The 144,179-nt window shown below is 38.8% G+C and overlaps 2 protein-coding genes, 1 long non-coding RNA gene and 1 other non-coding gene across 9 annotated transcripts; 2 read left to right on the forward strand and 2 right to left on the reverse strand.

Moving 5' to 3' along the window:
* Window positions 1–6,019: 6,019 nt before the first annotated feature.
* On the reverse strand, window positions 6,020–31,525 carry nagpa (N-acetylglucosamine-1-phosphodiester alpha-N-acetylglucosaminidase). 2 transcript variants are annotated; one of them, XM_031745906.2, is made up of 12 exons: window positions 31,333–31,525; window positions 27,406–27,611; window positions 26,955–27,222; window positions 24,663–24,802; window positions 22,268–22,376; window positions 18,602–18,730; window positions 18,223–18,428; window positions 16,518–16,565; window positions 16,051–16,179; window positions 14,577–14,708; window positions 11,722–11,803; window positions 6,020–8,840 (listed from the first exon to the last, which is right to left on the reverse strand). In XM_031745906.2, the coding sequence occupies exons 1-12, from the start codon at window positions 31,413–31,415 to the stop codon at window positions 8,576–8,578; spliced, it is 1,797 nt and encodes a 598-aa protein (XP_031601766.1). In that variant the 5' UTR covers window positions 31,416–31,525; the 3' UTR covers window positions 6,020–8,575. The 2 variants fall into 2 exon arrangements, with proteins under 2 accessions (XP_031601766.1, XP_039475626.1); XM_039619692.1 differs by lacking the exon at window positions 31,333–31,525 and adding an exon at window positions 28,389–28,459.
* A 354-nt stretch (window positions 31,526–31,879) lies between these two features.
* ndufaf6 (NADH:ubiquinone oxidoreductase complex assembly factor 6) lies at window positions 31,880–57,283 on the forward strand. 5 transcript variants are annotated; one of them, XM_039620087.1, is made up of 10 exons: window positions 31,880–32,142; window positions 34,079–34,178; window positions 34,436–34,558; window positions 34,789–34,845; window positions 35,188–35,290; window positions 36,280–36,413; window positions 46,057–46,158; window positions 50,732–50,788; window positions 53,602–53,701; window positions 56,262–57,283. In XM_039620087.1, exons 1-10 carry the CDS (start codon window positions 31,937–31,939, stop codon window positions 56,306–56,308), a joined length of 1,029 nt encoding a protein of 342 aa, XP_039476021.1. In that variant the 5' UTR covers window positions 31,880–31,936; the 3' UTR covers window positions 56,309–57,283. The 5 variants fall into 5 exon arrangements, with proteins under 5 accessions (XP_039476021.1, XP_039476022.1, XP_039476020.1 ...); XM_039620088.1 differs by lacking the exon at window positions 56,262–57,283 and adding an exon at window positions 53,795–56,255 and having other exon boundaries at window positions 34,079–34,182; XM_039620086.1 differs by lacking the exon at window positions 56,262–57,283 and adding an exon at window positions 53,795–56,255.
* Window positions 57,284–98,218: 40,935 nt separating this feature from the next.
* LOC120442826 lies at window positions 98,219–98,574 on the reverse strand. Its single transcript, XR_005614958.1, has 3 exons — window positions 98,550–98,574; window positions 98,340–98,419; window positions 98,219–98,235 (listed from the first exon to the last, which is right to left on the reverse strand). It is a non-coding gene; the product is annotated as an uncharacterized LOC120442826 (long non-coding RNA).
* Window positions 98,575–114,500: 15,926 nt separating this feature from the next.
* Window positions 114,501–114,574, forward strand: trnat-agu. Its single transcript has one exon. It is a non-coding gene; the product is annotated as a tRNA-Thr (tRNA).
* The last annotated feature ends 29,605 nt before the right edge of the window (window positions 114,575–144,179 follow it).

Consider the following 144,179-nt stretch of genomic DNA (forward strand, 5'->3'; position numbering starts at 1 on the left):
GAGCTGACTTCTTTACAGGGACAAACAAATAAGTCCTCAAAACTTAAATGGCTAAGATTTAGTCTTGGTTTAAGGTTATGATAAGACGAGGGTAAGATTAGATGCAGGTTAGACTTATTAAGGAATGTCCTGTGGAGTGACGCAAACCCCAGTATCTGTGTTTATGTGTAAGTAAACAGGAGTGTCATGAACCAAATGTCCGCTTGCCAACATAAGTACTTAGTGTTACACTTCACATTCATCCATCACAACAATGCACAGTCGCCGTCCTTCTGCTGCGGCTTTATGTAATCGAGCTAATGTTCACTGTCTGTGTTGCACAATTCTGTCCTCGGCGAGCAGACGGCAGAGGTCAATGACTTTGTTTTGATGTCATTCAAGACTCACTGAGTAACATATATGCTGCACAGTGATCACAGGAACCTACCAGAACCTGTTTGTACTCATACTAAAGTGATACTTGCTGCAGCTTTGAAAGGTGACTGTAAAGAATTCAGTTTGCTCCAGGGATTCCAGCAGTGGTGAGTGTTAAGGTGGAGCAAGGGTATCAAAGTATTTACAGAAACTTCTAAAACATCCTCACTCGTGAAACTATTGAGAGGCCCATGGGAAAAAGTCTGTAATGAACTCAGTAATGATTAAACTGTGATGTCATATTTGTAATTCATGTTGGCTAACATGACATAAGCAACATGTAACAATAATTACATGGAAAATGTGTTTTCTTAGCATGCGTGTGGATGTTTGCATATTGTTTTCAGTTTTTATACATATGTATATTTACATGCACGGGCATGCATAGTGTATGTGTACATGTAAGAAAGAATGTGTTTTTTACCATAGGAGTGTTAATTTACTCCGATCCTAACATCAAGTGTAGAGCGAGATTTTGTTTGTGCTTTTTTGTCTCATGTTTTCTTCAATTGTGTTTTTTTAATCGTATTATTAATAAAATGATTGAAAAATAGTACTTAGAGTAAGTGATGTACAAACACCTTGAGTGAATCTAACTGGTCCCTTGCCATTAATGTAACTAAGGAGATGTTAAACATTTAGGTGTATGGAATAAGCAAAGGTATAATCCTAAAGAACCAACATTAGAACATTATATATTCAACTTGGAATTTATGAAAGACACGGTGTCATTTGAGACATTGTGATCTTGATAAATTTCAAAATATGGAATTGTGTTTTATTTTCCTTGATAAATATATAACTAACTCTTATCTGTAAATAAAGGTGTAGCCTCAGAATTGAAACTACGCGGCATTGCTTAAACTCTATACAGGTTGCAGAAGAAGACCAGTTATATAGACATTTAGGAGAACATTTCTTTATCAGTGACCTCAATAAATACTTTTCTGATTGGTTTATGGTCTAGGTTGCTAGTTTCAAGTGTCACGCAATACAGCATCATATTAATTTAGTACATTATGATCATAAGCAGGGAATGCGTCACAGAGCAGGCCACTTTGTGATTGACAAGCTACTGCCATATGAGTGTTGTTGGTATCTCAGTCAGATCCACCCCTTGCTTGCGACATAAGCTTTCAACAGTCAAGATGGCACAAATGGTCAAAAGCTCAAGGCATCAACCCAATAAGCAATGTCACTGTGGCCACATCCATCTTTTATATACAGTGTGAACTTAAATCAAATTTAACACTTTATCAAAACAGTTCTTGTTTTACATCTGCAACGGCCAAAGAAATAAAGACGCCCTCCCAGTCTGTTTTCAGTGTCATCTCCACATGTTGACTGTTGCTATGGTGACAAGCAGTCTGTCAGGGTTCAGCGGTTGATTTGCACTTTAGATTCATGACGTACACATGCAGAGAGGAATGTGGGCCAGGCCGGGAGTAGCACACTGACCTCTGAGGCATAAGAGGTCACAGCTTTACAACTAACAACGATCAGTGACAACATCTAATTTATCTTAGAAAATGTAGTGAATCTTTATAAATTGCAAACATAATATTTCAAAGTTCCCGTGGTTTAAAAAATGGAGGGCTTTAGATGTTGAATAGATACAGTTTTCTGCAGATATTACACAGAATTTATTATTTGTCCCTCAAACAAGGCTCTTTAGCAACTCCTTTGTATTTCTAAAGACGGTAATCAGAGACTTTATGATACATTTACAATGATCACAGTGGCAGAAGGGTGAATATAGCTGTATCTGATTTCATATTCCATTATTATGATTTGTAGATGCCCATAAAAGCTGCACAAATGTACAAAGGTATTTGACCTACTTGAGGGTCCACAAAAGAACTTGTATGAAAAACACATTGCAGTCTGCACTGAAAATGATGTATCATAAGTGACTACAGCAAATCCTTCTAGAGGGATGCTAGCTATACTCTCTGAATGTGCCGTGCACATTAGTCAGGGCTGTTGTGTGTTTTATTGGGCCTGCTATTTAAGGGATCAGCTGATTCTGGCCATGTAGAGCATACAGACAGAGGAGAGGATTGTACTGCAGTAATTGTTTGAGATGTGTCTACTCTGAATAAACATTAAGCAATGAATTAAAAATGCTGCTTGTTATTAACAAGCCTACAGGAACTGAGCATTCGAGCTCTTGATAGATGGGGCGGAGTATCACTCGAACTTGTTATAAGCTTCGACATGCAAGACCACAAACACAAACATGTATCCACACCCAGTGGAAAAATGCTGTTTTAGAATTCTGACAAGGGTTTGATGTGCTGGTATCAGAAACACATTGTGCAGATGGTTGACTTTGCAGTAAAGGAAAGGTCCCTCCCATATTAGTTTCTTCAGAATAGAAAGCTTTAGAAAGCTGCTTTAATATAAACATCTGAAAAGCTGAAAGGTGACATCCTCCTCTTGAGTTGCATCAGCTGAGCTGAGCAGACTGAGGGGCGGGACAAGGTGCTGAGAACTAGCAGGCCATTGGCTCTTAATGCCCCTTTTCTGCTGGCTGCAGCTCCAGTCCTGCTGCTCATAAAGTGAGTTAATAATAGTGGTGAAGTTATAAAACACAGACAGTTTCCTTTCTGTTTTAGGAAATTGCAGGCAGAACATGAGTCACAGCTTGGGAAAAAGAGTTTGACTGCATGTGAAAAGCAATGCAACTGTACACAATGACACTATGGTTTAATATTTAGCAAGGCAGCATTAAAGGTTATTCAAATGTTGAAAAAAGTTAAGGAAGAAGCATTTAAATACTTCAGAAACATTACTGAACAGGTTTCTAAAAAAAGGCATAAATGCATGTGAGTTTTTAAATCAGGTAAATGTGTTGAGGTATCCTAAGTAGAGGTGCGGACACTTAAATCCTCTTTTATACATGAATATATTTACTCACTAATGACCAAGCAGCATTTTTATGGCTTCATTTTAAAATGACTTTACAGAAGAATGCAGACACTTTTGAATGACTGATAAATTTTCTCCTTTCATTGAATGATACAATTCATAAAATTCCTATTAGTCCAGAATGACACCACAAACATTACACCACATCTAAACTTTCTATACTTAAAATAACGACCTACTTACCTAAAACTGATAACTCAGTACAGTAAGTGGATAAATGTACTTTTCCAAACTGACTGCTCTAGAATTACCAGGTAAATTGGTTGCATTGATATGGAGTTTCTATACAAAAACATTTAATCCCTTTTTAACCCATTCATACGGATACAATGAGGACAGGGCAGCGTTCACAGCACCAGCCTAGCCATTGGATGCAGTGGGAAGAGCCATTGTTTCTTCTCAATGACGCTTTGCTAAGTGAACAGCAGGTGGTGAGGAGTGACCCACCCACCTTGAGATTAGAAGTTAGCTAATGGATGACCCTCCTACTGTGCAGCCGAGGTTGGGCAACTCAGAATTTGCATCTGATTGGCACTATCACTGTTCTACAGCAGCTTTTAAGAACGAAATTTGTAAATTTGTGTTTTTCATCAATACGAATCATGTTGACAGCTTGAGTTGTGATTATGACAAAAAATATATTATAAAACATTTTTTTCTTACTTCATGTTTAGATAAGGATGTGTGGCTTTTTTGCACAACTGTTTCCATCATGATGCAGAAGGAAGTTTGTGATGATGTCACATAACTGATGAATAAACAGCAGTTTTTTAAAAATATATGTTACAATTAAAAATGTGCAAAACAGTGACATACCAGGTTAGGGTAGTTTGTGTAGTATAAACCCCTGTAATCCTGCTATCATTGGCTGGGAAGCCTGGAATTTAAAAAATCTTAACAAGCGAGAGTCTTCTATCTACATAACCTGTTTTCCAACTGGTTTACTCATGAACTTTTCGAGATGAAGGTGGAAGTGAAGCCAACTAAATTGCTGAGTCACAGACTTTGTGTTTCTCTCCACAGATGATCAGTGCAAACATGGTTACTAAACATGGTGGAGCTCTGCAGAGCGACAGTCAGCAGCTGCTCAGAGTGTTAATACCCATTGTAGGGTATTGTAGGGTTAACTAGGAATGCTTGAAATAAAAGAAATCAACAGGAGAGCAGTGTCAGAGAGACCGACAGGAGGATCTCAACAGAGAATCGCACATCACATAACTTTTTATCCATGGAACAGAAACAATAAACTTGCTTGGTTCAGCTAAATTTGTCCTGGTAATATGAACATTGATGTTATTTCGGTTCCTGCTGACATTAGGGAAAATATCTGTATTTATTCAATAGCAGTATGATGCCTCTCATGTCTCTCTGTTAAACGTGAAGCTACGGCCTGCTGTCTTTTAGCCTAACTCAGCAAAGCAAACAAAAGCATTCCTTTCTGCAGAAAACCTTTTTTTTTCTGACTTAATATTCTATTGAATGCTTTTCCTGCTAATTTCACAGAACCACAGCTGATGGTTTACAGTGAAGAAGCTATTTGGATGATTAAGTTTAAAAGCATGGGTTTTCTTTCTCTGAAGATGAATGAGACTGAAAACACTCTTACATTTCCCATGCTTCCTGTACAGAAGTCTGGCAAATAGCAAGTTGATAGGTAAGTGTAAGCATATGCAATGTCCATACTCTTATGTAACAGTACACTTGCATGTATTCAAAGTAAAAAGAGGTCTGAAAGATTTTTTACTTTTTACAAAACTAACTTACAGCTAAGATTTTTTAATTTTACATGTCTAGTTGTCAATAAATTTGATGCCTACATTTGTAAGATCTGGTTGCATAAGTTAACAAGCAAGTAAATGAACTGACAACACTGGTGTCCACACACCAGAGTGGCAGTGTGTAAAAAACTTAGTGTCCTTTGTTTTTTGGTGTACTGTGTTGATTTTATTTCATCTTTGTGACTGCAAACTGAGGTGTAAAAGGATGTTCTTCACTTTGCAGTTGCAGTCAGCAAACATTGAAGGAGAAAGCATTCTCTTATTGCAAATATCCCCTTCTATTCAGTATGCATTATGCAACAGTGTGTCGGTCTAATGGCATGATGACTACAATTTGTGTGGTTTAGATCATGTAAGAGCACCTGATGCAGCACTTGTAAGTGGTGGAGTATTTGTAGCGTGTTTTATGTGTCCAGATGTCATATGAGTGCCTGACCTAATTCTTCAGCTGATGGTATAATACTCAGATCCCCACAGCGCCATGGTGAACTACATGACTCGTTCAAATATTTAAACTTTACTGTTAGTCCTGCTTTATCCTTCTACCCCTTCTGTAATCAGTTTACATTTGATTGCATAAGGGGACTGTGCCTGAATTAACTCCAGTTATATATTTTCTTTGCCTTCTCCTGTAACTGGTCTGCCCTTTGATTGCTTTGTGGACGCTTTTGGACAGTGAGTTTTGAACATAATTAGAACTGCATTTAAGTTTCTTGCAACTGCCTTAGGAAATAATTAATTTGGCAATTAAATAAAGAATCCATAAATATATACAGAGCCCGCAAATGATAAAGTCTCATGTCACTGTTTATTAGGGACTGCTAGAGAAAGAAAATGCCTTCTGGAGCTACAGTACGTTTCCCAGGGATGGAAGAGAAATAATAGATTCTCCCATACAGAGTGAAAAATGTATTTTATTAATAGAAAATCTTAAGTCCAGGATTTAGACCGTCTTACAGAGCAGAAATACAAACGTCCTCAATTCCCTCGTATTTCTGAAATAAAGCCAAATAAAACATGAAGCATTCAAGCAACACACAAAAAGCTGAAGATAGGAAACTCAGAACAAGTTAAAAAACAAATCATCACAAAAAAAATGTAAAAGTGAAAGTAGGACAAAGTTATTTAAAGTGACAAGTGAGCAGCTCATGGTTAAGGTCCGAGGACAACTGTATGCCCCAGTTACCTGCAGGTGAAGGTTCAGCCTGTTTATCTCTGCACAGTTAAAACGTTGTCACTGTGTAGCAGCACTAGAGTTTCCTCATGGAAACACAATGCTGATACAGAACAACGAATAAACAAAGACAGGATAAGGCCAGTCAGTGAAGAGAAAAAAAGACAAGTGCTTCTTAAAAAATAGGTTTAAACAGTTGGCATAATGCATAAAATCACTCCATAAACAGTTAATTAAAACATCAAAATGACCAAGTGCCTTCTCTTTGTGCTGTTTGACAGTTAGTGCAGAATGAAGAAAACAGGAAATATAAGTTTCACAAAACCACTAGCAACAGAAGAAGCTAAGCCTGTTTTCCTGTTGGTTCACCATCTTGATAAACGTTGGGTGGATTCCTCTCAGAATCCCCAGAATCCCACTGACTTTGGTGGTCAGACCTACTTTTCCCAAACAGCCAACAGAAGTCACTTCTGGAGCTAATTCCATGCTAACACAATCTTTATATAACGCAGGACACTAATACAACGATGTTAGCATGCTAACAAGATGATTTTACTTTTTGGCTAATGCTAAACATGCTATCGTATACGAGTGAACCTGCAAACTCCAGTGCTGAACTGAAAACTGCAGTTCCTCCGACGGCCACTTGAGGCTGGCTCCAGAAGACTTTCATGTTAAAATGCCCAATTTTACAACATTATAAGCATTTTTAGCATTGGATCAAATCATCAAACTGGATCTGAACTGAGTACTGTTGGTGCTTTTGTATAACTTCATGCATACTATTGGATAATATGGCCTCTTGTGAGGTAGAGGCTGTCCAAAAAGTTTGCACTTCAGTTTTCATGAGAGAAGTTTTAGTTCGTTAATTAGCACTAATTAGTGGATTTCTGTGTCAATGTATTACAGTTTATGGGTACAGTTTGCTAACCAAGCCTGTGTGCTTACAACTTAGTACCATAACGTCTTGTCTAAATATGATTAGTTCAGATGCCACAAAACCAACAAGTCAGTGGCCAAAATACTACTGCTAAAGCTTGGTAGAATCTAGAGACCAGTTTCTATAGTACCAGCAAAATTAAAACTCCAGATCTTTTTGCTAGCTTACTCAAAAGCTTTAAAACACATCTCACTGTGTTTGCAGCCAGATTTTCTAAAAGGTCAACTCTTTCTGTCATTTATTTTTCCTAACAACTGTAGCAGTCAGTAACTATGGTGGTGTTCCAGTTAGCATACAATATTAGTACGCTACTATGCTAAATCCTAACACACTGACCAGATGACGTTGCTTTTGCATGATGGTGCTGTCTGAGTGCAAGAGCAGCGAGTATAATGGCCCCGACAACTGTGTTAGGTTGAAAGTGAACATAGAAACAAAAGTAAATGATTTCTACTTTGAACAACCAAAACTGAATTGTGATATTTACTTTATTTCGCTTAAAACAGAAATAAATCATCTCATATATACACTCTGGGTGTCCGATTATGCTTATAAATGACATAGTAATAATTTTCTTAATAACATTTAATATAAAATTGGCACCTTTTTACACAGAAATTCAAAGGGATTATTCACATTTATCTCATAGATATTTGACATTCAGACATGGAGCTCAGTGCAAATTGAGTAAACTCTATCATCTTGTTTAAAAATTGTCTGATTGAACCACATTTTGCTTGGAACACCAAACGTTTTCATCTTTGTCTTCTTCCGATTACATTGCAACACGCGGAAAAGTTCATCCTATCAGGAATCAGTATCATAAAATAAGCTCAACAGTCTGGGTGTTCTTTGGTTACATAGCTTCACTGATCTTAAAAATACTGCTGATGCATTCAAATTAAATCTAATTCTAAAGAGTCAGGTATGAAAAAATATCCATCTGTTTTATACTAAGGGGAAAGATAATTCACTGACATTTAAGTGGGATAACCCATTAATGCGATCTTGTAATACAGTTTCCTGATGAGAGTTTAAAGTTCTTCACAAAACCAACTTTTCAAGTTGTGGTTTTGCTGGAGTTTAGCTGGAATGGAGACATTCAGATTGCTGATCAAGTACCATAGCTGTAAACAAAAACCTTAGGCATGTATGTGGGTTAAAGACTGCAATAAAGCTGCTGTGCTTTGTCCTTTAGTTTCGGTTTCATTTTAGCAGGAGTGTTGATAGAAACCTGTCATTGATAAGAAGAGCAAATAAAGCAGAGGATTACCGAGTTCACTGTTGTCTTTTTGTGCAATAACTGTCTTCACTCACTATCCTTGGTCCTCTTGACAGCTACGACTGCCCTGAGTGTGAGGAAGACCAAATTTCATCCTGAGAGTCCGAGTCCTCCAATTGAAAATCTTTCTCAGCTCTCTCATTGTTGTCTGTGGCACATGAAGTGACTCTGTTGATGTTGTTCAGTGGGACGTACGAATAATCCTTGCGCTCGGGAATGTGAGATGCCACTGAAACAGCACGACACGCCTGTATGAGGTGAACCAGCAGGCTGGCTGAGAGGACAGTAGCCAGGGTGAGGGTGATGATCAGCCAAGTTTGCCTGAGGAGTGAAGGAGGTTAGATCATTTCAATGATGAATCCAGAGGCTACATGTATCAGTACAAAGCACTCACTGTCTCACTGTAATGAGAGCAAGCAAGGTTTCCTTACAGTGTGCCTTCATTTTAAAACTGGATTTTACTGAGTGACTGAGTTGTGACTGAGCAGTTGTCACCAGTATTTATATTTGTGCAGTTTCTCCTTCTCCTACGACTTTTAACAGCTTTTCATACAGGAACTGACCCACTTGTGTGGCAGGGATAATAGAAACTTATGGGAAATATGTGCATGTTTTTTTAATATCAAATGTTTTGATTTTACTGTTACTTTCCAAATTTATAGTATTTTATAGTGAACCGCTAACAGTCCTACAGTAGCAAGATTTACAGCTGCAGGGAGATTTAATGCCCAAAGTGACAATGGAAACAATGTAACTGATGGACATCAGTTGGGAAAACATTTACCATATATAAAGAAAATGTTATGGGTATGCTAAAGAGAAAAAGAGCCATTAAAAAAATTATCAATTGGATTATAAGTGTTGGTAAAAACCAAATAAGTTGCTAAAATAGTTGCTTTAGGGTTAAAGTGTATTTTTCCAATGTATCTAATTCCTTAACTAATTTGTTAGCCTTCTGTTTATGTAGAATATGTAGAATGTAAGAATATAGTGTAATACATTTATAATTTCCTGAAGCCCCTACTTATATCTTTATTACTTGTTTTATTCACCCAGGAGTCTAAAAATTTTAGGAACTATCATATATTACAAAATTAGTGCCTATTAAATGTCTGGTGACCAATCAAAACAAAAAACAAATGTCTAACCATTTCAGCTCCAGTGAATTTTACAAAAGAACTACATGTGTCAGTTCTGTGTAAAAGGATTTGTACTTCAATCGCACTACAGCAACATTTTCCTTGCCTGAAGTATTTGTCATGTAAACCTATATGGTAAATTGCCTGTATTTGTATAGCGCTTTACTAGTCCCTGAGGACCCCAAAGCGCTTTACACATTCAGTCATCCACCCATTCACACACTGGTGATGGCAAGCTACATTGTAGCCACAGCCACCCTGGGGCGCACTGACAGAGGCAAGGCTGCCGGACACTGGCGCCACCGGACCCTCTGACCACCACCAGTAGGCAACGGGTGAAGTGTCTTGCCCAAGGACACAACGATCGAGACTGTCAGAGCCGGTTCGAGCTGATTACAAGACGAACTTCCAACTCTTGAGCCTATATATACACAATAAAAAGCCTGTAAGACGGTGGACACCTGTATACCTGGCTAGCTGTCCTTTATAAAAACAAAAAGAAGGGGGGGGGGGGCAGTTAAACTTATGTGGAAACCTGGCTGTAACCTGACTGCAGATGTGCAATGGATGTAAATAAATTGCCATGACAAGTGACTACTAAAGTTAACAGGGTGCAGTGCCTCACTACTCATACATTTAATACACAGAGTCTGCTTTTATTACAGTGGCTTGGCTCACTGGAGTGCAAAAACTCTTTGTGAAAGTAAACTCAGTCCCTTTATTCGCTTAAAACTAACTAACAAATACGCATTTTGTATTTGCACATAAAAGGATTTTATGTGCAAATACAAATACTTTTCCTTGTCTGTTAGTAAGTAGTGAGAGGAAAGAGCAACAAGCTGTGAGAAGAAGTCTGAGACATTTCTCACATGTGGCACACAACATAGTCTGCTAAGGGTTTCTTCTGACCACTAGAAACTTTCTGTCAATACTGAGGCAGTTGCCTGGAGGAAGCTGCGTGCAGGACGACTGCTCACTTGCTTTAAAAAGCTACTTTCAGCTGTCTTCTTATTCGCAAAGAGGTCATCATAGTGTGGAGCTCTGCATGTTTGATTTAGCAGATTTTTACACTATTTGTTAGAGGCAGGTTAAAAACTGGTTAATATTCAATAAGACTGTGTATGACATTTGCATATATTGAATCAGTTTAACTGCCAGACTGAAAAGTTGGTGGTATTATTGTTACCGTGGTCTTGAGTCAGTATCTCCTTCACAAGCTTGTTTGGATGATAAGGGACAGAAACAATTAAAGATAACAGCGCTCCACCTACTTTGTCAAATAAACGCAGCTGATCGATCCCTGCCTGAAATGGGAGTTGGTTTTGGAAAGTTACAAGAAATGAATGATAATTCATGACAAGGGGATTTCAACGCTGACATGCACTTTGACTACTGCTGAATATAACAAATTGGAACGTGTCCAATTTTTTTAACAAATAAGGTTTAAAGGGATTAGTTCTTTTTAAACGTGTCCTTTCCTACATAAGTGACCAAACATTAGGTAGAAACCATAGCAACAACTAACAATCCCTCACTTCCATGTGAAAGGTAATGAGGCCAGTGAATGCATCCCACCCTCAGAGTGTCTTTTACATGCCTTGTTTACATGTAAAAGAGAGCGTGTGGAAGAAAAAGGCATGTGTGGGTCTGAGCTGCTTCAGATGTTTTCTATTATTATTAAACTGAACTACAGTATTAAGAGCAGAGGACAAAACTGGATCATTTATTAACAGGATCTGTAATTTTCTGTATTTTCTGTATACAGGCCGATACCATATATACATGGAACATGGCCAAAGCTTTAGATTTCACAAACAGCTTTTTAAAAACTCTGTTCTGTGTGATGCCAGTGTGAGTGAATAAGAATTCTTGAACCTCATTCCCATTCATATTTCTTCTTATTTAACACATTAATACTACGTTGAGAGCTGAAATCAATGCTAAAAATAGTATCAAAATGGCAAAAATTTTGAGACAGTTTATTGAACAGACCTCAAGATGCACAGCAGGGTGAAAGGTGACAGGGGAGGGTGGGTTAATGTTGTGTGACCTTTGACACTTACTCAGTCAAATAAGGCCGCTCTCTGTGAGCGTCTTCTTCTTGCCTCCAAGATGTAAACATCTTTCTAGCCAGGCAGTGTCCAGCTATGGTGAGGTGAGGAAAAAGAACAAGAGATAAGTAAATGACAGAGGACACTGACTGTGGCTAGTCAGTGTTTTTAATCCCATCCTGTATGAAAAGGTAATTTTCTAACCCAGACTTCAGCCACAATTACACTGGCTGCTCCTCCTGTAATTGAAATCTCCTCCATAGCCAAACCTTGGATTTCAAATTGGTGTTTTTCCAAATAGAGCAGCGTGGCCTACTTTTATATCAGCTCTGTGTGAAATTTGACCTACAGGCTGTCACCATTAAAGGGATACTGGAGTAGTTATTAGCAGTTCAGGTTTCCAGCGCAGTTATAGATATTCAGACTATCACTGATTTAGTTGGAAATGTAAATCAGTAATCAGAAACAAATTCAAGAAATCAAAGATAAATACATATAAGTCACACTAAATTCTGCCAACTTATGACTCTTAAAAAATGATGTCTGAATGAAGTCTCCCACTCCTGTGCAGCTGGGGGGGGGGGGTCTATAGCAGGCCTCATCTCATAAGTTAAGCTTCACTTTCTCCCATGTAGCACACAGCTTTAGATGTGTTGTCACAAGACTGAAAACACTGAGGGATGGATAGTTAGGGCATGCAGTTAGGAAGGTAGGAAGGCCATCTGGTAGATATGAATCGTAGGTTTGTGGTTTGAACTGATACAGCAGTCCGAGATAATTTTTTCTGTTTTTGTTGTTCCTATTAGAAACATAACAGAAGCAATAAAAAACATCAGATAATTGCATAATTTCTCTTATTTTCACAAGTCTACTCATATCATGATGTAGGTAAAATATCAGACCTGTCAGGCCACATAAGCAGTGTTTTAGGTCACAAAAAACTCCTTATAGGGTCAAGATTTTCAGAAACTTGTTCTGCACTGACATCATGTAACATCAAAGGTGTGGGGCTTTATCGCATTTTTATGTGTTGCTTTTGTGCAATGGTGGACGTAGACAAATACTTTTACTGTTAATGATACTATCTGCATTTTTTAAGCAGGCTGACACATGCGCACAAATGCAAATGCAAGACTCGCTTCTTCCTCTATGCACCGTCTTTTGTTTATATAATAACTTCCTGCCCCAGGTGTCTGATTGGCCAGCATTTCTATACAGTTATGGTCATATTACCATCTGTTGCTGCTTTGTTATGCTCTTCACAGCCTTTGACACTGTGTTTTAATATGTTCGTGTGGGTGGAAATATTTTTCAAAATGGTGCTTGAGAGGATAGGCTGAAAAAAAAAAAAAAAGACCCATAAAAAAAAATCCCAAAACAACACCAACGATAATGATAACGTTAAAGGGTATGATATAATATAATATAGCAACATAAGCAAAACCAAACTCAAAATAACTGCAGAGTGGAATTAAAGCTTCTTTCAAATAAACAATGATTGAACATTACTAACTTTTATGAGGATATTCACTGTACTAGTTTTGGCTACATATACCTAATATCTTGAAAACAGATTGTAGAGCAGAAAGACATAACTGTATGAGTTACAGTGTAAAGTTTTGGGAGCTGACATGCAGGTAAGTAACATTTCCAGTCCTCCCAGATGAGCTGATACGGTGCTCCTCTGTTTAGACAGACGGCAACAAAGACAGAGCTGCTTCTACATCTGCTCTCTGCAAATATTGAATCATTTGCTCATGTGAGAATATGCACACTTCAACACAATGATAAACACCATCTCTGCCTTTTCTCCTCAGGCACACACATACTCAAGCTGATTTACATAGTGTCACATTACTTTAGTGTCTCCTCTCACACTGACTGTTTTTCTCACACATATTCTCTCACTTTCTTACACTATGTTTACTGTGTGAGCATCTCATCCTACTTTAAGAAGAAAATGGCATAGAGAATGAATGAATCAATTTCCATTTGTTTGCCACATATATAGGAGAGCTGAAAAATTTGGATTTTATGAATAGCTGTTTGGGACTGACTGCTGGTTAATGTGTAGAAGTGTAGTGCTTATGGGCAGCAGGCAATATCTGCTCAGCTGTTTAACGGGAAAAAAAGAAAGAAGAAAAATGTAAATGAGAAACACCACAGTGGGACTTCAGGTGCACTGAAACACATTTTGAAATGTGATACAGTGAAACAGCAAAGTGTGTTAGACAAAAAGATTTGGTCTCCAACCCTGTGGAACTACATGCTTTAAAAGGTTGCTACTTGCTGTGATTTGGTCAGAAGGCATCTATTAAATAATACTTTAGTTCAAAAGAAAGCGGGCAAAGGAGATGAAACTGAGTTATTTGCATCTGGTTTCACTACAAATTCTCTACAAAAACAACCAGAAATGTTCCCGCTTTCACAACTTGCAACATAATTAATACATCGTATGGTGTAACGAACAGGCTAGGGATGAGGGAAAAGGAAGGAACAGAGATGCTGTGTGTAGATAAAAAATTCAAACCCCTGCAGCTAATCACCAGCTGGTTGAGAGCGTAAGGACAGGGTTTCATTCATCTCTTTACCACTATCATCAACCACCACATGACCCTGTGTGTACAAACAGTATGTGTGCCCATATATGGGTCTGCACAGGAGTTATTGCAGATTTGTAACAACTTTGTGTGCATTCTTTAAATTTCAAGTAGTGTTTTCCACTTGACTTGTAATCTAAAATCTAAATAAATGTATGCACCAAAACCAGCGGTTGTAATTTTTTTTTCCACTCCAGGCTTTAGTTAGCTTTAAAAAAAAAAAAAAAAAAAGTAGTTTGGTTAACTTTGTATAACCTTGGTCTGTACCTGTGTGTAAGGTGTAGTTGGTGCCTCCTGGCAGTGTGGTGTTGCAGCTTCCTGTTTGTGGGTCACATGGACACCGATCCTCACATTGACACTCCTGAGCACAGGACAGACCGTAGAAACCCAGAGGACACACTGAAAGAAAGAGAAAAAAAATCAAGTGAATTTACATTTTTTAATATTTAAATAAAGAACAAACAAATTTAGCAAACTAAATGGTTCATTTGTTGACTGAAATGATCGTCAAATTGATTTTTCTCTGTTTCTGTTCAATCAAGTTTAATCGTCGGATCTTTTAAATAAGTTCTGAAAAGTTTTAATACCCGTTTCATTTTTACAGCCAAAATAAAAGCATGAATGAAAACAAAAAGGTTATTGAGTGACTTCACTCAGACTTTTTTTTGTGATACACCTGTTCAGCTGCTCATTAATACAGCTATATAGTCAGCCAATCACATGGCAGCCTCTCAGTCCATTTTGACGAGCACACATGGTCAGGACAAGCCGCTGAAGTTGAGTATAAAACTGAGTATAAGAGTAGGGAAAAAGCAGTTTGGTGCCACACTGGCAGATTTGCATATTTCAAAAAGTGCAGATCTGCTGGGATTTTCCCACACAAATGTTGGTTGTCTGCTTTACAGAGAACGTTCTGAATATGAGAAAATATCCAGTTAGCAGTGGTTCTCTTTTTGAAAATGCCTTCTTGATGCCAGACATGAGAGGAGAATGGCCAGAGTGCTTTGAGCTGATAAGAAGGCAACAGTAACCCCAATCACCACTTTTTGCAACCAAGGTTTTCAGCAGAGCATGTTTGAATGTTCAAGAAGTCGAACTCTAAAGCAGACGTGCTACGGCAGCAGAAAGCCACATTGGGTGCCATTACTCTGTGGCTACAATTTACACCTTCTCACCAAAATTGGACAACAGAAGATTGGACAAATGCTGCCTGGTCTGATTATTTTTAGTTTTTGCTGTTACATTCGGATGGTAAGGTTGCATTTGAAAGCATGAATCCATCTAGCATTATATCAATGATCTCTGTTTCTGGTGGTGGTATAATGGTGTGAGGAATATTTTCTTGGCACACTTTTGGCCCCTTCGTACCTGACCATGCCTTGAAGACCATAGTGTGATCCACATGTGACACATAATACTAACTTGTATTAAGTGGCGTGTCTTTAGCCGACACAGCAAAGGTCTAGTTAATGATTTCCTTCTACAGCATTAATAAAAATGGATGCAAATCAGGTAGATAGCTTTAGTTTTTGTAATGTCCAGTTCAAACCTTGCTGCCATTACACTAATATTCATGCATACAGTATAAATGCTGGTCTGCAAGTTGCAGTTCAACACATGTGACATAACATACATATAATAGTTCAACACAATAGTGAAGAAAATCCTTTTGTTTCCACTAAAACTCCGAGTGACTTCCAACAGGTCTGGGTGAAGTGACACTTAGCATGCATAGCTCTACCTTGCTCACAGTAGTTGCCATGGAAACCTGGAGGGCAGGTGCAGCGTCCATGGACGGGGTCGCAGGAACCGCCACTAACACAGGAGCAGGTCTGATTGCAGCCGTCACCATAGAAACCAGCGAGGCACTCTGCAAACAGAAAAACAAAACAAAACAACAAAGACATTTCATGTAAGGAGTGTGTTTTATTTTTGTGTCACAGGACAGCAATCAAACAATGTGTGAACAAACATACACATTTAAACAAAATATAACAGAAATGAAAAAAAAACAAACAAACAACATGTAAAGGTGCAGTGGGATGACCAACAGACCCACACGGGTGGGAAAAATGCCATATTTAATCAAACCATAATTGACCTGTAGAGGCTGGTGTTGGTGAAAGTTAATGAGGTTGCGTATGTGTATAGAAGAACAAAAACATGTGTTTGAATTCTTGCGTACGTGTGACTAGATGAGGCTTTTACCTTGGCTGCAGTTCTTTCCTCTCCAACCAGCATCACAGACACAGCCATCTGCAACACAGATGGAACAGACAGAAAGACATGAATCACAGAGGACAAACAATGAGTCAACAATCAGTGGGGAAAACAAGAAGTTTGATCTTTCACTTATAATATCTCCTCTAGGCAGGCTTGATATATAACTGTAAATACTGTGCTGCTCTACGCTTCCACCAATCAAGTCAAACTGCAATTTGTATCCAATTCTGGAGTTTGGAGCATGTCTTTACACATGGAGCTGACACTCATTGTCAGCTAGACCTCACCTCTGTTAACTGGAGTCAGTGTACTTTTTAATTATGTTTGTGAAGTTTGGACTTCAGTTTTGAAATTCTATATTTTATTAGTCTGTTACTTTGCACTACTTAGCTGATATCTATGTCTGCAGATTTCAAAAGTACTGTTTATTGCAGCAGCTTGCCAACCAAGCTTGTTAGTGTTTGCTGGTAACTTAGCACCCAACCCTCTTGTCCATATGTGGACAAGAGGGCCCAAAAATACTCAAATAGCAAAACGGTAAGACTGAGGTATCAAAATGTGAACAACACTTACACCATAGCGGCTACACCTTTTATAGACAATCTATGCTTCTACGTTAAGTCAATTCAAGTTCAGTGTATTTTTATAACACATTTTAAGCAACCTCAGTTGACCAAAGTGCTGTACAAGTTATGCAAAATATACCCTATGTATAATAGTCACAAAATTAACAATTATATCTATACACTACAAATCGAATAAAACAAAGTAATTAAGTAGTTTGCATAATAAAAGCCCGAGTACTTTTGGCTCCTCAACTAGACCCAAAAGCAAACTAGAAATAGTAAGTTTTTAACAGTGTTTTTAAATGATTAAGAGACTGGGCAGCTCTTATGTGAAAAGGTTTGTTGTTGCAAAGATTAGAAACCACCACTCAAAAGGCTGTATCGCCACTAATTTTAAGCCTGGATCTATGGATATCAAAGACCTCAGTGCTCAGCTAGGATTGCAGGGTTTCAAAAGTTCTGTTAGGTAAGGGAGCACCAAACCACTGACACTCTTAAAAACAAGCAATATACTTTTAAACTGGATCCTGAAATTGACTGTAATACGGTGTAAAGAGGTCGGTAGAGGTGTAATGTGTACACCTATCTGTAGGTCCTCTAAAAAGCAATGAAAGGAGATGTTGTTTTTTAAAAATGGACCCCAAGAGAAGCATATAAAAAATGAAAACAATGGGTCCCAATAGAGAACCCTGAAGTATTCCCCAACTAAGTGGGGACACACATAATGAATAATGGTAAATGGTAAATGGCTTGTATTTGTATAGCGCTTTACTTAGTCCCTAAAGACCCCAAAGTGCTTTACACGTTCAGTCATCCACCCATTCACACACTGGTGATGGCAAGCTACATTGTAGCCACAGCCACCCTGGGGCGCACTGACAGAGGGGTGCGCAGGGGAACTCCTATCTGACAAATATGACTGGAACTATTTAAGGGCTGTACTTTTAATACCCAGACATTGCACTAAAAGCTCCAAAACGCAAATTTTAGAGGAACTTAGAGTGTACTGATGTCTAATTCAGTACATCACTGATGACATGTTTACAGGGCTAAAGGTTTAGAATTACTGTATTATAAGTAATCCTGCCATTTTTCTTTATCTTTACCAGCACTTTCATACTTACTGGCAGTACAGATGCCATGGGGTCCGCAAGCTGATGGCTGACACACCAAAGAGTCACAGGCAGCACCCTGCCAACCATCATGACACTGACAGTGTCCATCCACACAGTCACCGTGCTCGCTGCAGTTCGCTGGCTGGCATCTTCTTTTATGGATACACAGGATAGTGGAGACCTTTCGCTCACAGCGCCACATGTTATCTGAAATACTGGGAGGGAAGGAGATGTGTTGAGAGTATGGAAGGGCAGAAAAACGTCTATAAAAAAACAACAATCATTTATTAATTATCTGTTACACCTACATGCACTTTTTAACATTAAATGTTGGAGAATAAAAAAGTAAGTGTAAAGTTTCACAAGTGTGAAGGGACAACTCACTCACCAATGATCAGATGGATAGCTGGCCAAAACGCCATTATTCACATAGGTGGCAGACCCGCCTCCATCCAGATTAATGGCATTGATCACTCCATGCTCCTTCAGGAAATCAGCCATCTCCCAAAGATTCAAACTGTGTTCAAAAAAAGCAGCATTGAAAAAACTGAAGACAAACATTGTGTCCATAAAAATGTTGAGGACTTTAGTCATACTGGCAGCATGTCAGAATCAGTGTCTGCCAAACAGCCTGGTGCATCTGTTACTGTTCTGTCTGTCTACATTTTTTTTGGTTCTGTGTTTTGTGTTTGTAATGATGTATCTACCATGTTTCTCTCACAAAATCGTGTGCATGAGTCATTCAACTTTGTGTATTGTATGGAAACAAACAGGCATGGGTGTTGCAAATTAGCTTGGGCTATAAATTCTTTGGTATATGCTGCTGTACACTGCATACATATCCCCACATACAAAAACAATAAAACAAAACAGATATCCATTTACAAGAACATCTCAAATGACTGTATACAAACATTATAGTCCTTGGAAGGTGAATCCTACTGACAAACAGGTAAGTTTCACGTGACAAAAAGATCATTTTTGGAGCAGATGCAAGGTAGTGCTGACATTTTGCGAAAATCTCCCACAGATCACCTCTCATGGTTGCAGGCAATGTGGGCAAGTGGTGAACTTTGGTCAAAGATCATATGTTTCAGACAGTAGAAATTACTTGATCTAAAAGCTTAGTCTCCAATTTGTCTTTTGCAAACAGTGTTTTTGATCTTGAATCTGTATGATGTCAACAAGGGGGGGATATACTTAATATGGTCACCTCAGGTACACAGTGTGTGTGTCCACAGAAGCCCCCCCCTCTGTCATTTAAATGTTTTTTGAGAGGCAGTCATGTACAAGACAGCTGGTCCAAATACAGAGTGTCCTTTAAGGGAGAGGAGCTATCATGGTTTGCCTCAGACAGAAGATGAACTGGGGGCCTGCACCAAAGTCCATTTTTTTCCACTGTGAATCATGCAAGCAACTCTAGTAGAGTCACAGGTTGCCACAGGTCTTCATGTGTCACTTTCCTGCTAAACTTAAAAAGAGTGAGTCTTTTCTCAAGGATTCAAGGGTAGAGAGGAAAAGAAAGATGTAGGATACTGTAGATGACATAACTTTAAAGTTGAAACTGTGACAACAGATGACAAAACCTCATCTCAGCAGTCTGGTTTGACTTTTGTTTTGTTAATCTAAATTGAAAGAAACAACCATTAAGCTCTGCAAATAATTAAGATTATGCAGATTAAGATAAGAATGATGAGTTAATCTCTTTAGTCCCTGAAGAGAAATGTGTTTTTGATCACGAGAGCATGCAGACCTGCTTGTGTCAGAATTAATACCGGTACAAGAAGAACAAACACCAAAATATATTGTTTTTCATGTACTCAGTATGATTTACCATCATCGTGGTGTCAATAATATCAGAAATAAAGCATATACAAAACACAAAATCTTCAAAAGGCAATGAGTCAAAAACACTGGAGTCAAATCTTTTCTTGTTGTTGGCAATCAAGGACTTTACTTTATGTTTGGGTTTGTCTGGCCAAATTTCTAAAACACACACCTGATTATTTTACCAATCACATGTAGAGATTAGGCTGAAAGATCCTAAAAATGGCCATTGTATTGTGGATAAGTGGTTCTTCTCAGTTAAGATGTCTCACAATTCAATGCTAATCAATGCTTCACATAATGAACTCAGAATGATTAATTAATGATGAAAATAATCATAGAATAATTGTCTGACTGGCTGATCATCTATGGCACCCTCCACTAGAGTTAGTTGAGAATTTCAAAGAACTAGCATGTTGTTCATGGAAACCAGAGGTCAGTTTCTGAAGTCACAGCTTCCTTTGACCTGACTTTTACATGTTTTATTGAGTGGGAGGTGGCCCTATATTGAGCAGAGATATACAGAGGGCAGCAGACATGTTCAGACATGTCGGATTGTTGTGCTTTTCAAACCCCGATCATAAACACAATAGAATATCTGGAGTCGGTGCAGGTCTGCGGGGTCACAGCACTAAAGGTGGAGGGAAAATTAGATCAATACAATTGATTGGTGGAGTATCTAAGAGGGCTGAGCTAATATAAGCCTGATAGTGTTATCGGATCTCTGTTTACCAGAACCCCTGTTTACTACATTCACTGTCAGCTTGTTTTTATTTTCCAGCCTCAAAATGACCTCGACCTGCATTAGTCCATCGTCTTGTTGTTCAATGCTGTCCTGAGATGTTGTTATTGATTAAACTAATCTATAATTAACAGCTATATTTTGAAAGAACCTTATATATATTTTTTGCATCTTGTGAACATATCATTTCTCTGCAGAGTTTGTGGACACATTTTTACTGTTGCTGCTTTTAAAAAAAGATGTTTTGTTGTCAAAACAAACCTACAAGACAGGAAACAAGCAGGTCGAATAAGCTGTGTGTGTTCATGTGTGTTTTGTGTGTTTACGCTTGAGCTTTTCCACCAAAATACCTCTGGGGGTTTTGTGTGGGCTATGAGTTCAGGAGCCGTCCCTGAGGGTCTTCTTTCTTTTTGTTTTTTTCCTGGGGGAGGCAAAAGCAGATCTAATCCTTTGTAGGCTCTGGAAACTGCTGCTCAGTGCTAACTTAGCTGTTTCTGCTCAAAGCTGATTGGCCATTTCAGCCCCTTTTGTCCTTGACGGCCAGAAGTCATCACCTCTTCAACCCCACCATTAACAGTGTGAAGTTATATTGACTGACAACAAAACAATAATGCAGCAACCTTGCCTACATTTATAAAACCTGGTGCTGTACCCTGGTGTTATGACAATAATTCCCTCCATTGTTCTCATTGTTTTTATGGTTTAAAAAAAGAAAGTCATCAGAAAATAAAAACTGATTAGTAGGATGTTGCTGCAAAATATTTGCAATACCTTACAGTCAAACCAGTACCTGTTGTGAAAGGTTTGAGAGGGTCTTAGGGCTGCTCACTGAGCCCAGATCAGCCAAAATGTCTCTGTTAGATGGTCGTTAAGTAATTTGTCTTGCTTATTCTCTGATATTTCCTGATCTCAACAAGGAAGCTGCCAGTGTTCGGCTGTATTTTATCTGGGCAAAGTCCTTTTGCAGATGCTTGTGTCACAAGATCAACAAAAGATAAACACTGATGGATTAAGTTCAGTGTTGGTATAAAACAAATTTTAAAAAGTCACGTTTTTCAAGGTTTTAAACATCTTTAGAAAACCAGCAGGTGAAAATATGCAAACAGTCAATGTGTCATTTTCATGGTCATGTCAAGTCTTTCAATGAGCTGAAGTAAACAGGAGACATTCCAACGTACATGGAGGTTGTTTTTCTCTTCATTGTGTGTGAAATCAGTTCCTGGATATTAAATTCCCACTTGGCACATCTTGTGTTGACTCAAACACCAGTGAATAACTTCAAGCTAACAGGATAAATTGACTCTTTTCTTACATTTACACCCGTGTTTGCTGTTTCTTTTCTAATGGTTGGAGAGTAGATAGTTCCCCACTCACTGTGGTAAATTTAAAAACAAATTGTTTCAATTTCATCACTACTTCTTGCTTCACAGTTTTTAAAAAGAAAACAGCATTGTAAACATTGTTTATCTCCTTTCCTTTTCTTACCCTCTTGCGTTTGTCTGTCCATCAAAATGAAACAGGATTAACCTTCCCTGTTCATCGTGGCCCACTGCCGTCCTGGCTGAAACTACATCCACAAAAGTGCGGAAACCCCCTGTGAAAATATGAGAAAATGCTTTTTTAAATTATGATGTACCATTAACAGTTCAATAAAACCTGTTAAATCAAACTGTCTTGGATTTATCCCACCATAGAACTCAGGATCTACAGAAATGTGCACATCAGTATGAATCAGTTATTCCAGATTAGGAGTTTTGAGATTAATTAACTCAATACTTTGTCTATTTTATGCTGACCTCACATTTGGGAATTTAATGTCCTTTTCCAAACCATGCCTTTACATCCAAATGATGCATTACAAAGACATGACTGAATAATGCCTCAGGGCTGCTATTTTAAGCTAATGGCTGATTCAGACTTCTGTAGTGAACATTTGTAGAGCCTGCGATGTAACATGTAAGTCACCGACGTTGTTGCTGGCATTTATGTTTGTGCTTGGTGCATTATGTGTCAATTACCTTGTGGTCATGTCCCTGTGTTTTATATTCAAAGCCAGAAGATAGAAACAAATAAAATACTGGGACTCTATTCTCTCCTGGGTCCCTACTCTTTGTTGTTTTTGGGAGCCAATTTATTTTTCCCTCAAGTTCTACCACTTCTTTGTACACCCCTCACATCCATATTAATGGTTTCATCAATGTACTTCGAGGTATTTGCTGACATTTGTGAGTCCTTATGTCGAGGCTAACATTAATATTCCTTATAGTGAGGTGATGATTGTTATTCTCTCACTGATAAATTCAAACACTGCAGTGAAAAAGTAGCCAGAAATGTGTCAAGTTATTGTGTAGTTTATGTCATAGGGTTTCCACTGAAGCATACATCCCCAGTAAGAAGACCAAACATTTACCTGAATAAATGAAGAAAAAGCAATTACCTTTATTAGAATGACCCATAAAATTAGATGAAATATTGTGTCTTTGCTCCAAAACAAGGTTTGAAATCACTTTTTGTTTCAGTATGGTTTGATTTAAGGGTCAATCCAGGGTGCCAACACAATCTGCTTACCCCACTGTTACTGCTACTGTTGTGGTACTCATGTTGTGGATGCAGCAGGTGACTGGCTGTTTGGGGTGGCGGGCAGGAAACCCCCCACTGTAAAATTCTCCTATAGATTTCTATAATTCTGTGACACAACCATTTCAGATTTAAATACTGTGATCAGCTGTTGGCTACAGGAACAAGGCAGCAGCTATCGAGACAATAAGGTCCTGACCTTTGAATTTTTTTCTGGGAGCCAGGTGCTCCAACACTTCACGAAATTAAGGTTGCTGTAAGTGTTCCCTATATACAACTAAATTAAGGCAAGCTACATGACATTGATGAGTTAATGTGGTTTTTGGCCATTATATTTAGTCATTACTAATATCTATCAGGCACTACTGAGAACTAGTACCTATTACAGCTAGCTGCTACACAGAGACATATAGTAGTGTACTGGCTGTTAATGGGAAACACATGAAAGCCTGCACCAGGTCTCTTGCACTGCTCTATATTTTTCCATGTTATAAATTCAGCCTTGGAAAAATTTATGGGTTGATAGATAAGGCTAAATAAGACAACATAAAAAATACTTTAATAACGACTATAGTGGCTTAGGATTAGTTTATTCTTTGTGTAAGACAAATGACTCTAGACGTGTTATGTTTATCATCTGGCGCCATGCCACATCCCCCGTGTTAGTTCAGAGCTAGATTTAGAACACCTGGGTCTACATACATGATAACAGCGGTTAATTTAAGTGAAGTCAGAGAGTGTAAGCACAGACAATATAAAAGAATTAGCTGTCTATAAATGTAAAGACATCCTGGGCATTATGAACAGGCCTCTGGGTTATGTCAGTACTGAAGTACTCTAGCAGGTTTTACTTAGTTACTGAAGCTAATCGAATAAGCCCCAGACAATTCCGAGGTCAGAGAAAATGATGCTGGACAAGCAGAGAGTAATCTAAAAAAAATTGACAGGCGTTACTGACAAGCTGGATCCTTTTATGCAACAGTTTAACGTAACCAAAAATCTGGGTTAGGACGGTCATAATATCAAATTTTCACTATTCAAATATCGTGGAACAAGACTTAATTTTACAGATAATATTGCAATATCTATATAAGATTTTTTAAAAATTCTACCAGTCAGAATCAACCTTTACTTGTATTTGCTTAACTTCAGTTAATGACTAGTCACCATCAATATCAGTATACTGTGACAAGATTTAGAAATATCTCTATTTCTCAAATCCTAAAATCTTACGATCGAAAACCTTTACACATACATGTGGTCAAAGAAATGAATCCAGCTGGATGTGGATCTGCATCATTACCTGTTTCCTGTGTCTTGTCGCACTCGGCCTCAATGCTCTCATTGATGTAAATCTCGCCGTTTCTCAGTAACCACACCACCCCGCTGACTAATTGGACAAACGGATTGGACTGATCCAAAACGTCATCCTGAGATAGATACCTGGATGGGGAGAAAGGAATTCAGCTGTCTAAATATAATACTACTGTAGTACATATTATAATTTCATGTTTCTATATTTGATATTTGTGGTGATAAATAATGCTGGTAGGTAATCCTCTACTTTGGTCCAGGCTGAAATGTCTGATATCAATTTGCGCAGTTTATTATGCATCCTAGAGAAAATAAAGAATATTTTTTTACTTTTGTGTTACGACTACTAACAAATCCTCTTATTTACCGCTTTAGGTTCAGGCAGCTTTATTAACTTTAACAGCATTTCTGTTAACTTAGAGGGATAATGTTAAAACAGCATAGCACGGTGTTTCCCACATTTGTACTAGCTGTAGCTGTTTGATGCATCTCTTAAAAAAACAACAAAAAAAACCCCACACACAGATATCAACACTTCAGTTATCTAACAGCCTATTAGTCATATCAAACAGCAAACAGCTGTTTGGACTCTGGACTTGATTTAGTTTAGTAGACCAAGGCTACTGAACTTTTGGACATTGTGTCTACAAAGAAAAACTGAGCTCAGTTCCATCTGGAGGTGTAAACAGCCCAACAGTCACTTCAAACTAGGACCCAAAACTGTCATTTTGTGGGCTTCCTATTTTAAATCAGAGGTAGGTTTATTATGAGCTCGACTGACAGGTCATGGATGGCACAGAGGGCCCAAGCAGGACTGTGAGCAGGTTATTTTTTTACTGAGGTCCACTCGCTCTCTGGGAGTGTGACCTACAACACAAACCACATCATGTTGCATCATGTGCATTTCTGACCTCAGTTATCAAACAAACAAGTTACATAGAGTACTTCATGGTTTAAAGATAGACGGTGAACAGATGGGTGTTTGTTTTTGTTCATCGAGGAAAATGTGGTGGCTTCACATATGAGTGTTATTTAACTTCTAGTTCAATTTTAATGTGAATCTCTTTAAAGAATTAATGTAAAGATATGCAGTTTTCTTTTTCTACAACAATCTGACGATAGTTTAATGTATTTCCACTGATTTAACAAGCCACAGTGATAAACACTAGTTGGATCAGTGAGTGATTCAGACATGAGCTCATCATCTTTTGTTTTTCACATTAAAAAAAGAGCAGAACTTATAAGCTTATGAACAGCTTATAAGCTTATAAACAGGAAGTCACTGTAAGTCACAAATGTGCTTTACTTGGGACAAAACCTGAAAAGAGGCCAGTATCAGAGGAAGAGGTGAGCAGATATTTTAGCACCATGATGTCAGGTACAGATAAGAACAAAGAGGGAATGGAAAGAGGTTTGTTTTTATTCACAGTGTGGTTTCTGGCTGCTTGAAAACACTGATGATACAAACCGTGAAAGTGGGCTGTACCTTGTAAAAATAAATGCTGGCTTGTATGTTGAATATTGTAATCTGAGAGCTCAATGTAGTTTGCCAGCAGTAATTCTACAATTATTGGTAACTTCACAGCGTGTCTTCTGTCCTGTCTCCCTCCCTTCACCCCCCCTAACTGGTTGCAGCAGATGGCTGCCCCTCCCTGAGCCTGGTTCTGACAGACATTTCTTCCAGGTAAAAGGGAGTTCTTCATTCCCACTGTTCCAAAGTGCTTGCTCATACCAGGATGTTTGATTGTTGGGGTTTTCTCTGTATTATTGTAGCGTCTATGCCTTTAAATATACAGCACCATGAGCTGAGTGTTGCTGTGATTTGGTGCTATATATAAAATTGGATTGACACGAACATTTGTGTTACTTTTATTCTGCTTCTTTTCTTTTTCCTTTGTTTTAGGATTTTTATCTTTTTAGGAAAATATCCAACAGTCAGCCATATAAAGCACAGATGCTTGAGAGAAACGGTACTTGAGACACACTTGACAGAGGAGAAAACGTGCTGTCTGGAAAATACAAACACACCGACATGTATGATCACACTTCTTAAAAGGTTTGACTTTTTTGCCTGCTTGCTGACTGTGTGTAATATGTTGTTTAAATGGTGTTTAAAACTGCATATAAAAGATTACCTCACCTTGGATCGTGTCTGGTCACGCAGATATCTTTGAGTATTTGGATGAACTCACCTTTTGTCTTTGGGGCTATGATCTAATGTTGAATCAACAATCACTGTCATAAATTTCTCTGTTTTACATTTTCAAGCTGCATTTCTTACCCAAACACTAGGCTGCCGTCTTTTCTGATTCCAAACTGGGCATTTTGCAGTCCCCCGCTGTCCAGTACCACCCTGACGTTGCTCACCACGTTTCCTAGACAATGCCCTGTTGATGTATTGAAGAAACCAGCATTTTGCGCATATAGGCACTCAGCCTCTTCAGCCGTCTCTCGTACTGTTGTCCTCACTTTCATTTCGCAGCCGCCTGGCCCCCCTGGCTCCAACACGGACACCGTCCTCAGGGGGTCGTTGACCACTGTCATGTGTCCTGGTAAGAAAGCCGCAGCAGGATGAGGTGAAATTGAATCTTCAGTGATATATAATAAAGGATTCTTGCCAACACTTTTACATGAAGGTGGGAGAGTAAAGAAATAAAAAGAGGGATCAATAAATCAAACACCAGAGATGGATATTTTTTTTTGTTCCTTTAACTTATGATGTCATCACTAACCATAAACAATTCTGGAGCTCCCAGGGATATTCGACACAAACAACTTGGTCTCAGCAACCGGCTGCCCACTGCGGTTACTGGAGGGCCAGCTCTCATAGGTGGTGTTGCCATGAATAATGGGTTGACAATCCCTGACGTAGCGATGAGAGTGGGAGGGGCCGTGGCCTTGTGAGTAGGGCAGCAGGATGTCATCGTCCATAGACTCTCTGCAAGGAGAGAAGAGTTGTTGGTCTCAATTGAAAGTGACAAAAGTCAATTAGAAAGTGCCACCTGTGGCAGGTGTTGCATGCAAAAACATTTTATGTGTGTGTGGGTGTGCCTTTGGTTCCAAGTTGCACCCAAGTGTTTGTATATTAGAACACAAATATACCTGCCCATGTTAACTTAACTCTACCTATAGACAGACAAAAGAAACACCCTGTCTCTACACAAAGGCCAATGTAGAAATAACATTTCTCGAGTGAACTTAGTAGATAGTTGGACAATGTTCCATCACAATTCTTTCAAGACTGTCTGGAGACTGAAAAAGGTTTTACTGGGGAAAAAAGCCAGAGAAATGAACTGACCTGTTAATCACTTCATTGATCTAAACACATAACTGAATCTTTGTGTAAGTTTTTGTGCAGAAATGCCAAACATTCTCTAGTTCCAGCTTCTCACAACAAAGCTCTGCTGCTTTTCTTTGTCATATACTGCTAAACTATCACATATCATGTGATTCTGGACAGTTTTTTGATCAATGCCAGTAATTTGAATATTAATATGGGTTCTTTGAGATTACAAGGGGCTCCATGCTTTTATAATCAAAACAATAACAATAATAAAAAAATAAAATTATTGAAATCATTAGTTGTAGCTAACAAATATGTGTTAAAAACAGACACCTCGACTAATATTAGATGCTGCAGTTTCACTAGGAAAATAAAAGCAACAAAAATAACAAATCCTGATATCCATTGCACCAACATGTAATGTCAACAAACCCTTTAGTAGCTCAGTGTGTCCCATTGGCTCTCTGTGAGGAAGAAAAACATTCCCACATCTCCAAAAATAAGAGCTACAAAAACCCCTTCCCCTTAGGGACGCTGTGGAAATAAAAATGCATTTGCGTGTTAATCTTTAAACAAATAAATCATGTGAGGACATATTTTAATGGAGCATATTTCATCACAGCCTTAGCTGGTCAAATCACAGTTTCATCACATGAAGGAATGTGTTTTCAAAAGTGCTGAGTTGTGGTTTCTGCTCAGGGTCATGCAAAAATAGCCCATGTGCAGCCTGTTTTTTTTCTCCTAAATCTTCAAAGTTCCCATCATTATTTGAATGTTAAACTCTTACTTCTTAATTTGGTTTCTTAGAATTCTTATATTCTGAAGTATATATACAAAACAAATAACTTGAGTGTATGCCCACTGCCCAGTAAGAATATTTTGGTTCTTTTAACTATATTTTTTTTATTCAGGGTTCAATGAAACCAATAGCCTGATGGCCCAGAGCCAATAAAAACTATGTCACTGGCCAGCTGGCAGTTTTTCCACCATTTGAGTTTGCATGTGAAGCAACCTGGCTGAAATGAACCCTCATTACTGAGAACTTTTGCTGTGGTCAGTATTTTTTCACTAAAAGGGCCATAAATGTTCTTTCTCAAACCACCTGTTTGGACCTCCTAACATCTACCACTAGTTTCTTCATTAAGGTGTATTTTATAGTGTCAATGCAAAATAACATCAAGGTGTTTTATACTGTAAGGTAAAGATCCTACAGTATTCAGGAGAAAACCCTAACATTCAAGCGACCACCCATAAGCCAGCATTTTGTGATCATGGAAAGGAAAAACCCCACGATCACTTGGGGAAGAGAAGAGAAAAAAGCGAGGCCAACCTAGAATTTATTAACTAGATTTCAGCTTAACACTGAGACAGGATGTTTCTAATTTTAGAGATATTGCTTACATGAAAAAGGAAGACCTACATATTTGTTTAATGTGAGCACTGAAGGAGATATCCTGGCAATAAGATTTCTCACGGTGTTGCTAGGTGAGTAACTGGTTAATTACATCAGTTTTCTCTGAATTTAGGAGAAGAAAATTACAGGACATCCAGGCGTTTATGTATTTAAGACATGCCTGTAGCTTAAATGTGTTATCTGGCTTCATGGATAAATATAGCTGGGTATCAACTGCATAGCAAAGATTATGTATGCAGTATTACAAGCATGTATGGATGGTACTGCAGATAGATATGTTTCAAACCATTCCAGTGCAGTTTCTTTAATACCAGCAGTATGTTCTAATCTCTGTAGTAAAACATTGTGGTCAGTGGTATTGGATGCTACAGTGGGCAAGCATAGAGATGAGTCCACTGTCAGAGGCATAGGAAAATAATTTGTAACCTCCACTAGTGCTGTTCCTGTGCTGCATTTAACTGAAACTCCAATAATATTATTTAACTATTTCTTGCAGATATCTTTAATAATAACAGTGTATTCATGATACCAGTTGAGCTGTGCTAAGTATGTCTAGAACTACTGGAATTTATTGTATAACCATGTATAACCACTGCAACCACTAAACACAGTCCTTACCTCTTAATCATCAATATTAATTAAACATTAACATACAGAATATAAAACTTGCTTATTGCAAATCAGTATGTGCATTCAAAGCAAAGGTGGTTCCATTTCAGGGAGTGTTTAATCTCAGCTGTTCTCAGTTAGTTTAATCTCATTACGTGCAGAGTAATGGCTTATATTTTGTTTGCATATTTTCTTACATTGTAAGTTCTTGTGCTTTGCACCTGTAAGCACAGAAAGACTCGTAATGTACTTGAATTTATATTGTACTTTTGTAGTCTAACTGACCACTCAAAGATCTTCTAACAACAGGTCACACTTTTAACTATACATTTATATAACACTTTAATATATACATCAGACATACATGTATTTAGACAGTGGAAAGAAGCCAGGCTACCAAGAGGAAGCTTAGTACCTGTCAAGGTTTTTCCTTGTAATTGCTGTCCCATAAAAAATACCCATACATGATTGGTGGATCTAAAAACCATCTGAATAGATATGGGTCAAACTGACCCACATTTATTCAAAGAGAGTGGTGAGCCTCTGTGTACAAAAATTTGTAGCAACTGTACAATAGTATAAAACCTTAAATTATTATAATTTTTGTGTATTTTGGTTAATTTTAGGAGAAGTCATAACGTTTCTGGCTAAAAGAATGACATTTGGGCTATACTTGCTACTGTCAAATATCAAAACTGATCCAATTTAAGTTTCAAGTCTATAATACATCAGCGCCATCTTGTGGTCAATAAATCCAACTGCGTCAACATTTTCTGCAACCGTCAACTTCCGTTTTAAATGAAACCAAAAACGTGACGGTTCATCTTGTGACTAAAAGTTTGGTTTAAATAGATATTATGTATTGCTGCAATCAGAAAAACACGGGAAAAGTTAAGCGTAATGAACACTGTTAGTTAGTGTGAAGACATTCAATCGAGCCAACCACAAATAAGTTACACATGTTTGTTAATGCTGTTATTATTTATTATTAGGTGTATTTAAATAAGCACATTAAATTACGTACTGTACTTGCGGTTAATAGTGAAAAACCGCAAGAGTGAATAGTGAACTCTGGACTCTTCTGATAAGACTTTAAACATTGGACACTGTTGCCCAACAGCTGGCAAGTGACTTTACTTCAGTTTGTATGCTGACGTGTAGGCAATTAAACACTGTACATTAAGTCAACTTCATCCCGAAATATCGTCAACCACCTAACTCAAGTGATTTTTTTTAACCATGAAAAGAAAATAAAGAAAACACGTTTCTTTTAATCTTTATTCTTGGCTAACCACAGTTAGTTAGCAGTTGGCTATATATAACGGTTAGCTCAACCAGGAAGCAGCGCCTTACCGGGTATTTGTGGTCTGGGACAGCCGGACACAGAGCCACAACAGCAGCCAAACACACGTACATTTCACCGACTCTGTTGCCATATGAAGAGGAAAATTAGCCTGTCAAACTCCTGTATCCTCCTGTTGGATCCCACATCCTTATCAAAGCCAGCAGAAAACACACGGCAAACCCCTCTTCCTGCTAAATGTCAAAATAAAGGTTGCTATGTGGCACATCATTGTCAGAAGAATAGATATGCAAGTTATTTCAGGTCTGTTTTGCAATATGTTTGTAAATCATTCAAAAACAAACAGAATCTCCCCTTATTTTTTACATCAACTATTTGTGGTAAATATGAGTATAGGATACCGGCTCTTACTTTGGCAGCAGGGTCATGCAATATCCGGTGGTGTTACCGGTAACTAAAATAAGTTCAATTAAATTAGGACTTTTATACTTAATTAACAAATTAGATGTATTTCTTAATATTTTATATTTCAAACATACAATGGAAATTGATTAACAACGCTGACACTGGCTATTTTATTGATAAATAAATAAATAACTCCGCTGGTTCAAGGTAGTCGGGGAACTATTTTGATGTAACACAAGGTCGGGGTGCATGCTGAAGGGGAACATGGCAGCTGGTGTTAGTGTTAAACATGGATTATTATGCAGCAAAGCCCGGCTGATTTATGGTCTTCAGAGGAAAATATCACCTTATAGTGTTTGTATCCAGCGAGCAGCCGAAATACAGAGTGTGAGGGCATCAAGCAGCACGACGGGAGACTCGCAACACACTGAAAAGTACTGCCTGGATCTGGTTAGGTGGGTCTGATTGCTAGCAACACAAACTGGGTTAGTGGTTAATTAGCTAATCTGTGTTTATAGAAAGCAGATATAATCCGGTCACTTATAGCAAGAAACCTCGTCCTGTTATTGAAAAAAAAAAAATAGAAGCAATATTATAAAAAGAAAACGTAAAGTTAAGTAAAGTTTTTTGGGGACACATCTCTATGCAACACTTCTTTCAAATATCGCACACATACAGTTGTGATCACAAGTTTACATACAAATGATATTCATTTGTATAATTAGTGTATGTCATTTTAATGATTTCTTTAAATTGTTCTTCTTTCCAGAGTAGAATGATTATAGAGCATACATCTTTAATGATTTTTAAAAAGCAGAGATTATGGTTGGTTCCTTGACACGAACCTGACTTTTAAACTTTTTCCATAAATTTTCAGTGGGGTTTATCCTTCCAAAACGAGTTTTGATGTGTGTTTGGGATAATCTCTCTCACTTCTCAGTCCATGTTGATATAGAGCTCTCTTTCCTGTGGACAGTGATGCTGATGCTCCAGCAGTTTATAGTTCATGGCAAGCTTGAGCCTTGGTGGCTAGTGGGTTTCTTGAACATACGTTAAGCAATTTCCTTTCGTATGAGGGCGACAGTTTAGGTCAGGGGTCCCCAACTCCAGGCCTCGAGGGCCGGCGTCCTGCAGTTTTTAGATGTGTCCGTGATCCAACACAGCTGATTCAAATGGCTAAATTACGTCCTCAACATGTCTTGCAGTTCTCCAGAGGCCTGGTAATGAACTAATCATTTGATTCAGGTGTGTTGACACAGGGTGAGATCTAAAACCTGCAGGACACCGGCCCTCGTGGCCTGGAGTTGGGGACCATTGGTTTAGGTCTTCTTCCAGAGCTTGGCCAAGTGGTGACAAATCAGAATAACTTGTATTTTCATACATTTTTTGAGCCGATGAGCTTGGAATCTGCAGTTGTTTAGAAATTGCTCCAAGAGACCTTCCCAACCTGTGTAAATCTACACTTCTCCTTAGATTTGCACAGGATTCCTTGGACTTTCTGGTTCTCATTTTTGGTCAGTTCAATGAGGCCTGTAAAACAAAGCCTTTTTATGCTTGCAATGAGAAACTACCAGTTCTATTCTTTTATGAACTGATATGATCATAATTTAAATCATGATGTCTTCAGAAAATGAACTAAAATGGAAACAACAGCTGTACAAAGGCCACGAGGATCACATACCTCACCTTGTTGTATGTATATGATCATTGTTATTGTCTGTCACTAAGATTAAGCGAAATCTGCAGCGCTGACTTTCTTTTCTGTGTTATAAAGTTGATCTCTAATATTACAAAACAGAAAACAGACATATTGTGCCCTTATCCCCCACCCCCATATTAACATTGTCTACTCAAGCTCATATATGGGAGCTTACAGATCAAATGTTTTAGGAAAAAAATAGTTTCAAAATACTATTATTTGGAGTATGGGTGGGTCACTGGAATTTTTTTTTCTTAAAGGGATACCTAACAAGTAAGACTTCCTAATGTTTTGGGATCCTGAACTGTTCCTTGGGATCCCTATTTGCAGGCAGTTTTGTTTAGTTTTTGTAAAACTGTCAGAAACTCACTGAGGTAATAAGCTCTTTCGGTTGTGTTTGATGTGAACTTATTTTTTGTTTGAACATATTTAAGATAATTGGTTTGTTTAATCCCCTATTTATTTATTTATTTATTTTTTTATTTTTAAAGTGTTTGTTTTAAAATGTGGCTTTTGAAGAATCTTGTCAAACTTATGCCAAATTACAGAGTTGTCAAAAAAGGCTATACAGAAGTAGCAAGTTAATGGGACTATTTTGTTCTATGGGTATGAAAATGTTTTTGGATAAAACATGAAATCTTATCTCCTGCTTCCCGGCACCCCCATCAGCTCGTTCTCTCTCTCCTCCTCAGGTCCAGAGACTATGATGGTTTCCTGTCCTCTCTCCTCCTCCCAGAGAAGGCACGGCGCTCTTCTCTGGCTCTGAGGGCCTTTAATGTGGAGCTGGCACAGGCAGGTATTGGTACAATCAGGCTGAATGCAGAATGATTACTGATAATACTGCTGTTTTTCTACTACTTGCGTCACTGCCGCTGCTGCTACTGTTATACCGCCACTATTCCTGACTATCCTCTATCCTGACTTTCCTCTTGTTTAAAAATAAAAAAGAAAGGAATTTTATGAAATCCTTGCAGTGGCTAATTTCAGATCCTTGTCCTTCTCAAACTGGCTCGTCAACCATTTGTTTTGCTCATTTGTTTCTCTACAAGGTGAAGGACTCTGTTTCCCAAAAGACCATTGGTTTGATGCGAATGCAGTTTTGGAAGACGGCTATAGAAGAAATCTACAGAGATGAGCCTCCGAACCAACCAGTCAGCACCGAGCTGTGGAGGGTAAATATTAGCTAGCAGAATACAAAGAATTATAAGGTGTATTTTCTTCATGTTAGCAATATGTAGCGGAAACACTGTCAGAATGTTGGATGTCTTATTTCAGTTTTAAATGTGCCATGCAATGTGTCGGTTTTCTGTGTTTCTGTCCCTCGGCTTCAATTAGCTGAGGGGCGCTAAGCCGAATCAGTGTTGCACCTCAGCTAATTAACAGTCTGGATGGTGTTTTTCAGGCAGTGAGGACACATAAACTGACAAAGAGATGGCTGCTGAGGATCATAACAGAAAGAGTAAGACAAAATTAAGATGTTCATTAAATTCAAATTGCTGTACGTTTAAATTGTGATATAATAAATGAAGCTGCTGATGAGTGAAACTGAACACGAATAACCACTTAAATGTGACAATAAAAACTTGTCTTTGCATACATTTTCCTTTTTTCCTTTTTAATTTATTATTTTTGCTTTGTGGGTTACCTACAAGACCTGTCAGATGTTTGCATCCTGTGCCATTGGAGGTTAAATAATTCCTTATTTTAATGGAATTAAAAACTAAACTTGCCAGCTGCTATTTAGTGTAATTAAAAATGTAAAAAATGACATTTCTGTTATTAAAACTTTCTGTTTTACCAGGAAAAGGACTTGGATGACAGAGCCTACAGGAACCTTCAGGAGCTGGAGGCGTATTCAGAGAACACACAGTCATCCTTGATGTACCTCCTGCTGGAGTGTTTAGGTAAGAAACTGTGTTGATAGCTAAAAGACTAACAGTACCAGTAGTTATACATTGAGGGGTGTCCTGAGTCCCTCCTAAAGACCTTTATCTGGGCATATCCATCCATATTTTATGGGTCATTATTGGCTGAAACAAATCCAGTCAAAATCCAGTAGTTTCTTTTTTTCAGCTCTGCTGTGTGTTGTCACTTCAGCGTGCCCGTGTGGCTGCAGGTTTCTTTAATCACAGCCGGATTCTGCACAGCAGCATTTCACTGGATATGAGAGTAAAAGTTAACAGAGTGTGAAAAGGGAAAAATTATCTGGTCACACCAGTGATTGTCTCTGCTCTGACAGCTGTGCCGGCCTAAACCAGCTTTTCTAACCCTCTTAGCAAATTCACAAGTTTCATTTTAGCCAGCACAAATTCTCCTTTTCACCATTTAAGCTAATAAGTTTTCCAATGAAAAACTTAAATATAGGTCAAAATAAATGGTCTGTTGTTCAATTTGTCTTCTTTCTGCATTCTGTATCCTGCCAAATATTGTTTCTGGTGTTTTGTGCTGGTGGAATCATCATTCTGTAATACCAGCAGACCCCTCCCTCTAACTGTGTCACATTGTGAGTCACATTCTTCTAGATGGTGAGAAGTAAATATGCCAGGAGGCTAGAAGAAGGCTGTGGCTATTACTCTAATGTGCCAAATACATATTTAATTAACATTGAAGTAAATCTATAGGTGTCAGATTGGATTATGAATTGGAGACATCCAAAATGAAAGGATTAGAATTGGGCCCCTCAAAATGAGAAAAGTTGTCCGTTTTAGATACTTTAATTTGTGTACTTTGGTGTTACGAAAAAAAATTAATGGTTTTGATCCACACAGCATTTTTTTCTATTTTTAATTTCCAGAAGAAAACCATGGTTTTGCCTCAAGTGAGGAGTGTGATTTACCTGTGAAAATGAATTATAGTAGGTGATGCCAAACTGTGTGGCTGTCTTTCTTTGCAGGTGTCAAAAATGTCCATGCAGACCACGCAGCGAGTCACATCGGTAAAGCTCAGGGAATCGTAACATGTCTGAGAGCGACTCCTTATCACAGCAGCCGACGGAAAGTCTACCTGCCCATGGACATCTGCATGTTGGTGAGTTGAACTTTTTCTTTGATTTCAGGCCCGAAGGAGCGATTTTACCAAAACTTGGGTGAGGTTTGAGCTGCAGCTGTTGAGAATTTGATGAAGGTGACACGTCTGATAAACTGTGGTTTTGTTGACCCAAATCAAACCCAGGAAATCAACAAATTCAGGACTTGAGCCAAATGATTTTTTTTGGCATCATCATCAGCAGATTAATGTGCCTTTGTTATTTATTTATTGTGTTAAATTCATTTCTCAAAAGTCTTACCCCTGTGTTAACCTTAACTTTGCCTTACTCAGGCAACTAAATCAAGTCCCGTGAAAATCAGTTTATTTTGTGTGTTATCCAAGCAGGATTTTTAAAATTTAGATTAACATCGCATCCAGTTTAGAAACCAATCATGGTCCAGTTTACACTAGAGTGGTGTGAAAACTTGAAGCCTGAATTGCATACAAACTTTGCAAGGCTTTTTCAGAAGGCATGGATGTAATTTAAGCATTTCTAGCCTTGTAACAGAAACCTAAGAGTGCTTTCAGTGAAGGATCTTTTAAGTGCTACTTCATATTTAGCTGAGTCTGAATCTTCCTCACAAAAGTAACATAAGGCAATCCCACACATGCCAGCAAACATTTGACCGACTCATGGCATGACATGTTGTCAGGTGACGTTCTTGTTGGAACAGTATTGAAATTTTTGTCCACCATAAACCGAAAACAAAACAGTGAGGCATTGTTACACAACAACAATATGGCAAAACCCTCCTAGTTTGCATATTTGCACGCACAGCAGAAAACAAATGACACTTCAAACAATTTGCATCCACACGCTGAGCCATCTGTCACACACTCCGAACAACAACAACCCAGCGATGCAGAGGGAGCCAGGATGCGCTGGGGTGTATTTACTGTGCAGATGCGTTTGGACTGTTGAGTGTAGCGTGCAGGTGCTGCCCTTAAAATCTTCAGCTGCTGAAGACCTGAGGCCTTGTGAGAAAACCTACCTCATGTCATCTCCCTCTGCTGCCTTAAGAGGGCGCTGGTGGTGTGCTGTAATACTCTGCACATGTACACATGCACACTTCAGCTCATATTTTCCATGCAGGGTGACTTGCACATCACTAATGAACTAACAAAACGTTATAATGTAATGTTCCCTTAATTAGCAAACAGGAGTTGAATTTCTAGGACACAGCAGGCAGGCATGATGGAATAAATTGTCCCGATACTCGAACGATCACTCATGTTTAAAAAAGCACAAGGGGAGCAAGTTGAGGAGGGAAAAGGGGCTGATAAGTAGACTGAAGAGCCAATTTTGTTGAAACAGTCAATCAAATCACTGCAAAAAATCACAAGGGGATCTGATTATTTTTTTGATGCAACATTCATCTTTTGAATTACCATAAAATCTTTTCTTTTTTGTTTCTATTTACAAAGATTTGCCTGATTGAATTTAATTACATTTCAGTTCATATATCAGTCTTAAGATTTAATTAATTACCACAATATAATATTAAAACTTAATTGTTAACCTCTGCTTTTTTGGTTTTGCTGGATAGGAAGGATGGAGCACAAAAGCAGGACAAAAACTTTTATGTTTTACCAAATTATATTGAAGAGCAACAGAAAATGCTTTTCCAACACAGCTCACTGGTTAAGCTGGATTTATAGTACTGTTAGAACAACACACCACAGCCTGATGAGAACCTTCGTAGTTAAGTCACACATTGCACTTACACAGGCTTTAATAACTCTGATTGGTCTTCATGGTTGTAATATGCCACATAAACACGGTTTATTGATTGACACAGGGATAATGTTTCTGTTCAACTAAGTCTAATGGGCTGTAATTGTATCTAATTTGTTCAAATTGCTGTTACAATAGCTGCTGTTCTTCCCAAAAAAATATTTTTAAAGCTCTTGACTATCCGTGTGTAGGTTCCAGTGGATCTAAGAGGTCTGCTCTCTTTTACTGCGTTTTAGTTTAAATAAATATTTCATATTTATTTGCTTGTGAAATTATTAGGTTAGATGAGGTAACAACCCTCTTTCCAGGTCCAATCACCTGGATTAGTTAGAAACCGACAGTGTATGCTACAGCTGATGGGCTCGCGTTGTTCTCCAATGACTCTTTGGCCAAATAAGATTTCAGGGTCGGCATGAAGCTTAGGATCAAAACTTTTTCACAGCAAGTAATCCAAACCACACAGCAGCATATTAATGACTTCCTTTGTGTTATGGATGGGCTAATTTCACAAGCTCTGGCATTTATCTTTGCCTGCTGAGCATCCTTATGTATATTTATGGAGGAAAATTTAACCTTCATCCTAGAGCTTCGCTGTGCTAATGTACTAGTCTAAAAAACACTTTGTAGCTACCCACAAGATGGCACATTGTTATGTCAGCCAACTGCAGTGACTCTCCAAATGTCATTGGTAATTAGGTTTTAGTCTTTAACATGTCCAAAGTTATAATTGTGGTGTCACAGTCTTCACAGTCTTGTGAAAATGAGAACCAAAACTGAATTCACCCCATAATTCAGAAACTTGTAAAGCCACCACTAGTAGTATCATTTTCTGTATGACTTTATCAGCATCTCAAATCATTGTTGAGGAATTTGTTTGCAGCATTATTTCAGTTCATTGAGGTTTGCACATTTCTGTTCACAGCTCTTTTGAGGTCCTGTTACAGCATTTCAGTCTGACTGTAGAGTTCTTTGGTATACAGAGCAGTTCAGTCAACCCACAATGCAGCAAACCCAAATCATCACACCTCCACCACCGTGCTTGACAGCTGCTATGGGGTGTTTGTGCTGATGCATCATTAACTGAGGCCTGCAGAGATGTAGCTCTTGAGTTTTTTGCAGTTTCTTTCACTGAGCAGTCAGACCTTGGAGTGAATTTGCTGGGGCGTCCTCTCCTTGGCATTGTGTTAACACATACCTGAATGCGCCAAACTGGCAAACTGCCCAAACATCTGCCTTTTATACAGGTGCCCACACTTACTGATTATCAATTAAGTGCATGTGACTAACAGCACCTGTCACTTACTCTCTTAACTCCTTTGGAAGCTGTGTGAGTGTACCTAAGTTTTTTACCCCACTGCGGAGATTCCTGAATAAAATATTTTTTTCACATGACTGTAGGCAAGTCATCTTTAGCTGTCACCTAGCTAGCTAATTTGCTGTTAACATCTGAATCGCCTCGATCTCATAAAACCTTTTTTTTTCACAGACAACTGAAATGATTAATACTCAGTACTTTATCCGATACTTCATCCACTACATAGATCATTTTATCGGTTTGCACTTAATTGCGATCCGGGCGTCCGATTCTATCCAATCTTTTAAATCACGGTTAAAAACCTATTTGTTTAATCTCGCCTTTCCTGCTTGTTAATGCTCGCACCTGACTCTTAGACTTACTCTATTTTTCTTTATACATATTTTTTATGGCTTGTGCTTTTACTGTTTTTACTTGATATGCATTTTATACTACCCCTGTGTATTAGTGGCATTGACCTGTGAGTATATTTGATACTTTGCTGAGGCCTTATAATACTCATGTTACTTCTCTGTCTCTTATGTTAAGCACTTTGGTATACCGCTGGTTTTTAAATGTGCTCTATAAATAAAGATTGTTGTTGTTGTTGTTGAACGAATTTGGACTGTTTTTAACATTTGGGCCAACAAGCCCACAGTTGGCTAAGGAGCTGTGGTTCAGATTGTCCACAAATTGTAAGGTTGGTGGTTTGATCCCCAGACAGCATGTCACAGTACCTTTGGGCTTGGTTAAATCCTCCCTCAAAAATAAAAACTTGATGTGTGTCATCTTTATGTGATGGCGAAAGCACCTTGTTAAGTACAAAATGAAAATACTATACATGTGGGTGACTGTTACTTGAACCGTAAAAGGCTGTGAATTGCCTGGGTTTGTAAAAGAACTATTTACATGCAGGATTACTAGAATATACAGTCTGAACAGTGAGTGTTTTCTCTCATCTTTTATTCATTAACACTGACTGACGTCTTGCAGTTTATTTCACTGTGAGCTCCATTCAGTACTGTCACACTCTGACAGGGAGTGACGCGCATCAAAATCTGCAGGATTTAAATGTAATCCCACTCACTTGTTGCACAAGGTCACAGTGTTTTTAGTTTCATTGAAATAAATTTAATAGTATGCACAAATGTTAATTGTATTTTATACACCTGTCAACTTAAAGAAGATTTAGTTGCAGGAGGCTGTTCAGTGCCCTTTTGTGGAATTTCAATCACCATCACTCACTGCAGTAAACACCGTGATTGGTACAACACATAGAAAGCCCGATGTTTATAAAGGGCAGCAAAAACAAATGGATGCAGTAATCATCTATTCTATTTTATGCTACTTATGTGGTGGATGTTTTAATTAAATGAAGTACAGATTATTCAGAGTGATTGTTTTGCACTGATGGAGTGGAAAGTAATTTAAAAGAGGATATAGGGTTGTAAAAGTTGCTAAACTGATTTTTGAAAAGCGCTGTTAGCGGTATTTTTAACTTTCCAATATATAAAAGTGTTCTGCTTTGCTTCTAGTAGCCTCTGGACTTCTGCAGAACTGCAAAGGATGGTAAGGTTGTTTAGTTCCAGGTGCTCTACCTCAGTGTATAGTCTGCTCCCAAAACAGCACCAACAGTATGCAACGTTAGCGCCTCATTTCAAATCACAGAGTCCAAAACCAATGTGTGTCCATCTTTTTATATACAGTCTATGGTCACATGCAAACATGAACAGGATTCTGAGCGCAGGCCATTTAATGACCATAGCTGTCTTTAAAAGCAGAGGTTTTGTGGATGTTATACAGGAAGCCTTTTGTTGTTCCTTGATATTCTTATATTGGAGCCTTTAGTAGCATGAAAACGGTATTAAATGACATTCTTCTTTTAGAAGCATAGTGAGTGTGAGTGCATCGAACAGTCCACTTAAAAATACAGGAAAAAACTGGCATAAGATAAGCTTCTATCATTTTCTGAAATTGGCACAAAGGACTTTCAGAATAGCAACAGCTTTAACAGACTGGATTGTTCCATCCTTTTGTTAAATGAGGCACATGAAATATTGATTCAAATTATGCTGGCAGTGGAGATATTATCACCTTTGTGCTCTTATTCCATTTGGCACCATAAATGACACTTGAACCTACAAGCTGCAGCACAGCTTTTGTAGGTTGTTTGCAGTCATTCTTCACTCTGCTCAATATCTCTCTGCCTCTGTCGAAGTTCTGATATTACATTCATAAATATTATGTTGTGAGTGCAAAAATAACAAATCCAAACACAGGACCAAATTGCTTCGTCTGGATTTTGTCACCGGACTTTTCTCACTCACACAGTGTAACAGCTGGGCAGTGTGGGTACACAATTTGTGTGACTTCTGTGTTTCATTGATGCTTGAACTCTTAAAATGACTGAGAAAAAGGTAGAAATTACACACCTGATAATAGGCAGACACTGCAGATAGTCTGGTTAGAGGTAATTGGATGGTCAGGAATCCCTCATCATCTTTCCTGGAAATAATCTCTCATATTCAATGTCACTTTTATTATTGCCTTCCACTTTTTTTTTTTTTTTTTTTTTTTCCTTTTTCTTCTTTTTTCCATTATTTTTCCGCAAAAGCTCATCCTTCACAACTCACCCCCCACCCCCCCAACTGGCCTGTTATTTTGGTCCCATATTAAAGAAAGAGATGAGGTCAGACCTAGAGCTGACAGTCTCAGTTTAGTCCCTGCTTGTCTGAGATGTAAAGACAATATATGCGATGTATCAGTGAAGATATCCATTTGCTAAATTATGATTCCTGCTACTCAAATATTTTAAAGTAATCCGGAATATCATATATAGGGCTAACAATACTTACTAATTACTATTAATCTAACAGTCATTCATTGTATGTGGTGAATATGCTAATAAAAGCTTATGATAGCTGATTTCGTCAAATGTCTGGTTTTTATCTGAGCAAAATGAATCTCCTCATGTGTCCAAAAACAAACCTGTCTTGATTCAAAAAGATGCTGATTACAACAAATGACAATTAACTAATGATACAGTGCGTCTCCATTTGCCAAATCAGGCCAGCTTGTAAATTGTTTCATGGTTAATATAAATGTTATTGTTACATTCTTGTACTGTATAATTATGCAACATTATACAGGAAAGCCCATCATTTATTGAAGAGAGATTTTTTTTTTTTTTTTTTTCTACACCACCACGACAGATTTTAAATAAAACGATCAAGATTTTAATGAAGAGAAGACAGATATACCCTCACTGGTCATGTTATTAAGTACTGTTGAGTAGCTTGGTAACACAAATATCTATTCAGCCAATTGGATCGCAGCAACCCAATGGATTTAGGCATGTAAATATGTCCAACACTACCTGCTGGAGGAAGTGGAAGGAAGGTGATTTTAAAAGACTTTGAACGGGGTGTGGTTGTTGGTGCCAGGTCTGAGTTTTCCACAAAGTCTCCAGGGTTTACAGAGCGGTCTAAAAAAAGAGAAAATACCTAGTGAGTGGCAGTTTTAGTAGATTTTAAAATCGTTGTTTGGTGTGATGAGTTTCAATTCAGATGTTAAGGTCAGAATTTTTTAGTAAACCAAAATAAAAGCTTAGATCAATCCTGCCTCGTATCAACACTTTAGGCTGATCGCTACAGTTCGTGTCCCTTAATACTAATACTAACTGATTTATCTTCTGATTGCTGCTTACAGCAGGGTAATGTGCAAGGTCTTAAACTTGTTTCTTGGACATGACAATGAATCAGACGGCTCACAGAGTCACCAGATCTCAATCCAGTAGATCAGCGTATGATGTGGTGGTCAGGAGGTTCAAATAGTGGATGTCATGTCAATGTGGACCAGAATCTCTGGGGAATGTTTCCAGCACCTTGTTGAATCTGTGCCGTGAAGAATTAAGGAAGTTCTGAAGACAAAGGAGGTCCAACCTAGATGTGATTTACATGGAGTCCTGAAAGATTTCAATGTATTGTATGGTCAATGCTGTATTTGGTTAAAATCCTTAAAAAAAACCTGACAGTCTACACTTCAGTTAAATCTTAAGTACATTATTTTAGGTGGCGTACAGATGCAGTATTACAAAAGACCAAAAATTTGGTCCGGTTTCAGAAAAATTACATGCTATGTGCTGAAAGTTGAGAACTTTTAATCACACGACCATGTGGTCCGAAGGCAGTTTGTTTCTTTCTGTGTCGGTCGATTGGCAAATATGAAAAACAAATCTTTATTTGATGACATTTTTTTAAGCTTTTCGTGGCTTTCTGGGCTTTTTTTTTTTTTTTTTTTTTTTCATTGCTTTGAATTATTGTGACACATTTCAATGTAATTTTGTTGGTACACAGCAAAACTTTCATAGTTTGTTTTGTTCTCTCCAAAGTCCCAGTAGCTATCAGACGTCCAAAACAGTTGCCTATCATGTTTACAGAGACAGTTATTTTCTGCGTCTCCCAAAAGCTCATTTAGCACTTCCTGAAGTTTTCTTCAAGTTTAATTTATTAATTTCAATTCAAAAACCCTTTAACACCTCAGTATATGTTTTTCAGGTACAAAAAGAATATATCATTGTTACCAACCAAACATACGAGTCTTGAGATATTCATTAAATAATCACACAAGAATATAAAGATGTTACAGACAAAGAGAATTAATCTTTGTTAATGTTATGCTGTTTGTAGGTAATAATTTTTCTAAATTCTGCTGTAAATATCACTTTTGTTCCTTTTTATATCTCAGCTATAAGATACCTGCAAATGGTCATGCATGTAATATTTTATTTTATTTTTTTTAATTCTGCATGGAGGAAAAGTGCTCATTGGTGCAGAGGAATCAATGCCATGTGAAATAAATAGAACAGGCTTTGCTGCTTTAATGATCCATGTAAACTGCAGGATGTCAATAATGGACACCAGCCATTGATTTGTCTCTTCTTCTTAGTGGCCTTGACTTGCTGTCACATCATTATGTGTGGCCACATATGCAGACGCACCAGTGGGAGTTGTATTAATACCACATCATCCAACAAGTTGAAAGAACTTATTAAAACGCGAAATGTCTGCAGGTCTGGGAAAGCACAAAATTTGGTCCCTTGCATACGAATTAAAGTCTTGAATAAAATTTCAATCTTAGCTCATGAATGTGTTTTCCAACTTGGAATAGGCTCAGCATTCCTGCTAGACTTTCAACATCAAGAGGAATACTAGTAGACAGTAAATGTGGGATTGTAACAGTGGATTATGTTCACTACTTTTCTGTTGAGTTTCACACACAGTCTCTAGTGTCGCTGGATAGGTGGGAGGTATTCCGAAAATCATCAGTTAAAATGACCTGTTGTTATCTTGTTAGCTTGTTGTACTTATCTGGATCCAGGGTAATACATTTATGGGAAAATAGGAATTAGTCTGGGATTGAATTGGTTGTTCTGATATGCATTTCTGCATATACACTTTATTATTTTTTTTTCTACCAGTGCCCTGTTTTTTTTTTTTTGTTTTTTTTTTTGTTGTTGTTTTGTTTTGTTTTTTAAAAGGCGGGGTAGGGGCGGGGGGTGTTAAACTGCATTTTGTGTGACGTTATTTAATGCAATAAACACCAATAACTGAAGTGTTTACCACTTTTTAATAGATTGCAAAGGATTTGATGCTTACATTATGCTAATTTTAAAAAAGTGTATATTGTCATTGAATTGTAAATAATTCAGTTCAATTAAATTCAAGTGCTTTATCTTCCAGGGTAAAAATAATCACACCGGCTCTGTGAGCAAGTGCTTGGTAAATGGCGGGAATGACGAATCCCCTGTTAACAGGAACAGACCTCCGTCAGGCGCAGCTGGTTCTAAGACATTCTTATCAACAAAAGACTAGTATAACATTAGTATAAATTGCCATGGTTTTTAACAGGGTAACTACTTATTTATACGAAATGAAATTTAATACCATTTTCATGCTACTAAAGGCTCCAATATAAGAATATCAAGGAGCAACAAAAGACAGCTATGGTCATTAAATGGCCTGCACTCAGTATCCTGTTCATGTTTGCATGTGACCACAGACTGTATATAAAAAGATGGTGACACATTGGTTTTGGACTCTGTGATTTGAAATGATGAGGCGCTAATGTTGTACAATGTTGGTGCTGTTTGGGAGCAGACTACGCACTGAGGCAAGGCACCTGGAACCAAACATAAAATTAACATCCTTTGCAGTTCTGCAGAAGTCCAGGGGCTACTAGAGGCAAAGCAGAGCATTTTTATATATTGGCAATTTAAAAAAAAAAAAAAAAAAAGTAATGTAAACACTGCTGCAGTGTGTAAATTTTTTTTTTTTTTTTTTTTTTTTTTTTTTTTTTTTTTTAGTATTCAAGTCTGGGGGTGGTATCCCCCCACAGCACAATGTCACATTTCATTGCCAGAGCTCCAGGAGCCAACTCGGTGCTTTTAAACTTTCTTTTTCAACATATTAAAGAGAAGACTCTGCTCGTGTGGGAAGTGGAGCTAAAATGGATACAGCTGAACTGCAGAGATAGTTTTTGTTGTTAAATTGAAACAACAGCTGTGAACTGAATGCACAAACATCACCGTTTTTTGTTACTGTGTGTCTCTCCAGCACGGAGCTTCTCAGGAGGATTTCATCCGCGGCAGCCGGGAGCAGAACATTCGGGATGTTGTGTATGACATCGCCAGTCAGGCTCATGTGCACCTGCAACATGTAAGTACTTCACCTACACAATAAGGTCTACATTGCGTGCACATGCACGTGGCTTATTCCTGTATAGAAGTTTCACATGTTCTTTGTAGTGCTACTTTTATATATGATTCATTAGTTTATGAAACGTGTCTTCTGGGATTTACATATGCATCGACATGTACTCAGTTGGTGCAGGCTTTTGACCAAAGTAAGGGACAACAGATCAAAGAAAAGCTTTGAGAATAATTAACTCAACACTCAGCACCATATCCCATCTGAAACAAGTGCCACAAGGCTGCAGGTGTATGAAACAACATAAAGTGCCTAGCAAATTACCTTTTTTCAATTTCTCCTGAGAGGTAAGGAATGAGAGCAAGAGAGCACATTAGATGAGTAAGCACCCTTGTGTGGTTTTTGAAGTTTGAGTGGGAGTTTGAGGGCTAGTTGGTGCTTATTTGAGAATGTCGTACCATAGAGGAAGAGTTTTAAACCTGAACAAGAGAATTTGATATTTTCTCATCATCCAGCCACTCTGTGACTGCCTTGCTTTTGCTTAAAGCTCATTGGCACTTATTGTTAATTTCAGGAACTGTTCACGAAAACAAACAAAAACAGGAGACCTAATTTCCCAATGCGTTAGATATATAGGCCTAAAAAGAGGTCATTGCCCCCCCCTGGGAATCTCTGGTGACTAGAAAAATGTGTATTTCCTGACAGGTCGGTAGGTAGTTGCTGGAGGTGAAATCAGTCACTAAGAGGGCTTTACACCAAAAACAACATTGTGAATGCTTTGATTGCTAGTAGGTTGCTGATAGTTTGCATGAAAGACACCAACTTGTCTGCAAACATTTGCCAACTATGGAGCGAACAGTAGTGAAACCCGTGTAAGTTCGAAGCAGTCGGGAAATGGAGAATATCTCCTTTCAAAATAAAAGTTGCGCTTTTTGATACATAACTATTGCAGTAGTAAAGTGCAACACAGTTTCAGTACCAATTCGCAAGTAGTTGGCAGTTGTTTGCACTGCAGAATACAGGCAACCACAGCAATGTGATAGGCATATATAGAATAGAATAGAATTCAACTTAATTGTCATTGCACATGTCACAAGTACAAGGCAACGAAATGCAGTTTGCATCCATCCAGAAGTGCTTTAGCCATGATATAGATATATTACAAAATATATATTAGCAATAATATAGATATATAGATATATTACAGAAATGGGTCTGTTATAGGTATGAGGGTACAAAATATGGGTCTACTATGGGTATGTTACAATGTTTGCGACAATTTCCCGTAGTGACTAGAACCATGAGTGTATATTTTATATATATTCATGTATATAAAATTACATTTTTTTTCCCCCTAGCAACCCATTGAATGTCTGTGGGTCTGTAAGGCTGTGTGACTGGGGCTTAAAACAGCTGATCACAGTAGCTTTTAGAAATATTCTAATATTCTAGCGGTTACAGAGAGTATTTTAAGTTGCATAATAAAAACATTTGGATCTTTCACAAACAAATTCCACACAACATATGCACTGTTATGTCGGCTAAACATGCCTTTTGAACTCCAAACTGTATTTAACTTCAAACAAAAACAACATACAATTTGTTGGTCTTTACCTCTGTCATTGTGTTGCTCTTCCTCTAATTTGTCGGTGTTGTCCAGCTTGTTGCCCTGATGAGTACTGAATATATTCAGGTGACAAATCAACAGGAACCATCGAAGTACAGTTCAGTTGAGCTACAGTTAAAAAGAGAGATGGATATTTTTTTCATATGTTCAGTCAGCACTGCACATGAATAGCTATGCTGGATTGCATTCTTATAAACTACATGTTTGTGTTCACCCAATGCAAATGGAAGCTCACTTTAGTAGTTTTTTGGATAATAGTGGTGCTCAGGGGCACAGGGGAAATAATCAGGCTTTGTAAACCTGTTAGTAGGAGACACTCGTCTTTCAGTGCAGTATTTCTACAGTATAGAACATAACCAGGCTGATCTTTTAACACACTCAGGATTTCCACAAAGGCTTTGAATTCAGCAGCAGCATCACATCGAGGCTGGCCAAGCTCGATATATATTTTTGCCTAATGCCTCTGCAGCACCTGTTGATTCAAATTATGACTCGTTTCAGAGACGGGATGAAGTCAAATTCTCCTCCGCATTACTGTGTTTTATAACACTCTTGAACACCTCTTAATCCACTCAAAACGGCATGAACAAAAAGCTGTGCTATTTTTAAAATGTAAATGAACACAAGTGACACATAATGCTTTGGCATGCTGTGATGTGCGTCTTGCAAATGTTTACACCCAGAGTATGGTGGGTAATTGAAAATGTCCTGGAAATGTCTTGAGTTTGAGTATTGTCTAACTAATGTAGCTCTAATTAGTCGGGAGATTTATTAACCTCCACTTTCATGCCTCATTGATTTTTGTACTTTCGGAGGCTTTTTCATTAAGCGGCTTCCCAAACATTCATCAGCATTTACTTTTTTAATTTGAGCCTTTTTTATACCAATTAGGATTGTGGCCAACAGTTAAAGGACATGTGATATTACAGTGTAAACAATAAAATGTAAATGATTTCTCTGCCATGAATAGATGTAATGTTATTTACTTTCCTATTGTGGCTATACCCATTAACCAAAGAGCCAGTATACACAAATTATGCAAGTACTGAGCCTGTGTGTGTTTGTGTGTGTGTGTGGTGTGTGGTATGTTTACATATGTTTGTGGGGATCAAATGCCCCCATTTTGAAGGCATTTTTAAGAGTCATGTGGTTTTAGTGTCAGGATTACAATAAGTTAGGGTTAGGCATTCATTTTTGATGGTTAGGGTAAGCGGCTAGGGAAAGCATTATGTCAATAAGATGCCCCCACAAAAATATGAGTGTGTGTGTGTGTGTGTGTGTGTGTCTAAGTTGTTTTTTGTTTTTTGTTTTTTTGTTTGTTTGTTAATGATTAAAATAAATGCATATTTAAAATGATTAAAACAACTGAAAAATTTAATCCAGACAAAATGTTACATGTTAATTGTCATAATGTCAGTTTTTCTAAATGACTCCTAATGGTTTTTTCATTCACAGTGTGCTTAAAGTCACATTTGTCATTTCTACAGACACCTTTCTAGGTTTAAAAGAAGTGGTACTCTTCCTAGACTGTGGGTCATTGAAACAAGATTAATCTGTCCTTGATGTGTTTCTTTTCAAGACTGACTTCTCAATGGGTCTTAATTCTTATTTACAGTACTTGTGTAGCAACACCAGTGATAGGAACACTTACTGTGAGCCAGATGAACAACTACATTATTGTTTTTTGGTTTTAAAATCTCTTTAATGCCACTTTAAATTAAATATAAGACCAAACTTGAATCAAAAATTAATTCATTAAAAGGATAAAAAGCAAACTATTCTCTTTACAAGTCAATATTTTTATATAATCTCAAAATTAACATTAAGGAATAACTTAAAAAATGGTTGGGTTTAAAAATGCTGTGCATTTGTTATGGTGAAACACCTTCTGTATTTTCATATTACTATTTCTTTGACTTACAAGTAAGTTGGCTAGTAAGGTCTCGTACTTCATCAGCGTATTCTAAGCCTTGCTGGATCTAAGTGTCGGGTACTTTCCTGTATTAAGATGTTTTTAAGCTTGACCTGCAGCTTTTAAGTTAGCCAGTGTTTCTTATCTGCTTATTGTTACTGTTAAGAATCAACTGCATGAAAATTGGGTAGCCCAAGATGGAGCAATAAGTCTAGCCAAGCCACTTAAAAATTGATTGAAAATTAAGAGAGGTTTGATTAAGTCTGCAAAAAGTATTCAGCCTCCTAAACGCCCAGTAGGAGTCATGCTGCTCTGCAAGAACATTGATGACATGTCAAAGCATAAGATACAACTAGGCCCCATCGCTTTTGACTTCCACTTGTCCAGTATCAAATTTTTAAAAGATACACTGCATACCATCGATATGGTGTCTGAGCTGACATCCACTCTCCTGAGAAACCATGAAAAACAAATTACCACCAAAATAATGCATACATGTTCATCTTTGCTCATTGTAAGAGTCTCTACTGTCATTTTTGGTTACTGTGTAGTGTACCACAAACTTCATCCACCTAAATCGAATATGTCAGACTTACTTTTGAAAATTAAAGAGAAGCCAACAACCAGGGTGAAAATCGCAGTAGTCACCTAGATCATAAAAAAGTGATTTGATTGACGTCTCAGTGCAGCAAGTGTAGTTTATGAGCTGCCAGTGTGTCAATATGTTCACTTGCTCCTTTGTATAACAACAGAAGCACAAAAATGTGTAAGTTGTGTCCATAAGAGAACAAAAAAAGACCTGAGTTCTTCACTGTAACCAGCCGTCCCACAGCTTCAGGTATGTGCTGTGTGACGGCAGACAAACATGAGATGTAACCATTTCCTGTTGTTTCTGTGTGGGTGAAAGATCTTTAGAAAAGCAACCCTAAAAGGCCGGTGTGGGCGCGTTTTGAAATATTTGGTGTGGGTGAGTGTAGATAATTTTTTTTTTTTTTTTTTTTTCCTCTCCATTTCATTTCTGTTTATTGTGCTCTCTCCTTCAGGCACGATCCTTTAGCCATAATGTTCCAGCAGCTGCCGCTCCAGCCTTCCTCCCCACTGTAAGTCAAATAATGTGGTCATGGTTTGCTCTTTGACAATTTGATGCTGACATTTCTCTGTATGCCTTCTGAACTGCTTCATATAAAATCGCTCTATATTTATTTTGGAGAAAAATTGATCTGAATGTCAAATATGCCCAAAAAAATGTCTTAAAGTGACTCAAAGCTTTAATTAACCTCCCATGAAAAGCTTTTAAGAACTGAGACCATCAATTTATTCTAGTGGATTCCTCTTTTTGTTCAGAAAGACTACCAGAAAAACAGACTTCCACTGAGGCCAAGGCAAAGCGAGTTCTCAGGCTTCTGTTGCACCCAAACACATTATTCTCATCACTTCTTATCAAGAGTTAAATTGACTTTTCAAACACCCCTTTAGGCTTGAAAATTACAGCTCTATATCTGTAAGATTTATTTTGGGGGGCTAAAATAAGATAATGAAATTGGAAATCCACATCACCTCTCTTGGATATTAATGAGGTATCCAGTATCCAGAATATTAACAGCAGTGTTCAGTGCAGTTCAGTCAGTGCACCTCCAACACCTCCAGCACCATGACCTCAATTATGGACATAAAGTTGTATTTAGTTGAGCTTCTGCATTGGATTATGTTATATTTCCCAGTTGATTTCCCACTTTTCTCTCTTTAGGACAGATCACATACGGAAGTTTAAAAATGTTTTGAAGTCTTGCCTATTAACTAAAAATGAATGCAAGTCCTGGTTTGTAAGAAGCAATAGCAGTTTAGGCCTTCTGACAAACGAGGATCCGCCGAGAGGCGATAGATCACAGAACTGATTAAGTTGCGAGAAATGTTTTTAAAAAGAAGCATGATGGCGTTCTGCTTAAAGAAGAAAACATTTAAAATTAGGGCACAAAAATATGTCTCTCTCTAGTTTTCCAGCTGTTACATGCGATATATCTGAAAGCTCAACTTTTAAATTTTGGAAAAGCCTAAACTTTTTTAAATTTGCATATTTTTAAAATCTGTTAACTTTTATGTAACGCTACATTAGAAATCGTGGCGATTAAGAAAACGTATTATTCAGTGGGAGAAGAAACCACATAAATGGTAAACCCACTGTGCCAATGAGCTGCCGTGCCCAAAGATGAGTTAGAGAAAACTTGATTTTAACTGTGCAGTCACAGTTAAACCAAATCTGCAGATACACCGATCAGGTACAACATTATGACTACTGAAAGGTGAAGTGAATGACAATGATCATCTCTGTCAAGTGAACATTTTGTCCTGAACGTTGATGTGTTAGAAGCAGGAATATATGGGTAAGTGTAAGGATTTGAGCAAATTTGGCAAGGGCCAAATTGTGCTGGCTAGACGGCTGGGTCAGAGCATCTCGAAAACTGTGGCTCTTGTGGGATCTTCCCAGTGTGCAGATCTCATTGATGCATGCAGGGGAAAAAAAGCAGGTCTGATCCAATAGACGAGCTACAGTAGCTCAAATTGCATAAATAGTAAATGGTAGCTCTGATAGAAAGGTGTCAGAGTACATATTGCATCGCAGTTTTAATGCGTGTTGAGCTGCATAGCTGCAGACCAGTCAGGGTGCCCATGCTGACCTCCCATCCTTCACTGAAAGCGCCAACCCTTTCATAGAAACAGTATTCCCTGATGGCTTTGGCCTCTGTCAGCAGGATAATGCATCCTGCACAACTATGAGTTTCAGGTGTTAGGACTTAGGCTCCCAGATCTCCAAATCTCAATCCAATCGAGCAGCTCTGGGATATAATGGACAAACAAATGCGATCTACGGAGGCTATTCACAATTTACAGGACTTAAAGGGTCTGCTGCTAACCTTTTGGTGCCAGATACCACAGCACACCTTCAGGGGTGAAGAGGAGTCCATGCCTCACCGGGTCAGGGCTATGTTTTGGCAGCAGAAGGGGAACCAACTTAGTATTAGGCAGGTGGTCCTAATGTAATGCCTGATTATTGTGTACCATATACAGGGAAGAGTGAAAACAACCCTTCAGATTGGCTGTCAATTGGGGAAAAACAACAAGTGGTGGTTACATTGGCCACTGGGCCTGGCAGTGAGCAATCATTGCTTATGGCCAAAAAACTCAGTTTAGGTCATTTATACTGAATGTCCTTTCTCAAGATGCCTCAGGATGTTACTCATCATTTGCAGTTTGAGCCGAGGAGGGAAAATTGATGGCACACAATGTTAAAAACAAAAACATGAGCATGCTCATCATTGCACTGCTGACCTTATTTGTTGCTTCTGGACTTGGGCACTGTGGATTCTTCATCAAAAAACTATTTGGACAGTGACTTGTAGCTACACAGGCAGCTCTTATCACCAGCAGTGATCCTCAGCATGAAAGCTGGGTGAGTTTGACACAGAAGTTGATAGATGAAATTTGAGGTCAATGTTTGAATCACAGATTCAGCGTGATTCAAATATTCCAATGATTCAAGTCCCGCAAGGTTTTAATCACAGATGGTAGTTTAGAAATTCGCTTTTAGAACAAACAAGTATGCAACAAAGTGTTTTTCTCATGATTCAGATAGAAGTTGTAGTCAAAGTTGAGTGTCCACAAGAAAGACTGTGATTAAGCTGCCTGCTTTATTTGTTTTTGTTGTTTTTTTAAGGGTTTTGTGTTTATGTGTTGAGTCCTTTTGCTGTGTTTTCAAAGAGGTGAAAAAGGGTTTTGATCTTTGTTATTTGTAGTCTATCTCAAAAAAATTTAATATCTCGAAAAAGTTCATTTTTAATATTTAATTCAAAAAGTAAACTGTCAAATTCTATATTTATGACATGTAAAGTGAAAATTTCAAGCCTTTTTTTTTTAGAACTATTTAAACAGTGTGAATACACACAACCACAATCACGGGGATGACACTGACCTGACAGTTGTCCAGATGACAATCATCGGCATCTTTCACAACGAGGGTAAGTCACAGAAAGTTCTGAAAAGGCTGGCTTTTCAAGTGCTGTATGAAAGCAAGGTAATGGAAAATTGACTGGAAGGTAAAACTTTGTCAGAAACAGGGAAAGATGCACAAGCAACAGGGATCACTTCATCCTTGAGAGGACTGTCAAGAAAAGTCAATACCAGCTTTACAAGAAATGGACTGAGGCTGGTGTCGGTGCATCGAGAGCCACAATGCTTCAGGAAAGGAGCCACAACTGTCACATTCCTATTATCAGCCCACTCCTGAATGAGAGAGGACAGACTCGTCATACCTGGGCTAAGGAGAAGAACTGGACTGGTGCTCAATGGTCCAAAGTAGCCATCTACCAGGAGATTCTAGAGCACTTCATGCTTTCATCTGCTGAAAAGCTTTATGAAGATGCATAATCCTTTTCCAGCAGGACATAACACCTACCAACAGTGTCAAAAATACTACCAAAGGGTTTGCTAAGCATGCGGTTACTGTGCTTCAGTGTTCCAGCCAACTCTCCTGACATCAACCCTATAGAACATTTAAGGAAGATGAGAAACAGCTGAAACTGATATCAAGTCAAGCTGGGCTTCAGTAACAAATCAACAATGACTTAAGTGGATCACCTCCATGACGCATCACTGCAGTAAATTGTGATAAAGGAGCCTCAACCAAATGTTTTTTTAAAAAAAGCTTAGTGTTTCACTTTGTGTGTTGTGGATATAGAAAATGTAAAAGTTTACCTTTTTTGACATAAATGATTTAAAAATGTATATATTTTTTTCATAGTCAAGTTAGTTGAGATGCACTAGTACTTTAGTGTACTGAATTTAAAGTAATAAGTGTTTGGTACCATGAGAATGAAGCACAGTATGATCAATCAAAGCAATCTGCTCTATTATCCTCCAAATATGTTGGACTGTTGCCTACAAAAACCTAACAACTTATGGAATCAAGACCTGTTTTTAATTATTGATATCATTATGTTGCTGCTACATGCATAAAATCTGAACAATACATCATCAAATATCTGCCAACTCAGGATGTATCTTGTGTTTTCAGAGTAGATGTATTCAGATGAAAATGTAAAGAAATTGCATTAAGTGCTGTGTAAGCAAACTGCAGCTCATCTCTCTGGAGTCACCGCCTGAAAGACTTAAGAGAAATCCACAGGTTTGCAAATACTGATGATGCTGTGACTTTGATACATAAATTTAGTTTTATCCCAAAGAAATATTTAGTTTTCAATTAAACAAAACTGTAAAAAAAAAAAGAAAAAAAAAAAAAAAAGCTCTTTTTAAATAAAATAAAAAAAATAAAATGAGGGATAAAATGAAACTGCATCATTATATGACTGAAGCTGATTTTTTTTTTTTTTTTTAAAGGATGTTTCTAAAATTTTATTACTAAAATGTGAGTACCTGGAAATTTTTACTCTACAACACTGAAGTGATGTAATTCACAGAAGGGTTAATCAATACTTCCCAGTAGCTAAAAATGCAGCACTGCTTTTATCTCACAAGTGGTTCCTAAAAGGATTACGCTGTTTTAAGCTGACTGTTTATGCCTGCATGCAGAAGCTGTTTTCTGATTCTAAAACAATGATTTCAGGTTATAATGATGCTGATGTACTGACCTGCATCTACTGCAGTACAGAGCTGAAAAGCTCTCCAACTCTGCAGTTTGCAGCAAAAATCACTCTGCTCTCCTGAGTGTAGACTATGATGTTCACGCTGCGGTGGACTTGTATTATTTGTCCATATGCATGTGCTTGATACTTTCCAGCTCAGTGTTCTTGCCCGCACAAGAAAGCCTGCACGGACGCTCACGTTTTCTCACCGCGCCGACAATTTGATTTAAATGAACCGCAGGCTCGGATGAGTCATGTGAAACAGCAGGGTAAAAACAGAGTGGTCCTAGTGAAGCCCGAGGGACATGAAACGCACAAACTTGCCACTTAGGTTCTTTTATATTAACACGTGAGTAGTTTATTTAAACCTTACAGTTGAGAGGGTACCTTTTAGAGCTGAGGACAAATGCCATAGCAATATGAATGCAAAGTTCTTTATGACCTTGATCACTCGGATTTCTAAGAGAGGTCAAATGCTCTTATCTAATATAGTCATGCAGATGGTTTTGGAATCATTTGGTGACATTTTCTTTGTTTTCCTGCTTTAGTCAAGCTGCAATTTTGTCCTCTATACCCAAATATAAAACCATAAAAATAGCATTTGTAAGACTCAGTAGTGTACATCTGTGGCCACAGTCAAATGTTGGCTAGTTTCAGGTTTCTGACTCACCTCCATTTTGCTCAGTGACTCACAGGATATGGAGGGGCAAAAAAAAAGACATGGCCAGTGGTGTATGTGTTTACTTATTTCTACAGCAATTGCAGTTAAAAACTTGTTCAAGTACCTGAACCAACAGCTTAACCATGTTATGAAGTTCTGAGTCATATCCATATGAACCATACCTGTAGGAGGATGAGTCTGTGTTTACACTGGAGCTTGTTAGGTCAAACCTGTTGAAGTCTAAACCAAACTCTCCTGTGGTGATGTGTGCTTCAGGTGGTGTTGGAGGACTATCTTCACAGAGTGAGGAGGGCAGATTTTGATGTTTTCCACAAGAGTCTACAGAACAGAAATCCCCTTCTCCCAATCCAGCTGTACATCCGCTCCTGGAAGAAGACTTATTGACTTCAGTTCTCTTCTTCCTTCAGCCTTTTTAAGGACTGCTGCAGGAAATGAAGTTCAGGGGATTTATCTCACCACTACCACCAAAAACCACAAACCATACCAGACCAAGTCTGTTGCTCCCACAACAGCTTTTGTCTTTGAAATATTTGTTTAATTCACAAGTTCACTGGAGGTGTCCTGCCATGCTGATCAGAAAATGCTTGTGTAATGTTTTATTCACAATGTATGAAAACTTTGACCAGATGTCTTCTCGTGGCTTACAGAAAAATCCTGACTAATTGCAAATTGGGTCATATTGTTGTTGTTGTTTTTTGTTTTTTTTCACTCGTCATTTCTGTCACAAACTTATAAGTTGAGACCTGTGGGATGTCAGAAGTCACCTCTGCCGAGCTGGACTTGTATGTTGTTTGTAATAACTCTTCCTACAGTAAAATCAATTTCTATTTTTAGTCACACATAAAAAATTTTTTACATCTATGTAGCTTTTTAGTGTTATTTCAAGGTGTCTATTTGATGAATACTACGCTGCTACTGTGCTGCTGTTGTGGACATGTTGACTGAAACATGAAACGCTGAGGTATGACTTCAAGCTTTAGCTTCTGAGATGTGTGAAAATAGTGGGTGATAAAACCGGAGCAGTCAGGTGGGTTGGAAACAAACCTCTAGGTGAATATTTTAATAAGAACACTTTGATATAAAACTGTCTGCAGGTACTCTCAAACATTAGTGACCAACATCATGCCTCCCCAGGAACACAATACATGTAGCAGACATATGGTGTTAATTCTGTTGTGAACTGTGTTACCGATATGATTTCTACTGTATGTGAAATTGACAGGAGCCTGAGGGACAGACCACGGGACAGTTACATAAAATAAATAAATAAATAAAAAACTGTGGAATGTTTTTGTTTTGTCCGTGTTTCCCTATGATTCTCTTTTCTCTCCTGTTCTTCTGCTCTTACAAATGCTGAGTGCTTTCTCATAGGAGCTGGGGTCTTCAACTTGCAGTATAAAACTTGGGGTAACTGATGAATTGGAGCTGTAAGTAATGCCTGCATGACTACATTAACACGTGGATGCTTCTCAGTAAAAGTCTGCCAGACCAGGGTTGGACAATTAATGTTCTCAAGAGCTTGCATAGGAAAGTGGGACTGTTGTGAAGGGCCACACCAAGAGGCTTATGAAGAGAGAAAAATAATATGAGCAAAACTGAGTTAAGCTTGTTGATGTGGCCCTCCAGAACAGTCCTAGTTTCTTCTTTGACAGTACAGCTGTGGACTCATCATCACATGAATGTCATGGTAATTTGGGGCTTTTAATTTTTTTTTAACTGTTCTTTTCCCAGGGCAAAATGATTGTACAGCATACTAAAAACAAGATTTGGGTGCACAAGCTTTGGCAGCATAAAAGGATGTTTGACAGCTCTCGCTACATTCACCAACTTGGGGAGGTCTCTTCGAGCCATTTTTAAACAACTGCAGATTTCAAGTTTTTCTGCTCAAACAAGTGCAATTTATTCAGATGAGTCACAACTTTGCCAAGGTTTCTGAAGAAAACCCAAACCGTAACCCTCAGATTGGTTAGGATTTTCAGAAAAAAACCCAGTAATAGCAAAGTCTGTCATGAGCTGGAAGTTGGAACACCAGCGTCATTGTCCACAGTAAAGCGAGTTTTATGGACTGAGAGGATGCCAAAAAAGAAAGAGGCTTCAAGGTCCATAATCAACACCTTCAAGCTTGAAATTTACAGCTGCCTGCCAACCAAAGGTTTTATGATCAGATGAGACAAAGATTGAGCTATTTGGTCACAAAAAAAGGTAAGGTGTAAAGGTGAGGCTTTCAAAACCTAAAATGCATGGTGGTGGTAACATCATGCGCTGGTGCTGTTTGCTGCCAGTGGATGGAATAATGAAGAAGGAAGACTACTTCCAAATTCTTCAACTTCAACTGAAATCAACAGCTATATGGTTGGGACACCCACTTGAACACCCACCAGGACGGTGATCCCAAACACATATCAAAACTGGTGTTTGAACAGCTAAAGCATTCTATTATTAAGCTTCTGGAATGGTGAAAATTTATGGTCTATCCCAGAAGAAATAGCAAATTTAAATGAATGCTGCTAATTCTAGAAAGAAGAGTGGTCAAATATCCAGCCAGCATTATGCCGTAAGGCTGTTGATAGCTCCAAAAGCTTCTGGTTGAGGTGTAGCTTTCAAGTGCATTGAACTAAATGTTGGGTGGGGGGGGGGGATCTATAATTTTGACCCTATGTTGATTAGAGAAAATCAGATATAATTGAAATTTGTTCACCCAATAATTTTTTTTAATGATTAGACAAGTTTTATAATGATTCCAGTATGGAAAAAGAACACTTCAAAAATCATTAAAAGCTTGAAATTACCATGACATTCATGCCCATGAAGCATGTGAGCATATGAAAACTTTTGACCTTAACTGTATGTTTCTTATTGTCAGTACCTTACCTACAAATATATTCACTCTTCTGCAACTGTGTCAGTTCAGCTTACTGCAAAGGGACCTTTGACACACATTAAACTCTTATACCAGCCTATAGTACATTAGACTCTTTTGTTAGCTCAAAGATCTGTGTTTTCATGCTGTTGTTTGTCAGCTGTGATGTCAAAGCATCAGAGTTTCATATGGGCAGAGTGAGTATTCTGGTCATAGTTCACTTATAAAATCCTGAGCAGCTGTCAGCCGAACACACATTGGACCACAGTAGATGAGATTGTAGCAGAAAAACTCCATTAAGCCGACTTCACACAACACTCGTCAACCTTTCACCTTTTGTCATTTTTTTTTTTTTTTGGTCATTTTGAAGTTAGATGAAAGTTTACTGCCAACAAGTCCTGTTGCTTTTACCGGCAAAAAGTAAGTAGACTGTGAGTCTTCTCACATTATGCTATATGTCACTGACTTTTAGGTGTATCTATCCATCATTTGGATACTGTTGATACTTTGTACTGCTGGTCTGTTCACAGCTTGCCACGTTGTCTCACTGTCTTGAGTACACTACAAACTACAAAAACACAACCATATAAAGAAGACAAGAAAAGCTGGGGAAGACTTTTGGAACTGTAGCAAATTCTGTAGAAATTTTATGCATTTTTCCTGGGAGACAGTCTGAATTGTAATCCTGTTATTTTTGTCATTGCCAGTAATTTCGAAGACTTCCCATTTGTTTGATACAAGGGTTTTTATGCTGCTTTCCTACCTTTAAATGCAGAATTACTGAGGCAGGAGAGGAAAATGTGACTCAAAGCTTTGATGTAGTTTCGTTCCTGGCTTCAGGACGCCCATGGAGACTCTCAAAGAATGGAGCCACAATGAATCGAAAGTACAGAAACTCAAAAGGTAATGAGACTGAAGATGCATACGTAGGAAGCAGGCAGTTCAAATCCGAAACATTTTATCTCTGAACAGCCCTGTGGAGAGCAGTCTGAAGTTTTCTACTGCACAATACATCGGCGTACTCAGACAGGTTCCTCTGTCTGTGTGTGTTACAGTCACTGTATCAGCAGGTGTCTCACCTAAAATAAATCTAATGTTCTGCAGCTGTTATCAAACCAAACAGCCCCGAAGAGAAAAGAAAGAGCTGCAGCACGTCAGCTCAGTTTCACACTGAGGCTGGAAAACATCTAGGAAATTGCAACCAATCAAGTTTCTCTAGACTGAAACAACCCCCACATCATGCCTGTTGTGTCTGTGGGATAGAATACCGCTGGAGCCTTTAAATATAATGAGTTTCAGCTATTTCCTACGGAGATGACCTGCCTGTTATTCTTGTCGTTCGATAAATGCTGCAATTCTGAGATACGCGGAGGTGCATTACCTACGTTTCGATGGCAAAACCCTTTTTTAAATTTTTACTGGAAAAATATTCATTATTTCTCTCAAGCAAAATACATCAATAAATTAAGAGTTCAGATGCAAATATTTTTTGGTCCATCTGATGTGTGTTTTTTAAATCAGCATTTAAAAATGAAAAATATGTTCAGTAAGTTGACTTCTAATTGCAATTAAAAGGTCATTCACTTACTAAAATACCCTAAAAAAAATCAGATTTTTGATGTTTCTAAGATCCTGCACATGGTTCATGCACCAACGCCAGCTAGAACAAAATTGTTATGTGATTAGTGAATTTCCAAGCAACTAATGATGTCCTAGGAATGTTGTTGTTTACCTGGAAAAGTTAAGATGTAGCTCAGTCGCTCAGTTATGAATCTGTCATTGGTGGTGATCCCAACCCAAATCCAAATTTTAATCCAAGGGAATCAGAATATTTAATTTTTGTTTTCACTAAGTAGTTCTCTCAAGTCTTAGGACGAAGGAGGAAATAAAATAATCATTATGATGCTGATTCTGAGACTTATTTGTTTTAACCAAAAAAGAGGCAATTTTAACTTTCTAAAAAGTATAAAGATTATTTAAATGAGGTATTTATGACGATGCAAAAAAAAGCTCAGAGATTTATCGGTTTAAGGTCACAGTTCTTCCTTGTCCAAATGAAAGATGAATGTACAGCTTTCCATACCCTAGAAGCTCCTATATAAAAATACTATTTGCTTCTTTTTTTCACATTTCAAGTCCAAAGTAATTCCAGATCTCCAGATTGTCAAAACTGCCTTTAGGAAAAGCAAAAAAAAAAGAAAAAGAAAGAAAAGTTTACATTTCAAGGTATTTTTCTATATACAGTTGGTTCAGGAAAGCCACAAAAGCTTCGGTCACAGGGAGTTAAAGAAATGTTGTGATGCATAAATTGTGTATGTGGAGTGAAAGCTCATTTCATTATTTCTAAAGGACTTGTGCTCTTAGAGGAGCACATTCTGCTTGTCAAATTCACAGCAGAACATCCCTTTAGCTAATCGAGTCTGACAAAAATTATAACAAACTAGCAATTTGTTTGCAGCCTCTTGTACCTCATGTTTTATTTAAATTTACTGTACTTGATAAAACTGCTTCAGCTAAATCTTGGCTGGAAAAATCCAATTTGAACCTGGAAAAAAAAGACTATGATGGCCATTCTTGGAACATGTGGGCTACATGGGCTCTTTTTACATCAAGGACTGCATATTGCAATATTTCATTAACTATTGCACAAGAAGCAGCGTCACAAATTCCCAGACCATCTGGATCGATTTGGTTGCTTCCTTCACGTCCACAGATATCAGCAAGCCTTTAAGCCTCTCTGACTCCAGAGCAGTTGCTCTGAGCACGTGTTGAAATGTTTGAAACAGGTTGATTATAAAATCAGTTTATGTGGTGAGGAAACATTGCCTGTTTAAAAAAGGAGAAAACACTGGACAGTACATTATGTGACAGCTCGTAGCTCAAATGGAAAGATTTAAATACTGAAATCGTCTCGCACAAACCCCATCCTGATGCTGTTTTTGTGGCTCTGCGTGTGATTTTGCATATTTCATGAGATGTGCATTTACGATAAAAAGAAATCTCGTGGGAAATTCACCTCAGGGCATCAAGCGACCCCATAGTGCCACAAAATGAATAAAAATGAAAGTTATCTTGAATGCTTGGAATGCTATTAGCATGTTAATTTGGTCCACCTATGACGTGTGTGTACAAAAGCACCGGATTAGACCAGTTAAAAATCTGACAAAAATGATAAAAATGTGGCTATAAATTGTGAAAAAATGTAAGTAAGAACAGAGACAGAGACAGAGATACATCTAGAGACTACTTTAAATTTTTTTCTTTAATGAGTTCTTATTTAAATATTTACAGCAAAGTGCATGCTGTACAGTTTTAGAATAATTTACATAACAAAAGAAGGTCACAGGAAGATGGTGATTTTGGTTTGCGGTTCCTTATTTAACAATGTAATAGTCTCTTTGGACTATGAGGGTCACTGACGACACTTTGTCCTGCTGTGTAAGTAGGGAGTGGGTGCAAGAGAGCTTGGAGAGGTGGAGGTATGCTTTGGAGAAAAGGGAAATGAAATTCAATAGAAGCAAAACACATGTTGGAATCAGAGGGTCAGGTGGAAAGGTGAAAATGCAAGGCTGTGCACTGGTCAGAGTCTGTGTAAACCATTACCAAGTTCCAAGAGTTCACTGTCTAATATTGTAGTGACTTTATCTTAATGAATAAATTGACTTTGTGACTGTTGTGAACTGGGGGCTACATAAATATAATTTATTTAACTTAAAGAACACACAAAATAAGTTTTGACCAGTAAACATCGTTTTGCACAACCTGAACCACAATCTGGAGATTTGTTTATGTAAATTAGCTTTTGATGGCTGAGCAGATGGGCATAGAGAAGATGGGACTTGTGTGTAGCATGTTTATGAACGTGCAATTACTGTCAGCTGTAGGACAGCAGGGACAGGCTGTTCATAAGCATAAAGAGGCGATTCAGATGCCATTAAAATTAATTTCATGCAAAATCTGATAATTATGAGAATTATGCCTTTTGGGCTCAATGCACTTCACGGTATCTACCCACTATGTATGTGCCTGAAATTAATTTATAAGATCATGAAATTAAATATTCATTCATGAACATTCATGAATTATTAAAACACATGGAAACAATTTTATATCAAGATTAAAAGAAGAACTTCACCTGGGTTCAGATGTTCAGATGAGTTAATAAAAACCTGAAGTGTAACTTGACCATTCTCTCACATTCATAAACATACAACATAATCAGAGCTCTAACAGGCTGAAGAAAGATTTCTGTAGTTTTTTAGGCTTTCTATAATTTCTGTGTAAAATGTGCTTTTTACATGCATTTATACATATTGTGTCTGAATTTAAGGGTCACAAACTAGCACACTTCCAGTATAGTGCCAGTACCAATCCCAGATACATGAAAGCACTGTGTCAGGAAGGGTATTTGGTATAAAATCTGCATCAAGTCAGCATCTATGTCCATATGCCGTGATGGATGGTAATTAAAAGAATAATTTTCAGGTCACAATTGTCATTTTGTGGACGAGCATCAGTGGATTAATTGTGAAACAGCATCCCAGTTGCTAATTATTGTTCTACCTATACACACCCAGATATTTTACTAATCATTTCATGGTTTAGGAATCAAGCAGACACAATAGAGACAGCAATACTGTTTTGTGGGCTTTATTAATAAATAGGAAGAGACGGTCAGACATGAGCGGGGCAGCTCGCAGATTTCACAGAGAGGATCCAATTGTTGCCACCAGGTAGACTGTCCAGGAGGGGTAGGTTGGTACACCAGCCGCTGTTTATCCGGGGCCTTGAAGTGGAGAGGGTGAGCAGCTTTAGATACCTGGGCGTCTACATCTCTGAGGACCTCACCTGGACACTGAACACCACACAGCTGGTCATGAAGGCTCAGCAGCAGCTGTATTTCCTGAGGAGGCTGAGGAAATTTGGTATGTCGGCCAAGATCCTCAGCAGGTTCTACAGCTGCATTGAGGAGAGCACACTGTCCAGCTGCATCACTGCATGGTACGGCAGCAGTACTGCTATGGACCGCAACTGCCTACAGAGAGTGATAACAACCACGGAGAAGATCATCAGCACTCCCCTGCCCTCTCTGCAGAGCATCTACCATCACAGAGTCCAGAGGAGAGCTGCCTCCATCCTCAAAGACCCCACACACCACCAACACGGACTGTTCACACTTCTGCCCTCGGGGCGGAAATCCAGAACATCCACACTCAACAACTCCTTCTTCCCCACTGCCATCAGACTCTTGAACAGCTGACCTATTTTTGAACAGTAATAATAATCTTTTGCACATCAGGTCATCCTGCTTATTAAGCTATAGGTCTTTTGCACACATCTCTGTTTCACACTTCAGTATTTTGTCTCCTTTTCTGTCTTCATTTATTTATTTGTACTATTTGTATTTTATCTGTTCTATTTCTATTGTATATATTAATCGGCATCTGTGGGTGGACAGCAAAGAAAGAATTTCATTGCACAGAGAAATGCCTTTTTTTCTTTGGACACAGGACAATAAACACTTTGAATCTTGAATCTTGGTAGTTCCAAAGGACACGGGTGTGATAGCCAAGGAAGGCAGGCAGGGTGAATGGGACCCTGAGATGGAAGATAGTGAGTGGACCGATTTCAAGGGACATGCAAATTTTGCTCTTGAGCCATGCGAGGATAACTGGGACGAGAAGACAAAAGAGTCAGCACAGAGGAGATAATGACAAGAAACGTCAGGAGGCTGTTTTACCATTTGGTAGAAGCAGACTATCTCATGGATTCTGGAAGCACTGATTAAGTAATAGAGATTCATCGGCAGCTGATGAGGAACCAGTGTGCCTGCCAGCATAGTGATGGCTGGGTTCCTCCCTGGAGGGAGGAAAGGACCGCAATGGGCCCTGGACTGCAAGGACATCATGACCAGCAAGCTATAACACTGTTAGGCATTTCACCATAGGAGCCTATGAGGACTTGCTGACTTCTGGAGCCAGTAGGCATTGTGAAGGTTTTGGCACTTCTATGCTAGCTTCATTTCTTAGCTTTAGGGGTTGCCCATTTGCATAAAATTCAGCTCCTCAAAAGAAAAAAAAGCAATGAAACATAATGTGTTATTCTGCAAGTATATAAGAGAGGAGGTTAAAGAGATTTTTACTGAAAGCCAAAACAGATAAATGCATGACCTTTACTGTAAGTTTGCCATATTGAAGTAGATCCTACAGGAGTGACAAATCGAAATGGTCTCATGTTGGATAATGGTTTTTAAGGATTTGATGAGCAGGGTTGTTCACCCTACGCTCACCTTGATGTGGCACGTGTCTCGTTAGTCCATAATTAAGCCTCATCTCTTCTGCCTTAAGCTGTCACTGTCAGCACCAAGACCTGTAATTACTAACTATGACCGAGGGGAGCTCGCTGCTTTCATCAGCAGATGCACCTACTTTTCACTAAGAGAACAGAAAGCATTAATTAATTCATATCTGCCTCATCATTCACAATTACATTCGATGTAATTGTGAACCTTTTTAGAGTCACTGAAATGCTGCTCTAATTTACATATGTTTTCCATTATGGGACTGAAGACCTCAGCGAGAATCTGACCACGAGAGCCCTGACACACACTAAGGCCACATTTGTTCCTAGAAGTTGGGATTTTAAAAGAGAGAGCCCTCCTACATACTGCTGCAACAAGACAACAAATGTTGTGTTTAATTGGAGTGCTAATTTTAGTGATGCAAAACACAGAAAAATATTAGTTCTGTTATGAAAAAAAAGAAAAATCAATATTTAGAGACAAGAACTGTCATGAATAAATATTTATATTCACCCCAAAGAGATCCGCTGCCTCAATTTCACCCTTTTCCTAGCATCCTACTCTGACACACCAAGCCTCTGCAGTTATTCCTTCCTTACATACATGAACCGTCACTGTGGTCTTCCTCTTTTTCATCTTGCATGAAACCACCGTATTCAACATCCCCAATATATCGACTATCTGTCCTCTCCTCATGTCCAAACCATCTCAAATGTAACCTTAACCGACCTCTCTTACTTTGACTGTAAACTGCTCAACCCAAGCTGGTCGTTTGATGTACTCATTTCATTCATTTTGTCCAATCTGATCACTGACAATGAAAATCTTGCCATCTCCACCTTTGCCTCCAGGAAGGTCTCACTACCATGTTTTAAACCTTCACATTCACTCTTGCTGCTATGCTACTGTCACAAATCACCCTTGGCTCTCATCTCCACGTGCTCCGCCTTCTCTACACTCTCTCTTCTTCACTTCTTTTGTGCACAGTGTCTAGTGCTCACTGGCCCTAGGTATTTAAAATCATCCACCTTTACCACGTCCTCTCCAGGCTTTCTTCCAACTGCTCCCTACTCAGAGTCATCAGCAAACTTCATAGTCTACAGAGACTACTGCCTGACCTCATCTATCAACCTGTCCATCACCACTGCAAACAGGAATGACCTCAGAGTCGATACTGATGTAATCCCCTCTGTCACTCCAACCACACACCTCACCACTGTCTCACTGCCCTCATACCTGACCTGCACCACCCTCACATACTTCTCTTCCACTCTTGACTTCTTCATATAGTTCCCCTCTTAGCACCCTATTATATGCCTTCTCTAGATCCATAAAGACTCAGTGCTGCTCTTTCTGACCTTCTCTATCATTTTTCACGAACACTCAACACATCTGTTGTGCTTTTTCACTGCATGATGGGTACTTTTCAACCATATATATTTAATCTGTGTTATACACTGGGGTATTTATAACTATTTGTATATATTAAAGCTATTTTACTATATTTTGTAACTTTGTGATATATTGTATTATTTCGTTTAGTTTAGGCAGTTACATCATTTTCTCAGGGATTAATAAAGTATTCTGATTCTGATGCTGCTGCTCTCTGATTGTCACCTCTCTTTTTAAGGTAGTGTCAACAACTCTTTCTCATAGCTTCATGGTTTAGCTTATCAGCTCTATGGCTCTGTGAAGACAGATATAGGGACTATTTAAATAATTTACAGTTCCCTCCATAATGTTTTTGACAAAGACACAATTTTTGTACACCACCATGGTGGATTGTGACATGCAGGTCTTCAAAATTATTATGACAAACTAGCTCAAATTTAAATATAAAGACTGTTTTTTGTACCTGAATAAAAAAAAAAGCTTTGCAGCCAATGACTGCTTGAAAGCTTGAACCCATGGGACATTGCTAAATGTTGTGATTTAATAATGGAAAGAAAATCACAAGTTTTCTTGTCACTGGTTGGCTGTTTTGTACAAACTCATGAGATCCACTGAGAACAAAGGTGACAAAGATGAGCACAGTTTGGGTAAATACCCATTGGATGATCATCATGTGCAGGTTTCACTAAAATCTGACCAATACCCTAGAAGGAGTAGTCAACTGTAATATAGGTTTACAATGTTTTTTGCCACAAAGAAAATAAATTCATTAAAAAACTAAGTGAAATTATCCAAACATCTTTTTTGTCAAAACGTATTTACAGCTGCCACAGGTGATGACTATAAACAGAGTTTATAAAATGCTATAGGTGGTAGATTTGTTGTCATGGCATGATTTTAGTCTACAGACAAAACCACCAGTTGCTCTGACTGAACGTTACATGCATAGTTCAAATGCAGTTCTGCCACATGTGGTGCATTCAGCATTTTAAAGATTCTTCCACAGAAGTTTCCACAGATCTAATTCGATATATTGTCAGTTGTAATACAAGCCACCAAGTTCCTCTTTATGTCATAGATTTATGTTTTTAATACTTTGGCCTACATTTACCCAAGTTCTTTTGTTTTGAGTCTTTTATTTCCCAATCATGTGAAATCCAGTGGACTGTTTCTGTGACATCAAAAGTTGTTGCTTGAGAAATCCACCCGAGTCTATTAACAATTTAAAGCTTGTGGCGGAAGTTGAAACATCATGTTTAGATGGACTTCTGAAATCAGACCATAAAATCGTGCCAATTTGGAGAAACTGAGACATGCCTTCATGCTGTGAGTATGGGAATGGTAACCTAAGGTTATATAGCTTGCACATCACATTATCAAAGCATTTCCAGAGGGGGCTTTTTATATACTGCAAATCACTCTCTGTAGCCAAACCGGGTTTTTAAAAAATCTTTCCTATCAGGGTCGAAACTGACTGTGCCCAAAACAACAACCCAGGCACAAGTTAGCTTTGCTTGTATGGGGGATTGATCTGAAATCTAACATAAACACAAGAAAATCTGTTGGGTTTTACTGATATTCATTTTAAATAGATTAAAAGAACCAAACATCAGACTTTTACACCAAACTCTGAAATTCCCTGAAATAACAAACATTTGCATTACCACCAGGACAGCGTATCACAACAGATCAGTGTGCTCAGCTGAAGCTTAACTCAACCTGTGACGGGTTTTTTTTCTGACTTGAGGCAATGTTTGTGGAACTAATTTTCCAATCCACAGACACAGAAGGGAGACTTCTGTTCACATTTATCCATGCGGTCTTTGTAGTGACTGCAGCCCCAAGAAAACCAATTTCTTACAGTCAGTTTCATAAAACAAAACTGTTCTTAAAGAGTTTCATTCAAATGCTGAAGAGTTCAAAAAGCAACAATTTGGCCTTTCAGAAAAAACGACAGATTAATCAATCTTTAATGTCTCTGCATACACTGAGGCTGACAGCAACAAGCTTTCTGCTAATAATAAAAGTGAATGTCAGCTGTAATTGGTTGTTGGACACTGGGAATTAACTAACAACAAAGACAAGTTAATAAATTATTTTATACAAACTAGGTTCAAAAGATTGAGCACCAAAAAGAAGACATATTTTAATCCTGGGTGTTGCAGCCAATGTTGAATTGTTTGTTTAATTATGATTTCTATAGTCTGTTGCATAGACGAAAATTAGATAATGAAACTGCAACATGCACATTCCAGCTTCTAGAGATGCTCCTTCAGAGAGAGCATCCATCTAAGCGTTTTACTGTTTGGGAGACAAAATCAAGGAGAAGGAAGAGTGTCTAGCAATACGCAAGAGGGCGGCCACAAAAACCTGTATGTAGACTGGTAACACGTGGCTCATGCCAGAGGAGGAATTGCTGTATGGGCAGTTTGATAATGAAATAAAGATCAAAGCTGCAGATATAGAAATGTGCATGAATGGCTCTCAGTAAGTCGAACATGTCAAAGGCATGCCAACTTTATTCACTGTCTTCAGAAGTGCTCCAGTGCAGTGGAAGAGCTTAAATGTATCAAGACGTTTTTGATATGCCAGCAAACATGTGAGCTGTAATTCAGAAACACGCAAGTCTTGACAATCTGTTGTGGGCGTGGACAACTGGACACACAACAGCTGAGGAGTCAGTTCTTCTCTGGACGGACCATCGTGCTCAGAGTCTGATGATGAAGTTTACAGTACTAGGACCTGAACAGAACCAGCAGCCTAACAAAGAATGACAAACTTTAAACACATGTTAAACAGTGGCAATGTGTTAGGTTTGCAATGACTGTAGAAGAGATCTGATCTCCTAAAGGGGTCCTCATGTGAGTTCATTCACACTTGTTGGAAGTGGTGTGCAGGATTCTGTTCAAATAAGCCCCAATACCAATGAAAGCCACTCAATGGAAATGAGGAGAGGTTAGTGAAAAAAGAAAGAAGAAAAAAGAGGAAGAGGAGGGGATAAAAAGCAAGAAATTGGTGAGTGAAGCAGATAATAACATATATTATCTGTTCCACTAATTACATATAATAAAAAATAAATGCTGCTAGTTTCGTCTTAACTGTTGGGACAGACATTTAAATAACCAAACTTCAATTAGGATCACATTATTCCATTTGCGTCCTTTGGTGCTTAACCTTAGTTTACTTAGTTAGTTAGAATATGTCTTTGGAGATTTACAAGACATTATCTACGAAAAGCAGCTTTGCCTCTATCGAAAAAGTAAAATTAAGAGAAAAAAAATATTCACTCAAGTTTTTTCTGACAAAGGTAAAATGCACTGGCAAATGAGCAGATGGTGCACAGAAAGAAAGAAAAGGACAAAGACACATATTCCATGGAGGAATATATTTAATTTATTTTAATGGAAAAAGTTGTTGGCTGAACTTAAAAGCCTGTCAGACTTCAAGGTCAGATGATGCTTTAAACCAAAGAAGCGCTCTGCTACATTACTTCTCTGACCCCCACCAGGGTGCAGATGACACTGTTAGCTACATCAGGATATATAATAGGAGGAGCACTTATGTTGCCTCTGTGCCTGATAATACAGGAGTAGCACCCTGTATGGAGCCTGGATCTGCACTGTCTGAGTTGCAGGGATACTTCCAGCAGAGCTGCAACTCATCTTGGAATAAGTCTGAGTCCTTAAAAAACATCAGAAGTGAGGGCAAAAGATTTGGCGCTTTTGTTCCCAAAAGACATTCTGCCATTCAGGTGCCTGTCCACCAAGCTGTGCTTCTTTTTTCTTTTTTCTGAGCTGTACTTTTTCAACAGTTTGTAATGGGAGCAATGGGTGGTTACACAATAGTACAGTCGGCAGCAGTGTGATGAGGTTCTGAGTGTCTTTTCCAGTACGGATAGCTCAGCATTTTTTTCCAGTCAGAGAGAGATGGGAAATTTTCAACTTCAAGTTAAATGCAAAGGGCAACATGACAAAAGTGGCAAAAGCTGGAGATCTTTTATCGAAAAACTGAGGCTGGTTCCAAAAGGGGGTCAATCATCACAAACTCCAACTTTAAAGCATCCTACTTTACAGCATTAAAAGAGATCATTAAAGTCTGGCACACACACAAAAAAGAGTTTGGGTCTCTATGGGTAGTCTTTGTTCTCTTAACAGCTCTGAGTGGGGTGATTTTTAAAATTGGTTTTACAAGTCATCCACCTGGATACCTGGGTTGGGATTCCATGGCCAAGTATCTGCATCGAAGCTTTAAATCACCAAGCACAATGCAAAGTGTTGTGGACTTGAGGACTGGAGACAAGTTCTCTGGAGCTTCTCCATCTGGCAATCCAGTGGGTGAGTCTGGGTTTGGCAGCTGCCAGGGGAACTGTTATGTTTGACTGTATTGTGCCAAGAGTAAAGTTTGGTGGAGGGGAGATTATGGTGTGGTGTTGTTTTTTAGGAAGTGATCTCACCCCTTAGTCCCAGTGAATGTAACTCTTGATTCTTCAACATTTGCTGATACACTTTCACAAACATATGAACTTGAGGGACATCTCACTCATCTATAAAGTATAATATGATGTCGGGAAGGCTTTCAACAAGATTTAGGAGCGTGTTGGGGTTTTTTTTGGCATTTTTAGCCTTTATTGGATAGAGAAGGTGTAGACAGGCAGGAAAGCAGCATGAAAGAGGGGAAGACACGCAGCAAAGGGCCATGGGTTGGACTCAAACCCAAGCTGCTACTTTCTGGCTATGGGGCACATGGTGGCCTGCTCACCCACTGAGCTAAACTGGCATTTTTATGGGAATTTTTCACCATTCTTCCAGAAGTGCCTTTTTGAAATGAGGCACTGACATTGGATGAGGAGACCTGGCTCACAGTGTCCGCTCTAATTTACTCCAAAGGTGTTCTACCAGGTTAAGGTCAGAACTCTTGTGAGCAGTCATGTTGGAACAGGAAGGCCAATCTCTGAACTGTTCCCTCAAAGGTGGGAGCATGAAGATGTCCAAAGTGTCTTGTTATGCTTTGGTTTGGTTTGGTTAGAACAAAGGACTCCAAAAATGGCAGAGACTGAGGAATATTTAGTCATGAGGAAAGTTCACAACTGGACCTGTTGCCATGGAAGTGATTGGAACACCAGAATTCAGTGATTTGGATGTGTGAATGAATGGGGGGTTCAGGAGAGCAAATGATGCTTCAAAAAGATTGAGGGTATAACATCTGTTTGGTACTTGAACTTAACCATTTTGGGACAGAGTATCTGGAAAAAATCTGTTAATTGGCTGATAGCACTCAAGAGATAGTTGTAATTAACAACATCTCAAATGTCATTCATCAGTTCATGATAAGATTTACTGCCTGGAAGGAGCTAAAAAGCACAGTTGAATGGATTTTGAAGTTGACCAGGAATCTGCTGGACTTAAAAGAAGGTAATTACTGGAAACTTCTATTACTTTTTCTCTGCGCTGACTGCTTTAGGTGACAGTTGCTCTGCAGGAGCATCTTAAGGGAGCAGAAACAGCCATTATTCGCTTCAGTCAGCAGAAAAGGTTTGTAAGCGAAATGAGTGCACTGACATCTGACAGGCTTGGGGAAAAAAGGAGAAAAAAAATAAGTTGGATCTGCATCTGATCAGAGTTGGAATAAGGCGGCAAGGACTGACAGCACTAAACATCCTATCATTATCTCTAGGGAACAGCATGTGCTCTGTTTGATTCTGATACATATCCATAATCAGCTGGGTTATGCATAAAGAAATCATCCTCTCTCAAAATTGTGCAGAATCTGCAGGAGCTATTAGGTTTCATATATCAGCTCTGCAAGAAATACAAATAAGATGAAACATATCAAACTCTGAAGTCTACAGATGCCAAAGATAAAAGTTAGTCGAGCAGAAAATGGCAGATTTTCCAGAAATAAAAACTCCTGAACAACGATGCAGGTTTTTGTTAATGATTTGGAGTGATGTGGTGACATGGCACAATGCTATGGTGTTATCTTTACATGCATGGAACATGGGGCAGTCACTTTGCAAATAGACTAGATAAAGATTCACGAAATAGTGCTTCAGATCAGTAGAATTTAAACAGTTGCAGGAGGTGTGTGCACCACTAAAGAAAAAAAATGCCTATGTGTTAAAACTTATGAAGAAGATGTTTTGTCTTTTGGTTATGGTTTGGACTGGGAATGAAAATAACAATGACAATTCTACATGGCAGTTGATTGTTTTATCTCTTAATGTATGTCATACAAGATCTTTTTTTAGATCTTTCCCTATGTTATTACTTACTCTAACATGGTGATCATAAAACATAAAAATGTTGTTCGAAGACTGAGTGAGTTTTTTTCCTTTTTTGAAAGGAAAAGAGATATAAACTGTTTTTGACCATGTAGCCCATGCTGTGAAAATGTAAGAATAACCAAGTCAGGAATATCATCTGTATAAAATCTATTAAAAGAAAAAAAATAGTAGTTATTTTCAGTTCAGCAACTATTCAGTGGCATTGAGAAGCAATAGTAAGGACATCAGGCAAAGTAAAGGCTTGTCAGATCAAAAGAAGAAGACAATCAATTCTTTTATCCTTGAACAGAATAAAAATGAAAAAACAAATACAACAAAATAGACAAGAAAAAGCCTTTAAACAGTTTGATTTGAACTAAGTAAAAATGGATTTATGTTTACAATTCCAGACGTGTATGTTCTTTTTTCTTTGAATGACGTATTTAAGAAAGGATCACCTGAATACTGAGGAGGTCGAGACAGAAAGTAAGAAGCAATAAATGGAAAACATGTAGATATAATAAGAACAAAGTGCATGCAAATATCTGAACGTTACACTGCACTTTGTAGTCACATTAACAATATACACTCAACAGCCACTTTGGCTGATGTCAAATAAGTTAAAGGCAAATGTCTTATCAACATTAGACAACTCAGGCATCAAGCATCAGAATGAGGAAGAAATATGATTTCAGTGACTTTGGACGTGACATGAATGTTAGTGTCAGATGGGCTGGTCTAAGTATTTCAGAAACTGTGTGTCTTCTGGGATTTCCCCACAGAACCATCTCTAGGATTTGCAGATAATGCTCCACAAAAGAGAAGATATCTGATGAATGGCAGTTCTTTGGGCTGAAATGAATTGTTGATGTCTGATGTCAGATGACAATGACCAGACTCAGTATAACTGAGATATGCCGAAGAGCATCTCTGAATGCACAGCACGTCAAATGCACAGACCACACCCAGTGTCTGTCAGTAAAACTGCAAATCAGTTCTTTACATCTCTTCCATCTCCTATGCTGTAAATGCTGACATCATTGCTCTAGTCCAGTCATCTTTCTGGTCAACCTCTTCGAGCCAATCAGCATCCACTCTGCATATTTTAAATCAAACTGTGCATCTTTTACTCTACCTTGCAGCCTCTTTCCCATCTCTGCCTCACCCAAGTCCATCCAAGCCTTCATCTCATCTCTACCAACTAGACACAAATTTGCAGTAACTTTGTGGCGCTAGCAAAAGGTGGTCAAACTCGGTAGTACCAAGGCGTGCTACTCAAATTAATCATAAACTTTGAAGCAAATTTAATAAATGTAAATATTCAAAATGATCAAGATGCATTACGTTTGGTATGGTATTAAAATCCATGCCTTCTGTAGCTTCCCTTTACTCCTGCCTCAAGGGATGAATTCAAAAAAGAGCTCCATATTTCTTAAGCTGATGCAGCACATTAAATGTTACAGTTTGTCAGGATATTTCAGTTCAAATACTAGTGAGACAGCAGTACTACAGTGATATTACTGGGTTGTTCAGCTTTGGTAAGGAATAAATCTACATTTTAATATATTCAGTAAAATAAATTGTTTTCTAAAAAATGCTAGTCGTGCATAAAATTCAGTTATAAACATATTACAATGGTTATTGTACTGCATATTGCAATGTTGTGTTGGATGTAAGGGTGAAGCAATGAATTCTGTCTCCATCCATGTTAGTTTCCTCTTATTTAAATATCTGTATTTTTGTCTTTGCAGAGACCTCCAACAATCAACTCATGAGCAGTAATTGTAGCATCATGGCAACATGTAAACATCCAGCAACCTTTAATCTATGTATTTGTATCTATAGACCCAAAGTTCCAGTATATCCACATGAACAACAGCTGCAGCACAGTCTAAGAGCAAGTTATGAAATACAGAATTTGACAGGCATTTTGTGAACTATTCATGATTCTGGATCTATTCATTGAGTTCATGGGTAAAAATTACAGTGCTTCCAATCTGAGCAACATTTCTCTTTTTTTCTCTTGAATAGTGCACAGCCTCCATCTGGGTGCCCACTCACTGAAAGGAACAGAGGGAAAGAGCTCTGTGCTCACTCGCTGGAGGAAAGCTTGATGAAGTAAAGATTTTTCAGCAGGTGCTTTAGAAAAATAGAAATTGCTAAAAGGGTAAAAAAAAACAAAAAAAACCCATCAACAAATAATGTCAAAGAGCCACAAAGTTTGTAAGCCAAACAAGCTCCACAAATTCCTAAATAACATAAACAGACAATCTGAAAAACCCCTTATAATGTCTGAATCTAATTCTGTTTTTCAGCTTTGGATTCATGTTTTGTGATTCAGTTTTTGCTTCCTCCTCTTAGTCTTTAAGTCTTTTGCTCCTTTTATCTTACTGTTATTTCATTGTTTAGCTTTAGTTTTACAATCCTGTGTTTTTGTTCACATTTTTGTTTTTAAAAATTATTCTTAGTAGTACTTTTAGTTCCCTCTGTGTTTCTCTGTGAGTCTTATCTTTCTGTTACAGCGTGTTCCTGTTTGTTAGTCATACCTATTGTTGGTCTTGTCTTCGTGTTTAGAATTTTGTTATTTAGTTACTTGTTTATCAGTCCTGCCATAATTGTTTTCACCTGTGTTTATTATGTTCAGCTGTGTCTCATTCCCCAGCTGTCTCCAGTAGCCTGTCAGCCCTGTTTGTAAGTAGTACCTTCCTTTGTCATTTATCAATGCATCTTTTATTATTCCCTCGTTGTACTTGTAGTTTGTATTTAAGCCTTCTCCAACACTTTTACTACAGTCAGAAGTATGCTTACACAGCTAACAAATATCCACATAGTCAAATATTTGGTGACAGTAGCATCTCTTTTTCCCCCAGGCTTTGTATGAACAAAAAGCCAACAGATAAAGTATATGACTTAAAATTGTTAATTGTTAATCTGATTTAATGAATGCTTAATCATTAGCATGTGTAGCTAACTAATTGTAAACAGTATTGGGTGTAACTGTGTTACTGTAATCAAATTACAAGATAATTACTGTTGTTATTACTTGCAATACGCAAATTTAATTTGGGTTAAATGGAGATGGTTTTCAAACACGGGAAGTTTAACTGTGGTATAAGTAAAGTCCTGCAGTTTATGTAGTGCATGTATGGCCTAACATTAGCCTTACGATGTGGGCTATTGAATTTGGGTTTAAAAATCATGAAAGTTACAATAAACTGTAGAGGTTATCTTGCTGTGTAAGAATCCCAAGCATTTAGATCATTAAAACACTACTCTGTCTAAGATCATTGTTTTCTGTGCATGACATTTGTCAGCTTTGTAGATTTTTGATTAAAGATTTTTTATATTAATATTCAAATTGAAAATCGTTTGGCTCCATAGTGTGGTGGTTTACACATTTGAATATTAATAATGTGTCAGGAGGGCCATCTGGTGTAAAAATCTGTCAAATCAAATATGCTGAGATACCTGCTGTGGTGAACCCTTGTGAAAAAGGGAGCAGCTGAGAGTAGCTTCTTTTCTGGTAAAATCAAAAACACTGACCTGAAAAACCCATGGCTATCACTTGTGGGTCTATTTGTGGAGGTTAGGAGAGCCAGCAGTCTGTGGGTATCCTCAAGAACAGATGGAGGACTTTTACCTTTACTTTTTGATGTTGTGCGCCATTATTTGGCATCATGTTTTCCTTGTTCGGCTCACATCAGCTACCAGGCTGATTTGTCACATCCATGCAGGGACCACAAATGGCTGAATTGTGGACGCCTAACATTCAAGGTCGCACTTTTGCCTCCACCTGATGAGTCACCACCTTCAGGCTCCCATATTACCTCTCTGCAGAGCCATACTGATGTTTTTGTTGTTGTTGACAATGAGAGAATGCATTAGTAAACATTAAAGGCAGTGTGGTCACTAATGACTGACACGGCCGCACAAAGAAGCAAAATGTAGCAGCATAGCAGAATGCCTAAAGCTTTTACAGCAGCGGTGATGTGTCTGTAGGCAGAGCATAAAGTCTGAGATGAGAAAAATCTGAAGATTGCCTGAGACTATCTCAGTTTGTTCAGTGGCTGCCTTTTGAATAATTCCCATCAATAAACTAAAGGGTAATGTATTTTCTTCAGTTGTTTACCAGGTCAACACATTAGCATTTAGATTTGCACCACTACATGTAAGTACATTGTCTTCTGTGTCTTTTTGGCAACTTAACAACAAGACTTATATTTTGCAATGTCTGTGGATCATTTTAAAAATAGTGCTATATGGACGGATATAAAAAGGTGCCAGTAGTATGCTGCTGTGCAACCCCTGTGAAATTCTTTGTGTAATAAATATTCATGTGAGAATAACTATTTGTAAAATACATAAAACAAAGAACTTTCTTCTTAGACTGCTGCTGCTGTGACCCAGACCTGATTAAGCAGAAGAACATGGATGGTTGGATAAAAAACCATCAGAGAATCTGAAGATTGTCTAAAAGTAATTCATCCATCCGTGCACTTAATGAAAAACCACACTTCTGCCCAATCAAAAGTACCTTTGAAGAGGAAAGGTTTAGTGATGACTCTTATTACTGCCACTGAAAAAAAATGTCAAGCAGTGTGTTATAGCTCCATGACATGATGCTGCAAGTTTTTGATTGGCAGATTAGTCATAAAACGTATTTAAAAACAAAGTATCCTTACATTTCTGAAACAGTAAAGCGCACAGTTTATTTAAATACAACAAACAGGTTATTTCATAAATCATATTCAACATGATTTTTTTTCTTTTAACAATTTCACATATTTAATTCTGAACCAATTTGTAACTTTGTAAACTTTTTTATCTTCATCTTGCAGAGAATAATTCATTTTCTCTGAACTGTACACAACATAAAAACAGGTTGTTCTTGTTCTAGTGAGCGAGATGTCCTACTTGTTCCTCGTACAAGATTACGGACTAGGTGGGACAGAGCCTTTCAGTCTGTGGCATCAAGACTTATGAACAGTCTCCCACTACAACTACAAGTACATTTAGCTGACTCCATGGACTCTTTTAAGCAGTTAGAAACTTTTTGTTTAACCTCTTTGTTGAGACTTTTTCTTTCACGGCAGATTGTTCTTTCCGAGGTTGCATTCCTGTTAAAAGGGAATTTTTCCTTCCCACTGTCACCAAAGCGCCTGCTCATAGGGGGTCATCTAAATGTTTGGGTTTTCTTGGTTTTCTCAATTATTATAAGGTCTTTACCTTACAATATATAACACCCTGAAACAACTTTTTTTGTAAATACAATTTATTTGAATTAAATTGACTGATTGTCTTTGAAAAGTGCTTCATATTGTTTAATAATTAAACACTCCTGACTTACCAGTTCATTCTGTAAAATTATAGTGACTAAAGTGAATGTGTCAAGGTTGTGGGAAATGTAATATAACTTTCAAATAGATATTAATTTGTTTTGTTTTAATCCTTTTAGTTTTGAAACAATGGAGCTGATTAAAAGAATCAGTTCTAGTAATAGTGAAATGTATAAATGGCAAAATAAATGTCTTATGTAAAAGTAAAGTTTTCCAGGCCTGTTTAGTAAACCTTGTTTTAATGCAACCTTTTTTTTTTAATTCAAAATAAACTGTCCTGAACTTATTTCCTGATACATTGAGTGCAATTCCAGGAATAGTTGAAAAAATTCTGACAGCCCATTTTAAAACATTTTCTTTCTTCTGTCCTGTCTCTCTTTACTTCTCTGACTTAAACTTATTATCCATGATTGTGACAAATTAAATCCGCTTTCTGGCTTAATTTTTCTAGGTATGTTATGTTCTTGTTGATAAGTAGCTTACCAAGCAGAAATTTTAATTGGACTCCTTGAAACCTTCAACAGATAGCCAAGCAAGGATTGCAGTGGGTTTAGCAAAGAGACTTTGACACAGGCATCAAAATAATTGCTTAGATAAGGTGCTGCTTTCTACATGCCTTTGATTCTGCAGGATCTCTGACACACACAATTATTTTCACATTCTTTGTATTATTCACAACATTTCCACATAAAAACCGCGGCGTTCCAACAAGTGTTCATTATACATTAAGTTTAATACTGGTTTATGTGCTACATGCACTGAGTTGACAACAACAGAAGTAACAACAGTGCAAATACAGTGTATAAAAGCCCATTGGCATGAACCACAATTTACATTGTTGTTGTTTCACACATTTGTTATTTCTCATAATTTCAACTATTGTGCATTTCTCCAACCCTTAAAAGTCTGACTATATAAAAGATACCTACGTTACTCTAATCATGTTTTAGTGCTACATGTATATAGAGTATGTGCTTGGGGAATATACTTTTTATTGTGTAAGTTGTTAAGCTGTAACTTGACTGATTACTGATGAAACCACTGATTTAAGCAAAAACTGCGAATTATGACGAGAATGTGCATATATTAGTTCTGTGATGCAGATAATGTTTAAATCTTGTTATATTTGATTCTAATCAATTTATGATTCTATGGAAAAGTAACCTTTAATGTGTCCAAGTCTTTATAATTAAAGTCTTAAGAAAATATAAAAAAATATAAAATATTTGATCATCTATCTAGTGGAAGATGCTGTGAAGGATGCGTAGATTAATTGAAAAAAAAAAAAAAAACCCTTAAAAACAAAATATTGTTGCATTTCTGAAAACAGTAAAACACATTTTTACTTCAGTTTATTCAAATACAACAAAAAGGTTATTTCAGAAAATGTTGTCTAGAAGTGCAGCATTCTCCAGGATTTTTAAAAAATTATTTCAGATGTTTTATTCTGAACCAATTTCAAGTTGTAAACGTTTTTTCATTGTGTACAGAATAATTCATTTTCTCTGAAGTGTAGACCAAACAACAATCCAAAAGTGACAATTATAAAAGGAGCACAGGATTATATACATGCACACACAAAGCACTGACCAGGGGAGGGAAATAAAACCAAAAAACACATGAGAAAAAGTAACCTTCAAAGTAAAAACTGGAAATAACCAAAATATATCTCTATTGTTTCTGACACATTAAAAAAATTAAAAAGACACAAAAAACTCAAAACAGCACCACTGATAGTGCAGAATTATCAGAAATCAAATAATAAACTTAAATTAACTTTAGTATTTTACTCTTGTATAATTTATGTTCTTTATAGATTTTTATTAACCATTTAATTACCTTTTTTTTTTTTTTTAAAATCATCATCTGACATGTATCCAGTTAGAGTAGGTGGAACTCATAGGGATCATTTTGTGCTATGACCAAAACATCCCTTTTTCATATGTGAGCAGATGTAAGCTGAAGCAGAAAGGTCAACTTAACAGTGAAAGCTGATGACCACCGTTGTGATATCTGTTATCTGCAGCTGGTGTTTTAGGTTTTGTTGAGCCAGCTAATGCAAAGAAAGTCTGCGCTGTGTTGTACCACCTGATTATGGACTCCATATTTTGAAGCTTGCTGTGTTAGAAGATTAGTATGGTGAGAAAAGGGACAGATTTTTTTGTTGTCAGTATAGTTGCCATAATTGATCCATCTTGCGAGTGTTTGATGTGATGCAGCACTAATATGAAAACAATAAAATGAGTATCATGCAAAAGTTTCTAACATGCTAAGCAAACACTTTGCAGAAGCTGCTGTTCACCCTGTCATCCCCTACTATGTTTTAGTATGATTAAAGATGAACTAATTTTATTCAACAATTTATCTCCAGTAAGCTGCTAAAAATATTGATTCAAAAAAGTGGATGTTAAAACAGGCTTGATGCTCACTTGATAACACACAAGATATGAATTGGGATCTGTTAGACAAAAACAGAATAAAACATCTCCATGATTAGATATGAAAGTAATGGAGCTACATGTTTAAATAGAGGAGAAACACACAGCAGATTCTGAGGAGGCAATGGCACAAACTCCAACAACAAATTGGGTCTGATCTGTTGCCACGGAGACCCATCTCTCCTTTCATTTTGTCACTTTGACATCTCGACTCATTTATCTCCATTTATTTACCTGATGCATATAAAACCCTTCAGAGAGACTCATAAATTAGACTTCAACTAACACCTGCAGCCAGACTTCTTAATAAAGAGAACAAAAAACTTCCAAAGCAAATTAAATCAAGCACAATGAAAGCTCAGAAATGTCACATCCTGAAACTCACTCACTCCGTGAACATCTCACGTATCTATTTTGTTTTGATTTTTAGCTGAATCTAACTTGGGAAACTGAATGACTGCATCTGCTGGTTGTCATTATGGTGCTTTTATGGTGCCTCTGGACGTGACGAGACAAAACAGCTTGACTCAAGCTTGACTCAAGGAGACGGGGGAGAGACAGAACTTAATGTACCCCACCGCATTTTCAAACTATGAAGCTCAATTCTCGATGTATGAATGATTGTACTCATATCTAATTTTAAACAACAGAAAAACATGAAAATGCCGTGAGTCAGAATTGTGACGTCGCCGCCACTGTCTTAAGGCGGTCCCAGCCTTGTTATTCTGACAAGGGGCTGTCAGCGGGAACTGTCAGCTAATGCAGCTCAGCTGGGTCTTCTGTCTGCTAAACATCAACCCTCTTTGGTGTCTTATCTTATGTGATTTACCTGAAGATTTGGATGTGGGACCTTTTGCACCCAAAATGAGAATCTATCCCTAGATAAGAGTTGCAAGAGGTTCCAGGTCCAAATGCCAGGATTTGATTGAAAAACCAAGGGACACTGCATGCTCATACAGTAACTCAAATGTATTTATTAAGCACTTTAAAAAAAACTCACAGTGACTAAAGTGTTGCAAAAAGATTATTTATTATTTATTTATTATGGGTTAACAAAAAAAACCCCCCAAAACAAGCAAATAGATAAGAAACAGGTAAAATACATGTTGATAGGTGCTAAACATAAACAGTCATGGCCAGAAGACACAATGAGCAAATCAGAAAGACTCAGATTATAGGTGTTGCAACTCAGAGAAAAACAAAACAACAAAGCATCATCAGCTCAGACACAGAAACTGATGCACAATCATCCAAAACAACACAAAGTGTGCAGCCTTCCACAAGGGAAACAATTGAGAGCATAAAATCATAAAGAAAATTAAAATAGTATTACATTGAATGAAGTTTCAAAACTTCAGAATAAGTAAGCAGTAGGATAGTTTTCTCATATATACCTATGCAATCACTGGTTTGGAATTTTAAAAAAACATCAAGTTCTGATATTTCCTTGTAGTTTGTGTTAATCAATTCAACATCTCTGTAGTGTAAATACTCTCTGTGGTCCTTAAAAGTCTTTCAGAAGCAAATAAATATCCATAATATTAATTAGAAATGAAAGGTCATATTTTTAACTTTTCTTCAATTTAAATGTTTTCTTAATAGTAAATAAAAGCTAATACGGCATACTTTTTATTTGTCTCAAAATACTACTACTATAACTGACATTACAGGAACATATTAGTTCTGTTTCTCTGGTCTTCTCTGGTCTTAGGTCTTCATATCGGGTTTAAAATGCTTCATTAATAGTGGCAAATATTTTCTTCACATTTCTCAACATTTAACATTGAGCTGCAGGAAAAGGAACTAACATCATGATTAACTTGACTGGGCTGATAGACTAGTGTGTTCACTGAAAATCAAATTTTGTAAAATTACGACTGGAGAGGGTGTGAAATACTCCATGAGCTCCAGTCTGACTGAGAATCTCCAGCTGAGTGGCAATCTTAAACTTATGATTTCAGAAAAAGAATATTAGGAACAAAACTATGCCACATTATTTGATGGAAATGAAAAAAATCAACCCACAGCTCTGAATTAATCGAAGTGAAAAAAAAAAAAAAAAACAAGGAACAGGCTGTTTTTCCCAAATTTAATTGCAGCAACTCAAAATGGTACTGAGTAGTTTGTACGGCCCCCACATGATTATATGCATGCCTGACAACATTCATTTCAATTTTATCTATACAGCGCCAAATCACCCTACAATAATACGATCACATACATCAGGGCAGGCAGCTCATTTGTCCTCCAGGAATTGCCTGCATCCCAATACCTAAAGACCATCACTGATTCACCACCCAATTATAGCTTCTCCAGACCCTTTTACAACTGTTGTCATCTGTGAAAAGCACAGGGTGCCAGTGGTGAACCTGCCTAGTTCTGGTATTCTATGGTAAATGCCAATTTGCCATAGAATACCAATGCTGGGCAGTGAATATAGGGCCAACTAGAGGACATTGGGCCCTCACCCATGCTCATCAAGTCTGCTTTTTATTATTTGACAGAAAAATTCACGCCAATGGCCTGCAGGAGCTCATTTTGTAGCTCTTAGCAGTGCTTGTCCTGTTCCTCCTTGTACAAAGGAGCAGATTCCTGTCCCTCTGATTCCTCACTGACTACCTATGACATGTTCTTTAAAATGTGCTGGGAGATACAGCAAAACATCTGGGATCCTGTCAGTGGCCTCCACATGTAAAACCATTCCTGTTTTGGGGGTTGTCTCATAGTTGACCCTCTAGTGCATGTGTTGTTAATGTCATTAATGCCAAAGAAGCTGAAATAGTTTAAAAAACACCTCTTTTCCTTAACTGACCAAAAATGTAACTAATGTAATGCTATAGTGTGATTAGAAAGTGTTCCTTTAATTTTTTAGAGTAATGTAATTAGAGAACTGGAGAGCCATGTCAGTTTATATTTGCTGCACTGGACAGTTTTCATTGTTTTAGAGACTGCTTCATTCTCATTTTGCACCTCTTATCTTCTAGAAGCTTAATGGAGGTAGAACGTGCCTAAAGTATGATTCTTATTCTCTACCAGGAAAGAACGTTTGTGAATAAACGCCACATAATGAATTCACAGAGCCGCCTCCTACAAAAGTGCACCTGTTCCTTCTGGCACCGACTTTGCTTTTACATATTATCCAGACCAGGTCAAGGATTGTGTAAGAGAAAAGGAGTAAAAATTAGAATAATGAATAATTAGGTCATCATCCGAAAGAGAAGCAGCTTTGAAAATTCATCACTGAGATGCAGCTGGTGGCCTAGATGAGCTGCTGGAATCGATCCAAGAGGACAATGATTTTCTGAGCATTAGAGAGCAGAAAGTTTCAGTCATTCTGCTTCTCAGATCACACTCTTTTTGAATATCTCTAGCTTTTAAGTGATACTGATTGCACTTTCCAACAGAGTCTTTCACAGGCTGCACGTACTCAGCCCTCACCGAATCAATGCTGTGTCTCAGATAAGGATCGCAATTGCAATGATTTTTTTCTTCAGTGTTTCTAAGCCTCGGACACCAGAGACTGTGGGCCTTTGACTGTGTGGAGAGAGAAAAGCACAAAACCTTTATCCTCATATTGAACCCTGCTGAAACAGTTTAATTTGTTAATTAAATCGTTTTCAAACAGAAGGAACATTCGATGCCATATGTCATTATTACTGGATTTTACTTTAACCTTTAGTTGCAAATGAGCTGAAGTTAAATCTGATTCAGTTTCTTGTGGAATATAATTAGGACTTTTCCATCCAAGAAGTTTCACTTCTTTGCACCTAATATAATTAATTTGAATAAAACTGTCAATTTAGGTGAAATCCATCTGGAGCTTTAGCCTTTAACTTAGAGTGAGCGTTCAAGAACCAGCTACCTTTTAGTGGACAAAAGGAGAAAAGTACTGAACTTAACAGGAACTGTCCTCTTATAGAAAATAGTCGCTTCAGTTGTTTCCGAGAAATTTAAATGACACTTGTGTCTAAAAGTCAAGGTGCTCTATAGACTGCAGGGAATTATGATTGCTCTACTGGGAGAAAAGGAACAAGATGTGGCATTCATACACATCATGTGTATGAATCCAAAACTGCAAATAACCCCCAAGAAAAATAGTTTCCTTTCATTTGCTTGGTAAATGAGATTAAAGCATCACATTAACCAGTAAGCACCACATCTTTTGTAGCCACGTTCCAGTTTTTTGGGGGAATATGCATTTTTGTCAGCTTGTAGCCATGTGAAACTGTCCATGTGCCCCTGCTTAAACCAGTGTGAATGATTTCTAGTCTAAATCCCTGCTCCAGGCAAACATTCAGAGCACAGTCCAGCTGGTCAAGCTAATTAATACAAAGGAGATTTAGGGCCACATTAAGAAAAAAAAAGTTTGATCATTTGGAGAATAAAGTTGAAATTTCAACAAAAAAGTCATAATGTGGAGATTACAGTTGTTTCAAGACCAAACTACTATACCCAAGATGCCTTGTCCAGAGAAGTGAAATAAAGCAAGCAGGTGTCTTGTTGTGTCTTGTGATACAACATACAGCCTCTTTACTGCACGATGGTATAATCATCGATATCTTTGCGTCTGTCCATTTTTTCCTTCTGACCAGATGCAGCTTTCTGCACCATCTTTTCACTGTCCTTATACTTATCACCACACTGCTTATGTGCTAAAAGAAAAATAATTTCCTTGTAAGTAAAACTGATTCTAAAACACAATCTCACTAACTCATCTACACAAGGCATTTTGTAGAGGGTTTAGCAGCCGAGGCAGTTTCCCTTGAAACAACTGTAATCTCCACATTTCAACTTTTTTCTTAAAATTCCACAGTATTCTCAAAATGATCAATAATATATGTTTTTTCTTAATGTGGACAGGCAAAACCTGCTCTCTCGACTTCAGTGCATTTCTTTATATTCTCTCTCTCTCTTGCAAATACAGCTGGGCAGAGCCTCTGATTTTGTGTTGGCCCTGCATGCCTGGCGGCCCCTTACATGTCTGCGGTGTTCTGACTTTCTTTGATAAACTCCAAAAAACAGTTTATCAATGCAGCATGACAATGTATTCACATGCACATGAACAAAAATGATCCATGCCACTGGTGCCAGCCTGCAACCTTCTCCCTCTTTATACTGTCTGTGTGAATGAGCATCTGTAGCTAGCTTATCCTGTGTTTATGAGGTCTCTTTGGAGGTCTGCCTGCTTACTGGCTCTCACACTAACATTTCATCATCTAATCACTCACCTGCAGTATTTACACACCAGCTTATTCACCCATTCCCTGCCAGATCACTACACCAGTCTGTAGTAGTAGTAGCCAGGCTTATCTCAAGCTTTTGAGTGATTTACTGTGCTTAACTGGGGTTCTCTTTGTGCCCCTCCTCAGGCTGTCAGCCACATCTCTGCTTCTCTTTTCCTTGGGGAGTAAAAACCCCCAAAACTTACATAACTGGTCACCCTTTGCGGTTCCTCACCATCCCAGTTGCATAGCAATTCTAGTTCAGCCTTCTAGTAAAGAATGTTTATTTTTCCAACAACTTTTTACTTTTACTCCTTACATTTTTAAACAAATGTCTGTAATTTCTACTCCTCACGTTTCCCCCCCAAAAAGTTATATGTTTTTAAAAATCAAGTAATTTTAATTTTTATCACAACTATCAGGTAATTTCTATCAGCTAAACAAACATCAGCAAGCACACAAATTGTTTGTGTGAAGTTTGTCACACACTGCGTTGCTAGCTAAAGGTCTAGCTTCTGGATTTCACAGCGAGAGAAAAGAGTGCAAAATACGTTCACTCAGAGATGGAGAAAGATGTAAGACAGACAGGAGAGGAGAGGAAGAGGAGAGCTCTGCAAATGTAAAGATTAACTGTAATATCGTCATTTTTATTCACACGTTGGATTTTTTTATGATCTGTTGTGATAAATTATGTATTTTTATATTGTGAAACATCCTGCAAAAACAAACTAGGGTATACTTATTTTGCATTCTTCAAACTCTTATTTTCAAAGTCTATAATCAGAAATCGTCTTCATGAATGTAAATACAAAGTACAAACTGTTGGTTATGCTCAAAAACAGGAAGGCAGGTTCTAAATGAGCCTGAAAGTCTTTGGACCGATGAAACAAAGATTAACCTGTTAATCAACCACAATGATGGGAAGAGAAAACAGCTCATGCTCTGAAGCACCACATCATCTATCAAACATTATGTGGAGGATGCTGAGCCATGGGCTGTATGGCTGACTATTGAACCAGGCCACTGGTGTAACTGATGATATGATTGCTGATAGAAGTAGCTGGATGAAATTGGAGGTGCACAGAGCTATGTTCACTGCTCAAACTAAGCTGCACAATTGATCAGACAGCGCTTCACCCTGCAAATCAATAACACACAGCATACCACAAAAGCGACCCACAAGTTTCTCAAAGTAAAGGAATTCTTCAATGATATTCTTCAATCGTCAAGTCCCTTGAGGCCACAACTATGTGATTGCATTTCCAACCAGCATGCCTTTAAGTTACATACACATTTTATATATTTTGTTGACATTCACTTATCATTCTATAAAAAAAAAATACATTCAATATTCAATTATTCTTTACTCTTCTGTTTTGCATAGGTCTGCTTATTCTTAGACCAACAGATGGAGCAAACTGCTTTTAAAGGAGGGACCGTTGTGGTGGATGAATTGGGGCTTGACTGTATGGGAGTAGCAAATGCCTCATAGGTCAGGTGAGGATTCTGCAGAATAGTGATTAGGGTCCCAGCGGGGTCAGAAATAAGTCAGATCTGATTATACCTCCTGAAGAATGAAGAACTGCAGCTGTATCGCAAACTGCTGGATACTTTCTTTCCTTGCAGGTGGTTTATCCCTACGCTTTCTGCTTTCTGTTCTCAGTGAGCTTGAGTCTAAAACATTTAATTAGAATAATGGTTCTTTTATTTCCTTCTTGATACACAGCAAGACAACCATTAAGAGCTCCCTTCACAGCCTCTTAGATTCTATGAACATTTTATAGAGCTAAAACACATGCAGTCAGGGACTTTTGGTGTAAACAGGGTTTATTTATAACAGACCATATTCAAGAGTGACTCATATTTGTCCTCGAGGGGCAAAACTGGATTTAAAATAATTCTTTGGATTTTCTCTTCTCAGATTTTTTGCAAAATAGCAAAGAAAAATCATTAGAGGTGCAAACAGTCTTCAGCTCCCATCACCTTATAGACTGTATATGAACCTTTAGCCTATGATTTAGCTGTTTGCTCCACAGCGTTACTGTTTTAGTTCAACTACCACTTCTATTGTGTCTCTGCACTGGTATAGCTTCACTTCAAACCCATCATCTGTCAGGGCCCGTGACTCAGCATTTTTGAGTTTATTTTGTATTTTTGATTTCTTATGTCATATTGGAAATATGTTAAGTTCTTGTTGTTATTATTAGTTAGGATTTAGCTGAGTTTTAGTCTAGTTTATGTTTCACCTATATCTCCTTTTTTACGAGTCTTTTCTGTTTGTCATGTGCTATCTTTTCATCTAGTTTGTTCCCTTTGTGTCTGTCTACTCTGTCCCTCTCTCTGTCTCTTGTGTCAAGCTTGCATGTCCCAGTTCATGTCCCTCCATGTTTCCTGTTTTATTTTGAAAGTTTTGCTTCCATGTTGGGTGTGTTTAGTTTTGCTTCCCCTGTGGCATCATGTTCATTTGTGTCAGCTGTGTTTCCCCAGGTGTTTCGACTTCCCTTATTCCTCTTCTGTGTATTTAAGTCCTTTGTTGCCTTCTGTTCAGTGTCAGGTCATCTGTTATTCTCACCTCATGGTCCATGGATGTGACATTTCTCTCGTCTCGGTTTTCTCATGTTCTGGTCATGTTTAGGTTTATGGTGATCATTAGAGCTTTTCCATGTCCTGCGTTAGTTTCTTCCCAGTTTAGGTTATTGTTTAGTTTTTCACCTTTGTTCGTCTGTGGTTTTGTTTTTGTGTTATCAGCCAATATAAACGGCCCGCTTTTTGTTAAACTTTAGTCCTGCCCCTTTTGTGTCTGCTCCTCAAACACATCGGCCATTCTGGCAGTGACAATCATAATTAACATACTTGTCATGTTTTCAGTTTTGTTTCTTTAGTCAAATAAAGGCAAAAGCCAGGAGTTTCCTCTTCACTGTTTTTAAAGCTATTTAATTCGAATTAAATGCTTATTAACTGGTAAAAAACATAATAGTTTCCCAGATAATAAAAAGTTATGCAGTGGACCGAAGACAGTTTTGTCTTTTAGGAAAATGTCCAGCTTCAGAAGCAAACAGAGTTAGGAATTAGGTTGTATAGCTGGTGAAAATATAGCAGTTAAGAGCCAAGTATTTTCTTCAGGAGTTGGTAGATTAAAAAACAGGTAAAAAAGTTATAGTCAGCATAGAAACAGTTGCAGATCCTCTGTTTTTCTCACAATCCTTTCTCTCTCTCCATTTATGACTGCATATTTCTCAGGTTATGTGGAACGCTGGCGGTTCGGTACTGCTCCAGTTCCCACCAGATCCTGACTGGCAAACTTGACACTCATTAACTAATTAACCCCCAAAGTATTTCTGTACTTTTCATCCATTCAGTATTTGTCTTATTGTTCTGTCACCAACAGTGATAAAAACATTCAGTTTCCATATTTATTTCTGTGTTTTTAGAATTGTTTGCTCATCCTGTTTTCCTTATGCAATAAAAATCCAACCATGGCAAACTGCAGCTCTTTGTTCAGTCTGCCAGCTCCTCACTGACAACATCTGCCCGTTCTCCACTGGTACCTCGACAGAAAGTTTAAGTCCTCATTTGGACTAAAATCTCTTGAATTCTGCTGCGTTGTGCAGTAGGCTTTTCTTAAATATAGCTCTTGTCAGGTCACCCAAATGAGTTAGGCGGCTCTACGTGGAAACTCAAAGTGTGTTCATGGGCAGGCTTCATTCACAAAGTGGCACTTCAAAATGTTGAATTATAGTCCCATTTCTTTTCATTTATTTAAGATTCCGTGTCATTCATCAGGTTCAGCTGAAATTCCTTAATGATATTTTAATGCATTTAAGAGAGTTTAGTGAATCCAGTTTTCTGTGAAAAACAAGCTGAGTGTATGAATTAGTTCATATATTTTTTAATAATTGCTGAATGGCTGATTTGAGTTTAGCTTTCTCAGGCTAACTGGCTAAGTGAAAATTAGGCTTTTGCAAGAAACAGCTTACATTGGTTTAAAGCAACCCCTTTCACCAACAGCCTGGGATTTGATTTAACACATGACTGACTTAAAAAAACAAACAGTTTCTGTGATATTTCTTAAAACAGAACATTTGGGTTGGATGGGGTATGTGTTTAAGCCAAAAAAAGGGATTGGTATTTACTGAACCTCAAACTTAAAGCCCGTCGAAGGCTGTGTTAGAGGCAGGTTGGAGCAGTTAAATCTGGTTCTTGCTGTTAGCTGTGAATGGGCAGAGACACGTTGGTGCAGCTTCAGCACAGTGACACTAAATCCATATCGACACAAGCTGCTCTAATGCTCCTCAACAGAGCTCCCTGCTGCACTGATTACTCTGCTGCTGGGAGAGATGACACACACACACACACACACACACACACACACACACACACACACACACACACACACACACACACACACACACACACACACACACACACACACACACGAACAAAACCGACGTCAAATATGTCTTAAAGTCAAAATCCTTTTTGCCAAATCCAAAACTTTCAAAAATCCCTTATTTTCCCATTTCTTATTAAAGGATCATAGCGTACAGTATGGTATGAAATATGTATCTAAAATTATTCTGCACAATCATCTCTCAGTTTAACAGCCTTGGATGTGATTTGAGGCATCCAACCCTGCCATTAATCTGGACACTGAGACACTGACCTCATGTTTGAATTAGTCGCCTATTTACTTTTCTGTGAAAGTGAAAAGTAATATTGTAGTTGTAACATTTCACTACCACTTCCAATGAAGTCTGAATGAATACAGTCACATTGTTGGATGAACATGGAGAAGATCATGGCAAGACATTTTTAATGATAGCGAGCCTGCAAAATCATAAGCTCCCTGGTCCTCAGAATCAAAGTCATGCTTTTATGTTGCTTTTCTATACTTATTGAGCACTCAAAGTACTTTTCAGCTACAGGCTTAAATCACTCAGAGCTTTATATCTATAAAGCACACACAAAAATTTGGGGTTCACTACTCAGATTGTAGCTGGAGACTTTTCACTTTGCTTAGGTCATTCCCCGTACATGTGGAAGATGTAATAGAATGGAGAGAGAACTTCAGGTTTCTGTGTTTGTTAAAGGTTTCATGCACCAAACACTAAACATGCACCTACCCACCCTCTTTTGCCCTTAAACCTGTTGTCTCTGAATGACAAACATAACTGAGGCTTAAATTTTTCTTTGTCAGTGAGCGCTAGAGAAGAATAAGGACAAACACACATACTGACAAAGTTGCTCCTTCAAACTACTTCTGATGTGCTTGTGTTTCTTTGATTAATTATCAGCTTACTTTTAGTTAAAACTCTGAGATTAAAAATGACCCTGCTGCTGCAGCTGCTGTTGGTTTGAGAGGCACTTAAGTCTCAATTATAGTGACTAATTAAATTGATTGTTTGTCTAATTGGATTAATGAACAGCCTGGCACATTCCCTCAGAGGTCTAAACCCAGACAGTGAGCAGATAGGAAACATTTTCTCTGTGATCATATTTCATATTTAATGTCGGGTATACGCTTCAGTAAGCACACCACCTTAAATTTAACATAATACCTGAAACTGATTAGCTACCAGGTTGTGACAAGCAGGTTTAGGTATATATATCATGATATAAGAACAAAAGGTTCGTCCATAGACAGCTGTGGCATAAACACAGTGTTTGTGAATCAATTTCACAACTTTTTTTGTTCTATGTAAAGATCAAAAGCTAAAAAAAGGCCAAAGAGCTCAGCTTCACACACGACCAGACAAACAATTTCTGGCGACAGCATGCAGACCTTCAATCATCTGTTATAATCAAAAAAAGAAAAGAAAAGAAAACTAAAAGCCTGAAAAAGAATGTCTGACCTTTTCCAGTATTTCTGAGCAAAACATGCAACCTGCACTTAAATTCCTAGACATCGTAAATAAGATGGTTTTTTTTCATCACTTACCTCTAAGTGGAGCTCGATTTGGAACCAGACACCCTCTCATTGCTGCTAACATTATCAGGAAGAGCAAAGGAAGAGAGCAAATGAGTTCTTTTTCTTGTTAAAAACACACAAACAAAGAAAAAAACCCACCAGCAACAGAAAGTACTTAACCCGATCCTGAAGCAGAAAGAAGTGGTGGACACACTAGGGATGTTTTTTAGAATTTATCAGTGACACTATATGTACATATAGTAGCTTTTTCAGCATTTTGTGCCTAATACCCATCTTGCTGACACCCAAATAATGTTTCTCTCTCTTTAACTCCTTTCTATGAAGTTTTGTGTTGCAGAGTTTGCTCCAATTTGGTTTGCTCTGTGTGTTCAGAGTCTGCTCAACATGCACAACATACACATTTCTGCAATCTCTTGCCGTCTTAATGGGGTAGGGACCATCAGTTGTGTTGTCCAGAAGTCAGGTTGGTACACAACTGACAGCCCTATTTGACAACTGTTAGAATTCATATTATGCAAGAACCAATCAGCTAAGTAAAGAGAAATGACAGTCCATCATAACTTTAACAACTGAAGATCAGTCACTTTGGAAAAACTGCAAAAACTTTGAATGTGTCCCCAAGTGCAGTCGCAAAAAGCATCGAGCAAAAATTTCTGGCACAACTTTGTCTACTTCCAAGGTGCATGGAGAGGATGAAACAATTCACAATGCAGGAACTCCAGCAACACTCCAGCAAAAAACATCGAGCACTACGATGAAACTGGCTCACATGAGGACCGTTGCAGGAAAGGAAGGCCAAGAGTCACCTCTGCTGCTGAGGATAAATTCATCTGAGTCACCAGCCTCAGAAACCACAAGTTAACAGCACCTCAGATTAGAGCCCAGATAAATGCGACACAGAGTTCCAGTAGCAGACACATCTCTACATCAACTGTTCAGAGGAGACTGCGCAAATCAGGCCTTTATGGTCAAATAGCTGCTTAGAAACCACTAAAAAGGAAAAGCAACAAGCAGAAGAGATTTGTTTGGGCCAAGAAACACAAGGAATGAACATTGGACCAGTGAAAATCTGTGCTTTGGTCTGATGAGTCCAAATTTAAGATCTTTGGTTCCACCTGCTGTGTCTTTGTGCGACGCAGAAAAGGTGAACGGATGGTCTCAAAGTGCATGATTCACACCGTGAAGCATTTGATGGCGTCACTGAAAATCTGCAATGTAAATAGTCATGAAAATAAAGATAAACCACTAAATGAGAATGTGTTATATTATTTTGTGTAAATGCAAAACTCAATAAAAAATGTTTACAAGAAAATTCAGTCTGAAGTAAAAACCTAGAACATTTCTAGGAGGCATCTTCTATATTACATCGGTTTCTTGTGCTCTTGGGTAACAGGGCCTTAAACCACAAAAAGCCCAAAAAGATAAGAGCTCATCAAGATCAACAGTTCCAAGAATAAAGAGTATACAGTGGCTTGCAAAAGTATTCGGCCCCCTTGAACTTTCCCACATTTTGTCACATTACAGCCACAAACATGAATCAATTTTATTGGAATTCCAGGTGAAAGACCAATACAAAGTGGTGTACATGTGAGAAGTGGAACGAAAATCACTTTTTACAAATAAATAACTGCAAAGTGGGGTGTGTGTAATTATTCAGCCCCCTGAGTCAATACTTTGTAGAACCACCTTTTGCTGCAATTCCAGCTGCCAGTCTTTTAGGGTATGTCTCTACCAGCTTTGCACATCTACAGACTGAAATCCTTGCCCATTCTTCTTTGCAAAACAGCTCCAGCTCAGTCAGATTAGATGGACAGCGTTTGTGAACAGCAGTTTTCAGATCAAGTTGAATTGAATAGATCTACTGTATACAGACCAAATCTGGGAAATACTCACAGTATACTGGACTCAACTCATATACTGAAAAAAAATATTTGGAGTATTTACTGGCTGTTGGAGACAGGTTTCTCTGTGTTTCAAGCTGTTTCTAACCAACTCCGCTGCAGGCCAACTCTGCACCACTTGAGTTACCACAGCTTTCCAGTGTCTCTCTCAGCCATCTCATGGAGAGCCTGTGTCACTCACAGCACCCATCTGCCTGCCTCTTATCCTGCCTGTCTGCCACCATTTTCTGTCAGCCTAAGCCCACTTATGATTCAGTTTCAAACTTATTATAAACACCCCCCCCCCCTCTTCTGCACTGACATCTGAACCAGTGCTCTGCTTTTGGGTCCTCAGACTGACATGGCCTGATGCAAAAAGTCAGAGCTCCTGCTGGCAGGAGAGGCACTCGGGTCTCAATTAGACAAACTCGTTTGATTGACTGGTAGTATGATTAGATTATTAAACAGCCGTGCTCATTCCCCTCCAAAGAAAGAAGCCCTCCAGACAGGCAGCAAGCAGATGGAAATGTGGAGCAAATTGATTGGAAATCATCTTCATTTCATATTTAATACAAACCATGATCTGCCAGCTCAAATCAAACATCACACAGGACTTTTTGAAATCAGTATATATCAAAGTCATGATAAGCAAGTCTTAGTACACATTTTATAACCCAATACATTTTTTATTAATGACTTCAACTACTCTGTTCAGGCCGTTCACACTGCCATGAAAATATTCTGTTTCGTCAGAGTTGCAGGGATGTTTCAGCCATGCACGGTGTCACAGGTGGTGTGGGTGAAAAGTGAAGGTAAAAAGGCAGAGACAGTTAAGCTTACCAGTGAATGGAAGTAAAGCAAAACCAATTGCAAAACTGAAAAGTACAAAAGGAAAACAAACCATAGTTTCCTGCCTGATAAACCTGCCACTTAAACTCTAATGAAGCTGTGACTGGTGCCATGACTCCAAATGACACCTCAAGCAAAATGGAGTTTTGCAGTGGAGGGGAACTAAAGGAGAGAATGGCTTTGTTATCGTGACTGTAGTGCAAGTGTGCTGCAGGCAGAGTTGTGGACCCAAAAGTGCAGGACTCTGCAACACAGAACTGAACTAAAAAGCAAAAAGCAAAAGATCCAGATCAGCCAGAGACATAAAATAAACTGACTCACTGAGAGCAAGGCAAAAAGTGAGACAGAACCACAGAACTTAGCTACAATGAGGGGAACGGAGACAATATATATACACACAGGATGGTGGTGGGAACACAGCTGACACTAATCAGATCGACGAGACAGGGGAAGCAAAAACGAACATAATACACACAAGTCGCAGACTATCAAAGTAAAACAGGAACTACCACCGAGACACAGGACTAAGATACATGAACTTGACAACAAGACCAGAAAATACAAATACTAAACATACAACAACAACCACAGAAACCTGGGACACAAACCAAACCTTAGAATATTAAATAAACCAGAATCAAAAAAGTCCAAATGCATAAACACTGGGTCACAGGCCTAGGACCATGACATTTGTCATCAGCATCATTCCACTTGGAGCCAAACACTGGAAGCAGGAGAATCCCGATCCTAATGAGGACACACATTTAATCTTTTTTTAGTGTTTACATGTGATCAGTGAACTGACAGTATAAAGAGACTTCAAAGCGACCACCACAGAGATTCAACTGAAGAAACTACAGCTCTGGGTTCAAGATACACTCAGCTTCATCATCACTCTGGGTTCTTAGCTAGCTTTGTGTTAGCTTGCTGTTTGTCAAGATTCTAGCAAAAAGCTAAAATTGCAATAGCAGCACAATGCGGAAGTTTCTGTCTTGGATGCTGTTTCCACTTCACCATTGTGCTCTTGTTCCTGCAATAAAAATAAAAGTGATGTCCATGTCTCCACTGATCCAAAGCTGTAGACCACCCCACTGTTCCCCCCTCCCCATGAACTAAAATCAGCTGACCTTAGTGGAAGTTTGCTGGAAGTAACAGCCTAATTGTAACTCTAATGTATCTGCAGAATTTTGTACAGTAACATGTTACATTAGTTACATTATGACATTAAGTATTGTGTCTACAGTAATGCTTCTTAATGCATTACACCCAACACTGCTCATGGACAATGGTAAAATGGTAATCAGAATATTTTATTAATCCCTAAGGAAACTATGTGGGTTACAGTTGCTCCAAGACAGTAATAGTAACAGACTAAACTAATTAAATAATACAGTATGTTGCCGAATTGACAAATTTAAGAAATAGCACTAATATATACAAATTGCTCATTTATATATATCAAGAATATTACAGAGGTGATTATAAATATCAAGAATATTGACAATATGATTGACATTTAACTTTTACCTGTGAATTTTGTCATTTGTTATTTTACTGTAGAGCGTGTGCAAAAAGGATGTAACTATTGCAGTGTTTACAGTGTATTAGATGGAGGAGTTGTACAGGGAGATGGCGACGGGCAGGAATGATTTCCTGTGTCGTTCAGTGGTGCTTTTTGGTAATCTTAGTCGCTCACTGAACGTGTTCCTGTGTGTAGCCAGCACCTCATGGAGCAAGTTCGAGGTATTATCCAGCACTGTCCTCATCTTGGACAACATCCGCCTCTCCGACACCACTCTAAGGGAGTCCACCTCCATCTCCACAACTTTACTGGCCTTGTGGATCAGTTTATTCATCTGCGACCCTCAACCTGCTGCCCCAGCATGCAACAGCATAGAAGATAGCACTGGCCACAACAGACTCATAGAAAATCCTGAGCATTGTCCGACAGATGTTGAAGGACCTCAGCTGCCTCAGAAAATAGAGACGACTCTGGCCCTAGAGTGCAGTGGCTAAAGTCTGTGGTGTAGAGGGTGGAGAGGAAGAGGGAGAGGACAGTCCCTTGTGGTGCTCCTGTGTTGCTGATCACCTTGTCAGACACACAATGCTGAAGACACACATATTGTGGTCTTCCTGTCAGGTAATCAACAATCCAGACACAAGAGAAGGATCCACCTGCATCACCCTTATGATAAGCATATGATAATGATATGTTAGCTAATAGCAAAAGTGTATTTTACACAGCTTATTTAACCTTATAAAATAAATTAAACATTAACAAAATTAACATTTGCTTTTAAAAAATGAAGCACAAACAATAATTACAGGGAACAAAAAATGAATTAAAACAGCACTGCACACTCAGAAATTAAAGTACAGAAATGTACCTATAGGGGTACAATGGCTTGTCACTGGGGTGGTACCCTCTAAGGTACCGTTCTGTACCCTAAACTGTGGGTACTGATTTGTACCCTTGTAATTTGTACCTTTTACATGTCAAACCTGTACTTTAAAGGACAAAGTTGTACCCTTAGTATAAAGTACAAAAAAGAACCCTTAAAAGGAGTACAAAAATGTCTTTCTAAAGGTTCAGTATCTACACACAGATTTCCTATATTTTTCCTCTCAAGATTTGAAAAATTGAAGATACAAAGTCAAAAATACTTGTCACATTTATTACCTTCTTAAATACAGACTGTTATCAACAGAGTATGTGTCATAAGCTGCAACATCAATTTCCTGTCCAGGTTTTAGCAACGTCCATTCACTATCAACTCTTAACACTGTATGAATGAAAATGGTTGTCATATAACAGAGGAATGAGAATTTTTCCACAAAAGACCCACATTGTGTCAATATTAAATATGTACTTAATTTGCCAGAACAGAGGAATCTTCTCTGAATGCAGTACATCAATGACAAACACATCTCTTACACAGTATTTGACACTGTTCACAATTACTTCTGACACACGCTGGAAAGCTTTCTTAGGTCTTAGCACTATCAACTTCAGAAAAGCCACAATAGACTGTCAGTGCTTGTTGCAGTTCCAGTGGTAATGACAAAAATGGTGTAGTCACACTTTTTCCAAAAACATTTTCAAATTCACCAAGTAAACTTTTGTTAGAAAACTCCCAGCACTGTCTGAACTGATGTCTGTTGCTCAAAGTTGTAGCAATGTTCATAAAATTTCTACAATTATGGGACAACGTTTTGAAATACTGGTGCTTACTTTCAAATCTCATACACCATAACAAACGTGAGGGCCGAACATTTCAATCAGTCTTGCATAGTGGATTAAATAATGACACTTTGGTGTAACAGAAGAACAGCAGTCACTGAGTCCACAAGTTATATCAAAATTGGCATCATGGGAATGAATAAGTCCTATGTGCTGAATAAGCTTTATCAAACTAAAGGTTCTTCTGCCACATTTGGAGCATTGATATGGCTGAGGCATGGTGGTCAATACAGAAGATTTATTTGTCTGGTGACTGTGATTGGCAGAGGCCGGTCCTCACCCTCATCTATTTTCACAATGTACTTTTGGAGAAAAATCAGGGTGTTCTTCAGATGTTTTGGGTAAGCAAGGTTGAAGACAAAATACAAGCAGAAAGAAGAGATGATTCCTTCAAAAATACACGAGGTTCTGCACACTTCACTGCCATCCAACTTCACAATGTTTGGGCGCTTCTGGAGAACACTGGTTTCCAGTCTTCATGAAGTAGCTGAACAGTTGGATAGGGGTTTTAGGATGAACCTTTGAAGTCAAAAGAGAAGGTAGAGGAAAGCAATATCTTAGTCTCTTAACAAAAGATACATTTGTTTTCCTTTTGTATAGACTAAATATTTTAATACACACACCTCTCCAAGTATGACAAAGAGATCCAGTTTCTCCTTGAAGACGTATGGCAGGAATAAAAGTGCAGCCCTTGTGTCAAGATCTGCCAAAAAAACAAAACAAAAAAACCCCACAATATCACCCATGCATTTTATCTGGCATTTCCAGTTACCTATAAAAATTATATAAAATGGAAGCCTTGAAGTTAAAAAAAAAAAAAAAAAAGCAAATACCTGGTAGGTCATCAGTGAGAGCCTCTCTCTTGCATCAAGGTAGAGCTGGTAGAGTGGGGTTTTCCTCGTGTAAGGTCAATCACCTTTGCTGCAACACATGAGAGCCCTTCACGAAATCGCTGGCTTACATTACCCGTTGTTGGTTGGATCCACCCGAGTTCGTTGCACAGCTACAAGTAAAAATTCATTTTCAGTACAAAATAACAGTGTATGAAAATGAAATAATCTAAAGTTGATATTGATTATGTATGGTGCTGCATAATTATTTTTTATAGAATTTAACAACAATACTGTAAGAAGTTACATGAACATACAAAAAAAAAGGAAAGAGGGACAGATGAAGAAAGCAAGGTCAAGGGCAAATAAAATTTACTACTATAAACATGTTAAATGTGACAGCTATTTCCAAGTTCAATTCAGCTTTCTGACTTACACCAGTAGGCATCCCTAAGAAGGGTACTTCTTCAACACATCCTCCACAGGCATACCATCTGCAATTTCTTTTTGCCGCCAAGCAAACGTTTGCTGCATACGGTTATGAACCACCATGGTATCTGGTTGCATCTTCTGATATTGGCACTGTAAGACCTTTAAGTGGGCGTCTATGGATAATAAATCTTCTCCTTGGACGCATGGTCCCTTGAAAGAAAGCAAGAGTGAGAAGAGAAAGTCAAAACAGATTAGAAACCCAACATAAGACTAAATATACAATTAGAGCTGACACGATCTGTGCATCACAAAGAACTTGTATCGGTTAAAGTTAACCCGATACCATGAACCAATATTTAAAATATGGAAACTCTGAAATAATTTCACATAAAATCTTAATTGTTAACTTGAAATTTTAGTTTTGAGTCATATTTAAAAATTTTTTTTTTTTTTTTAAATCTAGTTCACCCTCTTTTAGCGCCTTCCAATTAATAATTTTTGTGAGGTAGAAGTATTAGCACTGGTACTTTGTATTAGCAAGTGCTCTAATCCAAGTATTGGTATTGTTTCGGTTTGAAAAAAGGGGTACAGTTGCATCCCTAATCCTTAGTTTTAGATGTAATAACAGATGCAAGAACATTTTATAGCTCAAGATGTCCCTCACACCAACCTGACAAACATTTCTCTGACTTGTTCGTTGACATTTATTAGGCTGCCCTCTCCTCGTAGAACCAAACTTCTCCTTACAACGCCTCACTGCCTCACTGTCGACTAGTGGTGCCCGCTCTGATTTGAATTTACGTCTCAAAGACATATGCCATGTGTGCTTGTTGAACAGAAACATAAGTTACTGTAAAACAATCTACACAAAATACACCCAACAAAGAATCAGTAAACATACTTCATACAAACCTACTGAGAGGGTACAGATTGTCTTACTAACAAAACAAGATCGAAAAAAAGCTTCACTTTTACTTTGTAATCTTGAAGGAACCTTGTGCAAATTTTAAATTTAACTTACATAACCATTTCCCTCACGATCCTTGAGGAAAGGATACTTCATTACCAGCGTCTTCACAGCTTGCACATATTCAGAATTTGTGGGATACCTGTAATATCAGAAGAAACATAAGTGTTAGAGCAACTGCTGACAAACAAACTTTATCAAGTGTCAGTTATTGTTTCTTAGTAATGTAGCGTTTATTTTCAATATGACAGATTCAGCTTTTCTAAAGCAACAAGCTAACATTACCCTGATTAACTTACATAGTATACTGTGCCACAGCTTCATATAGAACTCTGATTATTGTGTGTCTGTCCCTTGGATTTTTATGGCACGGTTCTTTGTTGTCCAGTTTCAGTTGCAGATTTTTGGGAAATCTTGGAATTTCAAAAGAGGCTGGCAGTCTCAAAGTATTTTCATTGCTGTGAAAACAGTTAAGTGTTTGATTTATTGCATGAATTGAAGTATAAAACACTACAGTAACAATACATATGGTAGAAACAATGATCATATTAACTAAATCCTAAAAGTGCATAACGGCCAACATGTATGCTTCAGACATACTAACTTCATTATAAATAAGAAAATACCTTATTGAAGTTGACGAAGTAGATGGTTGCCAGTCTTCTGGAGAGACAGTCTGTAGAGTCAGCGTCACTGAAGATTCCTTCATCCTTGACACAAATTGGTTGAATTTAACCTGCTTTTTGAAGGATCCTTGGAAAAGGTATGCAACCATAGTCTCAGTAAGACCGCAGTCAACTGTGTCACCATCAACCTCATTGTCTGCAAGATAAATGGTAGTACAAACTCTAAATTCCATGTAAGGATATTTATCACCACATTTTTACATGGGTAAAAACCGTATATCACACACATTAAAACCTTTTGTACAACTTCTTTCAGTTCAAAGAAATATTCATTAAAAAAATCAGTAAATTAAATAAAATAAACCAAATTTTTAGAGTGAATCCTCTCGATATGCAAAGTTTTCATTTTTAAATTTAGATGTTTGTTTGGGACTACTGGACACAGGAGAGCAGAGTCTGAGCATGCTTTTGTGCCCTTTCAAGTTTGGAAGAAAAAAAAAGACTAGAATGCTGTAATTTGTTAATATTCACTACTAAGGTGACTCCTTTCTCCAGATTTCCGACAGTTTCTGCCGTCTGTTCTTTCAGACCGATTACTTATAGCGATAACACCCGCAGGACTGTATTACAAGCTCAGATTACATGCTGAAAAAGTTCCCACATTGCTTAAAACGCGACTATCAAACCCCAGCTGCAACACCCTTGTTATATTTTAAACAAGTGCGGCGTCAAGATATTTCCTTTAAACGTTATATTCAGCCGCCCATGTGTGTTGATGGCCATGGAATGGATGTAAAAACGTGATTTTATTAAACCATTAATACACTAACGGTAAACTGCATTCAGCTACCAGGGAATCAAATTTCGCGCCGTTCCGCTGCGCAGGGGTTACCGAACCCATAGACTGTGGCCGAACCACATATATAAGTTCAAACTTATACAAATACTATGTGTACACATTTTTCATTTTACAGAACTGTGACCTCAACTTTACACATGAAACGTTTGTAAAAACGTTTGTAAAAGACATAATTTGAGCTAAGAGAGTGCGAAACTAGCTAAATTGCTAATATACGTTAAGCTAGGCTAAACCAATAATTAGTAATTACGCTACATTTTCTTTAAATAAAACTTACCTCTGAAACGCTGAGCTTCAGCTTCGGTGACATCTAAGCCCCACTCTTGTATTTTTGTTAAGAGTTCCTCGGTTGAAAGTGAACAGAGCACACCAGGACTTGCAAGTTCGTAATCCATCTCCGTCCGTTGATAAAACAAAATGGCACCTGCTGCATTTACAGAAAGTTCTAGAATCCACCAGCTATTCGTTGAGTTTCTTCTTCTACTTTTTGTTTGATGTTGTGAGGATGGGCTCAACTCGCACTCAGAGTTCAATAAGGGTGCTTTTTTGCAATTCATCCAAATAGTTATACTTTTAAAAAATCACTCTTAAAAAAAAATGTTTAAATGCATTTTACTTTTTTTCTTTCAAATAAATTCATTGTTCTTAAAGCAGCTTAAAAATAAGGGGGTTCAGGAATACAAAAACAACAACAGCAATGAAAATAATAAAAATAAAATAAAAACACTAAAATATATGCTTAAATCAATGCAGTTGCAAATAAATTACTGTCAAAAAGAATTTAAAAAAAAAAACCTCTAATCAAAAAGAGCTTAATCAACCTGTACTTTATCTTTTGAAAGAATGGGTACAAATAAGTACTTTTCACAATTAAGGAACATGTATGTACCTTTCAGACGCTAAAAAAGGTACAGATAGTTACCCCGAGGTCCAATATTTGTCCTTAGACTGTCTTAATGTCATTTTTGTACCTTGGGGCACAGTAATGTACCCCTTCCGTACCCCTATTTCTGACTGTGAAAATATTTCTCTCCACCAGCAAAGAACAGCCAAAACAATAGCCAGGATAAAAGCTTATTTTTACCCCTTGAAAACAGAATGACTTTTTCAGAGTGACGCACAAATCGATCCCCCCTCCTCCTCTTCTTTATTCAAAGAACTCAACATTCGAATTCAACAAAAAAAATTGTTGTTCACAAAGGTGACTTTCTTTCCATTTAACTGTGATACTTTAGAGGAACAGGGTTATACGGAAGAGTTAAAAATATTTGTCTAAAACAACAACAAGCATATTCACATAAGATGTCATTAAACGCTGCATGAGATTCATAGAAGTGTTTGTTCTCCCCTTCCATCTCGGTTGCAGAAAAATAGCTTTTTTTCCATCCTTGTGCTCCTTTAGGGTGAAAAATGTGTGCTTCCCACCCCCCCTCTCGCTCCAAGGGGAATGAAAAACAAAGCCCCGCTGATGAAACATGGTAAAAAATCTACTTTAAGCAAAGTGTGGAGGTCTGTGTGAGGGTAACAATGCTGTAACAGAAACCTCAAAAGAGTCTTGAATCGCTGAGGATGACACAGAGAACGAACTGAGCTTAACCAAACTAATTAACAGTCAATCACAGAATTCAATGAAGTAATACAACTCATTGTACAGGGGCACAAATCACGCCGCAGGGCTCTAAATAACACTTGTTCAATACTTATAGAGCCAGTAATTCTCTTGTGAAATTGCCCAAGACTAACAAACCAATCCCACACAGCGATACCACAACATTAAATCCCCCAGTCTAATATTTTGTAACCCTCCCTGGTGCCGCTAAAAGGGCTCTTACATGTTGGAACATGTATACATCTTCTCTGGGGGAGTCCTGTGGTGTATACATGTGGCATTAGCATCTGATTCTTTGGGGTTTTGTGGATTGCAGGGTGGACCTGTGCCTTTTCCTACACAGTGATATTTGATTAGATTGGGAGTCAGCACTGGCAGGGGACCAAATAAGCCTCGTCTGTGTGTTCGGGGGTCTGGAGGCTTGATTAGCGCTCGCAAATTAGTCTGTGTTCAACACAAGCACTGCACACAATTACTCTCCCTTTTAAGCTGCATAATGTTGTCACAGTGGCAGTGGAAATTAACTCATATACATCAATATTACCTTTTCATGTATGCAGTGGGTGATATTAACTGTCATCACACATGCATAAAAATAAGAGTGGCATTAATGCATCCTAACTTTACAGCAGTCAGGCAGCAGGTGGAATGTAGCTCTGCTCGACTTTTCCACTTTCTGATACATTTTTAATTACTGAAAAGGGGAGAGAGAGTTCAGGGTTTGCCACTGAGTATACTCACTCGCAGCACCTCGGCATGGGTTGATATCAGTATATAAAACGTCTTGCAGAAATTCAGTGTTGTAATATTTTTTGGCGATAGCCTGTGGTAGCACAGCAAAATTTCATATTTGTAATTTTGTATCAAAATATTTAAATATACATTATGATTAAACCCATGGATCCAGGGAGTCAGGATGCTGAATTATTGTAACGGCTTTTTCTGTTAAAATGTTGAGGTGGATTGTACAAGTTAAAGTAACAGCTAGATAATGCCAAGACCCAAGGTCTCCCAGCTAGCAGGATATTATAGTGAAATTATGAAGGTTAACACTTCATCTGTCATTGCTTCAGTGATTAACGATGCCTCTGAAATGAAAACTGAATGAACTTTCAGTTTTAAATTTCTATATGTAATCTCACATCAAGTACACGTTCAGCTGCTTGTTAATGCAAATATCTAACCAGCCAATTACTTCGCAGCACATAATGTAGACATGGTCAAGATAACTTGCTGAAGTTCAAACTGAGCATCGGAATGGGGAAAAAATGTCATTTGGTGTTAGACGAACACGTCGGATTATTTCAGAAACAGCTGATCTACTGGGATTTTCCCATGCAAACATCTCTTGGGTTTACAGAGAATGGTCTGAAAAAGATAAAATATCCAGTGAGTGGCAGTTCTCTGGACATAAATCCAGACCCTTGATACCAGTACCACTATAACGCTATATCCGTCCAATTATAACCACAGTGGGTCCATCATCTGATTGCTGTTTCCAGCAGGATAACGCAGAATGTCACTAAGCTCAAATCATCTCAAACCGGTTTCTTGAACATAACAATGAGTTCACTGTACTCAACATAGACCTCCACAGACACCAGATCTCAATCCCACAGGCCACCTTTGGGATGTGACAGAACAGGAGATTCACATCATGGATGTTCAGCCAACAAATCAGCAGCAACTGTGTGTCAACTGCATGTCAATGTTTCAAGCACCCTGTTGAATCTCTGTCATGAAGGATTAAGGCAGTATTGGCTGTATTATGTTTTAATAGCCAACAACTTTCCTCAGAGACTAAAAAGTTTATGGGAACTTTAAGGGAACAGCCTTTACCCTTTAAATAAACGTTTCATGTTTCCGAAAACAGGCTTACGCTACCTTGTGATGGGAGGTTTGTGACACTGAGCATTGTTTAGTGATTAAGTCCTCACCAGTGTTTTACAACCTATTTTTAAAACTGCAAACTGGGAAAGTCTAGCTTCTGTCAAACATTATTCTTCTGCTAATTATTCATCTTGTGGCTGTAGAAATTTCTTACTGTAGATTTTTGAGACTGATAATAAAGGTGTGAACTGTAATGTGTTGCAGCATATGAGAGCTCTGTAGGATTTAAAGATTTATCAGATCTTCACAAGCCAAAATTATTTGTGAAGGGTGGAGCATTATATTTCTTTTTTGTGAAACGGGTCCAAAGTGACTATTACTGAACTGGTCTTTAGCAGCCATCTCCATCGTCATCAGCAGTCTGTTCAATAAAACACAAAGAGCCCCTGCTGTACAGTTATTGCTCTCTGCATGGGGTCTCTCTCAGAAACCTTTGCAGCCTCAGCTTGATGTACTTTTCTTAGAGAAAGCTCCCATCCGCTCCCATTTTGTGTGGGTCACACATTACATGGATGGATAGCCTACATTGCTGTGCCAAGAAAGTTAAATTTAAATCTAAAGTCCAGGAGGAGTTATAGTTGACAGATCGGGTAGCAACCACCACATCTCTTTGTGAGCCAAAAAAATCAAGTATTTGCATGTTTATATTAATTATATATGGGTGCACACTAAGTTGGGCTTGGTCTATAATACCCATATGTAATAATTAGCAAAAAGAGATCAAAGTAAATAAAGTAATGTGCAAAAGTCTTGAGCTTCCTCTCATTTCTTTATATTTGGCTTCTAAGGAGCCAGACTTGACCATACATTTCAAAGGAATGTATTTAGTTTGTTAAGCTATTTAAGACTGACCTATGAGTCATTCAAGCATTAAAAACTGAGTGAATGAGTGTTGTCTTCCTATAACTGACAACTTAGCAAAGCACTTTAAATTTTATCTCACGGTACATTGTTAATAGGAGCCTGTAGCAAAAACACATAATTTGATCCCATTTTGTTAACAGTATCAACAAAAAAAGGATAAAAGGATAAAAGGAAAGAGTAAAAAAAGGATAACACTATTTGATGGACACATTAGCCAAAAACCTGGCATATCTCAGCATGGTCTGCAGTGTCCTTTAAAAACATCGATAGAATAGAATAGAATAGAATAGAATAGAATAGAATAGAATAGAATAGAATAGAATAGAATAGCTTTTTATTGTCGCTGTTACAAGAACAGTGAAAGGCAGTTTGGCATCTCTCCGTGTGTGGAGTACACAATAGCGTAAGTATTTACACATAGAACTGGACATGTGGAGGATAAAAGTGACAGGCCTAAAAAACTATCAACAGAAGATGACAAGTATCTCAAAGTCATGTCTTTAAGAAAAAGGGAAAAAAAATCGAGCCTGACACAGGGCCTGAGAGCTGTATCGGGCTTCAGTTCTGCTGCCTACTTTGCACCGAAGCCTCATTAGAAATGGTTTCAGTGGAAGGGTGGGTGTCAAGAAGATATTCTTAACCTCCTAAGACCCGAACTCTTCCACGACATGCATTTTTAATTTCTCTTTGATATTTGGGCATATTGGGGCCCGATGAATGTAAAAACAAAGAATGACCATATTTTTTTTTTTATACCTTATTTTTGTTTTTAAGAAAAATGAGAGCCACATATGAGGATATTCGTTTAAAATTTTGATAGAACAGTAGCAGTATAATGTCCTCGTAAGTGGATATCAGGCCCTTGTAGAGCAAAATTGAGTATTTTGGTCTAAATAACCCAAAATGTGATGTCCACATGTGTGGATGCCAGGTCCTAGGAGGTTAAGGAAGGGAAATAGGGAGAAAAAGCTGATGCATGTCAAATTACACAAGAACTCTACTGAAACTCATCAGCAACAAGTTTTATTAATCCAAATTGTAGATTTTTGATTGAATGCAGATTTTGATGGTACTTTTTGGAAAGGAACTGATTGGCAACACCTTTATTTTTCAGCCTGATAATGATCCCAAAGGCACGGCCAGTGAAGTAAAAGCATACCTGTATACAAAAAACACACAATGAAACACAATCAGTCATGGATTAGTCTCCCCACAGTCCGGACCTTAACATTACTGAAGCAATGTGGGATCATCCTGAGAGAGAAAAGAGCAAAAGGCAAAGAAGATCTTTGAATGTCCTTCAAGAATCCTGGAGAACTATTCCTGAAGACTACTTAAAGAACTTAAAAGAAAGCTGACTAAGAGCGTTCAGGCAATTTTAATAGCAAAATATAAAGAAATGATAGATAACTTTTGCATAGTACTATATACTATATGTTATTAAACCATTCAAGAAAAACATCAGTGAGTCACACTGGCTGTAGCCTTGAATTCTGACAGAAAAGCTCTGACACAGACACTCCTGCTGTTTTCTTCTGCACATGCTGGGAAATCTGCGGCTGCAGGAATGGAGTTTGAACCAAACATAAATTATCTACACATTTAGTTTCTGAATGACTGACAGTACAGTGTGAAAATCCCTTTGGGCTGAAATAAAAAACATTTAAGATGTAAATCAAGTTTCTAAGCATTTTTTGATTAATTTTAGGTGAGAAACTTTCAGAAAGTAACACCAAGACTGGTGCAATTTTTTTATTTTTATCTAAGTCAAGTGAAGCAACTTCCAGACACACTTTGGAAGTGGTGGGTGGTTTTGGAGACGGCTGACATTTGATTTTGCCACTAGAGAAACATAAAAGTGCTGTGATGGAAATAAGAACAATAATTAAATGTGTGATTAAATTGTGTTAAAAATGACTAAGGAGAAAGAAGATGGAAAATATATGAATATTATCTCTGAAGTCAGGAAGAAGTATGAGAAAGGGTTCAACTTCCAGCAGCGGTTGTAATGTTTACATGCAGCCTTGGATGCTTTACTCCTGTCGTACTCGTTTCATAACACACCGAGATTCATGATGCCTGGCAACATTTTTTCCACTTTTCATTCATCAACATGTTCACACAGGAGTTACATGTTGATATTCACAAAAAGTATTATCCACTACCAGCATCTTTATTTACTCTAAAAGTTTCTTCCAGAGTATTTGATGCTCCAGCTTATTTTGTTTTGCATTTTCCATCAAGATAACCTGCTCATAATCTATACACCTCATCAAAATACCATATTTTCATTGGTTTCAGTTCATTTTCAGGTGCTCAGATCAGTCTGATATCTTATCAATCATTTTTTGTATGAATGAGATACCTGTTCCCGCTTAAATTCAGGTGAAACTGAAAAACAAGACTGCCCGCGTCGAGGTGATAACAGTCTGGTGTGTTGAAGAAAAGTATATTCTACTTGTCATGAAAGTTTCTCCCCTGGGATTTGGCTCATTTATCCCTCGCCCACCTGCGGTCCCAGGTGTTTCAAACCTCTGGAGATGATTTGCAGTGAGCGCCCGCTGTCAGCATGATTCACAGGAGCTAACTGATTCAGAGTCTTGACAAAAAAAGGAATCAAAATGTCACACAAAAGATTCTTTTAGTTTTGCTTCTTATTTATTCCATTATTTATTCAATTTAGCCTCGCATGCAGGTATCTCATATGAGATGAAATTCAATGACACAAAATACACCATGTCAGAGATTGTCCCGTGTGAGACGTGGAGCCTGGTGTGCCAGAAGGGTTTGTTAGTCTTTTTTCTCTCCGGTAAAAATAATTGGAATCTGTCAGTCAGTCTGGAGGTTTTCCAGACTGACTTGGGTTTTGTAGTTGAAGAGAGAGGTCACAGAAAACAGTGTCTTGTATTGGGTCGATGTGGTGCTTGGCACCGAGGGCTGTGTTTAATCTTTAGGAGAAGGACCAACTTTTCGTTCCTATCTCAAGCTCACAGCAGACCTAGCCGCTTCTTCCTGTGTGACCTTTTAGATTGGAGACCTAATCCTGGGACAGGTACTTTAAAGGCATTTGGTAAAGTAGGAGGGATATATTATGTATCACTTTAATTTTTAGATGTCCAGGTTAGACTGCTGCTTTGCCCGCGTGTATCCCAGGCTGACAGGCTACTGCACACATGCTGCTCAATGTACACAATTTTAAATAGTTTTAATTTGTATTCTATTACAAGATAAAGATTTCTAATTTGTTTCTTTTAGTAATAATACATAGCACTTATGTTAAGTATATTTCGCACTGTACTGAACTGTATGTTTTAAAATGGACTAACCTTGGTTTTCCTTTTTCCCCTTTTGGTGTTAGACAGTGGAAATGCTGCAGAAAGTTCTGTGGTTTCCTGACTGCAACGTGGTGGGCCTGAACCGTGGTGGTTTGTTTATTCTAAGCTCCTCACACTAAGTAGCATGACTGTTTAATTTAGTTTAGGCTGCTCACTGTTGTCTGGCAAGAGCTGTGTGTGTGTTGTAAGCTTAGATTATTTATTATTTTTATTAGTAAATAAAAATCTGCCTGAACCTAAAACTTGTTTGTGTCAAGATAAAGTCAAGTAGACATCATTTGTGTACTGGTCCCACAAACATAGTGTGTTGGGTGACACCAAAACACAAATGCAAAGATCAAATAAAGTCATTACTCATGACATCCATCTGTAATTAATGGAAGGAAAAAGTGTGCTGTGCGACGTTGTGTACAGCACAATGTATACCTTCATACAGACGTAAATGCCGCACTCTGAAAGCTCTTTTTTTCTTTTTCTAATTAAATGAAACCCCGAGCTGGTAGCTGTTTGTGGACTGAGGGGAATAATGAGAGCGTGACACATCAAAGGGTCTAACTGACAGTAAAAAAAATCAGAGGGAGATAACTGATCGCTTTGTTGCAGGGGCAAACTTAGAGAAAAGTGCAGGTGGTATGTTGAGAGCTATATGTTTAAGCACAGCCCGCCTTTCCCACAAAAACCTCATCTTTCCTCACATTAGGGTAAGATTGTGAAAATGCACAGTGGGTTACATTTTGCAAAATAATAATAGCATCATCAAACTGATGATGACAGATGATAAAACAGCACAACACTACTGACCAAGCAACAGTGTTGACAAGGAGTAAATGAGACCGTAATGAAATGCCTACTCTACTCAGGTTTGTTTTTTGTTTTTGGCCCCAGACCTGGGACTGAGTCTGAAGGAACAGGCCAACAGTGACATGTTTCTGGAGTGCTGTGCCGACCTGATGATCAGTGACGGCTTTCTTTCTTTTGCCTCCATCTGTTTCAGTCGTCTTTGTATCCTCAGCTTTCTTCCTCCTCCTCTTTTTCTTTCCAAAACCACTTCAGCGCCAGTCAATGAGCTTCATTAATGTTAGTCAAGGACAGTGATGCCAACGTCTCTTTTCTTTATTCTCTCTCTTTTTTATTGTGACCTTCTTTTTTTATTTTTGTTTTTTTTTGTTCCTCCACACTGTGACTCAGCGGTTTCTGTTCCTGGAAATGATAACTTCCACAGCAATTGTTTTCTTTCATGTTTCAATTTCACCTTCTGTGCAATGGAGGCCGTTTAGAGCTAAAAGCTTTTAAAGTAAGCACACATCACTTGCTGATTTCAGCCACCCCATCCCTTTTATTATATTTAAATTTTTGGTCCATTTCCCGGAGAATGAAAAGTTTATGATAACGTCTTGTGATAAATTTGTGATTTGTGATTCAGCAAAACTGCTTGAATAACAAATAAAAGGAGGAAATGTGTGTGTGTGTGTGTGTGTGTGTGTGTGTGTGTGTGTGTGTGTGTGTGTGTGTGTGTGTGTGTGTGTGTGTGTGTGTGTGTAGCACATATATTGTCTCCAAAGACCACATGGCTGCACACAGTCCAAAGTCTGCTATTAAACTACTACAGCTTAAGCTTTGACCTTAGTGTTTCTTCATTTAAAATAATGACAACATGGAGTTTTGCTGTGTGGCATTCTGGGATCTGAGCCTCCATCTATGAAGCAGTCCCCTGCTTTATATGGAAACCTATTTCTGCCACTGAAAAAACAAAGAAACAATGCTATTCATAAATCAAAATTCTGGACTATTATATTAAATTTTCACCTTACTGCTAAGTTTATGTTAGGAAGTCTACATTTTGACTTCTGGTTGGCTAAATTATTTTCATTGGTGGAAACAAGCTTGTGTAGCTTTAATAATACTCACCTCTGGAAAGGTCCAAGAACATCTTGTAACCTCTTAGACATCATTAAGAGACTCAGTATGGTAATGTATCTTACCTTATATTGATGGTGGCTTATAGCATATTCTTATTTTTTGTGAAAGTATGTTTTAAATCATGTTTTGTATCCAGCCTCTATTTCATTTGAGATATTTAATGTTGTAGCAGGCCAAGGGGAGGAGCCACTAACCCAAAGACTTGTGGGACTGTTCATGCTGGCATTCATGTGTTAACTTACAAGGTTATAACAGATTTTCCAGTTATGTTGTGTTGATCTATTGTTGTTATTGTTAATTTATAACCTCATTGCAGCTGTTTGTTCTGTATTGAGTGTAGCTAGCATGGCCACCATGACTGAAACTGCTGTACCAGTTAATGACCTCTGATCACTGTGCTGCTTGGGGTGTGATGCATAATAAAGTTGCATTCCTGTAGTTGAGCAATGTATGTAACACTGGAAAAATTAGAGATCTCTGTCTCTTCCTTTCACTTAAGCTCATATATTTAATAAAATGTAGCCAATGCATTTGTAGCCAGACTCTGCACTGTGGTATGAACTCGCCAAACTAAACAGGCACATCTGCACAGTAGCTTCACATAATTCTGAATACAACAAGGCAGACGGCCTTATTTGAGGGGAACCACTGAGTAGTCCATGTTTTTGCCAAATGTAAAAGTGTTTGGTATCCTTTTGCCATGGCAACAATTTCTGTTTTATAGAAGAACATTTTCTTTGTTACTTTGATGTTTGAATCCACACACTGGCAATATAGAGAGCCATAGACAGGGAAGAGGCTGTGGCCTTTTTTAAGTTGCTGAAGTAAAAAGAGGCATGAAATTATAGCAGAGTACTCTCAGAGCAATAGTGCTGCAGAAGCAGTCGGTTTCATAGCAGAAGGCTCAGCTCCATCTCACATGATCAAAGGTCTTCTTTGTTGACCAAATGTCATATAGGCTAGAAAAGTTAGAAAGGGCTATATGATCTATGATTATAGTAAAGCATGTCAACAAACTAAATACTGCATGTCTGGCCTTTGATGTGATTCTCAGTGGGGCCTTTGGAGGAACTGAATTGGGACCCCTGCTGTATACTCTCAGTCTTGATCACTTAATGTTGAAGTATCTCACTGGGAATCAACATCATCGGTCTTACTAACAACTCTGATGTTGTGGTATCCAAAGATAACATGCACAAACTGTTTTGGTTTTCATCGGGTTTTAATTAATTACACTCGGGCAAACAATCATTCCAATAACTGAAACAGGCTTCAGTTTTTAAATGTTTCACAAAACAAGACAAATCCCCACAGAGAGAAACAGTTGTGATCTGAAAAAGCTCCATGCTTTTTATCGATGTAAAAATAAACTGTAATTTCACAACAACAATGCACAAAACATGCAGGTATGTCTCTTAAGAGACTCACAATGTGTTTGAACAAAGAGTTTGTGCAAAAAAACAACCATCTAAATGATGCGGCCCTCCTCGTGTACGACCTTAGTCTTTGGTCCTGGGCGATTTTAAGTTTTGGTGGTGTTTTTTCTATGGAACGGCATCAGCAGTTTCTGTGCCCGCAGCCTGAACTTCTGATCCCTCACGCTGTAAATAATGACATTCCAGCAACTATTGGTAGCCAAAATCCAGAAGGCGAAAAAGGAAAAGTTGCACCATTTATTCCCCAAAACGTTCCCGACCACAAAGACAGCGATTGGAGTGAACGATACAGTGAAAGCCACAGTTAGAGTCCCGATGGTTTTGGCTGCTTTAATGTCTGAGAATGTGGGTTTGGTCGTGCTTTGGCTTTCACTCTCGGCCAAGTGTTTCCTACGTCTTGAGTGCTGCCTGATGCTGGAAAGAGAGATGATGTTAATGACCACTGTGCCACCAAGGAGGGTGAAGTCAAACGCGGGGAAGAGGAGGAGGATGTTCCAGGCCTGGCTGGGGAACTTGCCAATTGTACCCAGAGCGTAGTTACACATCCGACTGCAGGAGTTATACTCCAAAGCAATCTCACTGCTGAAAACTATCGGACACACAGCCAAGAAGAAACTTCCCACCCAGGAGAGGACAATTAGGATCGTGGTCCTTTTACGAGTAATTACCGAGTCCTTGTGCAAAGGCCTGAGCACGGCGATGCTTCGTTCGATCGTCAGAAAGAAAATAGTCGTAATGGAGACCAAAGTGCACCCAGCAAAGATGGGGCCGATGATGTTGCATGGGTGAAAACTCACCGATTGTGAGTTGTACGAGGTCCACTCCGGTGCCGAGTCAGTGACCATGAGATAAACCTCAGCGTAAACGGAAAGCGGGACCACAAATATTCCCACTGCCAGATCAGCCACAGCGAGGGATGCCTTCAGGTATCCCTGTGGTGTGTGGAAGTGTTTGGTTCCCAGAACCACAGCAAGAGTCACCAGATTTCCAAACAGGGTGGCAAAGATCAGCAGCACCATGAAGAGCACCATGAGGATTTTGTTGGCCAGAGTGCAGCAGCACACAGTGCAGTGTGCCTGTTCAGTTCTGTCCAACATGGTCGGCGTGCTGGACTCAATCATTGGATAAACCGATGCTGGACATTCACATCGTGACCTAGAATGAACACATAACAAAAATAGTGTTAGGTGTGAGCTGCTTGTGCTGAAATCAGGGAAGAAAAAAGACACAAATCTGGAGACTAAATATCAACTCAGCATGGCTCTAAAGTGTGTCCACAGTATCTGTTTGTTGGTAAGTAGTTATATTTACAGACCAATTGATTCAAATAACTAAACAGCAGGAAGTAGAAAGTTGAAAGCTGTTCAGCCAAGCCCTTATAAAAGAGCAACAACAGTAACAACAGTGGAGCAGCCTAATAAAACCAGGAATGGCATTCAGCTACACTTTGGACATAGTAGTACACAAACTGTATTCGAATCAACACAACTGCAGCTTATTTGTGGGGCAGTGTTGTGCTTTAACTTCTTGGAATTAACCACTGTCCCACATCTTCAAAAGTAAGGAAATGTAGACATATTCACTTCTTGAAGAAGACATCATGCTTGCTGCATTCGGTCTACTTTTTCATGTCAAAGTTTCACTAAATCTGGCAACTATATGATGCAACTCCCTGAAACTTGGGCCGCCTTTGCAGAGGACATTAACTGGGTGAAGTAGAATTAGCCAATGTAGACGTAATTTGTACGAAAAACTTGCCTGGATTATGAGTGTATCATTTCATTTATTTGCAGGATATCTGATTTGCATCTCTACTTGGCTTGTTCCTCATAACTACATGAACCTTGGAGGAGGATTATGGGTCTTGTAGTATTCAGAGCATCAGCCACACATGGCCCCATCAATTTTACAAATCTGTGTATTAATTGCCTAATTCTTAATTAATTCTTTAGTCAGCCACCAGATGGCCTAAAGTTGTACTCCTCCCTCCATCACCTGACTCCTGTCCGTTATACTGGTGCCGTGGCTTAGCTGGTTAAAGCGCCTGTCTAGTAAACACGAGATCCTGGGTTCAAATCCCAGCGGTGCCTTGAGGGCTGTTCTCTTCTAAAAAGAACTTTAAAAAACTCAATATAAATACCAGACCTGTTATTGATCATACAACAAATATTGCTTTGCCCCACCCCAAAAAGAATAAATCCTTGCTCAATCACTGCCTAGTCCTCAAGCTGAAATCACTGACATTTGTTCCTATGGGAGCGACTACCATAATGATTCCCTGATGGTTTACCGTTGCAGCCCACTGATTCTTTCCCCCATTGGAATGACACAAAAGCTATAAACAGCTAGCTATTTCTGATTCTGTCTAAAATATCGGCTGATTTTCAAATGAAGAATGATTTTCATGAAGACAGAACTAGTTCTGCACAGAAAGTGCACAGGCTAGTGGTATCCAAGGCACCCCCATAGTACATGATACATGATCACAGTGTCCACAATTTGACTCATTGTCAGGAGACCTTTGGTGCATGTTACACCCAACTCCTCTCTCTCTCCCATTCGTTTTTGTCAGTCAGTGGCAAAATGTCCCCAAAAGAAATATACAGTTTTTTTTTTATGCCTTTGTGCTTTTCAACCTCCACTTGAGCCTTTATCTGCCTGCCAACCTGTTCCTCTCACCTGCCCCTGCTCCTGTAGCGGTACCTATCAGCTCAAACAGAGACCTTTATGGTAAACTTAAGAGCTCAATGCACTATAACATAAGAAATAAACACCACATGAACAAAACAGAGCAGACTAATTAGGAATCCATTGCAAAGTAAGAAAACGCAGCCGAATACAGCCAAAAGACTGACAATATACATGTGATTTGACTCAAAACAAGGCCATCTGCATTTAAAATACACACGCAGACACAGACCATCCAGGTGTCCCTGGTATGGGCAATCGTGGCTCAAGAGTTGGGAGTTCGACTTGTAATCGGAAGGTTGCCGGTTCGAGCCCCGGCTTGGACAGTCTCGGTCGTTGTGTCCTTGGGCAAGACACTTCACCCGTTGCCTACTGGTGGCGCCAGTGTCCGGCAGCCTCGCCTCTGTCAGTGCGCCCCAGGGTGCCTGTGGCTACAACGTAGCTTGCCATCACCTGTGTGTGAATGGGTGAATACCTGGATCTGTAAAGGGCTTTGGGGTCCTTAGGGACTAGTAAAGCGCTATATAAATACAGGCCTTTTTCCAGGCCATTTAATAAAGTGAAGTGTGATTTATTTATTTATTTATTTTTTTTAAAAAAGCTCACACAAAATAAAAGATTTTTTAATGATAACAAACATTATAATTATTTTCTCTCTTTGTCGAACTGTTTGCAATCTTATGGAATAAACAGATGTGGGCTGCACAATTGGCGCATGCGCCCTGCGGTTCTCTGCTCTGCGCCCTCGCGTGCGGGGCATCTGGATGGGTTGGATGGATGAATAGATAGATGGAGGGATGGCCTACAACTAACTCCAGCACGAGGTTAGATGACGTAATAATCTAACAACAACTGTAGTAGTAAACAAAACCCAGCTGACGCTCACAGCCTGTTTTAATCTACAGTCTGGCAGGTTCCTGGACAGCCTTCTCGTGGAGCACCAACATTTTACATTGGAATAAACTAAACAGATGCATTACTGGGATTTCGTTTTGTACAAAAAAGTAGAAATCAATTACACGATTAAATGTAAATGTAAACAACGAGATTTTGTGACTTTTTAAGGCCACCGAGTCGCTTTTCAGACACGCACCAGCTGAAACCTCCATCCATGCATGGAAATCCATACATGGTAATCATGGGAGCCCAATGCGCACGGAGAGCACAGTTAAGAAATCGAAAAGAAAAACGCCGCGGAGACATAATGTATCCATAGTTGGATCAAAGTTGAGTGAAAAATAAAAAGCGTTTTTTCTTGGACATTCAACTTCAGAAACAGAACCAATGCGCAGCTACAGGCGTCCCTGTCTTCGTGTTGCCTTTCAGTGTAAGATGCGTTACCCAGAAGGGTTTTCTTTCCCTCTGTGGCCATCATCTTCTGAGCGCAGGCATGCAGACAGCTCACGGATATCCTCCCGATAATTGTTTAGGTAAAATCATTTTTAAAAAATTGAAAGGAGGTAAAATAACAAAATTATAAATAAATAAGTTTGTTCCAGCGCGCACAGATTAGCGCTGCCCTGCATGAGTATGTGCTCCTTACAAGATTCCACTTAAACAAATGAAATGCCCTTATTACTTACATGTAATATGCGGAAGATGGATGGTTGGATGGACTTACATGAAAGTTTTTAACTCAGTTACTTGCTCTGTATTTCAAAAGAATGAACAAAACGGTTCCTGCTGCTGTTGGGTTTTTTTTGTTGTTGTTTTAGCGCACTTCTAAAATCACAGTGCAGACCTCTAAGACCCGTTTCTACACATTACCACACATTATAGTGTCAGTTCTTATAAACGAGCTAATCAAGGTTTGTAAATATCACAGTTGAAGTCATGTCTACTCACTTTCAGCTTTACATTCATCTCAAGACGCAGTGAGAAGCAGTCCGTAAAAAAAAAAAAAAAAAGCATCTCCCAGCTGGTTATCCCCAAAGCGGGCTTTCCACTGCTGTTTAAAACATCCCACAGCCCTTTCGACGAAAATTATGAGGGGAAAGAGTCCACGAGGAGAATCACAAAACTCACTTTCTGTTGTTCAGATGTTGTGTGGGAGTACGTGTGCGGGAAGTTGGATTTGTGGTGCCGGGCGCTGCGCTCTGGTCCGCACTGCTCCGGAGACACTGTTTAAGTGTGTCCTCCACTGGTTTCTCCATTGGCTGGGGATGATGATGATGATGATGATAGAGTCCACCTCCTATAATATGACGCTGGCTGCACATGAACGCGTGTGTGCTGAGGATGAGGAGGGTGGTGAATCCTGTTGCTGTATCCAAGTGGTTCATTTATCGGGGACTGATTTCTTGTCTATTTTTCATTATTTACAGAGAACCCATCAATTTCATAAAGCATTCTTCTTCTGCTATTATTATTATTATTATTACTACTACAGTTCTGCACCTGTTTAATAAAACCAACCTTTTGCCACCTTTATCTGTGAATTAATGCAGCAGTATGAAAATCAGGTCTCATCTGACTCTTCCAGCAGGTTTAAAATTATGAAAATCATATTCATGATATTTTTTTAACCTTTTATCTGACAGCTCACAGTTGCATGGCTGAATTACCAGCCAAGCAATATAGGGTACCTGCCACAACAGTCCAAGGTCCCGGGAAATTGAACATCTGGCAGCATAAATACATCTGACAGAATGGCAAAGACCTTAAAGGGACATCCTCCTTTACCGCCTTATCTTGCAGCCATACCTGAGGAAGGGTTCTTTCATTAGAATCTAATTTCAGGGTCTTTTATGTGTTAAAAGTGACAGTACAGCTCAGATAATCTGGGGTTGAATTTCTAGTATACATGAGATGTTTCCAGATTTTTTTTCTTTTTTAAACTTGAGTGTCGCAGGCAAAGTGAACCAGTACAGAGGGTCCCATAGAAAATCAGAAAATCCTATTAAAAATATACTAGGACAATTTCTCAGAAACTGAATACTAAAAGCTCAAAGCACATTGAAGGGTAAGCCCTCAGCAGAACGGACATTCATTGAGACACTGAGATTATCACCACAGCCTGTGGCTATCTCTCTGCATAACTCCTGCAAATCCACATTGCAATAGTTACAGACCCTTACTATTTGCACATTGTCAGAGAAAATAACAATGTTAATATGATAAGAGGGGCACCTCAATTTCAACTTTATCTATATTCAATTTTGTGTAATATATTGGGATGTTTGTATAATAGAGCTATTTTGTAATAAATTGTATGATCTAAATGGTACTTTAACTTGTTAATTATTGTTCCCACTGTCTTGGCGCAACTGTGGCTACATAATTTCCTCGGGGATTAATAAAGTTTTATAAATCTGATGATTCCGGTTACTACTGTTGTAATATATTCATCACCTTCTACACACACCAACAAACCAGTATCGCTGCCTGCGGGCTCAGATCCGCTCTTGAGGATTTGGCCAAATCTCTCTCAGAAGAGTTGTTTGCTTTCTAATTGCTTTTTGGCTTTATGGCACCACGATAGCATTAGCATTCCCCTCCCAACTGTTGTCTGTGGAAAAGCTGAAGCCAGAAGATGGCAGCTTTTGCAACAGTGCATGCAAAGAACCGATACTGCAAATTAACAATTCATTAATTGCCTCAAGTGTGCCCATTGGGAACCACTGAATTACGAGGTGTTGATGTCCCATAACAATAAGGCAGCAGCTTTGAAGCACAAGAATCAACCGCGAGGAAAAGAAGAAGATCACAAAGAAGATTCATGCATGTAATGAAGGAGGACATGCAGAGGGTTGGTGTGAAAGAGGAGGATGTCAGGGTTAGGGTGAGGTGGAGGCAGATGATTCGCTGTGGTGACCCCTAAACTGAGCTGTTGCACACAACTGTCACAAAAATCAGATAAGTGTAGTAAAACCCTGTCACTCAAGCTAGCCAGCACATCTTTATTTCTTTAATTCTTCAAAGCACCCATTTTAGGAGCTTTATAAACACTATGACTCCTCTGAAGTGCATAAAACTCTTCCTGTGTTGTGTGAAAGTATCATTTATCTGCAGGTTGGGCTCCAGTTCTGCGGTGGGCAAAACAAGACAAAAACATAATCCCGTGTTTGTCTGTGTGCGGTGGGTAATCCTTAATCCAGTGTTCACAGCAGGCGACTTCAGTCTGATGCTTCAGCTGCCTCACAGTTTGGAGTATTTGTTTCTGCAGCCGGGCAGTGACATGAAATATATGCATTATACATATTTTAATATAACACATAAGAAATGACCTGCACATTGGTCCTTAATGAAAATGTGCAGCGATAACAGTGCAAAGTGGAGAATTAACAGATGATAACAAAACGAAATTACAGTGGCGAAGCAGCGATAAAATCAAATAAACCTTTTTCCTTTGATGCCCCTGATTTGTAGTTTCAGAAATTAATCACACAGCAGATAGGAGAAGAGTATTTTAAGTATTTGATTTATTTTTTAAGGCACAGAATCAGGTGCCCAATAATTTATACTGTTATGCATTCATAGGTTTAAAATTATTTTGCACTTTTCTGATCTCACTGACCACTCAAGGTTTTATACATAACATATCAGCACCTGCAGCCAACTTAGAATCACAAATTAACCTCACGCTCATGACTGTGGGAGGAAACCCACTAAGACTAGTGAGAACAAAGGCCCCAGGAAGACTTCAAGCTACAGTCTTCTTGCTGTGAGCCTGCAGAGCTAACAACTACACCACGGTGCTGCCAAGACACAAGACAAGATACAAAATAAAAAAAAGGTTTTCATTAAACTTAAATAAAGCAGTCGCATATTTGAAAATATAACAAAAAAATCAGTGTTTGATCTGAACACAGAGTTTCTAGTGACACAAATGTTTAAGTAAATACTACAGATATATATATATATATATATATATATATATATATCCAGCTATATATAAAAAAAAAAAAACACCCAGCACGCCTCAAGCGGGGCGGTTTATCCTTCAAGCTCGGGTCCTCTACCAGAGGCCTGGGAGCTTGAGGGTCCTCTGCGCAGTATCTTAGCTGTTCCCAGGACTGCACTCTTCTGGACAGAGATCTCCGATGTTGTTCCCGGGATCTGCTGGAGCCACTCGCCTAGCTTGGGAGTCACCGCACCTAGTGCTCCGATTACCACGGGACCACCGTCACCTTCACCCTCCACATCCTCTCGAGCTCTTCTCTGAGCCCTTGGTATTTCTCCAGCTTCTCGTGTTCCTTCTTCCTGATATTGCTGTCATTCGAACCGCTACATCGATCACTACAGCCGCCTTCTTCTGTTTGTCTACCACCACTATGTCCGGTTGGTTAGCCACCACCATTTTGTCCGTCTGCATCTGGAAGTCCCACAGGATCTTAGCTCGGTCATTCTCCACCACCCTTGGGGGCATCTCCCATTTTGACCTCGGGACTTCCAGGTTATACTCGGCACAGATGTTCCTGTACACTATGCCGGCCACTTGGTTATGGCGCTCCATGTATTTTCAATTCAATTTCAATTTCAATTTATTTATATAGCACTTTTCACAGGATAAAAACCACAAAGTGCTTCACAGTAATATAAGACAGAAATACATAAAATACATTAAAATACATTAATAATCAAACATACAGCACAAATCTAATTAAAAGCCAATCTAAATAAATGAGTCTTAAGCTGCTTTTAAAAGAATAAATACAATCAAGACAACGTAAAGATGGAGGGAGAGCATTCCACAACCTGGGGCCACCGCTCTAAAAGATCTATCACCTCTAGTCTTAAAAACGAGTTCGTGGGACGACCAACAGCCTTTGATTAGAAGATCTCAGGCTGCGAGAGGGAGTGTGGGGTTCTAAAAGATCGGAAATGTAGGCAGGGCATCACAATTCAAAGCTTTAAAAGTCAGTACCAAGATTTTAAAATGAATTCTAAAATGTACTGGAAGCCAGTGTAATGAACGTAACACTGGTGTAATGTGCTCTCTTTTTTCGTGTCTTGGTTAAAAGCCTTGCAGCAGCCTTCTGGACTAACTGGAGACGCTCAAGATTCCTTTTGCTCAAACAAAGAAAAAGGCTGTTACAATAATCTAAGCGAGATGAAATAAAAGCATGAATAACCATTTCTAACTCAGATTTAGACAGCAAAGTTCGCAGTTTGGAGATGTTCCTTAGCTGAAAAAGGCAATTCCTAATTAACTGTCGAGAGTGTTGCTCTAGGGACATGGCAGAATCAAAGATCACACCAAGGTATCTGAGGCTCAAGTGAACAGATGAGCCAAGAGAACCAAGGTGCTGTTTGATTAGAGATATCTGGTTGTCGGGGGCAATAATTAATGTTTCTGACTTCTCAGAGTTCAACTGTAAGTAGTTGTCACCAAGCCACTGTTCAATGGAAGCTAAACAATTAATTAAAGAGGACAGTTTATGGACTTCCATCGGCTTAAAAGAGCAATAGAGCTGGATATCATCCGCATAGAAGTGATAAGACACCTCAGGGAACTGCCTAATTATAAGTCCTAGAGGTAACATGTACAAAAGAAAAAGAATAGGACCCAGAACTGAACCCTGCGGTACCCCACATGTCAGATCCTTAGAATGTGACATAAACCGATTCGCAAAAACACTAAAAGATCTGTTGGAGAGGTACGACCGAAACCACTCCAGAGCAAGACCGGACACACCGACTATGTCCCGGAGCCTGTTAATCAGGATGGTATGGTCAATGGTGTCAAAGGCAGATGTCAAGTCCAACAAAACCATGACTGAGGATGCTCCAGAGTCAGCTGACATCATAATGTCACTGGAGACTTTAAGTAATCGCGGTTTCTGTTGAGTGACTTTTACGGAAACCTGACTGAAATTTGTCATAAATTTCATGTTTTCTAAAAAGTGGTAAGTTGATCTGCAACTACTTTTTCCAGAATTTTCGATAATAATGGAAGCTTAGAGATAGGCCTATAATTCTTAAGCTGAGTTGGATCCAGACTGCTCTTTTTTAATACTGGCTCAACAACAGCATGCTTACAGAACCTTGGAACCACACCTGTTAAAAGAGAGGCATTGCATATCTCTACAATAGAGGGGCCAATGACAGAGAGAGCATTTTTGAAAAGCCCAGCAGGTAAAATGTCATTTGCACAAGTGGTAATTTTCATTTTATCCACCAGGAGTGAAAGGTCATGTAAGGTCATTGGGTTAAAAGCTGACAGTAAATGAGGGGGAGGTGGCCCAGAGACACAAAGAGATGATATTGGCGAACCAATGCTCATACGGACTTGATCAACTTTATCCACAAAGAAATTCAGAAACTCATCACTCTCAGATATAGAGGTCACGGGTACTGGGTGGACCACGGGGGAAACAATAGAGTTTATGGAGTCAAACAGTACCTTGGAATTTCTCTTGCTTGATGAGATTAACTGAGAAAATATCCTGATCTGGCTGTTTTATGGTTTCATGTAAGGAAACCCAAAGTTCCCTAAGGTGGAGCCTGTGAACTTCGAGATGAGTTGATTTCAAAGGCGTTCTACTTTTCTACAGAATCTTTTGACCTTCCTGACGTCATCATTTATCCATGGATGAGCTCTTTTTGAGGCAGCAATGACAGATTTCATAGGTGCCACTGAATTTAAAATCTCCAAGCAATGATTGTTAAAACACTGTGTAGCAGCATCAGCATCAGTGCAGCCACTGATCACATGAGGGTCCAACATATTAGAAAACTTCAAAGCAACATCCTGATTTATGAACCGCTTATGGAACATGAGATTAGAAGGTGGTGTGTACAGAGGGACGCTAAGACTAAAAGTAACACAGGAATGGTCACTCACTTGTATGTCCTTAACACAGACATTAGTTATGTCTAAGCCAAGGGAAAACACAAGGTCCAAGGTGTGGCCTTTAACATGGGTGGGTGTATGCCTTGCCTGCTAGCATCTTGCACCCTGCTGTTATGTGCTGGATTGTCTCTGGGGCATCTTTACACAGCCTGCACCTGGGGTCTTGCCTGGTGTGATAGACCCCAGCCTCTATGGATCTTGTACTCAGAGCTTGTTCTGCTCTGAGATATATATATATATATATATATATATATATATATATATATATATATATATATATATATATATATATATATATGGCAACCCATAACGGCAATGCTCAGTGGCTAGTGGATCTGAGGGCAGACCACAGCAACCTCCCTGAACAGGGTCCAGTAACCATCACAGTGGCAGATATCCAAGAAAGGGTCTCCAGTATGAAGAGTTGGACAGCACCAGGGCCCGACATGGTTCACGCCTACTGGCTGAAGAAGCTGACTGCACTCCACGAGCGTCTGGCAGCACAAATGAACCAGCTGCTAGTTAACGAGAGACACCGGAATGGCTAACTGAAGGTCGGACGGTCCTGATCCCCAAGGACCCCAAGAAGGGACCGGTCCCATCCAACTACCGACCAATAACCTGCCTCAGTACTACATGGAAGCTCCTGTCAGGAATCATATCGGCTAAGATGAACGGGCACATGGGTCAATACATGAGCGGGGCACAGAAAGGGATTGGCAAGAATACCAGAGGCGCAAAACACCAGCTACTACTGGTAGACAGAACAGTCAGCCGAGACTGCAAGACCAGACTGACCAACCTGTGCACAGCCTGGATTGATTACAAGAAGGCCTATGACTCAATGCCCCACAGCTGGATACTGGAATGCCTAGAATTGTACAAGATCAACAGGACCCTAAGAGCCTTCATCAGGAACTCAATGGGGATGTGGCGCACAACACTAGAGGCCAACTCCAAGCCCATAGCACAAGTCACCATCAAGTGCGGGATCTACCAAGGAGATGCTCTGTCCCCACTGCTGTTCTGCATAGGCCTGAACCCCTCAGTGAGATCATTAACAAGACTGGCTACGGATACCGACTACGAAACGGAGCGGGTTGTCAGCCACCTCCTGTACATGGATGACATCAAGCTGTATGCCAAGAGTGAACGAGACATCGATTCACTGATACACACTACCAGGCTATACAGCAATGACATTGGAATGTCATTCGGACTGGAGAAGTGTAGTCGGATGGTAACAAAGAGAGGGAAGGTAGTCAGAACTGAGGGGATTGAACTACCAGAAGGCAACATTGCAGACATAGAGCACAGTTACAAGTACCTGGGGATCCCGCATGGCGAATGGGAACCATGAAGAGGCCGCTAGGAAAGCTGCAACCACCAAGTACCTGCAGAGGGTCAGGCAAGTCCTGAGGAGTCAGCTGAACGGTAAGAACAAGATCCGGGCCATCAACACCTACGCCCTGCCCGTGATCAGGTACCCTGCTGGGGTAATAGGCTGGCCAAGGGAGGAGATAGAAGCCACTGACATAAAGACAAGAAAGCTCCTTACCATGCATGGAGGGTTTCACCCCAAGTCCAGCACCCTGAGGCTGTACGCTAAGCGGAAGGAAGGGGCCGGGGACTGGTGAGTGTCAGCACCACAGTCCAGGATGAGACAAGAAACATCCACGAATACATCACGAAGACGGCCCCAACTGACAGCGTGCTCAGTGAATACCTCAGGCAGCAGAAACCCAAGAAAGAGGAGGAAGGCGAGGAACCATCATGGAAGGACAGGCCCCTGCACGGTATGTACCACCGGCAGATAGAGGAGGTGGCTGATATCCAGAAATCCTACCAGTAGCTGGACAAAGCTGGACTGAAAGACAGCACAGAGGCACTAATCATGGCAGCACAAGAACAAGCTCTGAGTACAAGATCCATAGAGGCTGGGGTCTACCACACCAGGCAAGACCCCAGGTGCAGGCTGTGTAAAGATGCCCCAGAGACAATCCAGCACATAACAGCAGGGTGCAAGATGCTAGCAGGCAAGGCATACATGGAACGCCATAACCAAGTGGCGGCATAGTGTACAGGAACATCTGCGCCGAGTATAACCTGGAAGTCCCGAGGTCAAAATGGGAGATGCCCCAAGGGTGGTGGAGAATGACCGAGCTAAGATCCTGTGGGACTTCCAGATGCAGACGGACAAAATGGTGGTGGCTAACCAACCGGACATAGTGGTGGTAGACAAACAGAAGAAGACGGCCGTAGTGATCGATGTAGCGGTTCCGAATGACAGCAATATCAGGAAGAAGGAACACGAGAAGCTGGAGAAATACCAAGGGCTCAGAGAAGAGCTCGAGAGGATGTGGAGGGTGAAGGTAACGGTGGTCCCCGTGGTAATCGGAGCACTAGGTGTGGTGACTCCCAAGCTAGGCGAGTGGCTCCAGCAGATCCCGGGAACAACATCGGAGATCTCTGTCCAGAAGAGCGCAGTCCTGGGAACAGCTAAGATACTGCGCAGGACCCTCAAGCTCCCAGGCCTCTGGTAGAGGACCCGAGCTTGAAGGATAAACCGCCCGCAGGGGCGTGCTGGGTGTTTTTTTTTTATATATATATATACAGTGCCCAACAAGTTCACTACACCTGCCATAAAGGAAAGTTTTTCAGATATACATATGATTCTTTTCAAACTTTGCTTTGATGGCCAGGACAATAACATATATAAATGCACTTTAAAATTAACCACTGGCCACATAAACAAAAATACTTTCTCAACCTTTGAAGGATTAACAGTTAAAAATCCATTCTCCTCCCCTTATCCAGCATTAAAAACCTAAGATTGTTTCACAGCTCATCTAGTTCAAAACCCTGAAACCCGATAAAGGTTGGCTATCATCAAGTTTGTTCAAGTTCCTTAAAAAGCATTTCAGAGGAGTTTAAAGTTCCTTCTAACAGCTTCACCTGTTGTGTGTGTCTGATTAGTCATGTGGACACTCACCAGCCACTTATTTAGGCACACCTGTTCAATGGCTTATTCACTCAAATCTCTAATTATCCAGTCACATGCAAACAACTCAAACTGGTTGCTTGAACATGACAATGAGGTCAGCACTTCTTTCATTCAATCTTATGGCCTCCGCAGTCTTTGAGATTCATTTTATGGATGTGCACCTGACAAATCTGCAGCTACTGTGTGATCCTATCATGTCAGTATGGACCAAAATTTTTCAGCAATTATTTCCTTCTTGAATCTGTGCTACAAAGAATTAAGGCTGTTCTTGAGGGGAAAGGGGCTCCAACCTGGTAGGACCGATGTGTACCTAGCAAAGTGACTAAATTGTTTGTGCATCATTTCTAGCACAAGATTCATATTTTCATTAGAAGAAAAGTATGATGGAAAGAATATGATGGAACCATCTGTGTTTACTGCAGTAACTCCCACTGACATCAGTTGTTCAAATTAAGATCCAGTCATTTTGTGGCGCTGAGCTGGTGAAACTCTGTTTTGGTGGAAGTGCTGGTAAATAATTCCAGATTAGGCACCAGTGCTGTGATGGTGAAAAAGGATGCTACAAGGACATGTAGAAATTAAAAAAGAAAGTTTAAGGTACAATCAGATGATAAGATGGAAAAGGTGGAGTACCAGAATATTATTCTTATCAGCTCCTATTTACAAAAACAGATCATTAACCACTTGTGGTGGTTCTGCCATAACTTTGTAGTTTGGACCAGAGTTGTGGGATAGCCTCCAACCTGCCTGCATCCCTAAATTGAAGAAGTGAAAGAAGATGGATGGATAGTTTTCATGCAGTTTGTATTATAGTGTGATTTCTGTGAAAGTAACAAATTGTTGCAGACTAACGTTAAATACATGTCCTACATGTTTTTATTTTAGTTTCTTTTCACGTTTTGTCTAAAGTCTAACTCTTTTTTTTTTTTACAGTATTTAGTCTGACTTCAGCATTTCTTCTCCATCCATTTTGTCCCATCGATCACCACACTGCATATAGAATCGATTTTGACATGTTGGCCAAAACATCCCATGTTTTCTTAAATTCGACATGAAAGCTGTTATCTGTAGAGCAGCAGCCATTTTTACATCTCAGTGGAAACACAGATTCAAGGAAAACGGTACACGTGCAATCAAACCAGCCAGAGCTCAGCAATCAAAAATAACATTATAACCTTAATAGTTTCATTCCCTTTGAAAGGGGAATTTGACAAAAACATGCCGTGTTTGTTTTCCAGTCGCTGCCTCTTTCTTAATATTGAATCTGATGCATCCTGCGATCGTTTCTCTCCGATGATTTCTGTCAAATTCACAGCAAATAAAATCTGTGCATATCCACTCTGTCTCATCAAACCCGGAGCTGAAACGCTGCTCTGTCAGGTTATTAGACGTTTAATTTAAAAGTCAAGTAGGCACACTAAAATAACAGCAGTCTTATTAATACTGGTGTTGGACTGAAATGTCAGTTTGAATTTCATTACTGCGGCTTCCAAATGGAGAGCTTATTAGGTCTAAGTGGAAAGTGCCAACATTTTTAGCTTTGCTAAGGGGTTTTACAGTAAATAATTCAATTTGTAGACACAAAAATTATTGTTATGCTAATTTGCTCTCAGCATCTTCACTTTACATACCAACTCATTTATTTCAGGATAAACACAGAGAGCATGGGGCAGCTCTGAGGCTGAAAAATGGAGCCAAGAGAAACTGCAGTTCCGCTAATGGCCACTTGAGGCTGCCTTTAAAGGTGGCTCAGTCCATAATGAGTCGCATGTTAAAGTGTTCAAGCTTAGAAGAGAAATAAACAGACAGCATTTAAAGCTTGGTTACAAGAAAATACTTTAGGTTTGTAAAGTTGATTTTCAGATTTCACACACTTTGTCTTAACAGTATGATTGAAGGTAATTCAAAATAAAAAATGCAGTACAGAATAGAGATGGACCGATCCGATATTATCGGTATAAGTATTGGACATAAAAAAGTGGTATCGCGCCATCTCTAGTACAGATTTCACTTCTGTAAGCTTTGAGCATGCTCAGCAGACAACAAGAAGATAATAACTGAAGTGGAAGAGCTCAAGATTTCTAGGCTTTTGATACTTACCATTCAAAAACACTGGGTCTTTCCTTTTCTGTGATACAACTCAGTGGCATCTTATCATTACGCACACCCTGCCAGGTAACGCTCCACAGTCAGCTGATAACACAGGCCTTTGGATTTAAATTTCAAAGCTTAAGCAACAGTAACCCTGATACCACAAGGCTATTTTCCGAGACTTCCCTAATAAACTCGCTTCAGAGAAAAAGATGGTGTTCACGGCCTGAACTTTTCCTGTGACCAGCAAATAGACCCTCATTCCATTAAATTAGCGGTGCTTCCGTTTAATTTAGGTGGTTAAATTGAAGGAAGCTGAAGAGACAAATTAAGGTAGATTAAACTGAAAGTGACTGATTCCAAGGAATGATTCATGAAACTCATTTCACTCCACTATGGTGCCCGCTGCACTGCAAAGCTGTGATGTGTATAATCTTTCCACTGGCTCATAAAGATTCACATGTGTGAAAGCAAACTATGATGGCTTCTTCTTCTTGAGTCTTTATTTCTGCTGCCTCGTTTAGATGAAAATGTGGATCCATCACCTCTTTATCAAGGGTCAAGGGTATATTGGGGATATTTTCTTGGACCCTGTACCCACCTTTCTCCAGCAAGATAACACACCATGTCACAATCAGCTCAAAGTGGTTTCTTGAACATTAACACATCTCCAAAACTCAGAAAAATTATGTATGCCAAATATGATACATCAGGTGTTAAGCGGTTAGCACAGGTGTGAAGGCAAGCAGTGATCCAACCTGGTACTTCGTTAGGTATACCTATTGAATTGGCCAGTGCGTGTATGTCATAAATGTTATCATTATATAACAGCTGTCTTTTCTGAATTCTTTCATGTGTTTTGTGTTTCAGTGTGGTTGGACACATAAGGTCACAGTCTATGTTTATAAGTTGTTTGATGCTGAACATCAAACAAAGCCCTAAAAATGGATTTTTAGGGCTTTGCTTCTCTATCTACCTGCGTGCTGCCCCCCAGCAAATGCAGAAATCTCTTTTGAATTCACCAAAGTTGTTACAACTTTATACTAACTGTGAGAAGTTAGGCGTTTCCAGTGTTTCGTAGCACAGCTTTACTCCTAAAGCAATGAAAATATGCCAAGAGCAGATCTTATGGTGCAAGCACAAGCCTCAAATCTTCCTTCATTGCTATGATGATATCTTCTTCAGCGATTTCAGTGTTACAAAATGAAAAAAAAGAAATCTAGAGTTTTTCAAAGTTGGGAAATGAGAAAGATGGTATATTATGTAATATGAAAAGTAAGAGGTTGGGAATCAATCAACAAATGTAAGACAAACTTTTACTATAATAGAAAATTATAAGCAAATAAAACAGTACCTTTGAATAAATTGTAAAATCCATTAGAAGACACAGGAAGGACTCTAAAATAAGAGTGCTATAAGCTAACTTCCTCTCTTGGATAATCAGCAGGTGAGAGGAAAACACTTTCTCGCTTTAAGAAGAAAACAAGCAATTATGGGCGTCAATATTTTCTCACCAAGCTTCATTTTGCAAGTTGAAAAGAAAGAAGTAATTATGACGTTACCCCCTACGAAGTGGGTGAAACAGCTGAGAAATTACGAGCCTTCGCCAATGTCCCTCAGTGAATAGATCGCACTGAATAGCAGCAGAGCAGGAATACAACAACCTGTGCAGACCAAAGATAGAGGGCTTATACAAGCTTTATCTAGCCAGTCTGGATGACTAAGAGCAAACTGTGTATTTACGGTAACACCCTGAAGGTGCAGTTACTCTGACGTCTCCAGGCAAACTCATTGCCCAGGTGTGATGTTTTGTATTGTCTCCTGAAAGAAAAGAATAATCCCCTTCGAACCCCTTTCACATCCTTCACTTGCACTCCAAGCTCCAACCGTGAAGCAATAATGCAACATAATTTTGCCTGTTTTTCCAAAAATGCACTGCAGGTTTTCCTTTGTGAGGCCAAGGAATCAATGCAACAGCAGTTTTATTGCTGTGACCTTGAGGAATGTGTTCACTTTTAAACTTACCACTTACTCAAACTTATCACATTTTAAAACCATTTTTTATCTGAAAAACAGGCATAAAGTAACACTGGATGGGATGAATTTCTCCTTTTATTGAATTTTTCTGTGACACTTAAATAAGTGCCATTTCATTTCAATGCTGCATTTTTATTTCTATATTTATGGTAATTAATTTCTAAGTGATTGTACAGATTGTTTGTGAAAGCTGATTTATTGTTATTCATGGTTCTGGTTTAGTTTTATTTGGTCATTTCTAGTTCCAAGGTTTCTGTTACTGTGCCTCCCCTATATTTCCTTCATTACTCCCCTGCGTATTTAAGCCCTTTGTTGCCCTCTGCTTGTTGTTGCATCGTCCCTTGTAGTGGTGTGGTTTTTGCTGTCATTCCTGGTTTCAAGTCTTCCAGTTTAGATTTTGCTTTCTTGTTTGTAGTGTTCTAGTGTTTACAGCAAAATGAAGCTGCCTCTTTTCGCTATCCCTTTATGTTTGAGTCCTGCATTTGGGTCCAACGCCTGCCTGCCACACAGCTCACCTTGATGCAACCACTTTGTGTGCCCTAAAATCTGAATGACAGAGGAACTTCAAAAACGGCCAAAACAAGACTTGAACTCTTGTCTCTTTGAAAAATCTTTGTTGTCTTCCTTTTTTTTTTTTTTTATTCATATTTTGGATGGACAGAAACATTAACAAATATACAACCGGGATAATCATACTGTCAGTTCTCTGTCCGTTTCTTAACAACAACCAACAAATAAGGACTAACAATAACTAAAGAAAACCAAGTGTCAAGAGATTTATTCTAAAGACACTTCTTCAGCTAAGAGTCTAAGAGGAGAAACACACACAGACGCTGCAGCATTTACTTGTATACAAGGGCGATCACAGAACGCTCACACCAGAGTGGGGGCCCTGCGATGCGCGCTCTGTTCTTGCACGTGTCTTTATTTATACATAAGAAAAATGAATACATTTCAGGTAGAGGCTCTAGAGGCAAGATAAGGGCTAATGTTGGTATATTGGTGAGCTCTAAACCAGGTCTCTTGCATGAAAGCCAATACTGGATCTTTAAATGGTACTGGTCTTCCCCCCTGAGTCAGGAAGGCCTCTAAAGACGAGGGAGCCACAAGACTTTCCTCAATCGCAACACATGATGGCTTCTCCGTAAGGGAATTATGTATCTTAACTAACTGAGAGAGGGAGAAAGCATAGTGATACCAGACCATCTTGGACAATGCCAACCCGCCACTATCTTTAGCCGCATATAGTTCGGACCGATTAAAAGATGGCTTTTTGCCTGCCCACACAAAACCCTCCACACATGTATTATAAAGCTTTAGCAAATTATGTGGGACTGCTATCGGTAACATGTGAAGAAAGTACTGAAGTTTAGGGGCAATAATCATCTTCACCAAGTTAATTCTGCCCAAAAGGGACAGATTTATTTTAACCCAATTCTGCAACAGCGGACGAATGTTTTGAATCACTGGGGAGATATTTACTTGCATTATGTTGTCTAAACCAGGGGTCAGTTTAATCCCCAAGTAAGTCAAACCCTCGGGCATCCACTTGAACTGCCATGAGCTCCTCATAACTGGAGGACACAATTTAGAAATGGGCATAACTTCCGACTTAGACCAATTTATAGTGTAGCCAGAGATTAAAGAAAAGGAATCAATAATTGAGGAAATTGCAGGAACGGCATGTTCTGGGTTACTTGAGATCAGTAAAATGTCATCTGCATACAAAAAAGTTTTATGTTCTTCTTGACCTTGTTGTCTTCCTGATCCGTACCTGATCCGTGAAATGTTGGCTCAATGTGCTCACATGTTGCTTCTGATGGTAAAAGAAAACAAAAAATATAATTTACATGTGGAACATCAAGCACTCTCAACACAAACTGGCACAGCAAAAGTGCATTACTGTCTCTACAGGCGCAGTGTACAAGGATGTACTATATGTTTCTTATTGAGTCACTTTATTAGTTATGGTTACATAAGTTGCTGTTGCTTTGTGTTTGCTGGAAGCAGTCTGGCTATTCTCCTCTGACCTCTGCAGCTCACTGGATATGTTCTCTTTATCAGACCACGATAAAAAGTCCAAAACAACATGCAGGATATAATAACCTGTGTTTCTAAACTGGCTTTAGCTGGTGCAGATGTGAGATCGATAGAGTTCTCAGTGGCCTTTAAGGAATTGATGATAAAATAGATATTGGTATCCAGTTTTGTGCATTTAATGTCAAATAGATCCATTTTTGTGTACAAAACTGTCAGCAGAGGTTCAGACTGTTAGTAATTAATTGGTTATGAATAAGTGCAGCAGTGCCTTTGAGGGTATCACCCCACTCACGAGAGTGCCAACACAACAGAACTAAATGGATCACAACTGTAATTTAAACACAGGTGTCCTGAGAGGATTATGATCGTTATACTTCAGAGCGCCTCTTCAATAACTCTTGTGTATTGGCGTCATATTATTTGTAAGCTTGTATTGCTGGTGTCCAATTTTCCCTAGACAGATCAATAAAAACACATTTCCTCTCATCATTTCTGTCAGTATACTGGCTCCGCTCCCCACCTATTTTGTCTCAGGTGGGGTTTGACTGAGAAATCTTCCAAACAAATGGAAATCATTCTGCATTCTGTGAGCTGCACGGAGCAGAGGATTCAGCCTTGGCTTAAGTGGAAGAACAGGTCAAGCAGGGTAAAGTATTTATGTCTATAAACAATGGGACCAGATGTTATATAAAAATTACATTTGCCACTTTGATCAGAGAAACTTCCTTCTCTACATTTGCACATATTCAAATACATAGATACAGTGCACTAAAAGTCATTTCAGTCAGTTTCTTTTGTCTCGTTTTCTAATCTTTTAATTTCATGCAAGAAAAAATGCACTAAAATATAATTTAATCAAAAAAGAAGTATATTTCTGTGTCAGATTTATGGGTCACAGCACCTCTTTCAAGTATTATCTCGTCTGTTTGCCACACATTTGGATAAATTCCTTTTTTTGAGTCTTTTATGAAGATAGGCAGAAAGATGTTAGACTTTCATGACTTTGATAAATCCCAGATGTTTCTCAGAGACAGTTTGATTCAGCTTTGCAAACAAGTTCTGCAAAATATAATACCCCTAAAAAAAGAGCACGGAAAGGGGAGCTTACTTTTTTCTGCTCATCTCAACTCAAACTGTGAAGCAGGCAAATAGAAGAAGTCATTTTTACAGTAATGAACTCTCCAAGGCTGAAGTGATGCCCTTTCACTTTGGATGTCATACTGGGATTTTGGCCTTGGAGCAGCACATTCTCTTCTCACTCTGTGTATGTCAGTGTTTCAGGACAAAGAGAGGGCATGAAACGCTGTAAATGTCACTCACCGCAGGTATCAGTTTTTTTAAAAAGAGGATAAACCAAACCAAGGTTAATTTGTTTTCAGTGACGCAGTTCCAGAGCAAAACAAAGCATAGAGGGTGAAGCCACAATGCACCCGACTCAGAATTAACAGCCATTTTAGCCAAGCTGGCAGAGTAGCTGTTATAGTGTTTGTTAAACTGTTGTCCTCCACCTGCTTCCAGTTAGAAATTCCTAAAAAAAATGTTTTATGTTATATTTGATATCCCAAACATTCAGGTTTTGTCTTCTTCGGGTTGACCAATAAGAGTTTAATGTGTGGCATCATGAGGTCTTGGCTTTAAATTCAACAACATCGTTTGTGACTAAATTAGTGCTGTCAGCATTAATCTAGTTAAACTTACGTTAACACCATAACCGCATGGTGCGTTGACGCCGTGCAGCCCTAGCACGGGGTGATCCGCATTAACTCGCTAACGGAGATTTGCCACGTTAATGCGGTTATGGCGTTAACGTCGTTTTAACGCTGACAGCACTAGACTAAATACATGCAAAAGAATTTCTATTTCCCTCATTGTGTCTAGTTCTAATTAACATTGTGAACATTTTAACTGGTGTTTTGTGTTTTTTCTCTCTTTGGTACACAGTCCAGAATGAATAGAGTGACAGCCAAATATATAAAATTTGCACAGCTGGGTGGATATTCAGTATCAGAGAACAACCTAAGTATTGCTTCTATTCAACAGCTCAAAAATAACAACAATAACAATAATAAAAAAAGACAAATTATTCAGATTTGTTTGTTCATTCAGCAGTTTATATGGTTTTGTCTGGACTGGGAATAAAACATATTTTCCTATAGTTGGCTGACAAATTTGTGTAATTTCAGCTCAAATGCCATCCTTTTGTAATGAAGATGTATGAATGAATGAAGTCAGGCCAAACTATGTATGTCACTTGTGACAAAAGTGCTGAGAGAGTCTAGCAGGGGACAGAGGGAAGCACTGCTGTGTGCGAACTGGGTGAGTCATTTGCTGATGGGATACAGGTATGACAGAAAGTTGGAAAGGAAACTAGCAGCATGGAGTTGTTAAATAAAATTCTAGGACATGATTGTAAAAAGGTCCATGGCAGTTACATTGTTTCTCAAAGGCATTTCAGAGGTGTGTACAAGGTGTCCTTGGAGTGCACTGGGTATCCTTAATAGTCATGTTTCAGCATTCAGCTTATGCTTGTGCTATACAGGGCCGCAGTTGCACTCAGACTCTTCATTTTCACTGAATCTAACCTGAATTGTGGTGCCTAACAAAGGAGTTACTTAAAGCAAAAGGTAAGCAACATCTAAAAAAATCAAACTAGTCTGCCTTCAATTTTTTAGGCAGTGAGTTCAGTAGCAGATGTCATCCCACTTTGCATGCAGATTTTTTCTGGTTTACAGAGAGAACTTTTTGCTCACTGCCTACAATTTGTCTGTAACTGATGCTTCAAGGACTCCTTGTACATACATCTGTAAAGCCACAGGCCGTTGTGTTTTAGCAGCTTTCACCCTCTGGGGGAGGGATTATGGGATTTTGTACCACTCAGAAATAAAGGCCACTCAGCAGAGGGGATTCCCTTTGTCCTCAAACATAGAGTCATTTAATTCTTTTTTGTCTTTTATATATAGCAAATGGGAATGTTGGAAATTTGACAAATAAAATCGAATATATTAGTTTCACATTTGGGTGAAATTTGAGTTTTCTGGATGAAAGGATTAGGTATCCTAACTACAGTCAAAGAGGACTCACTCGTGAGGCGTGACTGTGGAAAGTTTGATGTGGGATTTTAGATCAGTGTGTCATGTGCTGTCAAATTGTGCAATATATTTATTATTTATCTAAAGCCACGTCATTCACTGTCAGACAGACAGAGAGACACTCACAGGGCCTGCTCTACTCCAAATAAGTTTTAAAGCACATTTCTGGAACTAAGCTTGACAGTTTAATCTTAATGTGCAAAATCTGGCAAAATAAAATCTGACACTGCAGGTTCCATTCACTGCCCTCATGTAAATATACTCCAATGGTGGAGGAGTGGGGGATCTGGTGAAGAAATCTTGTGTGCTGTGAAGTATGACCATCATACCTGCAGTGCTTTGATTTTGTTTCTAATTTAAGGAACGCCAAGACAGTGATTGGTGTTGGTTAGTCAAGTCTCTGAGAAGAGCAAAGTGGGAGGTCGAGTGAATTGGACATGGAAAGCCAGACATGTTAAATGTTATATGGACATTTATAACACGGGCAGCATGTTATAAATGTCCTTTTTTTGTATAATCCACCATCTGGCCAGGATTGTGGAGTTTACATGTTTTTCCTGTATCTGGGTTCTCTCCAGGTACTCCAGCTTCCTCCCACAGTCCAAACACATGCAGTTAGCAGGGTTAGGTTAATCAGTGAGCCTAAATTGCTCATACATGTGAGTGTGACTGGTGGAGAGAGATGACCTCCCAAACATGACTCCACTCATTCTTGTTGCAAGTGGCATACATGATTCTGTTTAAACAGACCTAATGACAATAATGAGTACACAGTGAAAATAAAGAGGTGCTTTGGCTGCTCCCTTATTCATAAGGGGTCCACACAGCAGGTAGCCCCACATGGATGCCCTTCCTAACACAACCTGAAAGGCACTAAAATTTCATACCGAAAGTCAGCTTGATCTTGAGCATTATTACCAAAATTAGCACGATATCTTGTAATGTTGCTATTTTATAGGACGGTTATTGTTATTGTTGGTGGTGTCAGATTATTTATCATATAATAGTAATACGTTGCAGGGACCACTGTGAATTTCTGCCCAAAATGATAACATTTCCAGATTCTATAATCTGGACCCAACTGCCTTCAGATCATTAACGAACTCCTGTTGTCACCTTCTTGATTATGATCTTGTAGCCCATTCCTTTCATGTGCACGTCTAAAGCCTTGTCCCTGATGTCCTTTGAAGGCTTCTTGGTGGTGAAAAGGTGGAGAGGTGTGTTTTATAGGTTCACAGTACCACACCCAATGATCTGGATGTGAAAGAGTGGGACTGAAGGCCTGCAGATGTACTACATTGCCGTCACTGAACTGAAATGGGAAGGTGTGAGATGCTGTATTAAGCAGAAGCTACTCAAGCACCTCCAGGCTTTGCTTTTTCCCCCACTTTTGGTTTATTTGGAAGACACTGTTACTTTTTTTATGTCTCACCAATGAAACATGGAACTGTCTGAGCTGAGGAACCACGACTCAAAACTGATGGATTGCGTGAGCTGGCCCAAGCCTCCAGAGTAAAAACTGGGTGAGGGGAAGCTGGACATTCATGAGTTCACAGTAAGAGTTGTTGCCAAATAAGACAGGAGTAAGCCCACACTTCTTTGCATGGCTAATATTTTGTACCCGGTATGTATGGCACAGCTCTCTGATTGTTTCTAGATTGATGTGAGATGAACGGTTTAAGCACTTTGTGGCAGAGTAGTCCGGTGACTGTGACAATAACATTTAATTCTGGCTGGGTTGTATGAGATCAATTACACATTTTCCCCACTATATGTGTGTACATATGCTAACCATCCTCCTATATAAAGGTAAGTTTTTCCAACTGGGAAGTTAATTTTTTTTGTTAAGGTCAAGGTTGTTTACTTAGATGATGTCAGCATTAAAACCAATGAGTTCACTTAGGTTTCTGATTCATTAACTGCATTTCTCTGTTGTTACATGAGTTCAAATAGCTGGAGTCACAGCGGCGGAACAACAACAGAAGAGAGCAAGCCAGGAGGGGAATTATACAGTATAAAGAGAGATGGAGATCATTGCTGTGGAGTTGGGGAGGGGCAGGGTGACACAGCAGCTAACAAGACAAGGGCGTCCAATCCCACGGCTGTAGCCGGCAGCCTGCATGCCACCACCAAGGGTTGGATTAATTCACTGTGACGCGCTCTGTTGTCTGTGGGGAAAGATGAGGACCCCCTCTCTCCCTTCCCTCCCCCTTTATATCATGGCTCCCCTTACTCAGGGCTCGGCCTTCCCTCCCCACTCCTGCTGGGTCAATCTCTGGAGCGCTGATGAAGCTCGGCTGGGGGCTGATGCTGTGGATTTGAGGTGACAGATGGGAGAGTTTGAAGGCAGCTGAGCTTCGTGGCCCGCTGGCTTGGCCGGCCACTCTGAGTCATGCATGTGCGTGCTGTGATGTCATCATTGTTTGGACTCGCATGTCAAAGTGAATGGAAGGAGGTGGAGTAAAGGAGCGAGTTTTGTGAGAAACCTCCTCAGCTGCTGCTAAAGCATCTTTTCAGCAGACACAGCTGAGTCTCAACATACTCGGGTCTGAATTTTTGCAGCGATGTGATGTTTTATGACAAAGATTAGACTTTATATTGATAGACCTGATGACAGCAACCTGAACCAGAGTCCAACAGAATATTATGTTTATATAAGAAATGGTTCTTCATAAGGGGAAGTACATATAGATCAGAAATCTTAAAGAAAAGTGGGGTGTGGGTACCTGGATCATAGCACCCAGTTCTTAGACATCTGTAAAGTTTAATCGCAGTCACTTGTTTGCATTAACAAAATCAGTCTAGAGACAACACCTGCCAAAGTCAAGGACTGTACATTAGATCGACTTGGGGCCCTTGACATCACCTATTTGTTATCAGTGTCCCAACATAAAGCTGACTTCTTTTGACCATCGCCATTATGTTGTTTGGAAACTAGACTGACGAGCAAAAAGTGAATTTAGCCAAGAGACCTGGAGACGCTGCACGCTTGTCAATAAGGTAACCTCACCCTGAAGCACACACTGTCTTATGTTTTCTTTCACTAAGCCATAGTTTAGGAAATGAGCATCAAAAAGAAATTCATGATTGCGATTGTCATGGTCCTCAGGTCTTGGACCAAGGCTTGTGACTTTTTGTGATTTTTCAAATGAGAATTATTTATGTTGGAGTTTTGTTTCTTTCGTAATATAGGTAGCATTGCTTCTATTATTCACAATCTCAGTTGTGACATGAAAGGGTTTTTTCATATTTGTCACACTGTAATGGTTTAGATCATCAAACATATTTTAATATTTGACAAAGGTAACCCAAGTAAATACAACATTATGATTTTATTACGGGGAAAAAAGTTCAAAAATATCCGTCCCTGTGTGAGGAACTGATTACCCACTAAACCTAACAGCAGGCTGTGTCACCGTGGGCAGCAGGAAGTGCATTTATGATAGTTGGAATAAGTCTTTCTCTTTGCTGTGGAGGAGTTTTGGCCCACTCTTTACAGAATTGTTTTAATTCAGCCAGACTGGATTGTTTTTGATCATGAATGACATGTTTAAGGTTCTGCCAAAACATTTTAATCTGATTTAAGGTCAGTCCAAACTTAATTTTGACTGAGGCAAGTGAGGCCTGCTGTTCTTTAGATGTTGTTCTTAGTTCTTTTGTGACCTCCTGGGTAAGTTGTTGATGTGCTCTTGGAGTGATTCTGTTAGGCTGGACACTTCTGGGAAGGTTTACCACTGTTCCGAGTTTTCTTTGTCAGACAGGTTGTGTTTAAGCAATTTCTCAATTCAGCAGGTCTGGCAGTAATCAGATCTGGGTGTAGCTAGTGAAACATAACTCCATCTTTCCCTGTCCTTCATCTTATCATCTACATCATTCCCTAGCTCTGTTTTCGCAGTTTTGTATTCCTAGCATTTTTCTGTATTTTCTCATGCTTCACTCATGGTTATTCTCCGGAGTTCGTACCTTTCTTATCTCTGGACTTCAGCATTAAATGCTTGCTTTTACTTCTTTACTTCTACCTCTTGCATCTTTAATATGAGTCTGCAGCTTTCTGCATGCACAGAGACGGAGATCATAAACTAATTAGCAAAGTGTTTACTGAGATCACAAAACAAGGAAGCCAAAAGGTATTTTTGCTTTTTGCTTTCTTGTTTGTTTCTTGTTTTCTTGTGCACTCCTTTTTTTTCAGCCAGAAGAGTCACTCCCTACTCACCGTTAGACTGAATATACATTTAGGGCTCTTTAGCTTTAGGAAACTATGACCCTTTTTTATATGCAGTACATAAACTATGGCCGCTGTAGTAAGCTATGTGCCAGCAGCCAACAAAGAGAAAAAAATATTAAAATACAAAAATAAAATAAAGCATATATAAAGAATATGTCCACCCGAAGATTAAAGTACAACTTCTCGCAATTTTACTTACAGAATGCTCTTTTAAAGTATGTTAAATCTTGATCTACTACATCCAAGAGGGAAACATTTTGGATTTATTTATCTGCTGAATATAGATAATAGCTACTTTGATTCTGCACATAAAACATATAATCAGCTCATAAAAATGATGCATAATTGTAGATTAAAGGTCCCACACACCCACAACCACACTGTGCGGTTGATTAGACTTGCTGAAACTGGAGTAAAGCTGCACACCCTGAAATTTCCATAATATCACCAATCAGAGAAGTGAAGTTGAAAGATTTCTACAATAAAATGAAAACAAGAACTTAAAAATAAATAAATATACTGTCATTATTAATATTTTATCCACTTGAATGTGTTGTGTTGCTTTGAGTATTATCAGCTTTCACTCTTCACTCTTCTTCTAGTTCCAAGCTTTCCAGCACATGTTGGCTGATTTGATCCCATTTAGACACTTGGGCATTACACCTGAAGCAACTGATGGTAACAGTTTGTTATAATAAACATTCTCATTCTCTGTCTTAAACAAAAAAACCTGAAGAAATTCTCTTGAATGTTCACTCAACTTGGAAAAATAAGATGGAAATTCAGAGTTTAGAGTTCTGAAATCTGAAAAGATGAGTTATGAATAACATACTGCACATATTTCTGTTTTTGCTACTATTTCATTTTAATGCATTAGGTGTTACCCATTAGTTTCTATAAATGTAGTGTGACCAATTAATTGTAAAAGTTATTTGTTACCAGTAATTCTACCAGCACGTGAGCTTCGTGAAGTTCATGTTGTTTGTTGAATCTAACCAATAAGAAATCTGACCTTTAGAAGAGTACATGTTTGGTTACATGTCAAGAGTACACAGTCTGGTTACACTCAATTCCCCGCTGCACTCCACCTGCCTGCCTCCCTGCCACAGCTTCTGGAGCAGTACATTTTGGATTCACCCAGGACTGAAACCTCACCAGGACCTTTGAACTGTCCTCCTTCCACGTCGTACTCCACCTGCAACATTGACTCTGCACTCCTCCTCCGCCGCCACCGCACCTTCTTCCCCCCCTTGGACCAGTTCATGGACTTTTGAATTTAACAATAATTCACAGATTAGGTTTCTCATTTCTGGTTTAGTCTCATAGTTCACAGTTGGTAGTTGATACCTTAAAATGTATAGTCATAGTTCACAGCTTCTAGTTGTCAGCTTAAGGTCTTGTTTCACTTTATAAATAAAGCATTGGTTTCACGTCGACTAGTGCCTCTGTCTGTGTCTGCATTTGAGTCCTTGCATCAGCTCTGACCCCTCGGTCGTGATAGTATATCGTTTTGGGTGTGTGTGTGTAAGTGTTTGTGTGTGATAGTGGTAACGTATGCTTGTGCCTGTGCATTTGTGTCTATGCAACAGGTCGGGTCTTAGACTCTCCCTCTCTCTTAGAACATTTCAGGCTCCTTCCTGGTGTGGGGCCTACTTCCCCCCACCACACTCCTTGCTTGTGGCTGGTCCCCCAACCGTGGTGGTTTTCGGTGTCCGGGGCTGGGTGCTCAGGTGTGTACTGGCTCGCTCCTGTTGGCCCTGTGGTGGTCCTCCTGGGGCTGCCATGCTCTGGGGGGCGGTTGGATGTCTGGGGCCCAGTTCTCCTCCATGCCTGCTTCAGGTCCTGGAGGTCTGGGGCTGTGGTTCCCCACGCCCACTGTTAGACACTTGCATGGAGAAACCTTATGAACACAAGCGCTGGTGCACACAAGTGTTCACAGAGGTGTACACACAGATACTCACAGACACACACTATACTGGGCTGCTGCTAAAAATAATATATTTTTAGAGGCATTATTTTTAGACATATTATTATTACTTTGTGATGTTCAGTAACATTGTCATTGTTATTTATGCATATGTTGGTTGTTGCTGTGGTTCCACCGGTGTTTTTTTTTTTTTTTTCACAACTGGTGTTGAAGCAGCTTTTCACTTGTTTTCTATCTCTCTCCCTCTCCCTCTCCTCTATTTTCTCTCCCCTTCTTCACTTTCTTTCTTTTTTCTTTTCTGTCCCCCAGTCTTGTCTATATGTCTAATAAAGTTCTAATAAAATATGACTATCAGTTGGACAATTATATTAAATGCCGTAATGCTCCACTTGTGAAAGTAAATCTGTTTGGCATTTTTTGGCCTTCAGACAACAGTTCTGATTGCTACACTGCCAGACAGGACAGGGAGGGGAAAGAGCAGAATACTGGTTTTGAATTAGCATTGTTTTGCTCTTACAGAGGGTTTAGTAGAATACAATAGAATATACCTTTATTGTCATTGTAAAGACTTAAATATTACATAAGACAGCAGGAATAATAACAATAATAATGATACATTTTATTTATAGGGGCCCTTACAGAACCTCAAGGTCACCTTACAATAGTACGACAAAATAAAAACATAAGGTAAACAAATAAAAGCTTAACTATAAAACTAATATAGGTAACAATAGACCAAATTATAATGAAGGGCATGCTTTCTGAACAGATGGGTTTTGAAACGTGATATAAAAGAAGAAAGAGAGTTTATAATCCGAACGTTTGGTGGAAGTGCATTCCAAAGTCTCGGGGCAGAACAAGTAAAGTCCCACGGTAGTCAGGTGAGCAGATGGAACAGACAGAAGGGAAGCGGGGTGTACGAGAGGGTGAGTATGTATGGAGATGATCAGATAAATACTGAGGAGCAAGTTTAGAAAGGGCTTTGAAAGTGAGAAGCAGGTCTTTCAATTGTTACGTGTTATATGTTCAGTGGATCTGACTCTGAATGTAACACGAGCAGCTGAATTCTGAACTTCCTGCAGTTTATGGAGAAATTTATGAGGTAAACCATAGAGAGGAGAATTAAAATAATCTAAATGAGATGTGACAAGAGCAAGGCACTGCTGTTTGGTCCAGGTTAATGTCCCTCAGGACATGCCGGAAGTGCAGCCACTGCTGCGCCTTCTTTACCAGGGTGTTGGTGTTGTGGGTCCAAGTGAGATCGGTGGAGATGTGGGTGCCAGGAAAACCTGAAGGTGGAGACAGAAACTGTAACTGAGCACATTTCTGGATGTTATTCAGAATCAGAATCAATATCAGAATACTTTATTACTCCCTAGGGAAATTATGTGGGTTACGGTTGCTCCAGTACAGTAACATTAAGAGAAACAAAAACAAAAACAGACTAGACTATTAGCAACACAATATGTTAAGATATAAGGAATAACACAATATATACAAATCACCAAATAATAAATATCCAGGGTTGACAGATGTGGTTATAAAAAAAACATCAAGAAAACAGACAGCAACGTTAATGAGTAAGAAAACAGCATGTGCAAAAGGATGTAACTATTGCAGTGTTTACAGTGTATTAGATGGAGGAGTTGTACAGGGAGATGGCCACGGGCAGGAATGACTTCCTGTGTCATTCAATGGTGCTTTTTGGTAATCTTAGTCTCTCACTGAACGTACGCCTGTGGCTAGCTAGCATGTCATGGAGTGGGTGGGAGGTATTGTCCAACATTGTCTTTGTCTTGGACAACATCCTTCTCTCTGACACCACCTTAAGAGAGTCCAGCTCCATACCCACAACATTACTGGCCTACTCTATTGAGTCTGTTAGCCTCAGCAACCCTCAACCTGCTGCCCCAGCATGCAACAGCATAGAGGACAGCACTGGCCACAACAGACTCATAGAAAATCCTGAGCATTGTCCGACAGATGTTGAAGGATTATGTTGGGCTTTCCATGTTAGGTCTGTCCTGTTTCCATGTTTTTTACTTTCTGTGTCTCTCGCCCTTTCTGCCTCTCTCTCTGTTCCTCGCTCTCCCTCTCCCAGTGTGTCACGCCCTCTCTCTCACCCCAGTCATGTCTCGGTGTTCTGTCTCCCTTACCTTTTCCCATGTTCTTCTCCATGTTTCATCCTTGTCTCCCCAGTTTGTCAAGCACTCCCATTTTTGTTTAACACCGTCCTGGTGTGAAGGTTGCGTGTCCTTGTCTGAGTCTTGGTGTGCGTGATGCTTCCTATTTTATTTTGTCAGTCCCTCGTCTCATGTGCATTGTGTTCAGTTTTGCTTCCCCTGTCGCTATGTGCAAATTTGTTCCTGCTGTGATCCCATGTGTTTCCACTTCCCTGTCATGCCTCAGTGTATTTATTGTCTTAGTTTTCCTCAGTTCTTAGAGTGTTAGAGCATCTCTTTGCTCATCCCTGTGTTACAGTTTTCCCAGTAGGTTTTCTATTGTTTAGTTTCCCAGTTTAGTTTCCCAGTTTACTTACTAATTTGGTTTTCTCACATTTGTATTATATTTATTTATCTAACCAGCTCACCTTCAGTTAGCCCCTGTGTCCACGGCTCTGCATTTGGTTCCTCTCCTCCTCCGCATGGTCTGCAGGCACAGATCCTGACATATGGTGTCATGTTCTGTTTCTGTCTCCTCCTTGGCATCGGCTTTCTTATATTTTTAAATATCGTGTGCTTGATTATAGGACTAGAGACAGTTGCCGAATGGAGCCCAACCTTATGCGGCCACTCCTAC

This window comes from Oreochromis aureus, linkage group 11 (genome assembly GCF_013358895.1).
Source record: "Oreochromis aureus strain Israel breed Guangdong linkage group 11, ZZ_aureus, whole genome shotgun sequence".
Lineage (NCBI taxonomy): Eukaryota > Metazoa > Chordata > Actinopteri > Cichliformes > Cichlidae > Oreochromis > Oreochromis aureus.

Bases quoted from the DNA above. Each gene is read 5' to 3' on its own strand.
- ndufaf6 (XM_039620086.1), top strand. From the start codon at position 31,937: ATGCTGAAGGGGAACATGGCAGCTGGTGTTAGTGTTAAACATGGATTA. The intron at 34,846-35,187 runs GTAAGACAAAAT...CTGTTTTACCAG, and splicing joins TGAGGATCATAACAGAAAGA to GAAAAGGACTTGGATGACAG. The intron at 36,414-46,056 runs GTGAGTTGAACT...GTGTCTCTCCAG, and splicing joins CCATGGACATCTGCATGTTG to CACGGAGCTTCTCAGGAGGA.
- nagpa (XM_031745906.2), bottom strand. From the start codon at position 31,415: ATGGCAACAGAGTCGGTGAAATGTACGTGTGTTTGGCTGCTGTTGTGG. The intron at 27,223-27,405 runs GTTAGTGATGAC...CTTTCTTACCAG, and splicing joins GAGCTCCAGAATTGTTTATG to GACACATGACAGTGGTCAAC. The intron at 11,804-14,576 runs GTACAGACCAAG...ACCTCACCATAG, and splicing joins CAACTACACCTTACACACAG to CTGGACACTGCCTGGCTAGA.